This window comes from Takifugu rubripes, chromosome 8, assembly GCF_901000725.2.
Source record: "Takifugu rubripes chromosome 8, fTakRub1.2, whole genome shotgun sequence".
Classification (NCBI taxonomy): Eukaryota; Metazoa; Chordata; class Actinopteri; order Tetraodontiformes; family Tetraodontidae; genus Takifugu; species Takifugu rubripes.
The window spans coordinates 18,909,831-19,045,520 of NC_042292.1; the positions used below are offsets into that span (position 1 = coordinate 18,909,831).

At 54.4% G+C, this 135,690-nt stretch overlaps 9 protein-coding genes and 3 long non-coding RNA genes across 27 annotated transcripts in view; 4 read left to right on the forward strand and 8 right to left on the reverse strand.

Annotated features, from left to right (window-relative positions):
- ppargc1a (peroxisome proliferator-activated receptor gamma, coactivator 1 alpha) overlaps positions 1-22,006 on the reverse strand; it is a 207,086-nt gene extending 185,080 nt beyond the window's left edge. For all 5 annotated transcript variants that reach the window (XM_029839965.1, XM_029839957.1, XM_029839963.1 and 2 more), the window contains exon 1: positions 21,728-22,006. In XM_029839965.1, the coding sequence (XP_029695825.1) occupies positions 21,728-21,991 (264 nt within the window). In that variant the 5' untranslated portion in view covers positions 21,992-22,006. The remainder of the gene's footprint in view (positions 1-21,727) is intronic.
- A 484-nt stretch (positions 22,007-22,490) lies between these two features.
- LOC115250649 (uncharacterized) lies at positions 22,491-24,514 on the reverse strand. The gene is made up of 2 exons (XR_003889220.1): positions 24,436-24,514; positions 22,491-24,240 (listed from the first exon to the last, which is right to left on the reverse strand). It is a non-coding gene; the product is annotated as an uncharacterized lncRNA (long non-coding RNA).
- Positions 24,515-36,824: 12,310 nt separating this feature from the next.
- LOC101064854 (coiled-coil domain-containing protein 149-like) lies at positions 36,825-44,914 on the reverse strand. 4 transcript variants are annotated; one of them, XM_029840008.1, is made up of 14 exons: positions 44,721-44,914; positions 41,854-42,015; positions 41,659-41,697; positions 41,402-41,509; positions 41,207-41,323; positions 40,954-41,126; positions 40,770-40,842; positions 40,607-40,679; positions 40,098-40,242; positions 39,918-39,994; positions 39,789-39,821; positions 38,591-38,701; positions 38,001-38,270; positions 36,825-37,848 (listed from the first exon to the last, which is right to left on the reverse strand). In XM_029840008.1, the coding sequence occupies exons 1-14, from the start codon at positions 44,772-44,774 to the stop codon at positions 37,403-37,405; spliced, it is 1,881 nt and encodes a 626-aa protein (XP_029695868.1). In that variant the 5' UTR covers positions 44,775-44,914; the 3' UTR covers positions 36,825-37,402. The 4 variants fall into 4 exon arrangements, with proteins under 4 accessions (XP_029695868.1, XP_029695869.1, XP_029695870.1 ...); XM_029840009.1 differs by lacking the exon at positions 39,789-39,821; XM_029840010.1 differs by lacking the exon at positions 38,001-38,270 and having other exon boundaries at positions 44,721-44,913.
- A 1,896-nt stretch (positions 44,915-46,810) lies between these two features.
- On the reverse strand, positions 46,811-49,291 carry lgi2a (leucine-rich repeat LGI family, member 2a). Its single transcript, NM_001078621.1, is given in 8 exon segments — positions 46,811-47,641; positions 47,730-47,894; positions 47,957-48,126; positions 48,219-48,290; positions 48,399-48,470; positions 48,684-48,755; positions 48,886-48,957; positions 49,055-49,291. Coding segments are annotated over 8 exon segments (1,614 nt in total). The 5' UTR covers positions 49,228-49,291; the 3' UTR covers positions 46,811-46,823.
- A 344-nt stretch (positions 49,292-49,635) lies between these two features.
- sepsecs (Sep (O-phosphoserine) tRNA:Sec (selenocysteine) tRNA synthase) lies at positions 49,636-53,578 on the reverse strand. 2 transcript variants are annotated; one of them, XM_003966979.3, is made up of 12 exons: positions 53,429-53,578; positions 52,448-52,614; positions 52,215-52,369; positions 52,027-52,145; positions 51,774-51,932; positions 51,544-51,697; positions 51,374-51,476; positions 51,159-51,288; positions 50,972-51,063; positions 50,549-50,642; positions 50,388-50,478; positions 49,636-50,316 (listed from the first exon to the last, which is right to left on the reverse strand). In XM_003966979.3, the coding sequence occupies exons 2-12, from the start codon at positions 52,559-52,561 to the stop codon at positions 50,049-50,051; spliced, it is 1,479 nt and encodes a 492-aa protein (XP_003967028.2). In that variant the 5' UTR covers positions 52,562-52,614; positions 53,429-53,578; the 3' UTR covers positions 49,636-50,048. The 2 variants fall into 2 exon arrangements, with proteins under 2 accessions (XP_003967028.2, XP_011605072.2); XM_011606770.2 differs by having other exon boundaries at positions 53,306-53,440.
- A 1,049-nt stretch (positions 53,579-54,627) lies between these two features.
- LOC115250660 (uncharacterized) lies at positions 54,628-56,965 on the forward strand. Its single transcript, XR_003889228.1, has 3 exons — positions 54,628-55,085; positions 55,282-56,340; positions 56,422-56,965. It is a non-coding gene; the product is annotated as an uncharacterized lncRNA (long non-coding RNA).
- A 436-nt stretch (positions 56,966-57,401) lies between these two features.
- On the reverse strand, positions 57,402-81,370 carry LOC101064410 (sodium/potassium/calcium exchanger 2). Of its 7 annotated transcripts, XM_029840003.1 has the most exons (13): positions 81,349-81,367; positions 77,586-77,759; positions 75,854-76,881; positions 69,682-69,729; positions 69,038-69,146; positions 67,289-67,303; positions 65,177-65,227; positions 63,240-63,338; positions 62,802-62,884; positions 60,417-60,551; positions 60,246-60,335; positions 59,967-60,133; positions 57,402-59,836 (listed from the first exon to the last, which is right to left on the reverse strand). In XM_029840003.1, exons 3-13 carry the CDS (start codon positions 76,712-76,714, stop codon positions 59,587-59,589), a joined length of 1,908 nt encoding a protein of 635 aa, XP_029695863.1. In that variant the 5' UTR covers positions 76,715-76,881; positions 77,586-77,759; positions 81,349-81,367; the 3' UTR covers positions 57,402-59,586. The 7 variants fall into 7 exon arrangements, with proteins under 7 accessions (XP_029695863.1, XP_029695864.1, XP_029695862.1 ...); XM_029840004.1 differs by lacking the exon at positions 65,177-65,227 and having other exon boundaries at positions 59,587-59,836; positions 81,349-81,370; XM_029840002.1 differs by lacking the exons at positions 77,586-77,759; positions 81,349-81,367 and adding an exon at positions 77,136-77,387 and having other exon boundaries at positions 59,587-59,836.
- rpl34 (ribosomal protein L34) lies at positions 80,736-82,088 on the forward strand. The gene is made up of 5 exons (XM_003966966.3): positions 80,736-80,824; positions 81,258-81,329; positions 81,403-81,502; positions 81,788-81,891; positions 81,967-82,088. Exons 2-5 carry the CDS (start codon positions 81,265-81,267, stop codon positions 82,049-82,051), a joined length of 354 nt encoding a protein of 117 aa, XP_003967015.1. The 5' UTR covers positions 80,736-80,824; positions 81,258-81,264; the 3' UTR covers positions 82,052-82,088.
- A 669-nt stretch (positions 82,089-82,757) lies between these two features.
- On the forward strand, positions 82,758-83,895 carry ostc (oligosaccharyltransferase complex subunit). The gene is made up of 4 exons (XM_003966965.3): positions 82,758-82,974; positions 83,171-83,264; positions 83,356-83,553; positions 83,633-83,895. Exons 1-4 carry the CDS (start codon positions 82,836-82,838, stop codon positions 83,649-83,651), a joined length of 450 nt encoding a protein of 149 aa, XP_003967014.1. The 5' UTR covers positions 82,758-82,835; the 3' UTR covers positions 83,652-83,895.
- Positions 83,896-84,833: 938 nt separating this feature from the next.
- On the reverse strand, positions 84,834-89,663 carry etnppl (ethanolamine-phosphate phospho-lyase). Its single transcript, XM_003966977.3, has 13 exons — positions 89,482-89,663; positions 88,997-89,115; positions 88,704-88,863; positions 88,151-88,225; positions 87,982-88,075; positions 87,407-87,523; positions 87,209-87,291; positions 86,319-86,544; positions 86,091-86,245; positions 85,606-85,695; positions 85,339-85,469; positions 85,181-85,251; positions 84,834-85,084 (listed from the first exon to the last, which is right to left on the reverse strand). Exons 1-13 carry the CDS (start codon positions 89,538-89,540, stop codon positions 84,971-84,973), a joined length of 1,494 nt encoding a protein of 497 aa, XP_003967026.2. The 5' UTR covers positions 89,541-89,663; the 3' UTR covers positions 84,834-84,970.
- Positions 89,664-90,061: 398 nt separating this feature from the next.
- Positions 90,062-113,645, reverse strand: col25a1 (collagen type XXV alpha 1 chain). Of its 2 annotated transcripts, XM_029840000.1 has the most exons (35): positions 112,529-112,613; positions 111,281-111,307; positions 110,473-110,499; positions 107,687-107,758; positions 107,244-107,360; positions 106,773-106,808; positions 104,493-104,519; positions 103,451-103,495; positions 102,812-102,839; positions 102,369-102,413; positions 101,487-101,519; positions 101,167-101,202; positions 100,196-100,240; positions 99,184-99,246; positions 98,831-98,899; positions 98,696-98,740; positions 98,566-98,610; positions 98,352-98,429; positions 98,220-98,243; positions 97,806-97,850; positions 97,688-97,732; positions 97,516-97,596; positions 97,385-97,447; positions 97,262-97,312; positions 97,139-97,165; positions 96,983-97,063; positions 96,742-96,777; positions 96,464-96,517; positions 96,325-96,378; positions 96,222-96,248; positions 96,078-96,131; positions 94,613-94,699; positions 94,252-94,330; positions 92,926-92,965; positions 90,062-92,218 (listed from the first exon to the last, which is right to left on the reverse strand). In XM_029840000.1, the coding sequence occupies exons 5-35, from the start codon at positions 107,270-107,272 to the stop codon at positions 91,930-91,932; spliced, it is 1,761 nt and encodes a 586-aa protein (XP_029695860.1). In that variant the 5' UTR covers positions 107,273-107,360; positions 107,687-107,758; positions 110,473-110,499; positions 111,281-111,307; positions 112,529-112,613; the 3' UTR covers positions 90,062-91,929. The 2 variants fall into 2 exon arrangements, with proteins under 2 accessions (XP_029695860.1, XP_029695861.1); XM_029840001.1 differs by lacking the exons at positions 90,062-92,218; positions 94,252-94,330; positions 107,687-107,758 and adding exons at positions 92,619-92,693; positions 112,782-113,645 and having other exon boundaries at positions 92,926-92,964; positions 112,529-112,696.
- A 19,134-nt stretch (positions 113,646-132,779) lies between these two features.
- The window catches only part of LOC115250662 (uncharacterized), a 3,509-nt gene continuing 598 nt past the window's right edge, over positions 132,780-135,690 (forward strand). Inside the window, exons 1-3 of the long non-coding RNA XR_003889232.1 lie at positions 132,780-133,961; positions 134,321-134,374; positions 135,631-135,690. The exon at positions 135,631-135,690 is cut by the window's right edge and continues 598 nt beyond it. This is a non-coding gene — a long non-coding RNA (uncharacterized lncRNA). The remainder of the gene's footprint in view (positions 133,962-134,320; positions 134,375-135,630) is intronic.

The following is a 135,690-nucleotide window of genomic DNA, read 5'->3' on the forward strand; positions in this document are numbered from 1 at the left end:
ACCGCCAATGTCAACAGACGGAATCTGCTTCCTGAGCGCCCGGAACATTTCTTGACTTTTCCCACTTCCCAAGGGGATGAAAATCAATTTTAATCTGAGTCCTCAAGCGGTTCCATACGTCCGCGCCGCTGCCGCATATACTGTACATCATCGGAGGCAATAAATGGCTGCGTGGGGACGGGGGGGGGGCGTAATTGAAGTTGTTGTTTGCATTGCTTAGTGAGGCACTTTTTGCCGAGCGGCGCGGCGCCGGCGCTCTATTGTGTTGTCAACATTCCTAATGACTTGCTCCGGTAATTTAGGAGCCGCTTGAGCTGAAGCTGATGAAAGATGGAAGAAAAAAGGTGCAAATTAATTTCAGAAAAAGAGCAAATACACGCGTCACTTTTCTGCGGCGCCGCCGGATGATTAAAGAGAGACCCCCCCCCCCACCCCCGACGCCGCTTCGCTTTGAAGCCGGCCCACTTGTTCTGATGCCTTCATGTGCATCATGTCGCCACTCCGGCGGCTCCGCACATTCAAATACGGAGCTGGAAGAATGTGGCTCTGACCCGTAATCCCAATACGCTGTTGGGGGGGGGGGGGCATATATTCATAGAGGAAGCACGTTTGTTTATTTCTGTCGGAATGCTAAAGGGGCTTCGCTCCTTTCATCACCAGTCCGACCGCTGCTGAGCAAATTAACCGGAATGACAAGTGGGAAGCTGGTTGGAGGCTGGTTGGAGGCTGTTGGAGGCTGGTTGGAGGCTGTTGGAGGCTGTTGGAGGCTGTTGGAGGCTGGTTGGAGGCTGTTGGAGGCTGGTTGGAGGCTGTTGGAGGCTGGTTGGAGGCTGTTGGAGGCTGTTGGAGGCTGTTGGAGGCTGGTTGGAGGCTGGTTGGAGGCTGTTGGAGGCTGGTTGGAGGCTGTTGGAGGCTGTTGGAGGCTGTTGGAGGCTGGTTGGAGGCTGGTTGGAGGCTGTTGGAGGCTGTTGGAGGCTGGTTGGAGGCTGTTGGAGGCTGGTTGGAGGCTGTTGGAGGCTGGTTGGAGGCTGGTTGGAGGCTGTTGGAGGCTGGTTGGAGGCTGTTGGAGGCTGGTTGGAGGCTGGTTGGAGGGCTGGTTGGAGGCTGGTTGGAGGCTGGTTGGAGGCTGTTGGAGGCTGTTGGGAGGCTGTTGGAGGCTGTTGGAGGCTGGTTGGAGGCTGGTTGGAGGCTGGTTGGAAGGCTGGTTGGGAGGCTGGTTGGAGGCTGTTGGAGGCTGTTGGAGGCAGGTGGAGGCTGTTGGAGGCTGGTTGGAGGGCTGGTTGGAGGCTGGTTGGAGGCTGTTGGAGGCTGTTGGAGGAGGCTGGTTGGAGGCTGGTTGGAGGCTGTTGGAGGGCTGGTTGGAGGCTGGTTGGAGGCTGTTGGGAGGCTGGTTGGAGGCTGTTGGAGGCTGGTTGGAGGCTGGTTGGAGGCTGTTGGAGGCTGGTTGGAGGCTGTTGGACGCTGGTTGGAGGCTGTTGGAGGCTGGTTGGAGGCTGGTTGGAGGCTGGTTGGAGGCTGTTGGAGGCTGTTGGAGGCTGGTTGGAGGCTGTTGGAGGCTGTTGGAGGCTGTTGGAGGCTGTTGGAGGCTGGTTGGAGGCTGTTGGAGGCTGTTGGAGGCTGTTGGAGGCTGCAGCCAAACATTTGTCGGTTGTTCCGGGTTGAATCACAAAGCTTTTCCTCTTTTTTCCTGCATTTCATTTTTCCCCTCATCCTCCCCCCCGGTGATAGAAAGTCAGACATGTTTATACATGAAATGCCCCCGGAATATTTGCTCTGAAGGGTTTCCTCCGTGAATCACAATAGCCTTCTTATGGGGGGGAGGGGGGGTGGACAAATCTGCTTACTTTGGAGCTTATTGAGCAGAATGAGTCGGGCACGGAGATGAAACGTGACTGCAAAGGTAAGAAAAGCCTGACGAGGAAGGATGAGAGCAGCGAGGAGGTGGGGGGGGGGCACATGTGTGGGATGGGTGAGTGGAGGAGGGGGCATGAAAGGTGATGAAATTAGTTCCATCAGGCCAATCTGACTGTTCTTTTTATAGTGCGACGTGCCGCCGGGAAGCCCCCCCTCCACATCACAACCCCCCCCCCCCCCCACATCACAACCCCCCCCACACACACACACATCACAACGCCCCCCCACTTGTTCAAGGTGTCACTATCAATAGTGACACAGCCCCATGAAGACGACCCAGCCTTCACACTTCAGCTTGTTCTGAAAATAACGCCGCGCCGTCGACCGTGAACGATGCGCTCGGCTCCTTCACTTGAGATTGTTCTGAAGTGGACACGCACACGTGCGCGCACACACACACACACACACACACACACACACACACAGACCCCAGCCCCACACACGTCACATGCTAAACTTTTAAAATCCCACGCTGCCGTTTAGCAACAGGAAAACTTCCAACCTTTTGTGACGTTTCCAAAGATCAAAGCAACCATCAGACTTGCTTTGATCTGTCGCCTGCTTGCAGCACATGTGGAACCGAGGGGGCCTTTAATTGCCGGTGGGACTGGAACTGCTATTGCTATTGATTTCAGAGGAGAAGAGAATATTTCCTGAGCAACTCCACACTTCTGCCCCCGCCCCCCCCCCCCCCACACACACACACACACACACACCGGTATTTTATCCCGTCCTTAAGCCCTGCTGCCTCTCCCTCTCCTCTTCCCACTGTAGTCTTTAAAGCTGGTCCAAAAGAGTAATCCCCTAAACCGGCCCCCCTCCCAAAAAGAAAGGTTCCAGTGGGAGGAGGTAGCCGCAGCACCGGCCTCGCAGCCAACGTCTCCTCTTTCTTCAGGATTATCAAACGCAGTGAAATTAGCATCACACCGGAGCGTTAGCGCCTCGGATCTGCCCGTATTCGCAACAAATCTGAGCGGAGCCGTTTGATCGGGGGGGGGGTCCGATCACGCGAAGGGCCCCCGCGCTCAAAAACACAAACTATCGGGAGCCACAAAAGCACGGAGGTAATTTTCAAAGCCGCAGTTAAGCTTGTTGACATATTTTAATCTGGGAACGCCAGACGTGCACCTCCCAACCCGCGACTTTGTGGGGGGGGTGTAAAGGCTGGAGAGCGCTTGAAACAGATGTCAGGGGGCTTTTTTCCCGCTCGCGCCTCCAGACACGCGCGGCGTCGACATCGCGGCCCCCATCCGTAATTCCCCGATTGTACCTGCGTTCCCTCTCTTGGAATGCGCCGCCCCGTTCGGGCCCTATCTCAAAACGTGCACCTGGGCTGCGAGTGGAAAATAAGCTCACCTTGATGGCCAAGAGGCCTCCTCCCCCCCCCCCCACGAGGAAACAAAGTCTGCGTTTTCTGGAAAATGTGGAAACGCAATTGATCTCAGATTTCCATAATCCATTTGTGATTACACGGCTAATTTTCACCTCGGGTTTATCGGAACGCTGCAAAACTTTGATATGACCGAGAGAACGCGAGAGCGGAAATATCTGTCGGAATGAGCTGAAGTTCCTGCAGCACCCGGAGAGAAACTGGTGGAAACCGCCTCCACAACAGGAAGTCCAACTCCGGCGTCGCCTCTTTGTTACCGGGTCCAAACACTCGGCACAAAGTGACGCCGGAGCGCCGGCCAGCAGACGAACATCAAAGCCTTCGCATATCTAAGGCAAACAGAGGGACGGCGCAGGAGCGTCGCATCAAAGCGGCGACGTGGAGCCCCGCCCCTCCGAACGGCCAATCAACGCGCACATTAGCGCACGGAGACGAGCCCGTCGATGCTTCCTGGATCGGTTGTTTCGGAAGGTGACGAAGGTCGTTTCCTCTCCAAATCAGACTGCCCCTCAGCGCCACAGGCCGTTAGCGCGCTAATTCCAGTTAGCATCCTCGTTAAAATGCTCCGTTTGTTGTTTTTACTGTCTGACGATGATCCCGCTGCTTGGATTCAGGAACTGGAACGGTGGGAAAAAAGAGCAGAGAGGAGCATAAACGGCTGCCAGGTTTCCATAAACACGGCTGCCACGGAGCCAGATAAGCAGCCTGGGGGAGATAGTGGGGGTCACTTCCTGTCCACCCCCCCCTCGCTCGCCACTCGCTGGCCTTTAATGCTAATTATAAGATTTAGCTGTAATCCCGCACAAAGCCAAAATCTTCCATATAGGACGTATTTATACCGCTACAAACACCCCCCCGCCGCCCCCCCCCCCCCCCTTAATGGTTTCCGGGATCTCATCTCACCCCGGCTAAGCGGGGGTCGCAGACTTACACGGTTACACCATCTTATGCAAATATCCCAGGATCACCTGCCGCGTTCGCACGTGAGGCGACGGGGGGAGCGTGGAATCGTAATGGGGGGGGGGGGGGGGGGGCACCGCGGCGAAGGTTTAACTCCCAGCGGAATAACGCAGCCTGAAGGTCAATTACTCCCGCTCATTTGTTTGTTTAGGGCGAGTGCGTGCGCGCCATAAAGGCTATCCTTGACTCGCCCGCCCGGCGGAGGCGTTTTTCCGGCCTCGCTTGATTGAACGCACACCTGTGATTACCGGGAGGAGGCTGATCGGGAATCAGAGGAAGCGTGGCGGCGTGTGGATAATTCCTCCTTTGTCTCCCACACAGGGACGATAACTGTCCGGCCCAAGGTCCGGGGCCGCCGGCTAATGGCGCCGCGCTCCAATTAGAGGCGACAGAGACGAAGGTCGCGACCCCCATAAACCTTGTCAGCGGAGAGCTGTCAATCAGAGCGCGGCGAGCAGGGGGAGGGACCCGGCGCCGGGCAGTTATTGGCATGATGGGTGAACCCGGGTCCGATGTGACGAGCTCGACATTGACCTGCACGTTTCTCTCTGATCAAACATCTGCTGCCGATACGGCCGGGGGGGGGGGGCGGAGTCAAACGCGCGGCGGCGTCTTCTGAACGGATGGTCGTTCACTCAAAGGTCAGCGGGACACGCCCCCGGCGCCACACACCTGGGAGTCCGTTCTCTGAGTGACTTTGTCCTCAGAATCCATCATCAAAGCAACGTTTATTTCCTCACGTTGCGAACCGGAAAACTCTCCCATGATCCCAATTATCCATCATTTATCGCCCCCAAAATGAAGATTTGACAATTAACTCGGAATCCGGTGGTTATTTTGACGTTTTGAGCCCAAACAACTGTATGAATGTGATTATTGCCGAAAAGGGATGAAAAAAGAGGCCTTTAATTCACAATAAACTTAAATATTAATGGAAATGAAATGATCGCTTTAGGAAACAGGAGTTCTAATTTAAGATAGAGCAGCTGCTCAATTATTCCACCTTGATAAGCTCTGATTCCGTAGCCAGCAGTTAGAATTACAACTGCCGGATGAGTAAACAAGTCAATAGATGATCAATTATCCAAATTCTCTCGGCTTGAAAGATGAAGCGCTGGAGCTAGCTAGTTAGCTGGAGCTAACGTCGCGAAGGGAAACCAAATCCTGCATCTTAAAGATATTCCTCATGAACCCACTTCAAAAGTGTGACAATATTAAAATAACTTGTAGTGGAGGAGCCAAAGGAGCCCCCAACACACACACACACACACACACACACACACACACACACACACCACCCTGAAATGCTAATACCTCAGCTAAAATGCATGAGATGCGGCGACAAGAAACAGATCTAAATGGAGATGATTCCTGTGTCGTCCAACACAGAAAATAAAAGAAAAACGAGAATAGAGACGAATGAAACGGACAGGGGGCGTGGCCAGTGGCTGACCAATCACCTCGCTGCAAAGTGTGATGCAGAGTTTCAAAGACAAATCAGCAGCAGTGGGCGGAGCCAAGCGCTACACGATATGCAGGAATATTCACGGACGTCTGGGAGAAAAGCTAAAACCCTCCTCGCTGAGCGGCGCCATGGCGACACGGCTCAAGGATCCAGGGTCCAGGCTCCAGGGTCCAGGCTCAGGTGGTTCCTGTCTGGGAACCTTCACGGGGAACTGGGCCATGTTGCCTCTGTTCCAGGCTGGATCCTGGAACATCTATGAGGACATTTTGTCCCTTTGAGACACACAGCAGTCAGGGTGTGGTTGGCCCCGCCCAGTTTCTGCAGTAGCCCCGCCCCCACCGCTGGAGCATATTCCAGCATGCTCAGACTGTTTCTCCATGATGTTTACTGGCTGTTTCCTGTCACACGAGGGGCTGATTTTGGTTGTGACCCATTAAAAACCGGGTCAAGATGGAGGAGCTGTGAATACATTTGACAGAGTTTAATGAAGAGTGAAGCGTTGTGGCGGTAAAGAGCGCGACTCTCATTATCGCGCCCTGCACAGCTCCACGGGGTCGCCTCACACTTATTTTCGGCGCTCCGACTGTCAGCCGATCCAACCCGCGCCGCGCTTTTTTTTTTTCCCGGTATTTTGCGCTCGTACATCCGGACCGAACCCCGGCGAGGCGTCGTCACGACAACACAAACCATCCTCTCCAGCACAGACACGAGCACATTCTTTGACACTGACAACCGCACGGCAGCGCTATGACAACCTGTTAGTGCGGGAACATGTCTGGGGTGTGTGTGTGTGTGTGTGTGTGTGTGATCCTGTAAAGGGGGTGTTTGATGGGAAGATGATTGAGGGGCTGGAACATGGCAGAAGACGTGCAGTCCTCCTGGCTGACATTTTGAGAGGTGTGTGATGAAGCTGGTGTGTCTGCGAGCGACTTGTTTTTCTCGCCGTCTTTAACTCCTTCCCGCCGCCCCCCCCGTCCTCCCCCTGCTCCGCTCACCTCGCCTCGTCCCAAAGCCCAGGACAATACATCAACGCACGTCCAGCGCCGCTCTGTAATAACTCTGGTGTCTGGGGGGGGGGGGGCGCTCCGTCACAACGCGAGAGACAACATCTTTTTTTAATCAATTGAGTGAAACAAACAACGAGCGCCCACAAAAAACGGCAAAAACCCCCACAAAAAAACGAGTGACACACAAATGGAAAAATAAATGAGAGCGGCCGTTTATCAGGCCGCAGAGAGCGGACAGAAAAAGAAAAGAAATTAAACACTCAAGTCATTAAATTACGCCGCTTCTAATTTTGTTCCCTTCCATCACTTTCAATTATTGCGCCCGGCCTTTAAGAATGAGTTACTCCTTAACTACAGAGACCAACAGTCCCTAAAGCAGCGCGCTACATTAGCGGGTGCAGAGCAAACGACTTTCATTTAGCTTTACAGCTGACTAGCTTTTATGCCCCTCTGAAAACTACCCTTGGAGCTAAAATGCTAACGTGGGAGGGCGCGACAGCGGGGTGGAGGGGCAGCGCACGCTAGCACAATGGCTCTAATTAATCACCGCTCCATGTTTCATCTCAGGAGATGATTGAAGGGGGGCAGGACGGGACAGGTGGAGGTGAGCGCGGCCGCCGGGGTCACATGTCAGCGCTAAACCGCTAACAACTGGTCAAAAAGAGTGGTTAGCGATAGAAAACTAGCCCAGAACAGGAGACGGCGACTACAACAGGTGTTAGCATCGTTGACGGGTGCTTGAGATATCAAACTCACTACATCCGTAAGCTAGCTGTTAGCTTCCATCTTTGGAATTAATACTTTATAACATAAATTTGTAGTGCAAAAGTCGCGCAGGAGACGATCAATAAAGAAAAAATGTCTGAGCGTGAAGTCGGAGCTGCAAAATGTTTAATTGCAGAAATCGATAGCGGGCGCGGCCTCAGGAGCTGCTGACGAGCGCTCCGTTGCCTTTTCCTGACCTTTAAGCTGCTTTAATTTGTTGCTTCTATCAAGTGTGGGATTTGCAACAGGATGACACGTATCAAAGGGCTAAGAGGAAGTAATGAGGGCGGCGGAATAATCCCACCGGGGTCACTTTAAAACCTGCACGAATGTGAGCTCCTGGACTGGCTACGTAGCATCAATCCCTCATATTAGCCACCTCAACAGTCCCCCCCCCCCAATATGGACCAGCTAAGCCCCTCAGAACTGCACTTCATATTAGCTTCGACCCGATAAATACGCCCGGAAGCTTTATTTTAAACGGCGTTTTAGCGTCAATGCTGGATCAATAGTCTGTTGATACAGTGAGCTCACACAGAGTCCACACGACTCTCCGGTCTGGACTAGCCTCCCGCGGCGGCGTTAGCCTCCCGCGGCGTGGACCCAAACACAGGAAGAGGACTGGCCATTTCCTGCCACTCGTCTGTTTATTATTGTCAAAGATGCCGGGACAGGAAGTGGAAAAATTGGTTCAAACTGTAAGAAAACATTTCAGGCCTCAATTTCGTCCACGTTTATTAAAAGAAAGAAGAAAAAGGCCGTTTGTCATCGCTAAATGTAACCGTCCGCTCCAGGAACTGAAGATAAAGTGTGCTGTGACGCGGTTGGATGGCGTTCTCCTGTGACGGCACGGCGGTCTCCCCGTTCTTCATCACAGTCCATAACCTGACCGACGGCGGCCGTGACTCGTTTTATCTCCAATCTCCGGCACGAACGCCGTCCTTGCTGCATTTTCTCCCTTTGCTCCGTCGACCGACTCGCTCTAAATCTCCCCGTAAAGACGGCGGCGGCGGCAGCGGCGGCGGCGAGGCTTTCATTCCTGGATGGATTTGAAATGGGACAGATAACCTCGGAGGGCTCACGTTTCCTGGCGGGGGGGCGGAGCTGCCTCACCACAACTTTCCTTGTTCGGGATGCCAGAACCCACCAGGTCGGGTTGTTGAACGCAGCTCAGGTGAAAACACGCGGGCGTGTGGCGAGGTCGGACCGCACACACCCCCATATCCAGCAGAACTCTGGGAAAACTTCCTAATCCTGAACAAACAGGAGGGTTTACACAGACGGACGTCCCAAACAGACCCGGAAAGGTCAGCCTTGTTTGAACGGCTAAGCGATGCAGATTAATACGTGACAAAATGCCGTTTAGCGCGCGCTAATCCTGCAGGTTAGCATTGTTCCCGTATGGCGGGGAGCAGATTCATCAGCGCGCTGATTTCCTGAAATGTCACTGCGATGGTTTGATTCAGGGGCACGAAGATGCCGACAAACAGCTGCTGCAGATGTGGAGGGAAGCGAGCAGCTGAACGCCGCCTGGCGCCAACGCCGCGGGACCCCCGAGGTCAGACGGGTTCGAGCGAGGGATCAGGTTTATGACCGACGCACCGCCGGAGGGAAATCAAGGTGTCCGAACTTTCGGAGTTGTGATGAAGCCAAAACTTCCGTTCGCCCGACACGGAAACAGCTGTCGCCGCGGAGACATCGGCCCCCGAAGCCGACTCGACCTCCTGACCCACAAGATGAAAACCGACCGGCTCCAATTTGTATTCTGCCAAGTCAGCCGGCGCGGTGCCACGAGACCCTGGAACGGGCTGAAGCAGCGTGGTCGGAGCTGGCAGCGCCGGCGTGACGTGAGCCGGGTTATTTTGGGAGCGCCGGCGCCCCGGCACGGCATCAACCACGTGGATACGAGTCCATCCCATTCCTGCGTTTCCCGCCGAGAACTTATTTTAGCCCGCCGGTGCAGAGGAACGCCGCAGCTGACGCAGCTGACGCACCTGACGCGGCGTGAGACCCTGCGGGTCGGCCAAGGTGCCGAGAACGCCGCCGGAGCGCCGCGGCCTCGGCACGCCGTCAGGCTTTGGCCGGCCTCTCCTTTGTTTCTAAAAACAGCTTCCCAGCGTCCAGCCGGCCAAAGTCGTCCCAAACAAACGTCCGAGCTGCGTGGCGGGAAATCCGATTTGACTGCTTATGCGTTTCCTTCATCCAATAAGGGGGCGAGAGGAGTCGACGCGAGCAGATCCTGGCGGAGGAACCGGCCGCAGACGCACGCCGGCGCCGCTCGTTCACATCTTTCCATTATCAACGCTTTCCCGGGCACGCTGCCATGTCCCAGATTTATGCTGCGCACCTCGCTCCGTCTCCCGTGGACCCGGAACAAAGAGGAGAAAACAGAACGCAGCCGCCGTTCCTGCGAAAAAGGGAACAAACCGACGTTCGTCGGCGGAGTCAGTTTCCTGTTTCGGGGCGCCGCGCTGATGCGGCGCTTCTCTCGTCTTCCGGAAGCGTAAAATGATCCTGACTTTGTTCCGGACAATCTTAAGGAACAAACTTTTCGCCTGCGGAACGAGAGAACGTCCAGATATACAAGTCAGCCTGCAGAACCCTGTTTTGGGTCAGAATTGCAGGCAACCACCAGGGGGCGCCACGAGGAGAATGTGGTGAATGTGGTGTCCTGACACCCCAAAGTGTCCTAAACAGGAAGCTAAAGTTAGCTAAAGTTAGCTAAAGTTAGCCCTGCCCTGTCCAACATCCCACACGTTCAACACACCTCACAACTTAAACCAGAACATTTGCAAAGTCTGAACCTTCCTCGGCGGTCCAGGGAAATATTCTCTCGATGCGTAGCGGCGTTGTCCCAGCTCCCACCACGCAGCCACCCGACGCCACGCGTTTATCGCCGACCCGTTGGCCGACGGGGTCTTTAGCCCGAGGCTGCGGAACTGAGCCGGTGGAGATCCGGCTCGTCCTCAGACAAGGACAAATGGGCTTTCACCGAAGCCGCTACCATAATTAGCTCGTGTCAGGCCCCCGGAAAAGGTTGACGGCGGAGCAGCTGACACGTCCAGGCTAATAGGGAAGGTGGCGAGGCCCAGATGTTCGGCGCTCGTTCAGCGAGGAGCGCAAAGGTGATGAGAGGTGATCGTGTTTGGGTGGAGGAAACAGGTGGAGGGGAGTTAAGCTAGCTTACTTTAATGTCCCCCAGTGTGTGCACGTGCGCGTGCGCGTCAGGAAGGCCCGGCGCTCCGCAGCTCGTTCTAATCGTGCGGAACGTCAGACTACTTACAGGATCAATGAGGGAGGTAATGAGAAAGTAATTTTTACTAATTTCAGCGAGCGCCGGCGCCGTCCTGTGAGCGCCGTCTGCGTCGTTACAGGCAACATCTGCAAGGACTCGCCAAGCGTACGCCGGCGAGAGGGCGCGGGGGGGGCGGAAAACTGGCACGAATGAAGCTCGGAGGGAAAAGCGCAGTATCGGCTAGCGGCGCTACGTTCCCGTGCTCGCGCCTTTTCCTGTTGATGGTTGGTCGGAGTCCATGAAACGCCAAGTAGCTAATCTCTGTTAGCAGAGCAGCGCTAACAGCTGACTACAGCCTTTGATCTGGTCCCAGCACGGCCGCTTCCTGGCGTTCCCACGGCGACGTAGCGCAGCGGCAAAGGAGCAAACAAGGGTCCGGCGTTGACTCCATTTGTCTGCCGCCGTTCCCTCATCACATCTGAATATCCGTGACAGAACTCCTGGTTCCATCGACCCGCTTCCCGATGCTTCCTGTCGGAAATCTGCGCCCCGGCAGAGGAAATGCGGCGTGCGAGGGCGGGCCCCTCTACCCCCCGAAGGAGGCAAACGCCACCTCTGCTGCTCCGAGGAGGAGGAAGCGTCTGGCCATCGCAAAGGGTTTGGATGCCGGTGGCGTTATCAGACGTGGCGCCGCGCCGCCATTATTGCGTCCCCGCGCTTATTATAGATTCCATTAAGATGGCAGCTAAATTGGGGGCGGCCATCAGCGGCGAGCGCGCTGTTTGTTTTAGAGTGCTGAGTCACGGAATTATTAAGTGTTCCTGAAGATAACCGATAAATTAAAGTGACAAAACGAGCGGAAAACGAGTGTCCGTCCGCCCCCCACCCCCGACCCCGAGGGGCCGCATCGGAAAAGGGGAAATCAACAAAGACGGAGCCAAAATCCAGATCTGATGAGTCAGCGGGTTCAAATCTGTCGGAAGTCCTGGAAGAGGACGTGGAAAAGAGGCGCTAGAAGATTCTTCAAGAGTCGGCGGCTAATATTTGTTAGCATGTTCTGCCTGTTTGGTGTGTCGTTGGCAGCTATATATTAGCATTTAACATCAAAGGCTGATAAATATGGCAGAGTTAGCATATTTCTAGAAGGTGCGCTGGAGTTTGGGGGTAATACTCGTTTCTCTCTACGTTTCTTCTTCTGTTCGCAGACTTTTTATAGTCGTCATGACTAAAACATTCGCCGTTTCACTCTCTCACCCTTCGACCCCCCGCGGAATCAAAGACATGAAAGGAAGCTGATCCATCGCACCAATCCCAAGAATTCCCTATTTTCTTCCACAGCTATCTGAATGAATCGGGGTTGAATAAACGGAACGTCGACGCTCGATGGCAAACACGAGTTCCGTCGTCGGTCTTCCTCCATCCGATGTGGAAAACAAACAAAGTCGCCGAAATCTAATCAAACTCCGATAAACAAGTTTTAAATCTGCCTGTTTGCTCGAATCACACAAAGATGGCGGGCGTATACGCCCCCCCCCCCCCCCCCCCCCCCCCCCCCCACACACACACACACACACACACACACACACCCAATCAGGAAGATTTCCCAGCAGCCACTTTGGGCCCTTTAAGACATTTTCCTTGCTCGGCTGCAGATCGAGCACATTTTAAATGAAAGATTAGCGTAGTTGCGTTGCGTTATTGTGAGCGCCCCCCCCCCCCACCGGGCTGATTTGTGGGGCCGTTCGGCGGCGTTGGCGGCGCCCTCCCCCCGTTCCAGACTCACTGGGCCCTGAACTGTTGTGCAGCAGGAGCGGTTCAATTAATACGGCGGCGCCGTAAAACAACCATTGAGATGACAAACGGCTAAATGAAGAAGCATTAGCATCGCGGCCCCTGCGACGATGCGCATCTGCCGGAATTTATGCCGGAAATCTGAGCGCATTTCGGGAATCACGCAACAAGAGGCAGGTAGGAGATGGCGGCGTTACCGTAGCGCGTCAGGCCTCGTAAACGCCGGCAAAAGTGAAGGACGCGGGCAGCGTTCCCATCAATCTGCCCACGTTCCAGGGAGGAGGAAAAACAGACTTCCAGGTGAACGGAGCCCGGCGTGTGGCGGGACGGAGACGCTCCCTCTCAGCCGTGTCGATACTCATTTCCTGGCGGCATCGACCGAAGCCGCCGGATAAATATGCATGAAGGCTGAAGGAGGCGGAGGAAGTGGCGCTTTAGCGCTCGCTACATGCTGATTAAACACTGGAGAGCAGGACGACCGCGTCGTGTCTGACAACTACGGGGAGGAATTTTTAATTTCCACGTCTCCACACGCGGGAGCTCGTCTGCTGTTAGTCACGCCCGCCGTTCCCGCTCGTTAGAACCGGACTAAAAAGGCTTTTTGATGATTGCCGGCGCCGCATCTCCGGGTTTAGCTCTGGATTGGGTCCGTTTCTCATGATGTGGCAGCTGATCTGAACACGCCAGATGATGTTTAGCGACGCGCTAACGGGTTCGGAGTGGGCTGGCGGGGAAATTAATCCGGTCCGAAGTTCACTCGGGTTTCAATTAGCCGCATCAGAACAAATTAAGAGGTTAAAACCGTCACCGGTTCTGGTGGCGGAATTAACCTGGCGCCCTTCATTAGCCTCCCGGGGCTGATAAAGCGAGGGCGGCGGCGGCGGCGGCCTTTTCCCTGACAACGGGTGACGAAGTGGATCGCACTCATCGTGAATAGTAACGGCCGCCAACACGCCGGCGTGAGGAGTGACGGATTCAACCAGAGTTGCCTCCTGAGATGGAGGAAATACTCCCTGGAAAGTGGGCGTGTCTCAGCGGTGGCGTGCGTAATCCGCTCCCTAGCGCGTCATGCTAACTCCTTTTGGCTGTGTTGGGAAATCTCCCATCAGCCTCCCGTTGGTGACGCTAACCCCAGAGAGGCCGAAGCCGAACCCGGATCCATCATTTATTCATTTGTCCCCACAAAGAGAGTCTGGAACTGCTGCCAAATAAAGGTCAGAGGTCGCAGAGGCGGCGCTGAAAGGCCAATTACTGAGAAAAAAACGTGTTTTTAAGTGGCGTCTCTTCTTCCGCGGTTGTTGAGCAGCGGACTCCTGATCGGCGCCACCGGTCACGCTGCCGTTATCAGGCGCAGCAGAACGTTCCCGGCTCTTAAATGGGGGAAAAATATGCAGGCAAAAGCTCCGAAATTGTGGCGGAGTAAATAAAAGAGCTATTTAAAGCAGCGCGGCCACGGAGCAACGCTCTTACATAAAGCTTGTGACAAACCGCGCTGACGCACGCTCCATTAGATAATCTTTGACTCAATTTGTTTCTATATTTATGTTTATAGTCATCGCAGTCGGCAGGACGCAGGGAAAACGTGGTCGGGAATTTGATTTCCGCAGCGGAAAAATGAGCAAATGCTAATCGGAAATCTTAAAGAGCGTATTACGGGCGACGTTGGTGCATTAGCGCGCCACCACAATTCATCACGCGCGATTAATGTTTTGGGGGGTTTTTTTCTGCTTTAACGCGATCACCACAGCCGTGCACGTGAGTCACAGCGCACGGCTGTGGGCGTGCGAGTGTTTCTGTGTGCTGGTTTCCATTACAAAGTGAGGACCCAGGACGTTCACGCTACACAGCGGGGACGTCTGAGGGGGTCCGGTCAGGGTGACGTTCCGAGATTTAAGACTGAGTTTCAGTGTGTGTGTGTGTGTGTGTTTATATCCGGGTGGAAGAGGTCGCCACGGGGGGGGGGGGGGGGGGGGGGGGGGGGGGGCGTCTCCTGGTGGACGAATCAATTTGAGCGGACAGCCTTACAAATTGTCGTCCTTGGAGCGCAGCGCCGTTGACCGACAGCTCGATACACCTGCGGTCTGAATCCGCTCCGCAGGTGAATCAGCTGCCCGCCGGTCCTGGAACATCACCTCCGCTCGGGAACGCCGCCTGACGCAGAAACAACGTCAGAATGTTTGTTCGGAAACCGCCGCGTCAGCAGAACGCGCTTATCATCCACTTTATATGTAAATGTGCGAAGCAGACGGCGACCGCCCGCTACAGAAGTTTGAATTAAGGCCGTCGTCTGGCGGGATTTACTTTAGAATCGACCTCGGCGCCGCCGCCGCCAGATACCATCATCGCCAAGCTGAGCGAAAACAAGATGCGCGCGGTTTAAAAGTCAGTCAGCGGCGTTTGACAGGAGACGAGAGCTTCCATCGCTGTCAATGTTAGCATTAGCTTCAACGCTAGTCTCCTCAAAAGAGCACATGAGCCGTGATTCCCTCACAATCCGTGACACCAAGTACGACTCTCACGAGAAGTCACTTTCCCTCCCCGGTGATTTATGCTAGCATCAATGCTAACATTCAGCAGCCTTGTGTGGGCCAGGAGCCACCAACGTTCCTCGTTTCCTCTGACGCCTGAGCAGAAAACAAAGTGCCAGAGAGTCAAACCAACATTAAACATCTGCCAACAGGAGTTTTCACAAAGATTTGGCAGCGAACCCCCCAAAACAGCAGCGTAGCGACGGCGGCGGCGCAGCACAAGCGTGTTAGCGCCACACTGCTGGGGTGGAAAAGGGGGAAAAAAAGCTGCCAGACTCCAGCAGCTCTCTGGAAAAGTAACAAGATTTAACCTTTTTCACGCGAGCACTGAGTGGGCTCCTCCTGACTAATGAACACGCTACGACTGGATGCTAGCGCCTGGGGTTAGCATGTGGGTGGCTTTAAGTGTGACTGTGTTTGTGTTGCTGCGTGGGAGCCGGCAGATACAGAATAAGTCATCGGTGCAGAAACTGAACTTCCCCAAACAAAGTCCAGAATTCAGGGAGCTCCAGTCCTCGACCCGGAGACGTGGAGGGTGACTCCGTGTTAGCGTCACACTCGCTATCCATAATTACGCTGCCTGTTGCCCCGAGTGACACCGTTGCATTGGGCTCCCCTCTCCAGGAATCACCGGGAATTTCTCTCTGCTGAGGACAAAAGTCCTCCCGCTTCTTTTTAGCATTAAAAATGGCCCCAAATGCTGCCCGAGTAAAAATACCTAACCTTATCTTGCTAACGTCTCATATAGCGCAAAGATCATTCGTGTGAAACCGCGGAGGTGCTAGCCGGGAAGGATTAAACTTGCTAGCAACTTTACTGGCTAACTGCTTTTCTACCAAGGTTTTGCGACAGTGCGCACAACAGAAGCCTAAATGAGCTAATGCTAATGTTAGCAAAGACTTCCACCTCCAGCAGGAATCCCATATTTACATGCTAGCTGAGATAATCATGTTGGGATGGTAGCTTAAATTTGGGAACGCCGAGGTTTTTGGTGGGATAAGAGATTTTGTTACAGGATATCAAGTCGCCCAAAAGCCAAAAATGTTTGTAAACTTGAACATTTTTAGCCTCAAGCTAAAAAAAAATGTGAAGCGCTGCGCAGAAAAAACAACTGAGCGAGCTCAGAAGCTGCTGCAGAAGCCGTTAGCGCCGCTAAGTTAACCAGAAAACAGCCTCAGCATCTGGATCAAACAGGTCCCCCAAAGTTACGCAATCCCCAACGTTCCTGTGGGGGGGGCGAATGAAAGTCGCGGCGTCCTGACGGGTGACGTGATGCTGTAAACGTGGAGCTTCTTTCCTGGCAATTAAAGAGCAGAGCCTCATTGATTTCCGATGCTGCTCCGGACTGACTTGGCTGTCACAATGAGGCCTGCGGAAAGGTGACCATGCCTCTGCTCGCCGTGATAAACCCGCCATGTCATCAGGGGGAGAGGACGCCGCGTCCCCCGCCGCCCCCGCCCCCCCAGGTCGCCGCGTGGCGGTACGGGCCGCTCCGTTTGGAGACGCAGTCGGCGAAAGAAAACGGAGCCGTAACAGGTCAAATGGCTTCGGGAGCGTTAGCGCTCATGCTAATTCAAGATGGGAGAAGGGAGGCGAGATCGTGGGAGCGCCGGGGGGGCGGCGGAAACCTCGGCGAGAGCCGGTGACAAACACCCATAAATCAGAAGTCGATCCATCAGCCGGCGCCGGCGGCGGCACTTTCAACGGACGCGGTGGCGGGTCAGAACTGCGGCTCTTTGAAATGATTGGCAGCTGGGTTATGTTTATCGATCGGCTGGATAATTGACTGATTCTGGCGTCGTTAGAAACGGAGTAACGACCACATGTCAGCGGCGTGACGGGACGCCGCCGCCGCCGGGACTTCTGCTCGAGGGCTGACGAGCCAGTTTAACGGACAATCATAGACGGATCGAGAGGGTTCGAGCCGTGACTGTTGGGGAGCCTCTCAGGGTTGAGCTTTGATCTCTTCTTTGATTTCTTTTGATCTGCAAAAGCCAAATTACTGGGAACGCCGTCGTCTTCCTCGGCACGCCGCAATTTTTCCACATTGCAATAATACGACCCAAAATACACGATGGCGCGTTTCCACCGCAGAACGACGCCGAAGGGCGAAGGAGGAAGGAACGTTGTTGTTATTCCCGGGAAAAGAGCAGGAGCCCTCGGCTTGTTTACCATTTAACTGGAAACTGTTTATGATGGCTTTGTAATTATCTCCTTGACAATGATAATTCACACACACACACACACACACACACACACACACACACACACACACACACACACACACACACACCCCTCTTCTGTCTACTCCTCTTGAATGGTCATGTGATCCGGCATTCATCATTTAGCCCAAATATTTGAGCTGCAGACGGGCTGATGGATTGTGGGTAATGAATCAGGACCCGCACAAGCCGTCACCGACACAATAATCAGTCTCTGCTCTCCGGATCAGCCGAGGGCCGAACCTTCGGAGCTCATCCGTCCCCCCGCGAGGGCCTTAATGAGACATTAGCCATGCTAGCAAACGACCGACGGGAAAGCGAAAGTCACTTTCCAGGTAAAGGCCGTTCTCTTGACCATAATCAGTCCCCGAGTGGCGCTGAAGGCGGGAAACGACTCGGCCTCCATCACAACAGCTTGCTGCTGATTTTATGTGGCCCCCCCGGGGCCCATCCAGGGCCGCGGAACGTCTTAATAAGCCTCAAATAGCCCAGGTCATCTGCTTTTGTTGTCGCCCAGATTCAGGCAACACTCGCGTCTCTTTAGGAGCTCGGCAACGATTGCTTCTGTCGGACCGGGACTTTCGGATGTACCACAGCGATAAAAACATCGAGTTGTGCGACCGGAACCACGTAGCGGGACCCGCCGCTGTAGCCACGGTAACAAAGAGGAACAGAACCATTTCAGGTTGGCAGCTAGTTAGCCTGGTTAGCATCGCTCGAGAATTAGCGACTGTTGGACGACGACACGCAGAGGCAGACGAGTCAGAGAGAGCTGGTGCAGGATGACTCGGCGGTTTGGGACCCGGCGTCGGACGGGACGGACGAAGACAGGAAGTGACGGGCTGATGCAACCCCCCGCTGGGCCTCCCACCTCAATTAGCTCAGCTCATCTTGGCGTTCTGCTGATGGACGCGGCGCCGCAGTCCGGGGAGTCCGGCCCGTTAGAGAGAAGCGGTGAGTCAGTGAGCGGCGTCCAGGCGGGACGCACATGCAGATTCTGCATTTGGGCATCTGTGTGTGTGTGTGTGTGTGTGTGTGTGTTGCCGTTCACACCGGAGCCCCGCCGTCTTCTTGCTACCAAACACCTGAACCAATTAGGCAACGCTAACAGAAAAACCACCAAAGAGACTCCCCAAAGAAGACGTCGTCAACACACCGGCAGAAACTCGAGTTGCAGCAAAAGTTGCAGCAAAAGTTGCCGGGGACTTTTCCGACTGCAACTATTTCCTTGTTTCTCAACACTGAACTCTGCAGCAACAACAGAGATAAAAAAAGCAACGCAGACGTTGGTGCAACTGAAAGTCGACGGAGGACAAAACAGGAACCAGAACGCGTTGCTAAAACTCGCGGGTCAGAGTTAGCCATCAATCACAGCGGGTCGCGGCCACGTGCGCGCCAGCATCCGCTAGCTTAGGTGCCAACAAGCGTGATAGAAAAGCTCAGTTACTTATCACAGTTACTAGCCTAGCCTAGCTGATCTTTAACACAGCTAATGGCTGATTCTATTGCTAGGTTTCACACAAGTTTTAGCACAAAGGTTAAGAAAAGCTATTAATCTGGAGGACCCCCCCCCCCACCACACTCCTGAGTTGGGGAGGCGACTGGGGGGTCAGTGGGGGGGGGGGGTTTGTTTACAGTGGTGATCAAACGCAGCGGGGTCGGGCGCCGTTGCCGGAGGCCGTCGTTTCAGGTGGAATCGCTAAAACTTCAGATGTACAATCGAATGTTTTGACCTCCCGCTGAGACAGAAAAACATTTTTATTTTCTTCTTCTTCTTCGCCTCCTCGGCGCCGCTTCCTTTCATCTCACAGCTCACAACAGATCCGAGGAGAAGAGCGGGAATTTCCAACGCTGGATAATTGAGATTCCAATCTCCAGAACCGCAAGAGCGGAGAGGAGAGACGGAAGCTAACGGAGGAAATTCACAGATTTATACGAATAAAATAACGATTTGCTGATATTTTAACCGATATCTGAGCCACGGTTCGAATTTCATGTCCCGAAAATATCAAAGCTGGAGTCACGTTCTCGTCTGTATCAACAGCGCCCCCTTCTGTGCCGAGGAGGTAAACATTGAAACGGCTGACTCGGCGATATTACGCTAAGCTAGCGCAGAGAACTTTGCTGTTACCGTAGAGAGAAGCGACGCTTTTAACTCCTCCTACGTTAAGACTGAAAAACACGCACAGATGGTTCGCAGGTCAGTCAATGGTGGCACTTCCCCCAAATTCTTGATTAGGGAATTATCCATCCGTATCTTGGCAATATGTTGCGAGGGAACAACGGCGCCGCTCATTAAAGTCGGCACGCCCGACTCCTGCGGGCCGCTCGCGAAAAACAAGGTGTTCAGCAGGAACTCGACTTGTTGATTAGAAAAGAAAAAGTGATGAGATGGAAATTAGATCTGCTCCTTCGGGTTTAGTCGGGCTGAGTGGGCGGAAAACGCTCCGCTTTTATTGCACCAGGATCGGGACTCGTCTTTGAGCGCTCCGAGCCGAGCGAAGAGGATCGCGTTGGTTTACCGAGCGAAAACACGTGAGACTATTTAACAACATAAGCACCAATAAAGTCAGACACTACAGCCACGAGGGGGCGCTACTGCCCCTCCAGTATCGTCAGGGGACACGTTCCCAAATATTCCAAACGTAATCTCGCTATTCCGAGGAAGCTTTTCGGTTTTCGGTGTCATTTGTATCACAAAAGCCACAAACGATTTGCCAACTTCCTGTTGCCTCCCGACCTGGATAAAAGGACTCTGAACACGTGGCGACTCCGGCCTACCGTGACGAAACCGGCACACGGATAACGCGCATTCAGCCGAGGCCTCTGACAGCTCGCCGCGTCACCTGCGGCGGTTCCCAGACGTCCCGACTGATCGGACCTTGTCCCCGGGAGTCGAAGCGCCGCGGCGAGTCGGCACGCTTCCTGTCTGAACTGAGTGAACACATCACATCTGAGGAGCGGCGAGGGATGAAGAGCGGGACGAGACTTCCCGGACGGCGGCGGTGGCGAAAGATCGTGAGAGCGTCCCAAACTGCGAAGTGGCTAATTCAGCGCAGGAATGTTTGTGTCTCCTCCTGCGGCGGCATTCCCGATCCTCAGCCCATCGCCGTGTCTGAGGCTGAATAATGCACGGCTCCATCCGGGCGTGAGCCAAACCGCGTCGACATACTTCCTGCTTTATTTCTTTAGCCCGCCGCCGTAGGATACGCTAACGAGGAAGCTAAACCCAGACGGGGAAGCGTGCCGACCCGACGGCACCACGTCAGAGTTAACGTTAAAGTTTTCTTTCATGAGAAAGAGGTGCGGCGCCACCTGCTGACACGTCTGTGAACTACAGTCTTCCTGCCTTTTTAGCATTTTAGCTCTTCTTCTCTGAAGACCAGAGCCAAGCCCCAAAATAAAGGCAACATCTGTTACCCCCCCTGGTGGCTGGCAGCAAAACAGTTCAAAGTATCAGCTCGCTGATCCGGATCACGGAGGGGACACGTCCGTCTTTTGCTGCTCTCCAGCACCCCCTACTGGTCCGGCCCCAGGTGCTGCTGGCACCCCAGTCAACACTCGAACTTCCTGGGTTTCGCTGCTGGGCGCGACGCGCGCTAATCCCGCTAACAGCCTCCTCCACTCAGCTCGTCCTCCTCTGTGGATTTAAGGCTTTTGCATTTTTAACGTGAATCGCGGTCGTGCCAAAATTCCATTTCGGAGTCAAAAAGCTGCTCAGTCTTAATTGTTCCACTTTCACAAAGTCTTTTTTTTGTGCGTGCGTGCTGGAATATGACCCCTGGCGCCGCCGATCGCAAACTTTAAGAGCTTTTAATCCTCTTTAATTTGTGATCACTTGTAATTCAAAAAGCTAGCTCATGAAACCACGCGAAATTCCTCCTTTAATCGCCGTTTTTCTCCCCACCTCGGCGGCGTTTTCCTGCACGCACGGACCGAATTACCATGAAAATTGCTGCACAAATATTTTGGCATCAATCACTCAGCAGAAACTGCTAAATAGCTGCGAGCTGAGCTGAGAGCGGGAGAATTAGGAGGGATTTTACCGACAGAGCTTTAATGGGAGCACTGGTTCATCTGGAGGGAAACGAGCTAATTATCCCAGAACAGACCCTGATGATGGTGATGATGGTGATGAAGGTGATGTGAGGACAGGCCCCGCCATGTTTACCTGCACTACACGAGCTCCTCCTCTATTATTTATCCCCTCTCATTAATTATTGATTGACGGGTGTGAGCAGCTCAATGTTCGGCCATCATCGGAAACACTCGGGCTTCCGTCGGCTTTAAGGACTTAAAGCAGAAAAGTTTGGTGGATTCCGCGGGGGGGGGCGTCTCTGCCCCCCCTCACCTGAAGTTGCAGCTGACGACGAACATTCGCGGCTCGGAGCTGCTGAGAATTCGGCGCGTTCGCCTGAAAACGGCGCGCGGGGAGGGTTCCGCGTCCTACCTGCTCGTAGCAACTCTCCCAGGTGAGGTTGAGGAGGCAGGCGGCGGGGATGAGCTCGTCCTCGGGGCGGGAGCAGCCCTCCATGGCCACGCGCGTGGGCTCGGGGCTCGGGGTTCGGGCGGCGCGGACGGAGGTTCGGTCCGGGGCTCCGGCGCGGACGGAGGTTCGGTCCGGGGCTCCGGCTGGTCTCTGCACCGGCGCGTCTGGAGGTGTGTCTGAGTCCAGCGCGCAGCGGCGGCGCGCGGGCTGCGGCTTCCACCGCATCACGTGGGCGGATGGATTCGTCCTAAAACTCGCGCGGGGTCTCCGAACGGCCGTCACGAGGCGCCAAAAGGCAGCAGCGATGAGTCGGTAACCTATAGAATCTATAGGTCCGGTCGTTCGAACATCAAAGGCTATGACAGGGTTCCGGTGGAGTGAAGGTTCTGGCGGGATTCAATCCGGGATTTTTGCAATAAATAAGGTTAAAATCAGAACTCGGGGACGAAGAAGTCAACTCTAAATTCAAACAGATGACAACAACACTGAAGACGGTTTATTTAGTTTATAGTTTATTTCTATTATCTATGTTGTTTTTAAAATGTTAATGTCGACTAAAGTGATCACACAGAGGACGTGTTAGCTTCAGAAAATGAGGCTAAAACAGACACAAATGTACATGTTAGCGCTCAAGTCAAATCAAAGTAAACTGGAGTTCATACAAAGGACTTTATTTAACTTTTGGGAACTTTAAATGATAGAATAAATGGACGAAACACAGAAATTCAGCTCAGAATGTTTATTTCTAAGAACAAATATCAACCAGCCACTTGGATCATGGTCCTCGAGCACACGTGTGTTCATATTCATGAACAGGAAGCAGCAGACATTTCTGTCATTTCTGTTGATGTTTACACATCCTGCGCGGCTATTTGCTTATTAGCTAGCAGAGGTTTGACGAGATCGCTAATTTTTTCTTCTTTTCAAAGTCTCTAAAGTTCCGAAAGCTGACTTCAGACGGTTAGTGAAACGAGTTCATGCTAATGTAGCATCTGCAGCGCTGCTGCGGCAGTCGGGAGTTTATCTGGAGGCGACTGAAGAACAAATGTGGCTTAAATTAAAAACGTCTTAAACACTGTCGGACAGAACGCGTTCTCCGTGTGCAGCCGAGCTGAGAACAGAACATCTGAGCAGAAGGGCTGCTAGCCCAGCTCATTTCGCGAGCTGTCTGTTAGCGCGCTCTTTAGAGCCTAGCGTTCCTCCGCTCTTTCGCCGGCCTCCTTGTTTGATCAGATGTGTTCGCCACGCATCATCGGCACCCGTTTGAAGTGCGGTCAATTGGCGCGGCGGAGCGCGTGCTCTCTTTCCTGGGAGGAACTGTCAAGCGCCCGCAGCGGCGCAGCGGCGTGGACGGACAGAGAAGGACGGCGGACGTCCCCCAAGGTGATCGGACAGAACGCAGCCCCCCACTTCAGCTAATTAACCCTCGTGAGGCTTGTTAGCCGTGTCGATACGGCAATGAAAAGTGCATTTGAATAGCAACAAATAAAGGCTTCGGGGGGGGGGGTTCCGTCCCACCGGCGGTCCGAGTCGTCACGCTCCATTAAAAACACGCAGAGCGGCGGCAGCAGAACCGGCCGCGGCCCGTTCCGCCTTATCTGTCATCATCCACGAGGTCCGTCCTGAGGAGATCCATTTAAAGATTAGCAACATCGGCACGGACGGCCGCCGTGGATCCGGGATCCACCCGGCCGGCGGATCGTTGCCGTTGCTAAATGAGGTCGAGTCCGCCGCGGTCCCGCCTCGTCCTACAGGTAGCGCTCTGCTGCAGCTCTTAAACAGGCCACATTCCCCCTACAGGGGCGATTTATCAGGTCTAACCTGGCGGTACGTGCGTGTGCTCGCCTATCACGGAGGGCTGCAAAGCGACTGTCATCGATGGCGTGATTGAATTGTTCCCTCGCGCCGTCACCAGAGGGGCTATTACTTCAAATTAGCATACAAATTCAAACCCGGACAGATGGATTTGTCACATTCGGGTCGCCATCTTCCTGCGAGATTGGCTTTGCTCGCGCTGCGTGATGGAGATAAGACACCTGTCTGGGCAGGGATTGGCGGCGGCGTGGAGGAGGCGGGGAAGGAGCTCCTGGAACGCTGAGGTGTTCTGCAATAAAGTTGCTGCATCCCAGAGCCGCAGATGATGATGAGGCACCATCCAGCACAGCGGGGGGCCAGATTGAGCCGCGGGAGCATTTGTTTGTTTTATTGTGTTACGGCCGGGCGGTTCAACTGGTCAACAGGCGACGGCACTAGCTCCGCCCCCGCACTAGCTCCACCCCCAGCACTACTGGTAGTCAAAAAGATGGCAGGTCAAAAGGGCAGGAAGCCACGCCCCCTTATGCCACTCACATAAAACACAAATTGGAGGATTAACGATCTTCATTAGCGATCATGGCCGAGCTGATCGGCGGCTAACGCCGGACGCGGAGCCCTGTCGGTGCCTCGGAATCAGCTCCGGTTCTGGTTCCGAGTTTCTTCCCAGGGAAAAAACAAAAAACATCCATTTAAAAACTCGTCTCCCAACAGTCCGAAAAATATTAAAGCGCACATGCTAATTTCCTGAGTTAGCACATTGCACAATCTGAGGGCTTAATTTAAAACTCCCTTAGCAGGTCCGGTATCTCTGCCTACCTACCAGACTCTTCGGAGATCGGCAGAAAACTGCTTACCGGCTCATTTCCGACCGTTTCCTCAGGTCAGCGTCGGATGTGTTCTACAACTGATGAAGAGTCGGGAAGCAGAAGCGGGGGAACGCAAGGTCGCGCGATCCACCCGGCTCCCGTGTACCCGGACACACGCAAATCTGGATTAGCAGCAGTTCAATAAATTGCTTTTCTGAGGATGATGTAAGAGAAATAAAACATGTCGTTGTGCCGTCGGGGCTGAGAAGAGACGCCCGTCTCTTCCTGCCTCAGGACCGGCTGGTTCCAGAACCGCACCCAACAGCTTTTAGCATTTTAAGATGAGCTGGCAGCAGGCTATGCTAGCAGAGATAGCCTCATCCATTCCAGACTCACACACATTCCCCCCGGATGTTGCAGCGGTGGTACGTTCCGGCTCATCCTGAATCGATCCGTGACCACGGACAGCAGGTAGCGCGCGTCGGTTCAGGAAGTTCTGGTGGCCCCGCCGTCAGTCCGGGTGAGGTGGACGAGCGTCGGACGGTCAGGACGGTCAGCAGCCTCAGGGGGCGGAGCAAAGCTCGGCCTCGTCTGCCGCCTCCAAAGGTTGGACGAAGTCCTGCGGGAGACAACGTAGCCGCCCGTGAGGACAGGTGAGGCCACGCCCCCAGAGAGGACAAACGCCCACTGAAACGTGCACGATCGTCCCACAGGCGGCGCTTCCCCCAGCGGCGGCGGTGGGAAACTCGGGCCCAGTCGCTTGAAGTGTCAAACGCTCCTGATTGTGGCTCTAATGGGGGGAGAGCTGCGTTTATTGAGCGGCGTGCTCGGCCGGCGCCGCTCCTCCGCTGTGTTTTCATGCTTCTAATGAACTCGCCCGCTTCAGCTGCACGCCACGTCGGCGCAGGTGGGTAAAGCCAACGCTCGCTCCCCGAGACCCTCCGAGGCGTCAGGATCCATCTCGATGAGCAGCGTTCCGGCCCAAACTGCAATTACAGCTGCAACGCTCCAGCTACACCTACAGGCTCGGGGGGTCTGCTCCCCCCCCCCCCCCCTTCCCCCCCATCCCGCAGACCTCAGCCCCCCCCCAACCTGAACGCATCAGCATTAACAACCATTTGGGGCTAATTGTTGGTCCTTCCTTTGCTGGGTGGGGGGGGTGGGGGGGGGGGTAAAATACCTGAGAGGAGACTGGAGAAATCAAATGTTTGCAAAGAGGGGGGTTGCATGTGTGCATGGGGGGGGGAGTGGGGGGGCAGCAGACAGCGACTGGGTGAAGGAGGGGCTCGTTTCTCATCCTCCACTCAGGCAGCCGCCACAATGGAGGCAATTATGGGGAACTTTCTACTTAATGCTCCCACACGAGCCCCCCCCCCCCCCCCCCCCCCCCAATCCCCCCCCGGTTTGGTTAAAAGATTTTTCCTGCAAATGCAATTATTGACCTTTGGCTCAGCGCCGCTGGAACCTAATGACCAGTTGCATGTTAACTGAAAATTAGCTTCAAGCACCTGCAGAGCTGCACCTTCGTTTCCCTCCGGTCCCACAAAAAAAAGAATTCCATTTCACCGGGGGGGGGGGGGGATTTTTTATTATTAACAAATATTGATCAGAAGCATCAAAGCTACTTTTTTATTCTAAAAGGCAGAGTGTCGGCCCACCAAGAAGGTGTAAATCTGACTTCCTGCTAGCATGACGCGGCGGCGCTACATTAAAGCACCAGAACAATCAATGAGACAAAAGGCTACAGGAACATTAAAGCACGCTGGCTTCAAGGGCTCCGCTGGAAATGTCAGCAGGTAAATGAATCCCACCCAGGTGAGTCCTGCTGCCTCAGCCCGTTTGGACTTTTCCATTGGCTCAGGTTTGGGGGGGGGGCTGTTTAGATGAAGCTTCTGCCACAGCTGGATCACACCAATAAAAGCGAACACTCCTGGAGGTGGGGGGGGCCGTGGGGGTCAGTCACGTTCCGCCGGAGGAGGATAAAAGGAAGGCAATAGCTAAGGTGATAGCGCCACTATTGATGTAACCAATTTCATTCTCAAAATGGCGTTTGCCACGGCGGACGGGGAGAGATGGGTTTAATCTCAGAGGTGAGATGAAAACTATATTATGGTGAGAAAAGGGAGGTGGGGGAGGTTAAAGGGGGGGAGGGGGGGCAGCGGCGTGTCCCAGATCCATCAGCGTCCACACAGAAGCGCGCAGACGTGAAATAAAGCTGCAGATCTTCTGGCTGCGGCTCCCCAGCACCACCACCAGCACTTCCTGCTCACGGCCCCTCCCACACCCGCCAGCCCCTCCCACACCTGCCAGCATCCTGTCACCTCCTCCAGATGTGCGTCAGCAACAGGTGAGTCAGTCTGATGGTGAAGCTGCTGCAGCTGAAACTCACAAAGTGTTTGTGTTGCTGCACGATAATCACAAGCTACCACCACTGGGGGAGGCTGCCCCCTGTGGTTCCTCCTGGTACTGCAGTCGGTAGTTCTGTGGAGTCAGTGGAGCCTCCAGGAGCCTTCGGAGGGGAGAAGAACCCCAAATCATTTCAGATCATCAACAAAAGAGAATCCGGTTCTTCCCGGTGACCTGGTGGGTCCAGGGAGTGCAGCAGGTCGCCCGCGTCTTCAGCAGGGGCCAGATTGGACCTCGGGGTTTCCGGATCCGCGTTCTCCTGCGCCGGTGGGAAGACGGAACGGGTCAGGATGAATTAGTCATGTAGCGTTTTATCTCCTCCGGCATCGCTCGTACGTCAGCCTGAACAGAAGCTGGTTGCCGGCGCGTTTGAAGGGCTATTTAACTTCGGCTCAGCGTGAGGGGAAAGAATTAGCCCGCTGAGGTGGAGAAGCATTCGTCAGGAGGAGTCGAGGGCTTCGATCGCACCCTCGGCTCCGTCTTGTAGGACTTTCCCTGTCGAGGTGGAAACCTTCTTCCGCGGTGCCGAAGGTCGCTGGTGGGTGGAGCCAGAGGAGCTTCTGGCTGACGGGACGGTGGTGAAACAGGAAGCAGCGACGTGAAGATCAGCTGACGCTCGGCGGCAGGTGTTTGTCTGGGGAGATAACCTTAGCAGCTAACCTTCTGCTCGGCTAATCCAGGATCAATTACAAACGCCGGTCAGGCGGCGTCAGCGACCACGACGGCCTGAGGGGAGCGGCTGGGGAAACGGGCCGGCCGGCGCGGCGCCTTCGCTCCTGTGAGTTAGCAAAGCGAGTCCAGTCGGTAGCCTGGCGGATCACGGCGGCTCCGCTGCAGCAGGGCGCCGCTACGCTGGCGAGGCGCCGCAGGAAGCGTGAGGGAAAACACGCTCGCTGTCTCTTCTCGCCGCTCACGCGCCCTCTAATGCAACCCAACAGCAGTTTCAGCTCCCATGAGCTGCACGCACGCAACCTTTGACCTTTTGTTGTTTGCTCTGTGCGTTAGCGCCGCGGCTGAATGTCCTCGGCGCCGCGCTGGCCTCGGCCGCGGCGTCTGCGTCGCCTCAGAGTTTTCCAGCAGTGACAGAAAACACTTCCGACGTTTGCTCTCCGGCTCGAGATCAGATACGTTTGCACGAGCCAAAATCAGGCTGCTGCTCATGTTGAGCTGTGAGCAGCTTTAGCCTATTGGCTGCTAACGCGACTCAGCTACAATCCTCAACAGATCTGCTCCCGAAGCCGTCGGGACACGTTTAGAACCAGTCACCTCTCTCTCCACAGGGGGTCGATCTGGCTGTCGGGCCTCCACGCAGGGAAGCTAACAGCTTCACGTGCTCGCGGCTCTCTGGTCCGGCTGGACCCAACCGGGACTTCAGCCCCGGAGGCCCGAACAACCGTCCCCAGGAAACCGACGGCCAGTTTGGTCCTGGTTCCAGGTTAGCTTTAATAGGCTGGAGCCACCAGGTGGGAGGAGGGAAAACACCCTGGTCTCACACACACACACACACACACACACACACACACACACACACACACACACACACACACTCGGATGTGTGTTCGCGGGCTGTGGGAGGAAAGTGGAGAAAACCCACACAGACACTGAGACCTGAGCAGGAATCAAACCCTCAACCAAAGGCGCCCCCCCCCCCCCCCGTCTGGTGAAGGAGGCGTGGGGAGTGTGGAGGTGGGGGGGGGGGTCGGCTCTTCTCTGGACCGGGACCTTCTCCCAGTCTCAGATCCGCTTCTGTTGCAGAGACACGGCAGCTAATTCAGAGCAGGAAAAAAGGATCCAGTGATTCCGATGAGTCACGGCGGCCTGCGGGGGTCCCGCTGTCAGCACGCACGCACAAACACGGGGGGGGGGGGGGCGGGGGCGGGGGCGGGGGGGGGGCTCTGCAGCAGCGTCTCCTTATATAACATCTGAAGCAGGCTGAGAGCAACCCTTCAGATCCAGCACCACTCCAGGCCGCGGCGGCTGGGCCGGAGCCCACTCTGCTGGCAGCCGCCGCTCCGGTGTCACGGCTTAATGCAGGCGTGGGCGTTTGGAAAAACGCTCACTTCCTGTCAGCAGCCCGGGCGGAGGGCTGACCCCCCGCCGCCTTCGCGCTCCCCTCGGTGGCGCTCGCCGCGGCGCTCCGAGCTCTTCCTGCCCTCGGGAGCGTCTGACCGCCACTTTTTTATTTGGCCCCCGCGTGAAGCACTTCCTGTCAAAGGAGGTTGGCGGGGAGGGAGACCTCCCCCCCCCCGCCCCGTGTGACATCATCACGGCGGTGCGGGGGGCCTCATCGATCCTGCAGGATTATCCAGGCCGGCTAATCCGGCCGCTTCATCACTAATATCATCATCGCTGCTGCTTCTTTCTGGGTTATTACCTGCAGGAGCGTCGCTCCGCTGGCTAAAGCGCCGCATCCGTCACGTTCCCCGCTGGGGGAGCGCAGCCCTGTTGACAAACAACCCCCTGTCTACGGAGCAGCGCCGCCAACCAGCCCCCATCAGAAGCTCAGCGGAGCGGGCGGGCGGCGTTTGAAGGAGCGTTCCAGGCAAACAACACGTCTGTTAGCGAGAGGCAGGAAGTCAGATTGGAATCTTTAATCCTAATTAGTCCGTTGCTACTTTAGCTCCCAATGATGAATCCGTGATTGGTGTCTTTCCTGGAGACCCGGAGCGCCGACGAGCCGCAGTTTTATGTTCATTGAGGGGAACCTAATGCAGTCATTAGCATGCGGAGCAGCGGACGTCCCGAACCTTAATTCTTTTTCACTACTTCCTCTCGGGCTGGCGCGAATGTCATCTCTGCATTTTTCACTTGATAAGTCGTCCAAGTCGGAGCGGGGCCACGAGTAACGAGCAGCTAATAAATGGATCTCAGCCTGGGACACGAGCGCAGCGCTCCAGCCACAGGACCGTTGCTAAACGTTAGCAGCGGTCAGACAGCTCGATGCTAACGGGACGACGAGGCCAAACACGCTAGCGAACGTGGCGTCGTTAACCCGCCTGGACGCAACCGGAGCGCGGCGCTGCGTCGTTTCTCTTCCTTGAAGAAGCAGAAACTTGAAATGATATTTGAAGTTCTGAAAACGATCTTATCCGGCCGCGGCGGATCAAACCGGCGGGAACGCGGAGCCCGTAAAGCCGCCCGACACACGCGCGCTCGGCGAGATCAAACTGTAAAACGGGAGACGGTAAAGAAAGACGGCGCTCTCATCTTTGATCCAAACCTTGTGGGCCTGCTTACACCTGATAGCACACTTGATCCCTGATTTATGGAGCATCTCACGCTGGAAAATTCGAATTTCCGGGGCTCCGGCTCAGATAAAAGAAGCTGGCGTTGGACTCCGACAGGTGGCGCCGGCGTTCTGGACACGAGGCGTCTGAACGGGAAGCGAGGGGAGCGGTTGCCGCCCGTCTGTATCACCCGGGTTTTGGAATCGGCTCCTGAGGCTCCGCCCCCACCACACGCATCTGCATCCTCATCCGCTGCCTCCCAGTTTGGAACTGGAGCTCTGGGAAACACGGACGCCATGACGCCGAGTCGCCCACGTCCGGCCCCGTTTTCTCACCATCTTCATCAAGTTCCTGGAAGACGGAGGTCAAAGAGCCACTTTGGATCCGACGGCAGCACCTGGAGGAACAATGGCGACCGATGGCGGCGGCGAGGGGGGGGGCGGCGGCGAGGGGGGGGGGCGGCCGGGGGGGAACCCTGGTTCCCCGCTACAGTACATTTGTTCCGACTATCGCTCCATCTGACGGAGGAAATTAAAGCCGGACTGCAGAGTGCTTTCCCAGCTCCCGGTGGCTCTGTTTTCAAACGCAGCAATCATGGAGAACACGGGCGCGTGCGCCCGCCCGGCCGCGGCGGCGGCGCGGCGTGCGGAGCCAGACGGGCTCAAACAGGGTTCATTATTCCACGGTGCAGCATTGTGGAAGCGGAATGTGAGATGAGGCTGCAGCACTGATGCATAACCGCCGGCAAATCACGGCAGATCAGTTTAGTGGAGCTGAACGTTCCCGAGCCGGTGGGCTGGCAGACAAACGGAGGACCAGGAAGACGACGGCGTGCTTCACTAAAGGCCTCCTACAACACGCTACACTTAATACGCATGCTAATTTCCTGCAGCTAACTCATTTACATGTTTAATTGCACCGACGCTGACACACATGCGCCGGTATTGATAATCCTGGAGGGTTCCGAACGTTCCTGGTTTGGCATAAAACAAAATATATCAGCTTTTCATTGGTACGCGGCTCCCCGCTGTGAGGAAATCTATCTTTTGTTTAGCTAACAACAATCATTTAATCCTAATGAAGCAGCTGTTCCACTCCGCCGGGCTAAAGCCTGTGCTGTAGCGCCCTCTGCAGGAGGCCTCGGGCACTGCCACCAAGAGAGGCCTCGAAGCTGCTGCTTGGGACACGAGAGACGCACGAGAGCGTGCGCACAACAGCTCTTACTCAACACTAACGAGAGGCAGACTGCTTCTGAACGCACCCACCGCTAACATTAGCCTAGCAGGTCTCAGGACGCGGCAACCAGCTGCCACAGAGGGGAAAAAACAGGCCTTTTTGCTAAAGTGCTGGAAGCACGCTGGCTGCGTCTCCCTCAGGGCCATCAGGACACACACACACACACACACACACACACACACACACACACACACACACGCACACACACACACACGCGCACACACACACACACACACTGTCGGGGGCAGTCGGCCAGTGTTGGGAAACCTGTCCACGAGGTCTCGCTGCCACCCCAGAAGCAGCGGGGCTAATAACCGGCACGTTCAGGCGCTCCTCTCGACTGGCACACAAGCGCCCTGCCAACCGCCATGTTTTGATGTCGGCTGCTGAGGGGGGAGCTTAAATATTCGCACTTATCTTCGCGCTACAGCTGTGATAACTTTCCTCAACTTTCCTGTTTGCGCTCCTTGTTTGTGGAAGTGAAATATCTCGGAATGAGGAGAAGGGGGGCTCCCTGCTCCTTCCGCTGCTTCTCTCCCCCCCCCCCCCCCCCGTCTGGTAGAAATGAAGCAATCAGATGGCTTTGCAGTGATCGCCCCCCCCCGATCATTAGTCTACATCAAAGTTGCTGGGGGAGCACGGAGGTTAAGAAGCGCTGAAGGGAGGAGAGGCAGCACCCTTTGAACGCCCGTCTCTGCGAGGCCCTCCACACATTAGCTTCTTTAACCCAATTAGGAGGGGCCGATAATGAACTCACCGTGGGAGTGCTCTCAGTAATGCTGCGGTTCGACACAGCGTGGGGGGGCGTGGGGTGGGGTGGGGGGGGGGGGGCATAAATCAACAAATTAGAGCCAACTGCAGAAAAATGTAAAGCTGAGGCCCGACTGCTGCTGGGACGCAACCAAATCTGAGGATCAATTACCTCCCGTCAGCGAGGCCGCCTCCAACGCCGCCCCCCCACCAGAGGCGTCGCCCCCTAACGGCCCGTATTGATCTCGTCTTAGCTAATGAAAAGTGACGTACGGGGAGCGCCTCCGACGGGCGCCGCCGGGAAAATAATCACAGCTGATGAATCGGGAGGTCAAAGGCAGGAAGCCGCCGCGTTTGGAGATCGGTGCTGGGAATTAGTGTCACACCAGGTACGTCCACCAGGTACGCCCCCCCCCCCCCCCCGACAACCACGGCGATCGCATGGTCGCGGGGGTGGGGGGGTGGGGGGGGCTGTGAGGAGCCCTGACGGGCGCACAGCATCTTGGTGATGGTCAAAATATCAGCAGTGCTTCCAGTTCTGCTCTGAGCTAGGCTAATGAGCTAGGCTAATGAGCTAGGCTAATGAGCTAGGCTAATGCTCATCAGACAGATGCTAACCCGCTCCACGATGCCTTCGAGGACTTCGAAGTACCGTCACAAGGAAACTCAGAAGGACGTACCTCCTGCCTGGTGAGGAGGATGAGGACGTCACCTTCATCCTTCTCACACACATGGGTCTGGATCTGGATCTGGATCTGGACCTGGACCTGGACCTGGACCTGGACCTGGACCTGGACCTGGCCTGAATGGCCGCGCCCCGGTGGTTCTGCTTCAGTTTTCTACAGTGGAAATAGACCCGGGAACTTCCCGGTATGGCACTCATGATAATGACCTGGACGGGGGTGGGGGAGGAGTCAGGGAAGGAAAGATAAAAGGAAGATCAAAGGCTGAACGTCTGCGGCGATATTGACCATCAGCAATCTTTGATTTACCTTTGATCCGAACCGAGGAGCCACGGGAACAGATCCTAATGCTAATGCTATGCTACGCAGGCTGCATAAAGACCTGAGGGACTCAGGACGAGGGCGCTGGTGCAAATCAAGGACAGCCCGCACGTGGGCGTGGGCGTGGGCGAGCGGCGTTCTGGGATGCGTGGCGTTCCCCCCGCAGCACATTAGGATTCCGCCGGAAAAACACGCCTCCCTTTTTCAATCTCAAACGTTTTCGGGGGCCATCGTCTCAGCGCTGCCGTTTCCGCTCTGCGACACATCATAATTGCTCTTAATCGAGGCAAATTAAACTTTCTGGATTGGGGAGGGGGGGCGGGGACGGGGGGGTGTGGATGGATGATGATTCCCAATAACCCGAGACCTCATTTAACAGTCGGCGAACAACAATCTCACCTTTGATTCCTCGCCGACAAACAACTCGTCATCATCCATCTGCTTTATGAGGACGCCGCCTGGCCACAAACCAGCCGCGACGCCCCCCCCCCCCCATTAAAAGAGGCGTGGTCTGGGGACGAGACTCCCGGCGACACGCGTTCACAGTCCCCGTCTCATCTCTCCCGCTCGGCTGTCAGAATTCCAGACGCTGTCAGGAAAAAGGAAGAAAGCCGACGAGGAGGTGACAGAAGAGGGACGTGTCGGCTGGCTGTCACCACAAATATCCTGGGGGGGGGGCGATATTCCTCATTATCACATGATCCCGGGCTGGTGGCGGAGCTGCACACCTCCTGGCCCGGCACCAGGCCACGCCCTCTCCTCTCTGGCCCCGCCCCCGGGGGGTGGGGGGCAGCTGCTGTGTGACAGGAGTCACACCTGTCAACATCTGCGCGTCAGCACCGCGGCTTTAAAGACACCAGCAGCTTAGCGAGAGTCCGGCGCTGCTTCAACTCCATTAAGCTTAAAGTTTGGAGCGAGACGTGACTCGTCTGGAAGGGCCGGTCGTTAGCGTTAGCAGCACGCGCCACAGGAGTCAACACGGTGGCTAAAGTTAGCTGCGTGGTTAGCTGCTTAGCACCAGGGTAGCAGCGGAGCTACTGAGGGGAACCCTCCCCCCTATTATTGATCATTATTCATTAGCAACCATGTGAAGCACGATTAGCCAGTAAAAAGGCCTCTATTACCGATTATTCACCATATTCATGGCGCTCCCCCGTATGGACGCGGCTCCCTCGACGGCGACGCCACACTAACGGACACGATTTGGGGTCCGAGCGGTGCCACTGTGTGGATCCACCACCTGCTATAACCACAATTATAACGCCCCGAACGATCCGTCAGTGGAGACAATCATGGCCGTTGACACAGGTAATTACACAGCCTGGACATCGCTAACAAGCAGCATAATGGCCAACGGCTCATTGCTCGTGGCCGCTGCACTGATGGCGGCGGCGCAGAGAAGGCGGCGGCGCCGTAGCGCCCCCTAACAGGGTAAACGTCTCCGGCAGCGAGCTCCACGCCGCGGACTAATCGTTTGGCATATTGATGAACTCGGAAACGGAACGGAACCAACTGGACACATAATATATTCTAATATAATGGGACTCATTAAAGGGAACGGCGAGCCTCTGCCAGAGCGCCACCGTCCCTCCAAATGAAGATGGATCCGCCGCCGCGCTCTGGAATCTGTGCGGCGGTCCTCTCATGGTGGCAGAGGACGGGACGGAACAGTTCTGGTGACTTCTGGGTCAGGAATACCGCCCCAGGTCCTGGTCAGGGATAATCCTCGCTTCTCCTGAAGCTCCTGAACTCATCTCACAGTAGCTCTGGCATCATTTCACCCGCGGGCGCCATGAAATCGCGCGTCAGGGTCCGTTTGGGCTGTGCTGGTTAGGGATGACATCATCCCCAGCATGACGCCCCATCCCTGATGTCACATGACCAGGCTCTTATCACACCGGCCAACCGTCTGCTATCTTAATAGAGATCTAACTGGGCGCCGCGGCAACACGCTGACCCTGGGCGCTCTTCGTCGTGGATCCTTGCCGGCGAGGCCTCGCTGCCGTCGCAGTTCCACCTCTGGGAAAAGAGGAAACTCCTCAGGAAGGTCGGGAGGGAGCAGGAGAGCTGGGATCAGGGACCATCCGGGGCCCGTGGACCAGGACGCCGGCGGCGTCCGACCCACCGCTGAGGCGTGGGCGTGCACGGCCCGTCCCGGTGTGCTGCATTTGTGCACGTTACAACTTATTTACTCCATAAAAGAGGCGGGAACGGGTTGAGTGACACTCCGGTGCCCCCCCGCCTTCTTCCATTATCTCAGATAATAACGGCCCCGTCAGCAGCGGAGCGGAAAAGTTAGCCTCCTCAGAGTGAGCGCCGGGGGAGGGCGCCGGCGGAGCCGCGCCGCCGCCATAAAAGTCAGGTAAGCGTAAAAAAGCCAGGTGAGAGAATGAAGCGTGGATGGGGAGGGCAGCGGCCACCACGGAGGGCCCGCCTGGCTGGAGGACTCATTAACCCCGCTGAGAGGTCGGCCTGGAAACTGCTGCCCCCCCCCCCCCTGTGGGGCCCCGCCATGATGGAGTGTCAGACCCTCTCTGGTCACACTGATTACATCCAGGGAGCGTCGCCGGAGACCCGGAACATGGAACCGACCGGGCTGAGCGGTGGCCCAAGAGAGCCGCCGCACAGCTGAAGACCAGTCAGACCAGTTGGACCTCAACCCAAACCAGCAGCAGGAACAAACACGATGACCTCCGCTCAGGGACGCTCAGAGCAACGGAGCTCGTGAATAACGGTGAGGTTTGCTGCAGCTTCAGGAGGAGTCTCCGCCCACCTTCAGGAGTCTCCGCCCAGCTTCAATAGAAGTCTCCTCCCACCTTTAGGAGTCTCCGCCCACCTTCAGGAGTCTCCGCCCAGCTTCAGGAGGAGTCTCCGCCCAGGCTGAGAGGAGTCTCCGCTTACCTTCAGGAGTCTCCGCCCAGGCTAGGAGTCTCCGCCCACCTGCAGGAGGAGTCTCCGCCCACCTTCAGGAGTCTCTGCCCAGGCTGGGAGGAGTCTCCGCCCACCTTCAGGAGGAGTCTCCGCCCAGCTTCAGGAGGAGTCTCCGCCCACCTTCAGGAGTCTCTGCCCAGGCTGGGAGTCTCCGCCCACCTTCAGGAGGAGTCTCCGCCCAGGCAAGGAGGAGTCTCCTCCCACCTTTAGAAGGAGTCTCCGCCCAGCTTCAGGAGGGGTCTCCGCCCACCTTCAGGAGTCTCCGCCCAGGCTGAGAGGAGTCTCCGTTTACCTTCAGGAGTCTCCACCCAGGCTAGGAGTCTCCGCCCACCTGCAGGAGGAGTCTCCGCCCACCTTCAGGAGGAGTCTCCGCCCAGGCAAGGAGGAGTCTCCTCCCACCTTTAGAAGGAGTCTCCGCCCAGCTTCAGGAGGGGTCTCCGCCCACCTTCAGGAGTCTCCACCCAGGCTAGGAGTCTCCGCCCACCTGCAGGAGGAGTCTCCGCCCACCTTCAGGAGGAGTCTCCGCCCAGGCAAGGAGGAGTCTCCACCCACCTTCAGGAGGAGTCGTCGCCCACCTTCAGGAGTCTCCGCCCAGGCTGGGAGGAGTCTCCGCCCAGGCAAGGAGGAGTCTCCACCCACCTTCAGGAGGAGTCTCCACCCACCCTCAGGAGTCTCTGTCCAGACTCGTTAAGCTGCTCTAATCTGGGAAACAATCAAAAACACCGAAGCTGCAGCAGCAGCAGCAGAATGAATGAGGAACGGCTCGTTGCTGCTCCTCAGCCTCCCTGACCTTGTGAACCCGGCGTGGCGTGTGAGGGACGTCTGGACGACAGCTCTCAGCGCTGCTGACCGAAGACTGTGAGGAAAATAAAGCTCCACCATAAAGCGTTCCTCCTTTATTGTCAGAGAAGATCACAGAGTGTAAAACTGCTTTGTTCACAAAGGTTAGCATGCTAACTGTTTCTGTTCACACGCTTAAGCCCCGCCCCTACAGAGTAGATTCATGACCCTCCATGTTGTGGTTGTCTGAGGTGACTACTGGTCCCGCCCCCACACGGTGGCGTGAATATTCATGAGCATCAGGCAACTTTTCCATGTTTAAGGCACTCGTGGTCTCAGGTGAATCACAAAGTTGAGATTCCCACGTACGGATGAACCAAACTTTGGAAATTAACATGATTCATTTGCATACGTCTACAAAATATTCATTACAGCTACGGCGGACTAAATTGGACCCCCGCTGAGCCCAACAACAAAATGCAGCATTCGTTTATCGGCGTCCCACAGGAGAAGCACAGAGCAAACAACTGGGACTCTGCCGTCGCCGGGGAAACGGGGCAGGGAATGTGGGGCGGCGGAGCCCAATCTGCCGAATCTGTTATTTTCCTAGTTAAATTTTCTCCCTGCAGGACATGAAGTTTGTGATGTCTCCTGCTCCAGGAAGTCCATATTTGGCTGAACCTATCGGCGGTGGGCGTCGACCTCCCTGGTACCCGGCCGCTCCGTGGACATGGCTGCGTCTGTACGTTCGGGGTCGGCGTTCCCACCCTCGTCTGGACCGCCGTGTTTGCCTGGGAGCCACGGGAAGCCGGCGCCAGCGGAGAGGGCGCCCAGCGCCACGGCCGCCTCCTCTCCTTCCTCCACGGCGGAACCCAGCTCCTCGTCCTCGGCGCCTTCCTCCTCGTGCCCCGCCTCCTCCACGGGACTCCGCCCCTCTCCCAGTTCCGGGACGGACGGTTCTTCCGTCAGGGTCACGGCTCCGGTGGCTCTCCCGCCGGTTCCATCCGTCTCCGCCCCTGCCAGAGGCCCGAGCAGCACAGGTGCGTCCCCCCCGCTGACGCCATCTGTGCCGGGGTCGCTGCCAGCGGCGCCGCTTCCCCACCATGAATCATGGGAGCTTCTGTCACCTGCAGCAGCGGGAAGAGGGCAGGTGAGAACAGCACCTGATCCGGAGCCAGCCAGACCACAAAACACGGCTTCTCTTCCCTTCAACGCCTCGGGCCGGACCGAGGACACGCCCCCTCGGCCCACGCCACTTTTTAAAGTGGTGAAAACTCACAACAGTTTGGTCCATTTGTGGAACCGCGCGAGTCATTTCCACGAGTTGTGGGACCGGGAGGCTTCCATGGCAACAGCCTAAATATAGCAGCAGCGCCCCAGACAACAGGACGCGAGGCGAGCGCGGCGCTCCGCATCCCGGCGGCGGCGACGGCCGAGCCGTGCCGCTCCGCTGAAATATGGCTCACTTTGGGAGTGCTGACCCATATTTGTGGCTGTGCAGGCAAGAAGGTTAAACACAGCACAGAGAGGCGGAGACACCTTCCTGGATCTGGCATCCATATTTATGGCACACACACACACACACACACACACACACACACACACACACACACACACACACACTGCAGAAGTTTCTGAATGTCAGCAGGCGGGAATCTGCCTCACATTTCCAAAATGCCATGGCATTTGGGCAGCTTGCAGCGACGCGAGGCGGAGCGGCACCGGAGCGGCGCCGGAGCGGCGAGGCGACGCGCTCGGGTTAAGCACGGGAAGACGGCGCGGGGTGCTTAGCACGGAGCGGCTAATGGCAGCCCGAGCGTTAGCCGAGGTTCGCGCCACCGTTGCAGTCGCGCTCAATTACACACTCACCTGCGGGTGGCGGCGCCACGGGCGCCACGTTGGGGCGGAGCGTGACAGGTGTTGGGCGGAGCTCCGGCGGGAGGCCGTCAGTGGCGCCGTCAGTGATGCTGTCAGGCGTCCCTGCAACATCACACACATTAGGGAGGAGGAAGCTGCTGCGAGGCCCCGGGGGGGCACAACCACGCAGGTCTGGGTGGATGTGGTGGTTTGGGTCTGGATGAACATGGCCCAGACATGGCCCGTCTTTGCCCCCCCCCCCCCTTTAAATTTGCTGCGTGTTGTTTGGTCTGTAATAATGATCGGAACATAAACGGCGTTCCTGTCAGCGGCGTTGGGTGGGAACGCTGATTAAGAGGCACTCAGTTCATTTCATCAGAAGCTGTTTGGTGCATCAGAAATGGACCAAAGGCCCCCAGATGTGATCAGGCTGCACGTCTGGAGCCGAGGACGTGTCCGGCGCCGCGTCCCAGCCGCCAACAGCCTCCGACAGCTGATGAGCCGTTTAAAAAGCCGAGCGACTCCAATAATTCAGAGCCTGGAAACCATCGAATCCCGGGTCGGAGACAACGTCAGCTGGTTTACGCTCCTGAGGGCCCCATCCCAACGGCGAGCGGCTCAGCCCTCCATCCTTCCACCTGAGGTCCGTCTGCCCCCCCCCCCCCCCCCCCCCGACCCCCCAGCCCTGCTGGTTTTTAGCTGGCCGACTCTAAACGCCGCTGGGATCCATCAATCCCAGCTGTGGATCCACGTCGCCCTGATTGTTCTTGGCTCTGTTCTCCGGGCCTCAGCCAAGGACCCTCCATCAACCCAACTCCACATCACATCACACGGCTCTGCGCCCCCCCCCCCCCTCCGCTCCCCCCCACCGAGGTGGACGCTCCGGCCCCTCGCCTACAAATTCCCTAATAACGGCACATTCACCTAAATGTGTTTGTAATGTGGGCAATCATTCCCCGTAATGGATGCTTGTCAGTTTTATAGCGGCGGGAATGACGGTCTCGTGACAGGCAGGGCGCCTCCGCTCAGCTGAGGCCGCCGCTCCTGGCGGCTCAGGCGCGGCGCAACAGCGCCCCCCGGTGGGGGGGGGGGCGCTAGTGTCTGGGCCAGGAACAGATGGGGATGGAGGAACCTGAAATGCTGAATGAGAATGGGACAGTGTTGAGATGACTGACAGGGTGGAGGGACGGGGGGGCAGAGGGGTACATACGCCCTGTTCCCATGGATACGTGGTAGGTCAGGCCTGAGACGCAGCGGAGGGGAAGAAGAAGAAGAAGAAGACTTGGAATCACGTGTCAGTGACGCGCCGCCGCCCCCAGACCCCCCACGGGGAACACACCTGGAAGACTCCACAGTCCCGACACCTCCAGCGTCTTCAGCTTCTTCTCCAGGTCCGCCACTCGGTTTCCCAGGATCCTGCAACAGCGGCGGCAGCGGGTCAGCGGACAGGTGTTTGCGTTTGGGGCGGCGGCGGCGGCGGCGGCGGCTGGGAGCAGGCGAGTCAACACGCCGGCGCTACCTGTTGGTGTGCCGCTGGTGCTGGATGACCAGGTTCTTCTCATGGATGGTCTCCAGCAGAGCCGTGGCCAGAGACTTCAGGTCGGAGATGGACTGAGGCGTGGCCGGCAGGCTGCAGCCCCGCTCCACCAGGAGCGTCTCCTGGACTGGAGGAGAGGAGGCGGAGTCAGGCGGAGGACGCCGGGTCAAATATTTACCCAGAAGCGAAGAGGCGAAGGAGCAGATCCGAGCGGGAGGACGCTCGCTTTCAGCGGAACACGCTGCCACTCGCCGCCGCCACTCGGCGCCGCGGCCTGGTTTCGCCGCCAGCTCTGCTCTCCGGCGCTCACAACACAATTGCGTCTGAAGGATCGGCGGCGGTTCTTAAATAATGCAGCGAGACGCGCCGATACACAGACAGGAAGTGATTTGTGACACGGGGAGGAAACCAGATGATGAGGAGCAGATTTCACCAGCGCCTGACGGGCTCCGCCTGGGTCGGGGCGGAGCAGGGAGGGTGGCGTCTCTCACCTTGTTTGGCAGACAGGACGCCGCTGAGGGCAGCGTGTGGTTTCCCAGAGTTCTTCCTCCTCTCCAGAGCCGTCTGAGGGGAGGAAAGGGCTGAAAGAATAAAGGAAGCACCAATCAAAGCAGATCAAAGCCACCCCTGGTGAAGGCAGCTTGGCGGGGGCACCTTGTACTTCAGGATGTTGGACTTCAGCAGGTCCACCTCCTCTTGGAGTTGCCCGAAACGGTCGTGTAAATACCTGAAAACCAAGAGCGGGAATCATCTCAGCATTCCAACATCAGCCTCCGCTGATCCTGATGGATGTGGGAGGGGCCAGACCCGTGACCCCTGACCCTGGAGCCAGTCTGACCTGTTCTCCATGCACAGGGCGTCCACGTCGATGACGCGGGCCTCGCGGTTCCCCAGCACGTGGTTGAGCTCCACGTTGAGCCGGCACGCCTTCTCTCGGAAGACGTTGCGCTCCGCCTTCACGTCCTGCAGCTCGTCCGTCACCGCCTTCACGTTGTGCTCCGCCTCCTCCAGCTGGGGGGGGGGGGGGGGGGATCATCTCAGCTGAGCAGAAACATGCTTCTCTCTAACGGGAGCAAACCAGATCCACCCACCTGAAGCCCCGCCCTCTCCAGCTGGCGAACCAGGTCTTCCCGCTCGTGCGCGGGGAAGTGGCGCGCCCCCACCTCCTCGTCCCCCAGCCTCTGACGGGTGATGGTCATCCTGAGGAGCTGCACATTTAAACACACGACGTAAATCCGCGGTTTAACGAAGAACCTTTCATCTCCGAGGCCACGCCCACACGCCACCTTGTTGTCCCCCTGCGCCTCCGTCAGCCTCTGGTTCAGCTCCTTCAGCTCCTCCGTCAGCTTCTTCTCTCGCTCTTTGGAATTCCCGAGGAGCTGCGCCAGGTTCACCTGGGGGGGGGGAGTAAATGGGGGGGGGGGCATGATCACGTGACCTTAACGCGCACGGTTGAGGTTCCGTAACTGAGGTGAATCAACAGGATCCGGGACGGGAGCGGCTCACTCCAAACACGCCGGGCTCCGGCCAATCAGCAGCTCACCTGGTGGCGTTTCTCCGGAGGCAGCGACGGGTCGCCGTCCTGAAAACAAGAAGAATGCCACCGTTTAACGGGGCCACCCAGAGGGGTGGAGCCAGAGGCGGGCCACCCAGAGGGGTGGAGCCAGAGGCGGGCCACCCAGAGGGGTGGGGCCAGAGGCGGGCCACCCAGAGGGGTGGGGCCAGAGGGGCCACTCACGATCAGCTCCCGGTACTTCTTCTTCAGCCCCTGGTGGCGCTCTCTCAGCTGGTTGGCCATCAGCTTGTACTGGTCCCGCTCCTGCTGGCAGGTGTCCAGCTCCTTGGACAGGATGAGCAGCGCGTCCTTCTTGCTCTCCAGCTTCCGTTTACACACCAGGAACTGCAGAGAGCCACAGCGTCACAGCTCTGGTGGAGGCAGGAGGTTTTAGATCCCATCAACGTGGAACCAAATTAGGCAGCAGCAGACGACTCTTGACTTTAGCAGCAGGGTTGGAAAAGAACTCAGCGACCGATTAAATGTGAAGCTGAACTGGGGAATTTGGACATTTTAGCAATAAGAATTCACGCTAAAGCCCAAAAATCCTGTAGAAACAGGAGAAGTCAGTCAGTTATTGGCCTGTTTGTCTCTTGGCTCCCATAACCTGTTTATTGGTGAGTTTTACTTTAGTTGGAATGCAGAGAAATATCTCGAATTAGTGCACATATCTCAGGTTAGTGCACATATCTCAGGTTAGTGCACATATCTCGGGTTAGTGCACATATCTCAGGTTAGTGCACATATCTCGGGTTCGTGCACATATCTCGAATTAGTGCACATATCTCAGGTTAGTGCACATATCTCGAATTAGTGCACATATCTCAGGTTAGTGCACATATCTCAGGTTAGTGCACATATCTCGAATTAGTGCACATATCTCAGGTGAGTGCACATATCTCGAATTAGTGCACATATCTCAGGTTAGTGCACATATCTCAGGTTAGTGCACATATCTCGAATTAGTGCACATATCTCAGGTGAGTGCACATATCTCGAATTAGTGCACATATCTCAGGTTAGTGCACATATCTCAGGTTAGTGCACATATCTCGAATTAGTGCACATATCTCAGGTGAGTGCACATATCTCAGGTTAGTGCACATATCTCAGGTGAGTGCACATATCTCAGGTTAGTGCACATATCTCAGGTTAGTGCACATATCTCGGGTTCGTGCACATATCTCGAATTAGTGCACATATCTCAGGTTAGTGCAAATATCTCAGGTGAGTGCACATATCTCGAATTAGTGCACATATCTCAGGTTAGTGCGCATATCTCGGGTTAGTGCACATATCTCAGGTTAGTGCACATATCTCAGGTTAGTGCACATATCTCAGGTTAGTGCACATTTCTCAGGTTAGTGCACATATCTCGAATTAGTGCACATATCTCGGGTTAGTGCGCATATCTCGGGTTAGTGCACATATCTCAGGTTAGTGCGCATATCTCAGGTTAGTGCGCATATCTCAGGTTAGTGCACATATCTCAGGTTAGTGCGCATATCTCAGGTTAGTGCACATATCTCAGGTTAGTGCACATATCTCAGGTTAGTGCACATATCTCAGGTTAGTGCACATATCTCGGGTTCGTGCACATATCTCGAATTAGTGCACATATCTCAGGTTAGTGCACATATCTCAGGTGAGTGCACATATCTCGAATTAGTGCACATATCTCAGGTTAGTGCACATATCTCAGGTGAGTGCACATATCTCGAATTAGTGCACATATCTCGGGTTAGTGCACATATCTCAGGTTAGTGCACATATCTCAGGTTAGTGCACATATCTCGAATTAGTGCACATTTCTCAGGTTAGTGCACATATCTCGAATTAGTGCACATATCTCGAATTAGTGCACATATCTCAGGTTAGTGCACATATCTCGAATTAGTGCACATATCTCAGGTTAGTGCACATTTCTCGGGTTAGTGCACATATCTCAGGTTAGTGCACATATCTCAGGTTAGTGCACATATCTCGAATTAGTGCACATATCTCAGGTTCGTGCACATTTCTCGGGTTAGTGCACATATCTCGAATTAGTGCACATATCTCAGGTTCGTGCACATATCTCGGGTTCGTGCACATATCTCGAATTAGTGCACATATCTCAGGTTAGTGCACATATCTCGAATTAGTGCACATATCTCAGGTTCGTGCACATATCTCGGGTTCGTGCACATATCTCGAATTAGTGCACATATCTCGAATTAGTGCACATATCTCAGGTTAGTGCACATATCTCAGGTTAGTGCACATATCTCGAATTATTGCACATATCTCAGGTTAGTGCACATATCTCAGGTTAGTGCACATTTCTCAGGTTAGTGCACATATCTCGAATTAGTGCACATATCTCAGGTTAGTGCACATATCTCAGGTTCGTGCACATTTCTCGGGTTAGTGCACATATCTCGAATTAGTGCACATATCTCAGGTTAGTGCACATATCTCGGGTTCGTGCACATTTCTCGGGTTAGTGCACATATCTCGAATTAGTGCACATATCTCAGGTTAGTGCACATTTCTCGGGTTAGTGCACATATCTCGAATTAGTGCACATATCTCAGGTTAGTGCACATATCTCGGGTTCGTGCACATTTCTCGGGTTCGTGCACATTTCTCAGGTTCGTGCACATTTCTCGGGTTCGTGCACATTTCTCAGGTTCGTGCACATTTCTCGGGTTAGTGCACATATCTCGGGTTCGTGCACATATCTCAGGTGAGTGCACATATCTCAGGTGAGTGCTGCTGAGCACCGTTTGTGCACTAAAGCCCCCAAATGACGCAGCTTTCCGCAGGTTTCCCCGTCTTGGCTCCACACCCAGGTGATGCTAACAGGTGTGTCAACATCTCTTTAACAGCTTCGTGTCCAGCTGTTCCTGCCAACGTTGGTTGGTTTATACATTTGAGGTGAAGATGAAACAAATCTGAGTTTATTTGGACCTGAATGGTTCTCCGGGATGCTTCCATATGGAGGGGAGCTTGGGCGAAAACCAGCCCGCCTCCGCAGCACCGACCGGCGGCTCCCACCGCTGTCTTACCTCGCTGACGAGCCCCTGCCAGTCGCTCTCGCTCCGCTTGGAAAACTGCATCATCCGGAATATTTTAGCCGGTTTTCCCGACTAAATATCGGGATACGTGGCGACTTCCAGCCCCGCCTGAGCTGTCGCTGCTCCGTTTGTTTGGCAGCGTCACTATTTCATTGCGGATGTGCGCGTCAAGTTCGGCGGAGTGATACAGCAGGCGAAAACAGGACATCCGGTACTGCGCCGAAATCAACCGAATCTTTCTTCTTTAAATCGATTTATCTATTTGTTTTAAGATTAAGATTTCATTCAAAATGTCTCGCAGAAATGTGGATATTATTTGAAATTTCGTGATTTTTCAAGGGAAAATAACACGACGAAAATTACACCAACAACGGAAGAAATGAAATGTTTTGGGGTTTTTTTTTACAATAAAAGCTCAAACAAGCGTCGCTTTTCTTCGTGCATTTGCAAAATTACTTATGCCAAAAAAAATGTTATAAAGGTTATAAAAAAGGTAATAATTCTGACGTTACGGGTGGATTAAATGCCAGATTAATTTGGTGAATTAAAAATGTGGACATACTAAAGAGTGAAAGCAATCATGACAATTTAATAAGCTTTAATTAAAGTAACAGAAAAGTGACGTGTTATTGATGATCTTGCTGCCACCAGAGGAGTAAAGCGAGCTGTGACTTCCATCTTTAGCTGAAATCATTAAAATGATCGATCGTTAATCTGCTGTCAGCAAATAAGAACAAAAAAAATCTTTTCTATTCATGAATCATCTTTGCAAACATGTTTATTTTGAAATTTACAGCAAAACGTTCAATTTAGCTTCATGTTTCAGCCCAAATAAAAGAATCTCCACATCCAACACTTTGATATTTGATGGTTTTCAGCTTTATTTGCGATATCATTCACGATAAAAGTCCAAGCACTTTGAGTTTCTGAGTTTCACCTCAAATGAATTTAGCAAACACCTGTTTTGTTGCTATCATGCTGCTATAAGCTTAATATTATCATTTTAATAATAATCATTATTAGAATTATTATTAAACAGAGTGCAAATATCAGTCCAGGCAATTATATGACAGGAAGTGGCCCTGCAGACCCTGCTTTTATATACATTTTGTAGGTTAAAGTCAATACTGAACAATTCCAAAAAGCTGTTAAGTGGATTTATTTACATGTTTTCTTGTCATAGTAAATTTGGAGAAAAGTTGCTTTTTAAAAAAGAAAATGTTTCCCTGATTTCACTTAAAACAAATTCTTTCTCCTAGAAAAGGATTCTATCTACTCTAACGCTAAACTAAAGGTTAACTGTGAATTTTTATTATTATAGGTCCACGTAGCCGCTGAAGCCTTTTGTTAATTCCTATATCCATAATTTAACTCTACATATTTTAACATATAGAAGCTACAGCACTATTTTATACCTGGGCTCTCAGGGCTGAGGACTCATTACAGTAATTAGCAATTAAAGGTTTGTGCTTCCAGACGTTCCCTGTGTGGGTGTAGTGCCTTATCGCGGCCAGAGGGGGCACTGTGGGGCGACCCCAGAGCTTATAAGGCAACCTGCTGTACATCAGCCCACCACAGAGTGAGAGCCTGTGAGGTAAAAGCAGCCTTTAAGTATCGTTACCAGGTTTTTGGTGGCATGAGACATTCATGAAGGGCTCCACAAACCGAATTAACGTGTGCAAACAGGTCGTATTTTTGGATCTACACACCTTCAGAAATGGGACCAGGATGTTTCCAGAAGCAACCAGCACGGATGCACCGACCCCAGGTTTGTCCGACTTTCGTGAGCGACCAAAGTGATGAACGGCAGGCGTCCCGAGGAGTGACCCCGCCCTGGCACCGGTGCATCTCTGGTTAGCAGCTGCTTTGTGCCGCTCTTTGACCTCTTGACCTTCCCTGTCGTCCCGTCTTAAAGCTCAGAGGCCGTTGGACGAGGCCATTTGGAGAGAGCTGGAACACTTCAAGGGACCGAAGGACTTAAAATAGTTTCTGACTCAGCATTTTCAGGAAGAGCGCGGGATGACTGAAGACATGTACCAGCTTTTTTTGGGGGGTGGGGGAGACATTCGGCTGCAGGACACAAGGCACAGCCCCTCACAGGCTCAGGTCAATGAGGACGTGCTCAAAGATCTGGGTGTTTCCTTTGAAGCTGGAGGTGAAGATGAAGTCCCTGCGGTCGGTGGAGATGACGGTGAAGGAGCGCGGCGCCTGGATGTAGACCTCCTTGAAGCGGTCGAAGACCTTCCTGTCGCCATCCCACAGGAGGATCTGGGAGAAGGTGTAATCGCTGCCCAGGGCCAGGTAGTGGCGCTCCTTGAAAGAGAACGGCTGCAGAACCATGGAGCCCCGCGAGGGTAACGCCTGGATCTCTGCAAACTGTTTGGGACCCCAATACAGGACTTTGGAGTCGCCGATGTAGCGCGTCATGGCCAGGTAGAGGTCTCCTTTGATCCGGAAGTGCTTCACGGCCACGACGTCGTCCATGTTGGGGATCTCGCCTTGCAGGACGAACTTCTGGTTGCTGCGGCTCCACTGGTAGATGACGGGCACCTGCGAGCGGCTCGACAGGATGAGGTGAGCCTTCCCGTCCAGGTCCAAGTATTCGACGTCCGTGTCCCGGTACCACTCGTGCAGCGACTGGTAGGAATAGAATCCCTTGTTGTTCCACTTGTAGAGGGTGGACAAGCCCGCCTTTGAGCTGTCGGCAATCACGAAGAACCAGTCGGAGCCGATCTGGAACGCCTCCACGTCGTTGGGTTTGGAGATCTTGGTGACCTCGATGTCCTGGAACTTGCTGAACTTGCTCTGGTCTTCGTCAAACTTGTAGATGTAAGAGCCTCCGAACAGCTGGGCCACAATGACGAAGACCTGGTCCACGATCACAACCGGCTTGCAGCTCACCACGGACTGACCTGGGGGGGTCACGGAGGAGGCGGTTAGCGGGGGAGCGCCAGACCCGAGCGGGTCGAGCGCCAGACCCAACCGGGTCGAGCGCGCTACCTGTGATGTTATCGTAGGTCCTGAAGTTCATCTCGATGTGGTCCCACTGGTACACCATACAGCTGTCTGCACTGGGAGCGCCGATGGTGACGTAGACGTCGTCCTTATAGTCGAAGGTGTCGATGGAGAGGGACTCCGACGCGATGGTCTGGTGGACAACAAAATCTGGGGAGGGTACAGACGACGTCTTAGGTCTGGACTGGGATGGACGGGCCGGTCCTCCTCACCTGTGGAGATGCAGTCGTCGTGCAGGCTGCTCTGGTCGTTGAGGCTCTTGCCCTTCATGTCCTCCGGCCCGGCACACGCCACGCTGGACACCGTGGCGTTGGTGCTCTTCAGCCACGTCATCAACCACTTGGCACGGCAGTCGCACTCGAAGGCGTTTCCCCGCAGGTCCCTGCGGAGCGGACGGAGGAGAAACCGAACCCAGCTGGTCAAGCTGGCGCACACGTGGGTCAACTAGACGTGAAAGGACTAACTAGAACTAACAGTTCTATGAGCGAGTCCAGGTCGGAGAAAAGGTCCCTGGGCAGGAACTTGATGTTGTTATTTGCTAACGACCTGAAAACAGCAGCAACAGGAAGGAGAATTGTTCTTTCCCAAGAAATTCATAAGCAGCAGACTCAACAACGTCGCGAGATAATGAACATGTTCACGAGTGGAACACACAGGTGAGTCAGGTCCCTGAGTCCTCTGAAGGCAAATCTGGACACTGTCTCGATCTTGTTGCTTTCAATGAACCTGCAAAAGAACAAAACATGTGGAATTTTATTCACAGCTTAAATTCCCTTTATTTTGGCTGCTTCTAACCAAAACTACCCGAGATTTAATGTAATAAACTGCAGTTCTGTGTTGTGGCCACAAGGGGGCGGCAGAGAAGCAAAGATCAGAAAATGGATTTTTACTGAAAGACGAAGTTAAACTACTGCAGATTAACACTCCCGATCATCTTACAGGTACTCCAGATGTGGAAGACCTGAGAAGGCGTCGTCCCTCACAGCTGTGAGAGAGTTGGAATTCAGGAGCCTGTTCGAAAGAGTCAAACACAGACAAAAGCACCGTAAAGCGTGCAAATATTAGTCGAGCCCGTTTTAATCGGAGTTGAAAACAAGCCTTGATTTTCAACGGCAGCGCGTCCCGCGGCCGGACTCCTTACAGCAGCTGGAGCGACGGCATGTGCGCAAACATGGCCTCTTTGACCTCCGAGAAGGTCCCGTTGACGATGCTCCTGGAGGCGCACAGAGAGATAAACGTGAGCCCCCCACCACCGGCGCCTCCCCCGCCCCGGGCCTCAGCACCACACATCCCGTCACGCGTCTCCTCACAGTGAGCCGATGTCGCCGGGGGGGCTCCTCGGGACGCTGGAGATGCCGACGCAGATGATGGACTCCTTGGAGCAGCTGCATGATCTGGCGCAGCGGAACGGCTTCTGCAGATGTCCGGGCTGGACCAGCAGGGACAGGGACACCAGGAGCCAGAGGTTGACGGCCGCCACCATCCTGCTGCTCGCTTCAGGCTGCGCGCGCGCGTGCCTGTGTGTGTGTGTGTGCGCGTATCCGCCCTGCACCAGCGGAATGCTGCACCGAGCCTCTGACATCAGCACATCGGGCTGCGGCTCCTCAGCCCTCCCTCATTATTTATTCAAACGCGTCGTCACGCAGCGGCGCCGCGACGCACGCAAACGCGACCGCGCGCGCACCTCCGAAATCACGCCGAGTGACGTCAGTTAGGCGCTGGACCAGGTGGAGACGAGGGTGACTCTTCATCCTCCGCAGACGGAATCAGCAATAAAAGAACCGGGACCTTTATTTCAGCGTGTTTTGATCGTGTTTCCGGTTTCATTTGATCGGTTTCTCCTACGATCTGATTACAAATTCAAACAATACGACGAAATAAGCCAAAAAAATCTGTTTGCCTCAACATAATTTAATAAAACATATCCAAAATTTCTCGAAATCACGTGATTTATGCTGTTAAGTCAATTCTATCTGATCAGTAACGATAAGATGTCCCAGTGTGACCCGGCTGATCAATAGTATCGATCCAGGCAGCATGGAAACGGCCGTGCTGCACCTGAACGCATCACCAATGCAGCAGCTCTTCACAACCAACAGATGAGAGATGAAGACACTTCAGTCATCAATAAACAACCCCCCCACCTGTCACTGGAGCCTCGTTTAGCCCCGCCCCCGCAACCAGCCCGCTGCTGACGTCACCTCAGACGCCCCCCAGCAGAAGGGTTCCAACAGTTTTTACATTTATTCATGCCGAGTCTCAACTGCAGCTTTCAGACGGATCTGATGGGGAAAAAGGTCCAACTCAAGTTGACAGAGGTGATTTTATTTCAGTCCTGGCCGTCGTCCTCCGGCTGTGACTCCCCCGTGGGGGGGGGGGCCGCCGCCCCCCCCCTTTCTTCAGGCTCCTCAGACACTTGTCCAGTCTCTTGATGGACAGCGCCACGTCTTCACGGGTGATGCCGATGGCCGAGGCGGCGTTCAGGTAAGGACACGGGTACGACTCCGAGTGGGACATGAAGCCGCGGAACAGGTGTCCGCTCACGGTCTGCTCGGCGCCCAGCGGTACCACCCTGAAGAGCAAGGACAGGAAGTTGAGTGGCCACGCCCTCGCTAACGCTAGGACGCTGTGGGACGTGGGTACCTGGCTCCTGACACCTGCCGCGTGAAGAGCATGGAGCCCAGCTGGGTCAGCGCCGTGTTGCCCCGAGCCTGGAGGGCGTCCAAGGACATGGCTGCGGACAGGAGAGAGAAGAGTCACGCCTGCTCAGAACCGGCGCTCCGCAGCCGGGGCGGCCAGCTCACCCAGGGAGACGGGGTTGTGAGGGGTGTGCAGCAGCCGCTCCCCGTGGGACGAGGCCAGGGCCTTCAGCTCCTGGGCCAGCAGGGAATACATGTCCTGCAGGGGAGGGACAAGAAGGTCGCAGGTCACACGGGGTCACTTCAACAGGTTACAGAGGGGCTCCTCCAGTCAGGCCGTCTGTTCTCCCCCAACAAAACGATGACTTCACGGCAAGGCCTGCGTGTGTGTGTGCGTGTGTGTGTGTGTGTGTGTGTGTGTTACACCATCAGGCCGTCTGTTGTTGATGTTTGAATTATTGAAAGGAGGGAAGTGGAGGAGAGCTCTTCTGGGAAATTGCTCCTGTGTATCAGTAATTGACCACCAGGGCCGGATCGATGGATCCTGATGGGATGAGGTCACGCGAGAAGGTTCCTGGACGTTCTCACCTTTCGCTCTGACAGGAGCTTCTTGTAGCCGCTGGCTCCCAGAGCCAGGAGGGTGATGAGGACGTCCAGGGACGGCGAGGCCGACGCTCGACCTGCACAGAAGAAGAACGCCGCCTTTGATCAACAGGAGCTACAAGAACTGCTTTGATGTGGGTGGGGGGGGTCAAAGGTCATGGCACACACTCACCGGGGTACATCCTGCTGATCTCCTGAATGAAGGTCTCATCAAAACCTGCGATAATAGCGCCGCCTACTGGAACCATGAAGTTCTTGTCCAGGCTCTGCACAAAGGCGTCGATCCTCCCGACACGGGCGCCCTGAGGACGCAGATCTGAAGTCACCCGAACGCACCCGCTGCCCCCTGGTGGCGGTTTGAGGACGTCTCCGTCATCGCTGCCTCACCTGCTGGATCAGGTGCATGCACTTGGACGCCTGCACGCCATACGCGTTGTTCACGATGTGTGGAACGTCGTACTTGGCGCACATGGTGGCCAGCTCCTCCAGCCTGGGAGAAAGAGCGAGCAGTGGGCAGAAGGTTCTGACTTCTGATGGGACACTTGGAGCTCGCCGACCTGTCGGGGACGCGCGGGGCGAAGCAGGAAGTTGTGGAATGAACACACAGGATGTTCTCAGGTCCCAGTTCCTGGATCTTCTGTTCCACGGCGCCCAGGTCCGTCCGTAGCTCATCGCCCTCCAGAAGGTTCTGGATCACCACCGGTTCGAAACCTGCTCAGGCGTCATTTCAGGTTCCTTTGTGAGCGGCTGAGGCGAGTCGGACCTGAAACGGACCGTTTTCTCTCACCTGCGGTGATCATGGCTTTGAAGCACGACTTCTGGTCGATGCGGGGCCAAACGATGTAACGAGCCTTGGGCCTGCGATGACGGAGGGTCAGGAAACACAGGGTCAAGCTCATCCCCGTTGCCATGGGAACGACGAAGCAGCTAGCTACACTTCGGACGCCTGTTAGCCAGGAGGAACGGAGCAGGCTTTTAAACGTTACATGGAAATATTTTCCATTCCCAAAAGCGGAAAAAAAACGTGGGTTCAAACGAACCGGAGAGCTTCAAGACGTCCAGCACGACCGAGTTGGTCAGCTTATTGAGCAAACTGGATCCTGCGGCTTTGGGCTGAATGGCAGCGATGTCGCCGGACCGGCCGATACCGTGGATCAGCCTGCGGACGACAGACGGACGTCTAATCCGGCATTTGTCATAAATGTGGGTGAAGCTCATGGTTGCCGACCTGTAATGTCGCCGAGCCACCAGGCTGGAGGCCACCCGACCTTCTCGCTCTCCCACCCCACAGTTACCCAGGAAGTTGTTGCTGTCCATCACGGCCAGCTCGCTCAGGAAGAGCTCGATGGTGCTCTCGCTCCATCCTTCCTCGGGACACTTGCCCTGTGGGGAGGACGAGATGGACACCGGGTTACCCCGTCCCCCAGAGGAGGGCGTGGGGACGCAGACGGACGCTCTCACCTGCTCCAGCAGGCGTCTGATGAGCTGCTCGTGGCTGCGGCGAGCCTGACTCCCCTGACGGATGTAGGAGGCAGACACGACCTTCTCGCTCAGGCTGAAGTTCTCGCCGTTCATCTTTGCCAAAGAGTTTCAGGGTGACATCAAACGTCGACGCTCCAAAAGGAATCCTGGGAAAATAAAAAGCTGTTACGGGAGGGTTTCACCTTCAGAAAATCCACCATTCTCCAGTCAGGATGTCAATAAAATTCTAAACTTTTGGAAAAGATCTACACTAACCAGAATCCCCAAACCTGCTGTTGCCATGGAGACCACTCCAGCAGTTAGCTGGTAAAGGATAAACGTAGAAAACCGTGTTGGATTTTGGGATGTGGAGTTTCCGGATTATCAAACTAAATAATACCTCTAGCTTTTTTTAGTTTGTTAGAACTTTTCCGTCCATTTTTTTTTTTAAAGTTTTATTTTTCGTAATATAATACATGGACGTTCACGAGTTCAACGAGTAAAATAACTTCCGGCTTTAGGCAACGTCGGCAAATTCTGGGATTCTGGGAAATGTAGTTCAACGAATGTCGCCCACAAACGTCAACATTGTGAATTTTATAGAAAGAACTGGAGTTTAGAGCATTCGTCTCCTCCCCAATTACACTCGTGTGCGAAAAATAAGACAACTTTCCAGCTAATTTTTCATTTCAAAAGTGAGGGAAAACTTCTGGGGGAAATAGCGAGTCTAAAACATGGGGTATTATTCTGTGGTTCTGTCTTTATCTGAGAAAATCGGATGGAAAATGCAACAGGGTTCGGTGAGCGGCTGGTTTTGTTTTATAAAAACATATTTACACATCAGCAATTTTACTCAACAGTTTAGCGAATGGTGGAGCCGCTCGTGTAGCGGGGGGGCAGTTAGCATGGATGCTAACGCATCTGGGACGGGAACGAGACGGCGAATAGAAGCAGGAGGATATTCGGAAGCTCTGTTCTCACCGAGCAGTTGGACCAGGAGAAGCTCCGCCGAAGCGCCTCCAGACGACCGGAAACACGAGGACACGCAGAGCAGCCGCTGACGCACTGCGTCATGACGTCACTGCGTCATGACGTTCTGGGACGGCTCACGTGATCCCCGCGTCTGTCTCGATCGATGTGGCTTTTAATTCTATTATTATCTGTTTTATACACCAGGAACTCACCTTTAAGTTAATTTGTTATGATGGATTTAAGCTTTGATGACTGAATGACAGAAGTTTAAATAAAATCCACCAGGTCTCAGTACAATAAATCAATAAATAAAACCCCCTTTTTTTTAAATGTGCAGAAAGAGAATGAAGGCAACGATGTTTTTGGTTGAATAAAAGTTAATAACGAGGCTCTTGAATTCATCTTGTTTCCGTGTTTAGTTTCCGTTTATTTCGGATCTTTTGTGGATGGAGCCGCACAAACACAAGAATGTGATGTTGCGATGTTCTGTCGCCTCACACACACACCTAAAACACATATATGACACACGTATGACACACCCCCTCACACTTAGAGGTCGATCAATACTATACAATTATCAACAGGAAAGTTTTCATGCTCAGTTTGACCCTCAAGTTTTCATAAGATCAACACAACTCGTCTCTCCAACCACGTTCATCTCCCGTTTCAGCCTTTTCCCAGTCGAAACTTGGATCTTCATTCGTCTCGAACCTTCTGTTTAATCCAGAGCAGCAGGGGCGGAGGTCGTGGAAGAGATGTGGGCGGAAAAGGAGGCAGAGAGACGGCAAGTGTGTGGCACAGCAGGGAGTGAGAGTCAGCCGCTATGCCAGTATCTTGCCTTCTCTCCTGGATCCACTCTGGACCTTCTGGGTCAGCTCCATCCACCCAGAAGAACTCGCAGGTAAAGCAGGAACATTCATAGAAAGTGTGAGTGCTCAGGTCAGGAACTGCTCCCTCACCTGTCTCGGTCTCCTACCTGTTGACTTACGCGCTCTCCGCCACTTCTGCGCCGCGCGTCTTGACGCACGTGGAGCGTTTGCGGACGTCACGCGGTCGCACCTCGCACCCTCCTGCCGGAGATGCGGGTCTGCTCGGTGCGTCCCGGCCTGACTTTCACCCGGGGGGGAGTTCCCGACTGACGTCACGGATGACGCTTCCGGATCAAACGCGCCTCCGGAAATGGAGCAAAATCCTGGTGAAGGGCGCAGAAGTCGCGAGGCGCGCTGGTGGTGGATGAAGTTCACCAGGAGATCCGTCCACTCAGCTGGGATCTGGTCCATCGGTGAATCACGCTGGATGAGTCAAAGCCGGTCTAGACGAGAAAAGTGTCTCCAGCAGGACACGTGGTCTGATGGCAGACATTCTTCAAAGACTGAGTCTAAGATCCATCCGAGCTCCTGGTCCAGGGTCCCAGGGCCAGGCAGGACATCCTGCTGGAGCCCACAGAAAAGGAGCCGGACTCAGCAGAACCTTCAGCTGAGACTCAGCAGAACCTTCAGCTGAGTCTGTTCCCACGTGCTCGGTAGGAACCTCTGATGTCCAACGGAGGGTCCCTGCAGAGCGCCCATCAGGTGGCCTGTGGCGAAGCCCCGAACTCTGGTCCAGCACCACTAAGGGGCCCTTCCAGGACCGGAACAGGGCTGTGCCTCTGGGGTGACCCCTCCAGGTGAATACGCTCTTGTCTAGCATGTCCGTGATGAACGAATGAACGGGCTAAAGTGGCCTCTCCGACACGCCTCCAGTCAACGAGAGGACGGCCTGGCGCCCCCCAGGGGGCGCTAGCAGTGGCCTGCCTGTGATTGGTGCCATTCAATCCGGACTCTCATCTCTAATCTAACTTTTCTTTCTGTTGGTGTCGTTAGAAAAGGGCCCGTTTGACGTCGACAGCGGTGACTCACGCCTGAACGCGTCGACCGCGCCCGCCAACTCCCACAGAGCGAACGCCGTTTCCACCCCTGACACAGTTTCCATTGCGTACACGTACACGTGCACGTGTTTACTCTCATCATGGTGTCACGGATTCTCAAATATCCCTTCGACCTGCTGGCCCTGCTTTTCAACATGCTGATCAACGCCGCCGCTAAATGCTAATGACAAAGAGCTGAGCTTCAGGAAATGATGGCAGCTTCCAGATTATTTCTTTATACTTTCATCTGCTTCGTCTGCATCCACCAGCCCCCAGAGGCCGGAGCAGTTAGCATCATCAGCGCTAACAGACGACCGTTTGTGCATCGCACAACATAAACGGTGGATTCTGAATCACACGACGAGCCCTTGAAGGTGGGACCGGCGGTGACGTTCCTCTGAGTCACGGCTTCTCTCAGGTCAGCCGAGGACGTCGGTTCTGAAGAGTCATGAAAAACTGCTCCCACAAAACAGCAGAACGGGGCAGTTTTTCGGTGCTGGACCCCCCCCCCCCCCCCCCCAGCATATGGACCTCATCAACTGCTGGCAGAGCTGGTTGGATGTAAAGTCCCCTCAAACACTGATGCTGACTCACATTTAAAAGATCCAACTGTTCACTCCTGATTCTGCCAACACAACTAATTAGCTTAGCTTAACCTAGCATAGCTATGTGAACTGCTAACATACAGAACCTGAATGTGTTTTTACTTCAGTGCCAGCTACAGTTCAGCAACAAAAACTCTCAGTTGTTTTTGTGTCGGATCATTTTGGAAGAAATATCAAAGATATCAGCGAGAACCTTTGGAGGAACCTGGTTCTGAGTGTTCCTTGTGGATAAATGAACGGTGGGATGAGTTCGACTTCCTGTTCTTTGGTATCCAACAACGGGACTTCCAGAAAAGTGACTTTTCCTCACGTTAGCCTTTCGAGATTTGTTAGCTAATCCTGTATCAACCAGAATCGGGGTCAGTGGGCCCTTCCTGGACTGGCTCCATGTTTCCCAGATAACAACAGAGGTTTGTTTTCAGAAGAAACAAAAGAATTGGCAAGAATTAAAATCAGAGGTTTGTCTGATGGTGACAACTTTTTGTTTCCAGATAAAAACAGCTTTATCCGAGTTATCGGGAATCTGATTCATCTTTCCCACATCTTCTGAAAACAGAAGAGGTCGTTCCTGCAGGTTTGATCAAGTCCCGTCGAAGCTGAGCGGAGACGTGTCTCGACCCAGGGACGTGTAGAGGACGCAGGTGAGCCGGAGACACGATGTCACGAGGAAGGAGCCTTTATCACCTCGGTCCTCCATCAGAATTCCAGTCCAGCGAGCTCCGTCCTCTCAGGAGGGAGGTTGCAGAGCTGGAGCTGGCTTCAGCGAGTCCTCAACCACCGCATCTCCACGCCAGGAGCTCGACCGGTCTGTCACGGGGAAGATCGGCGCTGACCACTAGAGGGCGCCATAGCCTCACGCGCTGCGGGCAGAAGGCGCCATGGCGGGAATATTGGACCGGAGGACACCGCGGTTCTCTCATTTCACCATCTCTTGTTGACTCTATTTCTAAAGACTTTTTAAAGGTTTTGTCCAAAGTTTCATTCTAAAATGAGTCTATCCGCGAATAAAAAGGACGACTGACGACTCGCAGCAGCCACAGACACTAAAACTCTCATAAAAAAGCCCGACAGGAAGTCTGTGGACGAACCACCGACAGAGCTCTGAAGAGTCAGTTAGCCAACACCTGGTTGCATATTTGAATTCTCTTTATTAGTTTTATTATATACTTTGTGTTTTTACATAAAGAGACATTTTACACATATAGATTATATGGTTAGTTTGTATCTGTATATATGTACACCTCTGGTCAATCTTACAGAAACACCAATAAAATTTAACATTTACAGTGCAAAAATGTTCGTTGGTGGTAACCGTTGCCAACCCTGCTAACCCACAACCAACGCCAAGCCTGCATGCTAATCCCCGCTACCCCGGATCCTTCGCCTTACTCGTCCTTCCTGTTTTCACGCAGAAAAAAGAGAAAGAAAATCAAGAAATGGGAAGAATGAGCACGTGTTGACAGTGGCAGAGTTTCAGCAGCGGCAAAGATATTTTTGGGAAATTAGCTTTGTTTTGGTTTCCGACTACGTGATTGGAATACTCAAACCTAATAAAGATTCCTACAATCGCTAAAAAAGGGATTTTGTTGTCTTTCAGAGACGTGCTCGTAAAAAAGAGGAAGCTAATCTTCACACCCGACTTAGCCCAAAACCAAATTGCCCAAAAATATGAAGTGACACTGTTAAACCAAAACTTTAAAGAGAAGCGACACTTTTATCGTTGATGACATCACCAGAGAAGGTGGGAGGGGCATTACAGTGCGAGCCATCGTAACATCGGTGTGGCTAAAACAGGAGGTGCGTTTGCACCGCAGGAACCCCCCCCCCCAGGAACTGCCCCCCCAGGAACCTTTACAGGGCCTGAGTCAGGTGGACAAAACCTGAGCTGAGGAAATCCTCTTCTCCTGGAATGTGGCACCATCTCAGCTTCCTCCATCTTTACCTCCGTCCTCGATGGGGTTTTTTTGTCGCGTTTGGCGGATCGCCCGGGTGACGTCACTTGTGATGTCGCCGAGGGGTCCGACCCCGCAGTGTAGACACGACCACCCAGAGGACCTAGTGGGGGGAACAGTTCCCGTAAAGGTCCTGCCCCAGTATTTGCCAGGAACTCCTGCAGTGGAAACGCGTCTGTGCTCCGTCCTTCTTCAAAGGCCTAAAAACTTGTGACACATTTATAGAGTTAATGTCGATGCTAACGAGCGCTAATGTGGAGTAAATAATGGTTCTCGCAAAAACAGATGTTTCTATTTACAAAGTAAACCCAGCGCGGCGGCTCTGAAATGGTGCATAAGAGTGAACGAAAGCTCGGCTGTGGCGGATGGGGAACCAGCCGTTAGCATGCAGCGCTCCGTAGCGCTCCGCAGCGCTCCGTAGCGCTCCAGCCGGAGGGTCTATATGTCACAGCTCACTCTGCTGTACAGGCGCCGTGTCGAGGTAAAGCGGAGGAGGACAAGTGCCTCCTCGCAGGATTTCAGACAGGACAGGTGGGGGACAGGGGTGTGTGTGTGTGTGTGTGCGTGTGTGTGTGTGGAGGTGGGATTCAACGACAACACACACGTTATATTGCTGTAAAATCTGTGATTTCCACATTCTATGTAGCTTAAAGAGGGATGGCGGTTATTATTTCCTGTATAAAAACACAGCTGTGGGTATGTGTCCCGAATACTGCTAGCATGGCCTCTAGTGGCGGCTAAATATGAGGGAGGGGTCCTCGTGGGGTGACTTCAGATTTCACACATGCACACAAAAGCACCTTTGATTAAAAAAAGGAATTGCACAAGTTCGATAGATATCGTCGACCGTACGTGTTTTTTTTACATAGAGACGGAGTCATTATGAAACAATTTGGAATCGGTACAACTTCTAAAATCGGTGATATTCTCCTCCGAATATTTTGTTCCACATGCAGCTGACTCCTGGGAACGGCTAATCCAGGAGTCGGGCTAGCCGCAAGCTAATCTCAGTTCTACAGAAAGCACTACACATCGACTAATCTAAATCAACCGTGTGGCTTAAACACCGTTTACGACTTTTTTCAAAGGTATTTTTTTCAACATTGACTTCGTTATGGAAGCTTTAATGAGCCTAAAGTGCCCATTTTGTTTTTTTACTCAGCAATATTGAAGGCTAGCATACTTTTTCACTGTCATGTGACCTTCTGGAATCTTTTCTCTGAGGGTGAAAGGTCAGGCGGTGGTGATCGCTACGGTACAGCGAAGGCTACCTACGTTAGCGAGGGTGAATGTAAAGAATCATACCGACGTGTGTGTGTGTGTGTGGGGGGGGGCGCGTTTGACTTGGATGCATTTGCAACTGAGAAGGACGCAGGAGTTTGTGTTTGCCTGTTGATCGGAAGGAAACAGCGCTGGAGCAACCATCCACAAACCCGCTCCAGGCGGCAGCACCTCAGAACACGGTCCGATGCTTCTGCTTCACCCATAAATCCAAAACTCCGGCGCGTCGCCAGACCGAGACGGCGCCCGCGAAGGTTGGCAGCCCCCTCCTGGCCCCACCTGCGTCCTGAAAGTGTCCTGACAACTCCTGTTCCTGGGGTGAGAGACCGCGAGGGGAAGGCGAGAGCGATGGCAGACAGGAAGGATGGCGGTGTCCTCGGGGGTGCTGAGAACGGGGGAGGGGCCGCGGAGGGGCGTGGCTCCTTAAACGGAGACGGGACAGGCGATGACTTTGTCCTCCAGCATGACGCTGACCACCAAGAAGACAAAGTACAGCATGAACATGATGAAGCCCAGCAGCTTGCTCATGCGCCACTTGCAGGCGGCGATGGAGATGATGACGAAGAGGAGCATGAGGAAGAGCAGCACGATGGCGCAGAAGAGCCCGTTGGAGCTGACCTGGACCGACTCCAGGCCGTTCAGCAGGGACCAAATCAGCCACGGGAACGGCAGCCTGCACACACAGAAGACGCCCCAACAATCATCCCGACCTTTCCACCCACAGCGTTACCATAGCGACCGTTTACACCACACCGGGACCCCGCCCGTCCCGGCGTGGCGTGCACTCGGCTCTGGCGGCGTACCCGACGGTGATGTCAAAGATGTTGGAGCCCACGGAGCTGGACACGGCCATGTCGCCCAACCCCTTGCGTGCCACGATCACGCTGGTAATGAGGTCAGGGATGGAGGTTCCAGCTGCTAACATAGTCAGGCCCATAATCTCCTCCGTAATCCCGATGGTCTCTCCGACCTGCAGGAAAACAAAACCAGGAAGGAGGAAACGGAGCTTAGCCGCGAAATAAAACCTCATCCGAGGCGCGTGATTTTCTCCCGGCGACCGGAGGGTCGGTTCTGCTGCCTACCTGGTGAGCCCACCACACCATCAGGTAGGAGAAGAAGGCGATCCAGCAGATGGCGCCCAGGAACGTGATGGGAAAGAACTTCTTTGATGACTGAAATCAGAGAGAGGAACGTTTAAGCTCCCGGACCCGGTCTCCGCACCTCCCGGGGTGTCCGGGTGGGTCGGCTCTTACTGGTTTCCGGACGTCCGGCAGCGTCAGCCACAGCGGGAGGACGATGGGGATGATGAGCAGGTAGGTGAGGCGCTTGCGAGTGGACTCGGGCCAGGACAGGCTCAGGGGCTGGTCCTCCTCCTCCTCGTCCTCGGCCTGCGACGCCAAACGGAGACAATGAGAAGAAAAGAGAGGGAAGCTCCAGCCGCCACTGGGCCGGGAGAACGAGCCGTGCCAGGAGCAGCACATCAAAGCAGCAGCTAATAACATCAAAGACCCTGAAAGGTCGCACGCGCTCCGAAATCCCGTATTGAAATAAAAACAGCTCTAATCCCGTTTTCCACTCCTCCCTCGGGCTCCCGAAGAAGAAGAGAGGGAGCGCACGCTTCCTCAACCCTCATCATCTCTCATCGCTGCTTTGGGGGGGAATTTTGTGATCTGGGAGGGGGAGCGTGCCTCATCCTGGGGGTGGCGTCCTTGGGAGCGGTCTGGGATGGCGAGCAATTCCCACTGGGAGCCAATAAAAAGAGGAAGGTTCCTGTTCCTGGAGGGATGGAGGGAAGAATTCATTAGAACTGGACCGTCGTGAGATGAGTCCTCTCAGTGGGAACATCTCCATGGCAACTGTCCCCGGAGGCGGCCTGGGGACCTGCAGCACTCTGGGGGGGTTCAGCCCAGTCTGAGGAGGAGAGTCGGCCTCCTTCCTCTGGGAACCAGGAGCTTCCCCGGAGACTCTTGCGGTCCCGACTGGGATCTGCTTCTGGAATGTCAGGAGAGCTGAAGAATGCGGGCTGTCAGCAGCACCTCAGGCGACGGGACCTTCAGAGTCTGACGGGCGTCCTGAAGCGGACAGAATCGCGCGCCGCTCATCCCGCGTGACGGCTACGGCTGCCGCTCGGTAACCTTGACGATCGGAGCTACCGCAGGGATGCTGGTGTTTTCCTCCTCCACCAGGGGGCCCGGTGTCCTCTGCAGAGAAGGCCAGGAACTTTAGGAAGGTCGGCCCTGGATCTGACCCTCCTGTGATAGGCAACGCCGCCGCGCAGCTATTTATGCTTCATGTATTTGAAAAGTACCCCACGGAGCCGATGCCCCGTTCTCTGAAAGGGTTCCCAAATGCCACCCCCCCGAGGGTCCTTTCCTGGCCTGCGGGGAGGCGCGACATTTACCATGTTTTTGTTGACTTCACGGGGGCCTTTTGTGGTTTGATGCCACTACGTGCGGCTAAACTGCTAAATGTCTGCTAATGATTAGCAACATGGCGGCATCAGCGTTATTATTCACGCCGGATCGATCCGGCGGAGACGTTTCGGGACGCTGACGGGCGTGAACGTGAGTGAGAACAGCCGCGCACGTCGGCCGCTTCCCTCCATCCCATCATTGTCAGGATGACTCAGGAATTCCTGTTGCCCCCGATTTTCTTCCCGGCTCCTCGTCTAAACAGCCCTGAAAGCGTTTAAATATTCAGCGCGCTCTGCAAATGGAAAATCCTGAATCTCTTCGCGAGGCGGATGGAGGCGAGTACGGAATTAGAAGCAGATGGATCGTGTACATCACACAGGATCCCTTTGATGCAACACAAAGCTTTTCATTCCTGCCATTCCGGGCGCCGCTGTCGGATCTGTCGGCAGGACGTGTTGGATTTAAATGCGACAAGAACAATCTCCTTCCTCCACCGCGCGGCGACCGCGGCGTCTGCATTAATGTGACGGGTGGGAGGAGCTCTGACATCACAGGGAGGAGCCTCGGCCAAGTCTCACTGACACACAGGTGCACTGTGGGAAGGGGCGCTAAAAATAGCCGCTCGTCTTGTTCAGGCGCCAAAAAAACTTTCAGGGTCAGTGAATCACCACCTGGAAAAGGTCGGAATCGGACGACCCCTTTCGGTTTAGCCTGCGGGTTAGCGGGCTTTGATGTGTTCAAGCAGCAGAGATCAAAGGGGTCAGTGAGCAGGTTTGAACCCAGGATTATCCGGCTAGCTTTAGCACAAAAGTGCTACGCGTCAGGCAGGATTTCTCCGTGGCCGAGCTAGCTGCGTTCAATGCTAGCGAGGATTTTAACCACCTGCCTCCAAAAACGTCCGTTAGCCTTGCAGGTCGCCGCTTCCTGTCGCACACGCTCAGGATGCGCACGGGTCCATCAGGGCCCAGCGGCGGGCAGCAGCAGGTCAGCGAGGAGTGTGATTACGGCGCTCAGTGGGAGGCGCCGTCTTTGGCAGCGCCGGCTGAAGATGGAGGGGCTCGCCTGAGCGCACGCTGGGAAATAACCAGCAGCGGTGACCCGAACCAGAGCCGCCGTGACCTTTGCATCAATCACACTCCAGGTGGAACGCCGCCGCCGACCAGGAGCGCCAGGTAGTCCTGACAGACGTGTTCAAGGTGGCGCTAGCATGAAGCGCTTTCTTACCGTTTCTCCTTCCTGTCCCGCCGTTCCGTTCATGGGAGGTGTGACTTCAACTTCCACGCTTGAGCTGTTTGGGAGGTTCTTATCTGTGGGGGGAGAAACAGGGTTAAGGAGGGTCCCCGTCGATGGCGTCCGGATGCGTCACATGGCGACAAAGTACTGGAACCTGCGACGACAGTCGTGCGTTTTGATGGTAATTGGCTAAAGAGGCGCCGTTAGCATAATCTGGCGCCATTGATCGCATCTTAGTGGCTCTTTGATTCCGCCGTCCTGCGGCTCTTTGAAGTGAAAAGCACGCATGAATTGGTGGATGGAAACGTGGCTCGAGGACGACGCTCACATTTAGCTCGCCGCTTCTGTTTGACATCAGGGATCAAACCCACCGGCTCCAGCGCGGGCGGTCGTGGTAACTAGCACGATACGTGCGTTTTCCCTTCGTACCTGAACGGCTAGCCACGCCGTTAGCCTTCTCGCTGTCCTCCACCTGGCATTTCTTCTTAGCGATCTTGTGAAGGATGGACGCCTTCTCTCGAAACTTTCCTGAAAAAGAGGCGCCGCAGAGGTTAAAGGGAGGGACGCAGGCGGACGTTTGGCTCCTCCTGGTCGGAGCGCCGCTGGGGTCAGGGGTCACCTGCAGGGGGGGTGTGGAGGCTCGCCCGTGAGAGCGTGCAGGTCAGTGCGTGAATGCAGATGTGTCACGTGAAACAGTCCAGAAGAGCGGAGGAAGATAAATTCTTTCGTTAGCTTACTTCCATGCTAAAAACACATCCATCCGTAAACCAGACTGGTGAATAATTGATTTGGTGGCGCCGTCAGCCGAGCTGTAACCGCTTCATCAATCGTGGCGCGGCCGTGCTGCTTACGTAAACCACGCGCACTTTTGACTCTACGCGTAACGACTCACGCAACGGCGCTTTTCCACGAACCGCCGTCCCCGCGGGCCTGCGCGCCACTGTAATGGCAGATGACCTTGGCTCATTTGCTCCGCGGCAGCGTTAGCGTTAGCCATCGACGCTGTATTCTAATTTCACTGACTTCCTGTGCGTGTCGGGTTTTACATCAGGATCGATGACAATGATTTTTCTCCTTTCTCATATCGGGAGCCTCGTTTGTTGACGCGAACGCCACCGGAGCGCGCCGCCATCGCCAATGTCACCGCGCGCCCTTCCTGCTGTCCGCTTCCCCTCCTCTTTTTCATCTCTCTCTCCCTTGGTCTTTTGGCGGCGCCTCTTCTTCTCTTCTTTCACAAGCACACAGAGACGCTCGCACCTACTGTACATTTTCACGCCATCACACCCCCCCCCCACCCGCACGCTGACATCACCCACAGAGGCGGTCATTTTCAGTCGCCGGCGAGCGTTTGTTTGTGGAAATGTGGGCGTCGGATTGCAGGCGGCGAGGTGGAAAATGGTCATTACGACAGTGGAAAAACAGGGAATTCTGGAGGATACGAGAAAGACAAAGAGCAGTTAGCGCAAATGCTAACTTGCCTCAGCCAAAAAGACGACCATCCTTTGATTTTAGCGCCAGCGTTAGCATCTCGTTTGGGTTCGGATTGCAACGTGCAGCGATTCAACCAAAACGTACGCAGGGAAGATGTTTGGGATTAGACACAAATCTTCCAGCAGCTAAACTGAGCCGCTACCGTTTGTTCCGTCCACCAGAACGGCGCCAGATCCACCGACGCGTTTCGCCGAATGACGTGTTTCACTTCAGTTTGACGCTAATTTCACGTGTGTTGGAGGGAAACGTCCCGTTTTTAAGGCTTAAATGTGCGTCTTTTAATCTGCGCAGAGCAGAAATTAAAGCATTTCCGGAGAAATTATCCACTTTGCACAGTGATTAAGCGATTGCAGAGACTTTAAGAATAACCATCCTTCCCTCGCCGCCTGTTCTCCCCGCCGGCGCTGCCGCTTACGCAACCACCCGGAGGATGAGTCACTCCGGTTTGTATAATTCACCAGCGCCGACCCGGCAGGCACGACGGTGGATTCTCAGGGAGCAGAAGGTCCAAAAGACGGTAAAAGGCTGTTTTGTTAGCGCCTGCACACGAACGCTCGTCTTTGAAAGCACCAAAACAAACACACACACACACACACACACACACACTCACAAACACACACACACTCACACACACACACACACAGTAACACACTGTTGTGAGTGGGACCAACAAAGATGAGAAAGAAAAGAACATTGCGTGTCCACGGTGATCCACTGTCGTGGCTGAGAGATGAAAGCAAAGACAAGCAAAATCAAAGGTAAACCCATGAAGGCCGTGGGGGCGGAGCTCCGCTGGGCCAGAAACAGAACAAAAGGGTCAAATAAAGGCGTGATGGCGACGCTGATCTGACAGAAGTGAAAACGGAGGCGCTTACCTTCCTCAGTCATTGAGTGATAATATTTTAGTTTCCCATAAGTCCCCAGCTCTACAACATCACAGCAAAAGACAAAGGTGAGGCAACGGCAACAGAGAGAAGAGCAACAGGACAACATGGCCGACGGGACGCCGACGGGACGCCGTCGCCAAGCAACAACATGATGGCGGGGGATGGTTCCCTCAAACTAAAACATGAGCAGAGAAGCATTCAAAGAGGGCGGTGAAGGTCAGAGAGGGTCAACATGCAACACACAGGTGAGTCCCCGTCCTCGTCCCCGTCCCCGTCCTCGTCCCCGTCCTCGTCCTCCTCGCTCCGCCCACAGGACGATGAGTCGGCGGTTTTGTCTCCACCGACAAACGCGCGCCATTAATCTGATTCCCTGAGCTTCGCACTTCCTGCCACCCCAAACAGACCGTCAGCACACCTGCAGGATGAATTAGCAGGAATTCAAAACGCCGCGGCTACGGCTAACCTGGAACTGACAGCTGGGCGGCGCCCCCTGGGCGGGGTGACCCCCCGCAGGGCCGCCTTCAGCACGCCAACGTCCAATTTCACCTCCGTCAGTTGTGTCAACCTGCCTCCTTCTGGTCCGCGTCAGGCTAAACCCTCGTTAGCATCGCTGCTCAAAACGTGTCGGGCATCAACTTCTGGCTCAAAAAGGTCGTTTGGCCGTTCGACCTTTGACCTTTCAGCAGAGAGGTGCTGTTTTAGGAGCTGTGGCGGCGTCATCAGCTGGAACCTTCATGAGGTTTGTCGGTTCCCCTCAAACACGCCGTTGCTTTGATCTCCAGACGCACCAACTCGTCCTGTCGCTCCGCGCACGCCGGAAACGCCCACCGTCCTCCTGCGGCGCCGCCGGACCGAGCCGAGGGCAACACCGGGGGCAACACCGGGGGCATCGGGGCCAGTCACCCTGGGAGACAATCGATGTTTACCCTCCACCACCAGAGAGCCCGTGGTTGTTTACCAGGGACCTTTTTGTCCTTGTAGTGTGACCTCGAAACCCCTGGGAGAGTGTGTGTGTGTGTGTGTGTGTGTGCGTGTGTGTGTGTGTGTGTGTGCGTGTGTGTGTGTGTGTGCGTGTGTGTGTGTGTGTGTGCGTGTGTGCGTGTGTGTGTGTGTGTGCGTGTGTGTGTGTGTGTGTGCGTGTGTGTGTGCGTGTGTGTGTGTGTGTGCGTGTGTGTGTGTGTGTCCACTCTGCCTGTCGGGGGTTGGGGAGTCAGTCTGTGCCGGAGCAAAGAGGCTTTTAACATCGATTCGTTCTTGCACCAAACAGACGGCGAGCGCGTCGCCGCCGCTCCACCAGCCGCTGTTGCTAACAGGAAGCAGCCGCCGCCCCGGCTGGTCAGGTGGGACGAGGCTCCGGGGTTCATCACGCCCGGCGTTGACCGGGAGCCGCTCCGTGTCGTCGGGAGCGTCGAGCGTTCGCTTCGTTTCCCAGAATGTTTGAGCGGAAAGCCGATAAATGATATTAGCTTCGGTGGAAAACATATTTCCATGTCCGGAGGACGGGAGGTCGCCAGAGAGAGGATCGACCCGCCGGATCAATCGGTTACCACACGGACAATAACAGCAGGGGGGTCATCAACATTCCCGATCCAGCTCTGCTTCTTCCTGTCCGGGCCGGGACTCACTGGTCTCACCAGTGGGGGCGCCGCAGAGAGAAGGTGGACCAAGCGGACCAAATCATGGAGGCGGAGCAACGCCGTCATGGCGGCCCGCTGGTCCTGGAAACACCTGGAAACATCTGGTCAGTTTCCAAACACTGGGAATCGGACCAATAGGGAACAACACGGAGTTCTGCTGAGACCAGGTGGACACGTGGTGCGTCTGCGTCCGGCCGGATAATTCCTGCTGCCGGGGCCCGAAACAGCAGCAAACGGGTCAAAGGTCGGACGCTCAGACTACAGGAGGTCACGGGAGGAGAGCGAGGGTTGGCGGTGGGGGGGGGCAGAGGGGGGGGGGGACAAGCACCCACAGGAGAGGATGAGACGGAACGGACACACAGCACAGATGGAGACGCCGAGGAAGAGTCGACTCCGGGCCGTCTGAATGACAACAAACAGGGTTCTCTAGAGGGGGGGGGTAGAAATTAGAGGAGTAACTCACCAGAGTCAGCAAATTCTGAGGGGGGGGGGGTAGAAGAAGAGAGACAGGAAGACAGAAGAAGAAGAAGAGATCAATCCATGTGGAATCGACCTGCTGGAAACTGAGAACAGCTGAAACTGGAGATCCATCATTTGATTTACAACTTGCTACTGGAGTTAGATATGAACACGTAGCTTAGCATCACACCTGAGGCTGGAGGGAGGCGGACTCGGCTAAGATGCCAGCTTAGCGTAGCTTGGATTAGCTTAGGTCGGTGTGTCTCTCTGAAAGATCGTGATTTGATGGGATCAGACGCAGCTACACGCTAACGAAAAGCAGCAGAAATTCGTTCTTTTCAGTCCGGTTAGCTTGGCGCTAAAGCAGAGGGTAGCTAGGCGCCCCCGCTAGGATGATAATTCACTGCATCTTTAATGAGCTAACTGTTGTGAAGACTGTGCAGAGCTAAACGCGTCCTCCCGTCTTCATGCTAAGCTAGCCGTAGCTTGAATTCTAGCTCACTCGTAAGTGCTCTGCTAATCTTTTGATGCCACTCTTTGCCACGAAATGATGAAATTTCCCAAAATGTCAAACTAGTCTTTAAAGAAACAAGGCCACACTTTTGAACGCCCACGCCTCGTTCTTCTCGTTAGCGCCGGAGAGCGCGGCCAGACTTCCCGAGGCCGTTCTCCGTTCTGGTTCCAGCATAACAAGCTCGGCCTCCCGGCAGGTTTGGAAGTGCAGTTTATTTTGAGAGACGCCCATGAAAAATGTATGGAGCGAGTCCTTGCAGCTCGCTCTCGGCCCCGCTGAGCCGCTAACGGCTAGCGGCGCCGCGCGGGGACGCCGCTCTTTGATGGAGCACCTGTTTTTGTCTCCGTCCACGCTCGTGTGCCTGCTGACAAAAGGCTGCTTTACATTAATGATATCAGTAAATGTGCATAGAACCGTCGCTCAGCACGGCCCTGAAATTAATTAGCATGCTAAACAACGAGGCGTGTAATGAAGCGATATCATTTTTTCGCACATTCACGATGTTCTGAGTCCTAAATGAACCTGGATTAAAGGCTTAATGCATTCATTGTTTGATCTGTGGTCAAAACCCTCATTTCTGCAGCACAAACGCCAAATTTAGCCAAACAAGCTAAAGAGTTCAGCTACTTTTCGCCCACGTTCCGAAGAAAATGTCAGAAGCAAATGAAAAGAGGAGCAGAAGGATGAAGGTCCGTCATTTACACTTTAATGCGCCACGATGGGACGATGCGCCGAGGCCGCCGTCCTCCAATGAGTCGGCGCATGCTAATGGGCACTTTAGCGTCCTTCTCTCCCGAGCTGACTCACTCGGGCGTCACGTTTCCGAGACGATACAGGAAGAGGAAGGAGGACGCCGACGAGGAGGAGACGAGGGGCTAACCGTCAAAGAGGGTAGAGAAATGTTAACCCGGCACAGGTCAAAGTTCGGGACTGAGATCAAAGACACTCAAAGAGAGATCAAAGCAAAAACTGTTCCAGAGAGTCGGCGGTTGTTTCATGGGAGGTTTCACGTCACACATCTGCATTCTCACGACCACAAACGCAACTTTTTCTGGAGGACGGTGGGACCGAAGTGACCGCCCGAGTCACGCCGACTGATCGCGTTCGTCCCTTTAAGAGGAACTCGGCGTTCCTGGAGGGGCTGAAGACGAGACCGTCCTGGAAATTACAGGCAGCGCCAAGAACGTTTGAGCTTAAATGACTTCAGTCCACCGTCGAAGGCGCCTCGTGCCGTCTTACCTTCGCTTAACGGGTCCAACGTGTGAATCATCAGCTGGAAAATGCTGTTCCTCATCAGGCTGTTGTGCAGGGAGGCCGAGCTGCCGCCCCTCTGGAGCCGAGGCCGGGCCTGGGGGGGGGGACAAGGCGTCAGACAAAGCTCTGGGTACGTGGGACACACATGCCTCTGATTAGCTAAACATGCTAAAGCTGGGAGCCACGACGGCGGCTGATGAGAGATAAAGTGAGGAAGCATCAGCCAGGAGGCGCTTCTAATCCGGCCTGTTGGGAAGAATCCTAGTTTGCATGAAACCTGCAAACCAGTCAAGCTAAAGTTCTCCCCAAATGATGCGTCGCCGCGGCCGATCCGGCCCGAGGTGAGAGCCGCCGGCACGCCGTCCGGAGCTGGAGGTGCCCACGGGTGAGGGTGCGCGGGCCTGGAACGACAGCGGCGCCTGCACAGAAGAAGCACTGAAAGATCCACATGCAGCTCCCGGGGTCGCCTGGGCCATGCGGAATACCGACACAGAACAGAGCGGGGCTGACAGGTGGGACAGGACAGGTAGATGCCCCGCCCACGCCGCGGTGGCAGGGGAGACGCTCCTACATCTACACGCCCACAGCAGACAAACACAAGCAAGAGAGTGAATGAGGACAGGACCTACCGACAACTTTCCATCATCCTCCGGAACGGCGGGAACGGCCTTATCATCCAACACAGAGAGAAGATGAGGTAGGACGGGGAGAGAGAGAGAAACAGGACATACATGTGAAGCACGCCATGGACGACCACGGGGACGGGACAGAGACGGGGACGTGACGACGGACAAGGACGCGTTGTCCCGCCTCCACCGGGAGGCTCAAGGAACGTCGCTCCGATCCCAGTTCAGAGGAGGTTCCATCACGATGAGTTGGTTGTGGAGCTGCGTTGATGCGTGTTCTAGACATGTAGCGGCGGCGCGTGGCCGCGCTCAGCGCTACGCTAACCTGCGCGGAACGGGCCGGACGGCAACAAGCTCCTCGACCCCGACATTCGTCCGACTATGAGTCAAGTCGAACAAAGCCGAGACTGTTTCTTGCTGCCAGTCTCAAGGCGCTAGCGTTGACGCCAAAGTGCCTTTCAACAATGGCCCAGTTCTCCGCTATCGCGCTCAGCAGGCCGCTTCGGCGTGCGCCCTCCTGGAACGGCGTCTATTTTTGAAACAAAGGCCGTTCAGCGACGCCGCGAGCGTGCGTCTGCGAGGCCGACAGCTCCTCCAACACGCAGCGTTTGTTCACGTCGCCAGATTTTTAGCCTCTTTTCCACGGCCCACACAGCGTTCGGACGCTCCGTCTTGTTGTTAGCATCGAAACATTTTATCACATTTATAAAATCAAAGGACAATTTTCAGCCTCCAGGCGGCTGCGAAGCCGCAGAATCGGATTTTGTAGCTGAGCCCCTGAACGCAGCAGCTGATATGAAGCTAATCCGGACGGTTTCCACAGAGCTCATTTTCCCCCTACGTTTCGTATCTCCGGGATATTCCCGGCACATTTCCCATAATTATTCTTTTTTTTGGGGGGGGGGACATGGGGAGAGAACAGGTGAAGGCGCCAGATAGAGATTAGGCCGCCGGTCGCTCATTAAGCCAGCGTTAACCATTATGACTAATAATCGCTACGGGGAGATTAGCATGTTCTCAGGAAGTTTGTGCGCTCCCTGATACCAGCTTCCAGCTCTTACGTAACGTCAAGTCAGGATCGTTTTTGGGAGCGGATCAGCCGAGCGCCACCACTTCCAGCGTGTGAGAGCGCGACGTGGGTAAGAAAGAAACTTCCGTTAGCAGCGTTCAAATTGCCCACAGCTTAATTTCAACCCGAGTTCTGAGCATCAGCGACGGATTATTGGCGGAGGGATCGTTTTATTTTAAGACACTTTTCTTTAATTCAGAACTTGCTGCAGATGCAAACGGAGATGTGACAACGGACCTGCACTTTTCAGGCACGTGGATGAAGCTCAGCTAAATTAGCATCTCCTCATTCATGACAGGAGGCGGACTGAAAACTTCCCCGTCTGGATGTTGGCTTAGCTGCAGCTGTGATGCTAATCCGCTATGTGTCACGAAACTAAATTTGTTCAGTGCTGCACACAGGGATACATGTCACTCATCTATGCTAACTTGTTAGCAAGCGACTCTTTCTTTTTAGACCTTTAGTGTACCAACAAATCAGGCTCAGTGAGTCCAACATGCTGAATATTAGAGAACGTTAGCTTATATTAGCATTTACACTAAACCTGCACACATTTCCATCTCTGCTACGCTGGCGTATCCCCAGTTGTGTCGGATTACGCGTGCTAGCCGTTGTGGATGTGAGTATCATGACTCTCATTTGTCTATCTTTTCCCGACAGGGTTAGCGGCGACGCCAACTCTCACCTCTAGCGCCCTGACGAGCTCAGTAGCTAAACTCAAAAAGCGTAGCGGCGGGCTCGCGCGGCTACATGTGCGTACAGTCGGCAGTGGGTCTGCCACAGCGTGACGGAACACCCGCGGAGATTTGTCCGTTTGCATTCATCACGTTAGCGCAAAACTCGAGCGGCCCGACTGAACATTCTGTCCGTCTCACTTCCTGTTTCTGCCCGGAGACGATAATGATAATCGTGGGAGAGGAGGAGGGAAAAGATGCACAACAAGTCAAAGAGAGATCCACTCGCTAATTAGTAACCCTTCATTCTTCTAACAAGCAGAACTAATTACAGGATCTGCCACCACACTGATTTCCCACAAGGCACTGCTCACCAGAACCGGCCCCTCCCCCGCCCCCCCTCCTAAAAAGACAAATGGAAGATCAGGAACTGCTGGGTCACCAGACGACCGCAGGAGCGCTTTTGTGGTTCTTTGCTCGTTGACCTTCACCGTTGAGGTCGTCCGGCGGCCTCTCGGGGGTCACCTTGGTGGGCTCTGGGCGTGGGCGGGGCTAAAGGGCGGCCGCCTGCATCACTCATCCGTCAATGAGGAGAACATTCTTGGATGAGAACGCGGGAGAAGAGGCCTTCAGTGTTCTAATTAGCTCATTAGCAGCTAGCTGATTGTAATCACTTCTGCAGAAGAGTTTGATTCCCCTGAACTTCCTGAGGTTCCGTCTACGAGCTGACGCAGGACCGGAGGGTCAGATTCCCCCCCCCCCGGAGGAAGGAAGCCCACCAGCCCCCCCACCCCCCACAATTCCACCGCAATCATGAGATAGCGATCTCGCTGCCCTTCACATGATGCTTTTACAGTGCGCTACATTAGCTAATCCAAGCTCGCTTTCAGAAATAGCACGTGATCGATAAAGCTTTGGGTTTCTGGCGTCGCGGCTTCACCTTCAGGCTCTTCCTCAAAACCAGCATCAGATCTGTTGTTTCAGGCTTAGCTTAGCTTAGCTTAGCCAGATAGCCTTAGCATCTCACAAACCACATCCATCGCTATCTTTCTGGGGAGAAAAGAGACAAAGACCAAGTCTTCCTGCTCTCCCGTGCCTGCAGACGTGCGCTGTCCTTGCAGGTTTCTGAAGGACAGAAGGTGCTGGACCACGTGGGCTCCTCCAGCACCGGTACCGGACTCAGCTCAGCCAGGATCTTGGAGCCAAACTCTGGTCCGCTCGGTTCTTCCACCTCTCCTTTGATTTCCCCCCATTTTTTCACTTCTACAAAGCTGCTGTGCAGAAGGACAGAACCACAACGATCAGAAACCATCTTTAGGTCCTCCATCCAGGGCCCAGATCCAGAGCCTGGACCCAGAACCAGAGCCTGGACCCCGAACCAGAGCCTGGACCCAGAACCCGTCCTCTTCACAGGGAGGAAGCTGGATGACCGAGTTCAGCGGCTCACGTCCGCGTTTGCCAGAAAATTTACGGTTGATAATCTGGCAAACCGCCTTCACGACCACGGCCCAACGCCACCTGGGTTACATGAGCAGGTCAAAGGTCACGGGTAGTAAAGGTGGTTTAGGGAGGATAAACAGAGTCAGCCCTGTTCCACAGGACGCCCACCTGCCGCGTAACCGATCTTTGAAGCAGATCCTGATGGAAGGTCTCGCCTCCACGGCGCTATTTATAGCCAGCTAATACATCAGAGGTCGCACCTTCCGTTTCAGCAGCAACATCGACGCACAACGCTGATGGAGAACAGGCAGCTAGCGCCGCGGCTCACAGCCCAGCCAGGCCATTGTTGTCGTCGTTGGTTCCCCTCACAAACATAATATTGGCCAATCTACAGGGGTTTAGCATGCTAATGCTAATGCCTGCCGTGTAGTTTTGGGTCAGATAACGATAGGATCCATTAGAATGAAAAAAAGTAGCGGATTTCTGACACGATGTTTGACCACCAGGCGGCGCTTTATTCGTAAAGTTTTTCTCCAAATTTTCAAAAACCATGCTGGTTTCCATGGTGACACCTGGGGAGGTGCTGATGGGTCGAGGTGTGCCGATTTGTCGAGTTTTCACGGTTGGGTTAACTGGATTTGGAGATTATCGCAGATTATGTTTGACTGCGAGAGAGCAGCAGCTGAAATAGCATCCATGCTACGATGGAGCGTTCTGATTGGCTGCTGCTGCTGATGATGTCACACCTCCTCCTGCGGCCACCAGCGCCAGAGACGAGCGTGTCAGAGGACGGATGAGCGAACTTGTCCGCCCGGCAGCGGCACTTTCAAGAGGATCCGAGAAACAAAGACGGCTATTTTTGTATCGCCGCAGGCAGAACAAACGCGTCAAACTCACGATTCCATGTAACAACGTCGAGTCCTGAAGCAGCGCCGATGTTGCTGTCGAACCCGAGCTCGTCGGAACCGAAACGCCCGAATTCTCTGGTTGGCTGAACTGTCGTAGGGAGGATTGAACCCGTCAATCAAACACCTGCTAATTAGCATAAATGCTAAAAGAGTTTTACTGTGGATGGAGACACACTTGGGTTTTCACCAGGATCGTGTGACGCTGAAGCTAGCTAAGCATTCGGCACGGCTATAAGATGGAATAAGATAGAATCCAGAATAAAATAGAATCTAGAATAAAGATAGAATCTAGAATAAAGATAGAATCCAGAATAAAATAGAATCTAGAATAAAGATAGAATCTAGAATAAAGATAGAATCTAGAATAAAGATAGAATCCAGAATAAAGATAGAATCTAGAATAAAGATAGAATCCAGAATAAAGATAGAATCTAGAATAAAGATAGAATCTAGAATAAAGATAGAATCTAGAATAAAGATAGAATCCAGAATAAAGATAGAATCTAGAATAAAGATAGAATCTAGAATAAAGATAGAATCCAGAATAAAGATAGAATCTAGAATAAAGATAGAATCTAGAATAAAGATAGAATCCAGAATAAAGATAGAATCTAGAATAAAGATAGAATCCAGAATAAAATAGAATCCAGAATAAGATGACTGCGTAAAGCTGCTGAAACAGTGAAAATAAATGACGACAATGAGCATTCATGTCTGGTCAGGTTCGTTAGCGCGTTAGCCTAAACTTCCGATATTTTTGAGAGTCATCAGGCCACGCCCCTCCTCCTCCTGGGCCGTACCATCTACGATTTATCAAAACAAAAACACAGAACTGACTTTTGTCACAACTTTCTGTTCCTGTCTGGCCTACTTTACACACACACACACACACACACACACACACACACACACACACACACACACGTCTTAAATTGCCAATTAAATCTCAAAATAACGCTCTTCTTTAAATAATAATGTCCCCAGAGTGTCAAAGCTTGATGTGAAACTGGTGTTTAGATGATTATATACTATTAATAATTCCACCTTTATCCCAACATTTCACCTCACGGACGCAGAGTTCAGGATTAATGAGGTTAATTCAGGGATGAGGCGGCGTGAAAATGAGGGGGGGGGGAGGGAGAGAGAGGGGGGGAGGGGGAGAGAGAGAGGGGGGGAGGGGGAGAGGGGGGGAGGGAGAGAGAGGGACGGAGGGGGGGGAGAGAGGGGGGAGGAGAGAGAGGGCGGGGAGGGAGAGAGGTGGGGGAGGAAGAGAGAGGGACGGAGGGGAGGAGAGGGGGAGAGGGGCAGAGAGAGAGAGAGGGAGGGAGGGAGGGGAGGAGAGAGGGAGAGACGGAGGGAGAGAGGGGGAGAGAGAGAGAGAGGGAGGGCGAGAGAGGGGGGGATAGAGGCCGATCGACTCGTCTGTCTCATCAAAAGTTGTTTTTCCTCCAACACACACACACACACACACACACACACACACACACACACACACGCACGCACGAACAGCTCTGATGGCCAAAGTACCCAGAATCCACTGCAGCTCAAGGTCACCTCAGTTCTCTCTGCTTCCTTGTCAGTAAATCCCTAAAACAGGAAAAGCAGCCGAGCAGATGTTTAATTTTAGCGCCGCGCTGCATAATTGATGCTAACGTGGCGTCCCGGAGCGTCCGGAGCCGCCACGCCCTCCTAACCTGCAGTTTAAATATCCTTTACGTCCTCGGAATAATCCGCATTTAATTAAAGCTTTACAGTCCGACCTCCTCAAAATTTAATTCCCATTTCATGTCACAAAAGAAAATCTAAATCCGTCCGGATAATCTCTGCCCCGGCCTCAAATCGCACCGCGCCGTCTTTTGCCCTCAAGTGTCATTGAGCGGCGACGGCCGCGCGTTAGCTGCTGCGCTAACGTAGACGTGCCGCGGAAGTCTTCGGAATATCGGAGTGGGAGAGCTGCCGAGACACCGGGACAGGACCAGAGCATGAGGCTTCAATAAGGAGCTTCAAAGGAGTGCTAGCGTAGCCTGGAGGGGCGGTTGTCGGGCTAAAGGAAACAGGAAACAGGAAACAGGAAGCCGACTCACCTTGGGCTGCACCTCCACCTCCACCACCTGGTTCTTGTTGACGCAGTCTTTGACGAAGGCCTCCACGCTGCTGTTGAACTTCATGAAGATGACGTAGGCGGCGTAGCCGGAGAGCAGCGTCAGGCTCTCCCACACGGAGATGACGTTGTCCAGGAAGAAGACGATGAGCAGGATCAGGTCCAGGATGTAGAAGGAGACGTCCCGGAACAGGGGCCACCAGGTCAGGTTGAGGATCTCCTTGGAGAAGATGGCGCACATCCCGATGACGAAGAGGATGTTGAAGACGGCCGAGCCCACGATGGTGCCGATGCCCACGTTGCTGTGGGAGATGAAGATGCCGATGATGGAGGTGAAGAGCTCCGGGGCGGAGCCTCCGGCCGCCATGAAGGTGGCGCCCGCCACGTCGTCGGAGATGGACAGCTTCTCCGTGATGACCGTCAGCGCGGGCACGAAGAACTCGTCGCACACGATGGCCAGGGCGATGAACATGTAGATCATGCCGAAGGCGTGGAGGACGGCGGCGCCCCTCACCCTCTGCTGGATGGTGAACAGGTCGGACGGGTACTGCGCCGCGCTCTCGTTGCTGTGCGCCGTGGACCTCATGGCGACGGGCGCGTCGGCCGACCCGTTGGGGTCCGTCTGGGCCTGGGTGAAGAGCAGAGTCCTGCGGGGGGCCAAGCGGGGCTCCGGATCCCCGAGGCCCCCGGAGCTCCAGGACAAGGCGCCGAAAGAAGCGGCGGCGACGGCCGCCAGGCCGAGGACCAGCCCCAGGACCCGGACCGGCCTCAGCCTCCTCAGACACCGGCGGCCCGTCGGGGGCCGCGGCTTTGGCGGATCCAGGCCGGGTCGGTCAGAAGCCATGATGGTGCTGGTCGTGTCCTCGCTCTCGGAGGCTTTGCAGAAGAGGGTGCGAGGGGGGGTGGGGAGGGGGGGGGGGTTTACCGGCGGTGCATGGCGGCGCCTTCGCTTTCAAACCAGGTGGAGAGATTCTGCGGGCGTTCTCGGGTCGGGCGTCGTCATATTAGCTTCTGCCGAACAACGGAAAGAGAGAAGGGAGGCGGTTAATCGTGGAGCCACGAGACCCAGGATGCGATCGGAATTATTTTATCCGATTTAAAAACACAGAAATCAGGAATCAAGAAGTGAAACACACAACGGTCCCCACAAGTATAGCAGGATGCAAACAGGTTGGATGAAAGCATAAAGCTCATCACATAAAAGCCTCCAGCGGACGGAACCACGTTAAAAACACCACAACCAGCACCTAAAGCGGCAGAATTACCGGTCAGGTTCGGGATAAATCAGCATTTGACCGAACCGGCTCCAGATTCTGCTCAGGTGGGTTAAAACCAGCCGACAAAAGTTAAATGACTCCGCTTGTTTCCAGCTCCAGAACTCTGAGGAGGAGCTCTGGTTCTGGAAGCCGCCGGCAGCAGAACCGCCGCCGCTCAGGTGGGGGAAGAAAACGCGTCTCGTCCTGTTTGACTTTTCCGCGACGCGTCGTCTGACGGAGCGGCAACTCTTCCCCTCCGTCTGCCCTTCAGTGACGCCCTTTCAGCTTCATCATCAGCATCATCACACGGACACAACAGCTCCCCACCTCCTCCTCCACCTCCTCCACCTCCTCCACCACCGTCATCACCACCATCATCACCCCAGCACCGAGTTCCGCTAGGCGCGGCACAGCGCGGCGCGGCGCGGCGAGCGGCGCGGCGCGGCCGTCATGTCTTACCTTTGACAGAGGCGAGAGGACGAGGCCCGCGCGACAAGGCAGCAGGTTGGAATCAGGAGAGCCTCGCGCATGCCCTCGCGCTCTCATTGAGCACGAAAAATGTGCGCGAGGACAGAGGAGGAGCTCTGGACCGCGCACACCTCTCCGCGCGGCACCGTCAGCGCTCCGCGTCGGCTGAGGAGAATTAAGGAAAATTAATGACCCCCCTGTTCGAAAATACCCCAGTGCTGGGGCAGAATACTGTCCCTGCGCACGTGAAGCGGCGGCAGACAGCGGCTGCTGCTGCTCCTGTCGGGTTCGGGAGGGGGGGGGGGGCTCTGGTGATGCTGCGCTTTGAGGGAGGAGTTGCCGTGGTTACACAGCAAAGGCTGCGATTCCTCCCAGTTTTCCTGGGATGATGACGGAACAGGTGGATTCGTGTGGAGGGCGACGCCTTAGGTCATTTCAAGGTGACTGAGAGTCTCGCCACAGTTTTAGGGTTCCTCAGGGTTCCTCATGGTTCCTCATGGTTCCTCAGGGTTCCTCAGGGTTCCTCATGGTTCCTCATGGTTCCTCATGGTTCCACCAACCAAAGCTCAGATTCAGCAGGTGAAATACACCAGGAAGGTAGATGAGGAAGGGCACCAGTTAATGATTTAAAGGCAAAATTAGACTGAAAGGATTGTTTATGTTTATTTCCCAGTGTGGGAACTGTTTGCCCTGGATTCCACGTTCAGATATGGGAACGCTGAAGGGTGTTAATCACTACAAATCCAAGCTTTTATTTGCATCCTTCACACCTGTCTGACTTCCTCCAGGAAATACATCCCATCAGGCACTTTGCTGAAACCAAACTGTCCTCGCTGCCACTTGGGACGCGTCAGTTCAGAGCTAGCATCGAGCTAAACCCATTGTGTTATCAGAACTGGGCATAAAATCACTTCAACGTGTCATCGGAGCAAGTTTACGCTAATCGACAGCTGTCAGGTCGGACGCGCTCGGCTGCTCTCCGCGCATTAAAAGGATTTTGCCCGTCATGTCAGCGTCCTTCATCCTGGTCGTTCAACATGTGACATCATCCCTGGGGGGGAAGGGGGGGGGGGGTCCACATGTCAGATAAAGCCCATGACCTCATACAGTAGCATTAGCTTGCAGGTCAAAGTGCCGGACACGTGACCTCTCTGCACGGCCCGATGAAATCATGTGACATCAGTGACAATAATGAATCCATATTTTTGCCGATCAAACCAGAAGCCAGTCGAGACGTCAGCTCTTTTCCAGCAAAGCTCCTCCCCCTCGCCGCTGCGTGGCCTCCTTCCTGGTCTGGCAGCGTTTCCAGTATAAAACTGATGACTGGTCGGAGGTCATGTGGGGGGGGCTGTTGTTGTGATTCGTCTGACAGAGACAACAGAAACTTCCACCCCGTCCGTAGCCCACCTGGCCCACCCTCGCTCTGGCCCGGCCGCTAAATCCAAGCCTTTGTGTCCCACATAGTTGGATGGATTTGTCAGCAACTGGGTGTGTGTGTGTGTGTGTGTATATGTGTGCGTGTGCATGTGTGTGTGTGTGTGCTGATAACCCAGCAAGTTTTTCCGCTGCAGCTGCTGAAGCAATAATCAATTAGCATTATTCAGACATGTTAGCGAACGCTAACAACAACAACTCTTCCGTCTGTGGCAATGAGGAAAGCAAGAGTCTGAGGATCAGCTTTTTATAAGAGACTCTCTCCGGATTAGATGCTGAAAGCTTCATATTAGCGCCCCCCCCCCCCCCCCACACACACACACACACACACACACACACACCACCACCACCACCACCACTCCTCCCCCACCACATCAGTACAAAGAGGCTTGGACGGACCACCTGCCCCCCAAAACTAAAAAACCAACCAGGATGGACAGAAACTGCTACATTAGCATGTTAGCACCTGGACATCTCTGAGAGAGACACATTGACTGATTCAACTAAACAACAACAACAACAACCACCAATCACTGACGTGTTTTTAATCTCTGTCATTAAGGAGTCAAAATTAAAGAAACAAGGCGGCGATAGAGGACGTGTGCTGCTTTATTAGGTTAATCCTGGAGTCGGAGGGCCCACAGATGGGCCGACCTGCTGGGATCAGGGTTCGTTGGGGGTTAGGGTTAGGGTTGGGGGGGGGGGCTGTCTGCTTTACCACCATTCAACGCAGGAATGGAACAAAAAAAACAACGAAAGCGTGGAAAAAATGGGGAAAATGCTGAAAATGTTTTGGCTGTGACGTCACCATCAGGGAAGTGAAAGCAGAGCTGTAATCCTATTTTAATCGCTGTGGATTTATTAAACAGGAGCAGCAGGTTTAAATCTCAGCAGATTACACAGAAGGTCCAAGGAGAAGCGCACAGGTTATGTAATAAAGTGCACTTTAGGGGATGCTTCCTCTTAGACCGGGCGGGCCCTCGGTGGGGGTCAGGGGCACGTCTGTCCGTCTCATCATTGGTCTCCTTTGGAATTCTGCCCATGAAAGGGTTAATCCAGGTGCTAGTGTCACAGGCACGAGCAGCTGATGAGGTTCCACCAATATTCCCGAGGATTCCCATCAGTCTGAAACATGCGAGCGCTCCACTGGTATTTCCTGTCTGGAGTGACCACAGGAAGCTTGTGCTGTCACTTTTGTGCACGTGCAGTCTTTCGCCGGTTGAAATGATAGGCATGGCCCAAAATTTGGCAGTAAAATCAGCAGCTTGATATCAGAACAGAAGCCAAAAGAGGAGCAACAAAATATTCCGATTGAAAAGTTACATGTTAGCCACAGCTGGAAACACAACGTTGCTCTCTGCTGGACAGTCGGTGTATTTTTTATGTTTATTTTTATTTACAATTTTCACTGAAAATTAATATGAACCTTGTTCGGAAAGAAAGCAGGATTTGTGTGGTTTTTAAGATTATGCAAATCAAAAGCTAACTGCAGCCTGATTTTTAGTCGGGTTCATGGCTTGACAAATTAAAAAAAAGCTAAAATGCTGGCAGTGGGCCAGACGTGATGATTTTATAACTTAACACTGTCCTTTATCCATTTAATCTAAATATGGATGGTAGAGATGGTTTTGCCAAGTACTCAATCATATAACTAAACGCAGCGACGCTGATTAATATAGTGGCTGTAGTGACGCGGAGCACCGGTAGGGGCAGCATAACGGGGGCGCTCAACCACGGGAGCTCTTTAACCCGCGTTTCCGCTTTGCTCCTTCCTCTTCCGGTTACGGCCATATCAGGTATGGCGGCGTCTGTTTTTCTCCGAAACATCACCCTTAACTAATCCGCTGTAATCTTCAATTTTAGAAGTTATGATACACAACTTTATGTTGAGGTATCACTTAAAACATCACAGGAGATCTAACGATGAGCCAATTTCAGTGCTTAGCGGTGTTTAAGATAATTAAATGGACGCTGTTTATCGGTCCCAATGGGTGCTGTGGAGCCACCGTTGTAGTCCCCAGTTGAGCTTTGCTGCCAACCGAACCGCTTTGAAATGTTCCATTTTCCCCCAAGCCGGTCCGGCCCCGTTGGCTGTTTGTGTTGGCAGGCGTCGGTAGCTTCCCGGCGTCGGTAGCTTCCCGGCGTCGGTAGCTCCCCGGCGTCGGTACCCAACAGCTAACGTTAGCCCCAGCTAGCATCGCGCCACTAAACCGAACGTTGTGCCCGCAGGTTGAAGATGGTCCAGCGCCTGACTTACCGCCGTAGGTTGTCCTACAACACCGCCTCCAACAAGACCAGACTGTAAGTGGGAAGTTCTTACCTGAATTCTGTCCGCAGTGTGAGCAGATCGTATGAAATGGCTCCTTTGCTTCAGGTCCCGGACGCCCGGTAACCGCATCGTGTACCTGTACACCAAGAAGGTCGGCAAAGCCCCCAAGTCGGCATGTGGCATCTGCCCAGGACGACTCCGTGGAGTGAGTAGAGCTCGCTGGAGACATGTGGAGGGTAGAGCCAGCTGGTTCTGAGCAGACGGGTCACCCACATCACCTCTGGGCCTCTAGTTATGCTGGATTGTGACCCGTTTTGGTTTAAACCAGCTGATACTTAAACAGGGACTCTAACTCAAATATACCTTGATTGACTTGACTCTCTACCTGGATATTTTCACTCCTACATTAATGTCGTGTGGGCTGTGGGGAGGGTTGGTCGAGAAGGTCAGGAACCTGCTGGGCTCTCATGGTCCCCGTCCTCTCTTGTAGATCCGAGCTGTCCGACCTCAGGTCCTCATGAGGCTCTCCAAAACCAAGAAGCACGTCAGCAGAGCTTACGGAGGCTCCATGTGCGCCAAGTGTGTGCGTGACAGGTGAGGCAGCCGCTCGCAGGTGACGGAACGATGCTGTGGAGACCGTCTCCTGACCAGGTGCTCCTTGTCTTCCAGGATCAAGCGTGCGTTCCTGATCGAGGAGCAGAAGATTGTCGTCAAGGTGCTGAAGGCACAAGCACAGAGCCAGAAATCGAAGTGAAACGTGTGTTTGTAATGACAATAAAAAGACAAATCCAGTTGGTTTCTCCTGATTTTCTATTTGAGGTTCTCTCGTTTGTCCGATGTCTCACCTGGATCCTCTGAGGAAAAATCAGAACATCTGGGTCGGACCTGAAATAAGAACTGTAAAAAAGTATTGACCATAACACACAGGAGAAAAATAACTGGAACAAAATAACAATTCCGGATCAGCAGCTGACCTTGGGAGGGTTGAGTTCCCCGGGAATGAAGACGTCCAAGAAGCAGCGTCAGAACTTCCTCTGGCAGTTGGACCGTGGAATCGCCAAACGGTTCCGTGGAATTAACGCTGAAAAGTGACAAATGTTGATGAATGAACGTCCACGATCAAAGTTTACTCCCTTGTTCGTTAGCTCAGTGTTTTCAGCCTTGGTCCTGATTATTCAATCATTTCTAAATCCATATAAACTTAAGTTGGATTTAAAGTGAAGATTCTTTATTTAAAAAATAATTCATATATGTGGCACCGACGACCCCCCCCCCCCCCCCACGCACACACTCACCGCCATTAAAATGACGTCACGGAGTGTTTCAATGACGTAACATTTATTTGCGGTTTTTAAATTGTCGCCTTCATCTTTTTTCTTTAAAACCACCACAAAACACGAATAATGTTAGTAGCAGCGTAAAAGTTCCGATTAAAAGTCGTCGAAAAACCGACGACATCAACTTCCGGTACACGTCATCTAAGAGGCTGCGCGAGCGGAAGTCGGTGTCAGCGGCTCGGCTCGGTTCTTTCGCTGGAGATGGAGACGTTGTACAGTATCCCCTTCACTGTGCTGGAGTGTCCGAACATCAAGCTGAAGAAGCCGTCATGGCTGCACATGCCGTCGGCCATGACCGTGTACGCGGCCGTGATCGTGTCCTACTTTCTCATCACGGGAGGTAAACTCTTCTGCTAGCTACTAGCATGCTAATGGAAGTCTAGAATTCCCGTTCAATCCCACATCGATCGCGTGCGGAGGGACGCTGGCTGTGTTTATGAGGGGTCCGTTCTCGCGCTGGTTTTAATCCGTCCAAAAGTGCAGTTTAGCTTCGGAACGTGGGTGAAAACATCTCGCTTTGATTCTGGTGATTTCAGGCATCATCTATGACGTCATCGTGGAGCCACCAAGCGTCGGGTCAATGACGGACGAACACGGACACCAGCGGCCGGTGGCGTTCCTGGCCTACAGGTGAGGGTCGAGCGTCCTGTTGGACCTCCACCGGGTCCAACCGGACCAGTTGCTGGAACCGTGCACTGATCTCAGCTGACGTGTTTTCCAGAGTTAATGGGCAGTACATTATGGAAGGACTGGCCTCCAGCTTCCTCTTCACCATGGGGGGCCTGGGCTTCATCATCCTGGACCGCTCCAACGCTCCGAACATTCCCAAGCTCAACCGCTTCCTGTTGCTCTTCATTGGCGGCATCAGCGTCCTGCTCAGCTTCTTCATGGCCAGAGTCTTCATGCGCATGAAGCTGCCGTAAGAACCCCGTTAAACGTTCCGTAAACGCACCTGGCGGTCCCACACCCGTCCTAACGGATACATCTGACTTCCACAGCGGCTACCTCATGGGATAGGGAAGAACGCCGCTGCAGGGGGAGGAGCCTCAACAGGAAGTGGATGAGGAGCCCATCGGGAACGTGGAGATGCTGCGGATCAATAACGTCCCCTCAGTCACGATTAACTTCACTTTATCCCAGTTGGGTTAAAGAGAAACAGGAAGTGGTTTTCAGGGGTGTGGGGGGGGGGGGCTGGCTGATGTTTTTGTAATGAAAAGTCCCAGTTTTGTACCAGCGTGTGTAATAAACTCTGAGCTCATGATTGTGCGTCGATCCCGGTAATTTCGGACCAAACGTGCTGCCGCCTTCAGGTGTTCACTCACCTGCTGGGTTCCTGGTCAACACGTCACACAGCGCGAGGATGAAGTCAGAACGTGATCATTTAGGGGGGAAAGCGACCGCTGGGACGAGTTAACGCTGCTGTTCTCACCTCCGCCGCCAGGTGGCAGCAGAGAGGCGGTTCTAAAGAGGCCGCTAGGTGGCAGCAGCGCGCAGAGGTGGTCACCTGTCGACAGGTGTGACAGCGATCACTGGTTATCGCAGCAACACGTTGGGTTCAAAGGTCACTTTTGAGGATCCCATAAAGAAGATAGTGGAATGTTTATTCTGCAGTTGTTCCTAATTAAATGATTAAATTTAATCAAACAGGGTGAACGTTTGGTTGGTTTCTATTGTCTGAGGTTTTTCAACTAAAGCGACTTCAAACACGAATGAGCTCATTTCAAGCCGAATGCTAATGTTAGCGAAGGGCTTTGATCTCCTGCAGGGAGGGGCGACAGATTCCACAGTGCTAAACTTTAGCCCAAGTAGCTAGCAGTGCTAGCACACGTTTACACCACAGATACAGCAAATCAGCAGAAAGAGCAGCTAAGCAAGAGTAAAATCCTTTAATAAGGATTTTATAATTAAATAGTACTTTAATAATTAAAAGTCTTCACTGTTTACGACTAATTTAAAACCAAACAACGGATATTTGCCTCATTAAAGTCGGAGAAACCGTCAGAATTCCGCAACTGTCCCATTTCCTGTTTGTTATGGCCCCGACAACACGAGACGTTTCTCCAGTTAACGGAACATCGGAACGCTGGTAAATTATTGCTAACGCGCCGCGCGTGTTTGCCTCGGGCAAACCGGAACGAGATAGGACAGTGACCTCCATTCTTCCACCTGCGAACGTTCAGGGACGAGAGACAAAGTTTGCTGCTCGTTTATTCAGGAAAATCAAGTTTAAAAACTCTTCATTTAAAAGGAAAACCCTCAGAATTCTCTGGCTGTCACGTAAAAATCAGAAGCAGCGATCAGACGGCTGCTAGCTAGCAAGGCTAATCTGTCGGAGGTTAATCGGAGGCAGGTGTGATCCCGGAGTTTGTCTCCTTCCGGATGCGTTTGGGAGCGCTGGCTGGACGAGGAGCGCCGATCCCGTCGTGATGCTGCTGATGCTCGTCGCTCAGCTTCAGGTGCAAAAACACGACAAACAGGTTTATCCCAAATCACCGGCAGGAACGTTAGCGTAAAAGTGGCCGAGCAGGTTCTCCGAAGATGCTCACCGTCCTCTTGCTGCGATCTTTCCCGACATTCGGAACGTCGAGCGGCTTTAAACCCAAAACCTCCTCGAGTTCTGCAACCAACACACAGATTACCGCCGAAGTATCGGCGCCAGCGCTGACCCACGCCTAGCCTCCGCTAAAAGGGGCGGGGCCTGTACCTGTGAGGACGGGGTCCAGCTTGGCCGCCACCAGCTCGGCGTCCTCAGGCGTGAAGCACATGGGCGGCTTGAACTTGAGGACGTTGCGATGAGGTCCGTCGGCGCTGAGGAGGATCTTCTCTTCCTTCAGCCTGAAACACGAGTTTATGACCAATTTATTGTCATTTATCATCAGAATCGGATCAATAAACAAGAACTTTATCAGGTCAACAACAGATAAGACGTCGCACGTTGCTTCAGCCGTGTAGCACGCAGGCTAACACTCACTTATAGATGACTTCCTGAGCCTCCGCGGTTGCTGGCGTTAGCGTTAGCCTGTCCTTCACCAGCTCCACCCCAATGAAGAGGCCACGCCCCCTTTAGGAAGAGAAGAGGCGGAATAAGAATCATCCTCAAAGATGCCACGTCAGACCCATCTGCCCTCCCGTTAGCATAAGTGGAAAGGCTAACGGGAGCTGGCTAACCCACATCCAAACGAGAGGAAAAGCCTGACGAGCGCTAGCCTCTGTAGCTAAGCTAACAGCTAACGCCTCTGCTGAAGGTTCCGTGAAGCAGATTTGTCGTCGGGTAAATGTTTCGCTACCTGAACAGGTTCAAACCGGTTCTGGATGGTGGACCTTAACCTGAGGTTCCACAGTTTGATCGGCGGCTCGGAACCACTGACGGTTCTGCAACAATCTTTAACTCAGAGTCTCTGAACCGGTCCTGAACTGGGAGAAACCGCCGGAGGGTCCAGGGGCGAGTCCGCTCACCTGACGTCCCCGATCAGCGGGTGCTTCCGCTTCAGCGCCTCCAGCAGGTCGGACAGGTGCTGCCCCACGCGGACCGCGTTCCCCTGCAGGTCCTCTTTCCCGATGACGTCCAGGACGGCGAGTCCGATGGCGCACGACACCGGGTTACCGCCAAACTGAGGGATTTGGACCAGCGCAGAGGCACGGATGAGGGCGGAGCCGGGGGGTTGAGGGGGGTTCTGGTCTTACCGTGTTGAAATACTCCATCCCGGATGAGGCGAAGGCCTGCGCCACCTCGGCGGTCGTGACCACGCAGGACATCGGGTGTCCGTTTCCAATCGGCTTCCCCATGGTGACGATGTCGGGGACGAAGTCGGCGCCCTGAAGCTGGAAGGCCCAGAAATGGCTGCCAACGCGGCCGAAGCCCACTTGGACCTCATCGGCGATGACGACGCCCCCGGCCCGGCGCACGTGTCTGCGGACGAAGGGTCAGAGGTCACCGCTAGCAAACGCCTCCCAGAGAGGACGCCCGCCGTCTTTAAAGATCAAAGCTTTTCAAACGTCCCTTCCCTGTCAGCTGAAGCATTAGCTTAGATCAGGCATGGGCAAACTAAGGCCCGGGGACCACACGCGGCCCGTTAAACGTTTTAATCCGGCCCGCCAAACTTGAAAAATTAAATGAATAAACCTTGTTAATGTTAAATTTTCACTGCAATTCTGGTGTTTTCCCACTAGAAAAAAGACAGTCAGGAGGAGAGAGATGGTGATATCCTGAAGGATAACAGAACTTTCAGTGCTTTAAAATAGAAATGGTTATTAATTTTTTTTAAAAAGGCACATTTTATTCATTTGATTTTAAGTGTTTTAAGACTCATTCCAAAGTCAGATATTTTGTTGTAATGCTTCTCTTCATGTTCATTTGAAATTAAAGCACATGTTTTCTCCATATCCCAAGATGTGTATTTTTTCTCCAATGAGGTGAGGTTACCAAAGCACTCCATCCATCCATCTGCTCCTGGTCCGGCCCCTTTGTCAAATGTTAGAACCCATTGTGGCCCACGAATCAAAATGTTTGCCCACCCCTGGCTTAGATGCTACTGAAATAACTACGCGGCTAGCTTCACGGCGTTTGTACGTACGCTGCCACCTGCTGGAAGTAGCCCGCCGGGGGGACGACCTGGCCGCCGCAGCTCTGCAGGGACTCGGCGATGAAAGCGGCGATCTGAGCAGGAGACAGAGCGACCTAGCTTAGCTCCTCAGGCATCAGCATAACTGGGGTTAGCATGAAGTGTTGCTGTGTCTTGCGCCCACGCTGGCATTAGCCTAGCCTAGCGCACCTTCCTTCCTTTCTCGTGGGCCCTGTCGATTAGCTCTCGGACGTCGTCGGCGTACGCGGCGGCGGGGTCCGGGTGGTCCGCTCTGTACCTGCCTCTGTACACATCTGGACTTGGAGCCTGTGCAGAAGATTGGAAGAGATTCTGGATCTCTGGAGGCAGCAAGGGCAGCACCTGCGGCGGACATCCGGACTCTCCGAGAGGCTAGTTGATGCTAATCCTCCAGCACGACTGACACGAGCCTCTGAAGTCTGCTAATGTGTCCATCGCCTTGATTAGCTTCACCTGTCCCCAGGTAACCTCCTCCTCCACTGTTTGTTAGCATAGCTAGCTCAGATGCTGGGGTGTAAACAAACGGGTGGATCCTGCTGTGGACGGTCTGGTCTGGGGGGGGTCACCTGATCCACGTTTGAAAGGGCTAGCACCGCCGCCGCCGCCGCTAGGCTACCCACAATCCTGTGCGCCTCTCGCCTGCGTGGCCTCCACGTGTCATCGTGCTCGTTTCCGTACGCGTCTTCGCCCCCATTGGCTCACGGACACCCGGCACTCACGTGCACGGCGCCAGGAGCCGCACTCACCACGTGCACTGATGGGCGGAGCTCAGCGTCCGGCAGCTGGTGGTGCTTGTAGGGGCTGATGTCGATGAGCGAGGAGACGTGGCCGTGGTACGCGCTGCGGACACACACAGGCTGGAATCTGCTGCGTCCCGTGGAACAGAGCCGCCGTCTGGGGGGCGGAGCCACTTACTTTTCCAGGGTGATGATGTCGTCGTGGCCCGTGAAGTTCCGCGCCAGGCGCAGAGCCAGGTCGTTGGCCTCGGAGCTGCGGTTCAGAGGGGGGCAAAGGTTACGCGAGTTACTGAGTCACCACAGAACACACAGCTGAAGGACGGCGCCGACGCCTCCGCCGCGGCCCGAGGCTCCGCCTCCGCCACGGCCCGAGGCTCTGCCCCCCGCCGGCAGGCGACGCCTTTAATGACCCTCAGGCTGAATCGTGCATGAAGAGTTTACTCCGTGTTTGTTGAGACACGACAGCAGCACAGGCGCTAAAGGCTAACAGCTAAATATTTATGAGAGCGTTCGTAACGTAACCCCAGCTAGCCAAGTTAGCACTGTGCTAAAAATCCACAATTACACAAAACTCAGGGGGAAATGTTTTGGTGACAGTAAAGCTCATAAGCCCCGCCTCCACGAGGGTAGCATTTATGCTAAATTTTGAACCAGCATTAGCCTGTTAGCATGCAGCGCTGCTATGGAGAGACATGGTCCCCCCCCCCGCGGGTGAACCCCCCCAGACGCACCCAGAGTTGACGAAGTAGCAGACGGACAGGGCGGGCGGCAGCGTGGCCTGCAGCCGCTGGGCGTACAGCACCAGGTTGTCGTGCAGGAAGCGCGCGTTGGTGTTGAGCGTCCCCATCTGCTCGGCGCCGGCCTGCACCACATCTGGGTGGCAGTGGCCCACTGGGGGGACGGGCGGGAAGGAGCACAGGTTAGACAGCTGGCGGGACGAGGCCACGCCCACAAAACACCTGCAAGTCTGGCACAGGTCTGGAAGGTTGTGTGTGTGTGTGCGTGTGTGTGCGCGCGCGCGTACCGTGAGCCACGTTGTTGATGCAGTCCAGGTAGCGTTGGCCGTTCTCGTCATACATGTACTGACCTTTGGCCTTTACTATCTTTATGGGGTCCTGGCTGAAGAAGATCTTACAGGACGGCCTGCAGAGGAGCCGCGGCTGGAGTTAAACTACAGACTGTAGTAACTACATCCTGCACCAAATGTTAATTAACCTCCAATTAACCATTTACTAACGCGCCACCACCCACTTCAGGGCTCAACGCGTGAATTCTGCTGAAGGCCCTGAACGCCTCACGCGCTGACCCGTGACCCGCGCTGATTAACGTCTTAATTAATGACATGGTTCCGATGTGGACCTCCTCTCAAACACTCTGAGCGGCTCCTTCTTGCTTGAAAAAGTTTCTTTTGCGCCACATTCAACTGCGCGCGTTTGAATGAAACAGCGGCGGCTGCTGCTGCGTTCACGGACCTCCGTTCTTCACGCAACCGCCGGAAGCTCAACTCACCCGACGTGTTTCTTTCTCAGAAATAGCGTCTTGCTTTTGTCCAGTTTCTCCGCTGACATCCTGGCGAGCGCGCAAACACGCACTTTAACTCACACATGCACACACGCGCGCGCGCGCTATCCAACACACGCTTCTGTCCTGACTCCTGCACGAGCTCCATCCGCTGCTACAGGACTCAGCTGGCTTTTATACACACAGCACGCACGCGGGCGCACGCACACAGCTGCCGCCTGTCGTTCACTGACGTCAGACAGGTAACCTCTGAGCACGTGCAGCCTGATGGAATTCCCACCCGTCCGCCAGGTGATCGATCCATCTGTGCAGTGGCGTCACAAAACTCAACTTTCGATCAGTTTAATTTTAATTCCAGATTTTTAGGGAATCAAAGCGCTTCTGGCGGTCACGGCCACGCCCACCGCACTGCTTTGGGGTCCTTTAGCGCCCCCCAGTGGCCCACTAGGAATGTATTCCCTTTTATTGCATTTTGACAAACGGCAGCTAAATTAAGGGAGTTTAACAGCGCCCCCTGTGGACGGAGGAAACATGAAGCAGGAAATGCTCAGAAAGAAGCTCCGGATTCATTTGAGACGGTTTTATTATTTGATTTGGCTCCAGCAGCTACAGTCATGAAACGTCCAATCAAACACGGAACACAAACCAGTTCACCAGTGAAACCAGTCAACGACGGCTTCTACCTGTTAGCATTTCGTTGTCGGCTGGGCAACGCAGCGTGTGTCTGCTACGGTTGTAGCGTGATAGCGTGATTACGTTTAAAACCTTCAGCGACTCCACCAACACCGACACGGAAGTCAAAGGTTTTGGCACCCATGCTAACAGAGAAACAGGCTAAATCCAACAATTTAACAAGAAACAAATTACAAAATAATTACAAAAATAGCTGCAGATGCTAAAGATACAGCAATTTGTGAGAAAACAACGTAAAAATAGAAATCAAACACTTAAAAAAATGAATATGAATGGAAACATCACAAATCAAAGGAACAATTAAACAGGAAATCAGGTTGTAGTAGTGGTATACGGGCTAGCACGGGCAAGCAAATGTAGCTACGCCATCACAGTGACATGATAGTTAAGCTGCATTTGATGCAACACACACACACACGCGCGCACACACACACACACACACACACAAAACCAAAGTATAAATTGCACTTCTTCTCAAATAAGCACATTTTAACAGTACAATAATAAAAATAATAATCAACTACATCAAACTACATTCAGAGAAGCGTAATAACGTACACTCGTTATCGTTAGCTTTCTGACAAAAATGTGAGCTAATGTAAGGTGAGCTAAATTAAAGTAAATACTCGCTGATGCGTAAATTCCCGCTACACCACGACAGTTCTGTCTGCTTTCGCTACATCTGAGAAATGCTAGTTAGCAAAAGTCGTGGTAGCAACAGAGAAGCCAGAGAAGAAGCGAAAGGAATGCCGTTTCAGACGGAAAAGCCTTCACGTAAGAAATGAGAGAAAAATAATAACGTGATGCTAAAATACCGAGACGCAGAAGCGGTTAGCTTGAGAACCCGCGACAATTCCAATAAAGAAAAGCGCCGTGCGGCCTCGTTCGCAGACGACCTTTTGTTCTACACAAACAGAAACGCTGGATCCGATGTGGAATGTGTCATAACTGGCCGTCAGATCGTGGATGTGGAAATGAGTCAACAATTAATGCCAACGTGGAGCTGGGAACATGCTAGAGGCAGCTACTGGAATTAGCTTACTGCCCAGGTAGCCAAAGGACCTGCGAGAAATGATGCGTCGCAGGAGCCTCCTGTTCCCAACGTAACCCAAAATGGAACGACGGTGACACAGACGAGAAAAGATAACCAAGAAACACTAATTTAGTGATTGAAAAGTGAGTAAAAACGTGCAGTTTTGAATGAAAATGCTAAATCTAAAAATGTATCCATGTGATAATCAAAATTTCTCAAAAGTACCTTTAACAGAGTCACTTTAATGACGTCTAATCACTGGTAAAACCAAACTAGCTAGCCATAAAACTAAAAACACAGGAGCTAATATTAGCAGTGCTACTCTGACCGACCTGTGCTTTATGGTTTTAGTTTGAACGTGACCTAAAACAGTGTTGATGGGAGCGCTCAAAACCTCGTCCCAGTTAACAACCTGCACCGCTAACATGCTTGTGGTTATTAGCTTTTTTGCTGTGGTGCGGAAGTGAAAAAGATCGTCCCCAAACACGTCACAGCGTCCGCGTGTTTGCTAACAGCTCTGTAAGTAGCTCGAGTGACGCTAGGACCGACATGCTAATTCATAAAAACAAACAGTGCCTCAACATGTCTTTTTAAAACAAAGCTTATAAAATAATAGTTCGGTTAAGTAAAAAGGGGATAAACTTCGTACGTTTCTGATAAAGGAATGAATAAAAGCTGGAGGCACCAAAGGCGAAAATACACAAAGATCATCAGAACTGAAAATAAAGAAAACGTGACGGCATCGTGAACCCCGCCCATCCTGAGAGCCAAAAGCCCCGCCCACTTCCAGCATATGCTCCGCCCTCAAGGAGGCGGGTCGGTTCCGCCTCAAATCCAGCCCCGGTCAGTACAGCTGTGACCCCGCCCACGTGTCCGGAGGCACCAACCAGGGCGATGCATGAACGGCGACGCCCACCAGCAGAGCGGGATCGCCAACAATAAAGCAACGACAGCGCTAGCTGTGGGCGCGTCTCAGGCCACCAACCACGGCGTGACTCCCTTGGGAAGATCAAAGAAAGGGTGAATTCCGGCGTGTGGAGGCTTTGATGTTGGTTAGTGATGTTTCTCCCAGCAAACAGCAACGTTCCGGTTCCACCCGCAGCTTCTGGACTCGTGTCGGTTCCCTTCGCCTCCGTCTTTTATGGCGTGAGTTTTATTAGCGGTGCGGCGGCAACGAGCGGTGAGACAAAACAGCACAAAACACAAGCGTGCGGTCGCTAGCGAGCCGGTCCAGACCCGCCTCCAGTGCCTCCGGCCCGCCGCGCTGCGGTCAGAACCGGATCTGGACTCCACGGCGATGTGAGAAAGCAAACACACAGGAAGTTGTTTTTTTTGTTCTGTCCACGCCGACGTGAGTGTGCGAGCGTGAAACGCCGCCACAGGCTCCTCCTCTTTTTCAGAATCCATTAAAAAAACTATAAATACCAGAAAAGCAGCGTTATTTACAAACTCCATGCAGGTTCAGGTTAGATCACTGCAAGGAAACACAAGCAGAGGAGAACACGTCTTAACACGCCGTTACCATGACGACAGCCACAAACACGCTCCAACCAGAGGGGCAACACCAGACGAGGAACCAGAAAACTACGTTAGGGATCAAAGGTTTGGGGCGTCGCCGGCGGCTCGGTCGACCGTTCACAAAACGTTCCAACATTCCGGGGTCCTCGTCCGATGTTCCCTCACGGAACAGGAAGCATCAAGTTTACCTTCTGCCAGCAGCCGGGCATCGGCAACCCGTCCGGACCCTGTAGAGCAACACGGAGGACAAGAAACACCATGACAACTGAAACTGCATTAATGGATCAAAGGATAGCCAGTGATCAATAACAATGATCAATAACCAATGATCAATAACCAATGATCAATAACAATGATCAATAACCAATGATCAATAACAATTATCAATAACAATGATCAATAACCAATTATCAATAACAATGATCAATAACAATGATCAATAACAATGATCAATAACAATGATCAATAACAATGATCAATAACAACGATCAAGGATTAACGAGCCACCAAACATGCAGAAGACTGAAGCCACCAGAGGCAACATCTCAGGTTCTCTCAGAGAACCAGATGCTAACATGGTTGATGCTAACATGGTCATGTTAGCATCAACCATGTTAGCATCTGGCGGCTTTAGCAACAGAACAAAACTCAGTTATTCATGCAGCAACAATCTGAGTCTAAAATAAATGTAGAAAAGCAAAAATAAATGAGGTGAATAAATGAACATTTTCAACACTTTCAATGACACTAGCGCACGGTTAGCTATAGCCTCATTAGCGCTACTCTGCTATCGTCACATGCTGATCAGACAATTCATGAAAACACTTTTGTCATCTTTAATGTGTCGCAATAAAAACTAGAAACAAACTTCCGTAGCTTCGTCTGGTCCAATTGGTACAAAACGGGGAGGGGAGGAGTTAACAGCAGCTGGGAGGGGTTAACAGCAGCTGGGAGGGGCTAATGTGAACTGGGAGGGGTTAATGTGGGCTGGGAGGGGTTAATGTGGGCTGGGAGGGGTTAATGTAGGCTGGGAGGAACTAACATAAATGGGGAGGAGTTAATATGGCCTGGGAGGGGCTAACATGATCTGGGAGGAGTTAATATGGACTGGGAGGGGCTAACATGATCTGGGAGGGGTTAATATGGGCTGGGAGGGGCTAATATGATCTGGGAGGGGTTAATGTGGGCTGGGAGGAGCTAACCAGATCTGGGAGGAGCTAAGAGGAGCTGGGAGGAGTTAAGGTCAGGTTAAAGAGATCAGCTGAGGAGGGAGGAGCACAGATTGAGGAAGGTTTTCCAGTCTAGGATGAAGGAAGGAGGTTGGAGTTAGAGGATCTTCTCATCTCTCTATCGCTGTTCCTGATCCCGCAGGATCCGGATCAGGAGCTGGGCCTATCAGAGGCTGCGTGCTGTGAGACCGTTAGTGACGGTTCTGAAGGTGGACGGGCGTCATGCTGTCATGCTCATGGCTGAAGGACACGTGCACGGGAGAAGGAAGAAAGGAAATACTGTACAACTGGCCATGGGGCATCCAGCCCGTCCAGACCTGGCTGCCCTGGTTCCCCCCTTTTCACCCTTAAATCCCCGGAAACCCTGTTTACACAGATGAGCTCGGAGTGTTACTGAGGGACCGTGTGGACCACCCTGCACCCCCCGCGGGGGGGCCAAGGGGACGAGGGACGAGCCGCCCTGTTAGCCTGAGGACACCACTGTCCCGGCCGGATGTTCCCGATTGTCACCCCTTTATTTGGGTTTAAAGTGTTTGGTTCTGGGGGGAACCCGTGGATCCGCCCGGCCACAGGGAGCTCGTCCTCGTCCGTGCCGACGGCTCGGCACCGGCCGGGACGCTTTCCCAGCTCGCACGTTTGGACATACCAATGGGCAGGGTGCATCTAATCCAGGGGCACCCTGTTCTCCTTTCTCGCCCTTAGGCCCTTTTTTGCCCTTCTTTCCCTTCTCCCCCTGTGGATACAACGATTTGGTCACGTTAACGATGTTCCGGACGTTTGGGAAGCACCGGGATTAGCGGAGGGAGGATTAAGAAGAGGGTTGATGTTAGGACAGTCCTCAGGATGGGACGGGAGAGGAAGAGTGTGAAGGGCACGAAGGAGGAGAAAGAGCTCCGTGAGGAGAGACAGAAACACAGGCTAACAGCTAGCGTTAGCTGCAGTTAGCTTTAAACGCTAACGTTACAATATGCAAAACCACTTTAATCTGGAGAAGAATCGCAGCGCAAAGTTTCCACCAAACGTTCGCTGTCCGATACACATTCATCTGTGTTTGGACCATCAGGGACCTGGACCTGGACCATCAGGGACCTGGACCTGGACCACCAGAGGTCTGGACCTGGACCTGGACCACCAGAGGTCTGGACCAACCTGGTCCCGTGAACTGGACCCAGAGACGCCTGAGGTGACGGCATTGCTACATGGTGCAGCCAAGATGATGGTGGTCCCCACCCATCGACAATGGAGCCAGAAGTCTGATCCGATCTAATCTGATCTAATCTGAATTGATCTAATCTGATCTAATCTGAATTGATCTGAACTGATCGATCTAATCTGATCTATTCTGAACTGATCTGATCTAATCTAAACTGATCTAATGTATCTGATCTTGACTATCTGATCTAAACTACTAATGTATCTGATCTGATCTAATCTGATTGATCTGATCTAATCTGATTCTAGATTTATTTGATCTAATCTGATCTAATCTGATCTAATCTGATCTGTTTAGTGGAAACACGGCTGTTAGAGTGAAGAAGGGTCAAACGGGGAAGTTAGCATTGGGCTAGCAACAGGGGGGTTAGCATTGGGCTAGCAACAGGGAGGATAGCATTGTACGAACAACAGGGAGGTTAGCATTGGGCTCACAACAGGGCGGTTACCATTGGGCTAGCAACAGGGAGGTTACCATTGGGCTAACAACAGGGAGGTTAGCATTTTGCTAACAATAGGGAGGTTACCATTGGGCTAACAACAGGAAGGTTAGCATTGTGCTAACAAAAGGGGGGCTACCATTGGGCTAACAACAGGGAGGTTAGCATTTTGCAAACAATAGGGAGGTTAGCATTGGGCTAACAATAGGGAGGTTAGCATTGGGCTAACAACAGGGAGGTTAGCATTGGACGAACAACAGGGAGGTTAGCATTGGGCTAACAACAGGGAGGTTAGCATGCGCGGAGGCAACAGAACTTGAGGAGCCTGCTGTCAATGGACGTGTTTGGTGGATCTTCCAGCAGGTCCACCTCGGGTCCCTGGTCTAATCTGATCCGAGCTAATCTGATCGTTCCGCCCATTGACAGCAGGCCACTGACGCCTCCCTGCTGCACGTCTACCTTCTCTCCTCTCTCCCCAACGTCGCCCTTCTCTCCCGTTGCGCCCGGTAAACCCTGCAAGAGCACAGCCGAGGTTAACCTGGGGACACAGGTGCGACAGGACGAGGGGGCGGAGCCACGGAACAAAGGGTGCAGGACACTTACGTCCAGCCCAGGTTTTCCAGGACCTCCCTGGAAACAGAAAAGCCGTCAGTGTGCAGCCTGTTTGTAGCGCGCCGCGGCGCCGTTAGCACGTTAGCATACTCACAGGCAGTCCGTACGGTCCCCTCGGTCCCGGATCTCCTTGACCTCCTTTTTCACCCTGATGAAACAAAGCAGCAGCAGAGGATTGTGGGTACAGGCGGAACCCCCACAGGGGTCAAACCTGCCGCTAAAAGAGGACTCACGACGTCGCCTTTGGGTCCGGCGGGACCGGCCGGGCCCGGAGGACCGTCCACCCCCTGCGGAGAGCGGCAGGTCACGTCACCACGGCGATCAGCGTCCACGTTAGTCCGAGCGCACGAGCCACCGACGGACGCGCGACATTACGTTAATGTATGAGTGCGTGTTAATGTGGCGTTAAGCCCCGCCCCGGGACAGAGTGTCGCCGCGGCAACAGCGCCCGGGCGGCGGTCAAAGCACAGAAAGGGCTCTAGGCGAAGCCTCGGGGTCACATGACACTCACCCTAATTCCGGGCTTGCCGTCCAAGCCGGAGGCTCCCTGTGGTTATGGAGGTATGAGTGACATGGACAAGGCGGGATTAGTACAGATGAACATGTTATTGGACAGGCTGGTGGCAGCAGGACAACAGCTACATCACAACAACCACGCCGGCAACGCCAACACGACCTTTGACCTCCGCTACGGGTCGCACACACTTCATGGACTAAAGGACAGAACGTGAACGGAGGCGTCCACCACTCACAGGGAGGCCCATGGGTCCGCGGTCCCCCTTATGCCCCGCCTCCCCTCGGACCCCCTTCACGCCGTGCAGACCGGGTTCGCCCTGAAAGACAGAGACACAGGGAGACATCGGACGAGCCCGGAGGACACGGGGGCGTCCCGCAGGTGTCCCACTCACCTTCGGACCAGGAATCCCGTGTGGACCCTGGAAGAAGGAAAAACAGGTTTCATGATTAGCATCAAAGCTGTGGGGGCGCTAACGCCCCCTGGTGGTCGGCCGGGTGGATCCGCTGGTACTCACCATGGGTCCTGGAGGTCCATGTGCCCCCGGTGGTCCTGGAGGTCCACTGATCTACAAGGATCAAAAGGCGCTGATGCAGGTGTGTCCACGGTTCTAAAGGCAGAATAAAGGACCTGAACCTACCGAAGATCCCTGAGGACCAGGCAGCCCCGGATCCCCCTTGTCTCCTTTGACTGCATTGATGCCCTGGAGGACAGAGGACTTTGTTTAGGACCAGGATGAGCTGTGATGGCTGAGGAGGTCTCGGGTCTTACAGGCAGGCCGGGAAGACCCGTCGCTCCCTTCTCTCCCGAGGATCCCGGCATTCCCATGTCCCCTTTGGAGCCTTTGTAGCCCTGAAGAAGAGCAGGACCACAGTCAGATGTTCTGATCCTTGTCAGCAGAGGCGTCAGGCGAAGGTCACCACAGATGACTGAATGAACTCACCCTTTCACCATCCAGTCCGGGCAGCCCGGGCATCCCGCGCTCCCCCTGAGGGATCAGACGGACGGTGAGACCCAAGAACCCAGGAGACCAAACATCTGACACAAACAAACAGTTCTACCTTAAAGCCTGGAGGTCCCATCGGGCCCGGAGGTCCAGGAGGACCCTGAACACAGGAGAGGGGACACTTCAGGCCCGAGCTAACCAAACAAAGGACTCAATGCTAATGAGCCGCGGCTCATTAGCATCAGAACCGAAGGGTGAAGGTCAGCAGATGATGGTGAAGATGCCCTCCGTTCTATTATGGACCCATGAAGCACACACAGGCACTAGCATCGTGCTCAGTAGCACATGTAGCAGTTAGCATCCTAGCTAATGCACAGGTAAGCCCCTCCCGGTTCGCCTGCTGCCCAGGACCATGGAGGTCCTCCGGGACCTTCAGGGGAACACTCAAACATGATTTCAGACCGCACGCGTACACACGAGGGGGGCGGGGCCATGCGAGGTGGGAGGGGCACAAACAGAGCGTGGTTACCGTCACTGTCAGGGTGGCGATCTTCTGCAGGAGGCCAGAGGAAACGGAGAAGAAGAGGTGAGAGGGAGCGACCACAGGCGGGAAGCGTCTGAGTCAAAGCCTTCAAGTCCACAGGTGCGTCACAGGTCTCACCTGGAGAGCTTCCTGGATGTTGCCGTTGTAGTCGATGATCTCCGTGGCTCCTGGCTCTCCCTTCTCTCCGGGGGGGCCCTGCGGAGGGGACAGCAGAGCCTTCGTCATCATCCTCATCATCATCACAGTGATGTGAGCCGTGGCGCCCCCTGGCGGCGCCGCAGGTGTACTACAGCTGCTGCTCAGACGCTTCCGGACGTTCCCGCCGACTCACCCCCGGACCGACACCTCCAGAATCTCCTTTGTCTCCGGAGTCTCCCTGACGAGAGAAGCAGAACAGACGCAGGAGGAATTCAGACGGGAAAGCGGGGAGGGAATTAAAGATGAGGAGATGCAGGGCTGACCTTTGACCCTTTGGGACCAGGCGTCCCGGCCTCCCCCTCGGACCCCTGAGAGGAACAACAAAGCAGAAATCAACCAATAAAAAGAAAGAACCGGGAAATCTGGACGGACAGGACCAGGACAGGATCTGGTCTGACCTTTGGCCCAGCCGGTCCGGGCTCTCCTTGCTCTCCTCTCCCCGGGGGGCCGTGTTCCCCTCGTTCCCCCTGAACACGAGAATCCAAACATCAAAAGTTGGAGTTGGCGGGAACTCCCCGCGCGGGTGCAGCAGCGCCGCCGGCCGCCAGGGGGCGCTGCTGCACCAGAAATCTGCGGCTGCGCCACGAGCTGATCACTCATCGATGATGATCCCGCCACCAGGATCGATGAGGCTCAGGGAAAGATCATTTCCAGTGTAAATACGTTAGTCTGGGTTTTAAAATGAGATTTATTCCCAAAGTGGATTTAGTGCCCCCCCCCCCCATCGCAGGAACACCTGAAGCATCATCACCTTCAGTCCCGGCAGTCCGGGGAGTCCCGGTTCTCCCTGAGGGCCGAGGAATCCGGGCTCACCCTGGAAATCCAGAACAGAAATCAGAGACACTTCTCGTGATCCTGCAGAGATGTTAGCGCCACCCACTGCTAACGAGCGCTAATCACAAGATGCGCTAATCACAAGATGCGCTAATCACAAGATGCGCTAGCAGACACGTTGGGAACCACAGACGCGGGGGATCATGCAACCAGGTCCGTTAGCCCCCCCTCCACTGTGACCCGGCTCGTTAACACTCGTCAGTGGAGTCCAAGTCCCAAAAACAGCCGCTAATGAAGAAGCTAACCACAGCTAACTGACGTAACGCTGCTGAAATATTCCGGTTTTACAGCCGCCTTCGGAGAGATTTTAAAACTCAGCTCAGGCAGTCGGGCGAGAACGCGGCGCAGAGTGCAAAGCTAATCTCAGAAGTGCAGCGTTAGCAAAAAAAGAGCTGTTAGAATCCATCAAGCGTGAGTGAAAACAGGAGGACTAAAAATGTGAAATGAAACAAGGCAGAAGAAGAAAAAACAAGCTGAATTTGATCATGCGTCAGAGCGCTCGGCGGCTAATGTGGAAGCTAATCACCCTGGGATACGCTGAGCTCGTCAGTTTCTCAACATCTGCTGTTGTAACGAGTCAATAAAATGCTATAAAATGCTAATATTTCATTCCAATCAAACAATCACAGTTGGAAAACACCCCAAATAATCTCGTCCAAACTTCCTGTTTTCCAGGAAGTAGCCTCAGAATTTGGCCAGAACGCCGCGTTCAAACCACCGTTTATCACATCGATTTTCCTGCATGAATTCATGCTGCGTTCAAATCGATGGGCTGGAGTTCTGCTGCTGGAGGATGAGGAGGGGGTCTGGGGGGGGGTCTGGGGGTCTGGGGGGGGTCTGGGAGTCTGGGGGGGGTCTGGGGGTCTGGGGGGGGTCTGGGGGGGGGGGCGTCTGGGGGGGTCTGGGGACAGAAACAGCGAAGCATTTACCTTTATCCCTGGCAGTCCAGGCAGCCCTGGGAGTCCTGGCTCTCCCTAAAGAAGAGTGCAACATGTTACAGCCAAGCCAAGCTAAGCTAAGCTAGGCTAAGCTACGCTAAGATAAGCTAAACGGAGCAAAGCTAAGCCTCATTGGAGGCTCCTCAGAGGGTCCAAACTTTAACTTCCTCTCTGTTTCCTCTGCCCAAGCGCCTTCCATGGACCTGCTGGTGAGTGCTAGCACAAGCTACATGCACATAAACATCTCATGCAGCCGCCGGCGGAGGTTAGTGCACGTACGACCTCATTTACAGGCTGGGAGCAGGGAAAACTCCTGGTTTCTGGCAGGAAGAACTCCACCAGGACCTTCTGGTCCTTTCACCCACAGCACCGATGCTAAAGAGCAGCTGGACGCCTGACCGCTAAACTGGGTTTGTTGCTAAGCTAACGTTGTGCTAATGGGATCCAGAGAGGGACAAATTTCTAATCTTGATGAATAAAAAGGACATTGAAGCTCGTCAGCAGAGCAACCACAGATGAGATAAAGCAACGCGACCGTTAGCGTAGCAGGAAGCACAACTGATGGGGCTTAAAAGCTAATTAGAGCGCCGGACAGACGAGGGCTCGGAGGAAAACGGCTCCTCTTCCTCCGCATTTGTCGATCATCGGAACCTTCTGATGATCCGACAAACGTCGGCAACAACGAAGAGACGTGACGACCTTGGAACACGCAGCTAAAGCGTCCAGGATGTAGCATATCCAGCGCGTTAGCGCCACATCTGGGCTGCATAAAACCAGGTGACAAGCCAAAATAAATGGAAGAGGAGGTTCCCGTCATCGCGTTAACATCCAGATTCTGCTGAGTCAGGATCTTCTAATCCAACTGTTTGATCTTCCGCAGCAGGACTGAGCCTCATTTGCTTCCTATTAGCTTAAAAATGCAGGTGAACCAAAGGGAAACGTGTGCGCGGAGACGCGTTTACCTTCTGTCCGCTCCGTCCAGGCGCTCCCGGTTCACCCTGAAACACACAGCAACACACAGACGCTAGTTTGACGCCTGCGGCGGCACAGAGGCGCTAACGTGCTCAAGGGTTAGGTAACAAAAGCTCTTACAAGCATTACCAAATGTTTATTTTATCCCTGCTAATGTGGCTAAATTAGCTGTTATAGCGAAGAACAACAGGAAAGTAGCAGGTCAACGGATCAGATTCCAGAACTCTGAACTACCCGATGTTCCATGGCTAACATTACCGACTTTTTAAGCTAGTTTGTCTCAGGTTAGCGACGTTAGCTGGGTCCTCACCTTGATGCCTGCTGCTGAAGAACCTGCATCTCCCTGTGAAGAGAAACGAGCCACATTTATCGGCCGTCCTGCGTCGCCAGAGGGGCCCCGCCGGCCCTCGGGTGTTTACGGCCGTCATTAGGATGCACGTCACGCTAGGCTCGCTGCGCTGAGCCTCTCTTTCCTTTACAGACGATAAATCACGCTAGCATCGGCGGCGGGGCTTCCCTAGCGTGTGAAATTAGCTCCCGTCTTTAAAGTTTGAATGACTTTTTGTGTTTTAGTGACGAGAAAAAGTGAAAACTGGAGAAAACGCAAAGCTCGTTCAGAGCGCTGCCCGATCTTAATGCTAACGTAAAGCTATCGCTAGTATTTTACCTGATAATCGCTAAAACTAGCAGAATTGGTTATAACTGAGGACGGTTCTTGGGTTGACCAGCAGGGGGCAGCAAACCTCCCTGATCAAGGGTTCAGCGCCAACAATTAACGAGTCTTTTCCATCGTTAATTTCCGTCAGATCCTCACGAAAATCCATCACGACTTCAAATTCACCGAAACGTCGACTCGAGTTGAGCGAAGTTTTTATCGTCTTCCTGCATCTGTGTCGATTTGGCACCTCGGTGCAAATAAACGAGCCCATAAAGTGAAAAGTTATCAAAGTTGCTCCTGAGAGGGGCAATAAAATGTGTGGGGGGGGGGTGTGTGTGGGGGGGTGTGTGTGTGTGGGGGGGGGGTGTGTGTGTGCGTCTCCACGACAAAGCTGCCTCCATGAGGCGTTTACTCGCCGTCGTCTTTCACAGATTTGATTTGCACACCAGACGCCGCGTAGCAGCGTAGCTTAGCCGCGAACGTGCTACGTTCCCACGTCAACATTAAACGCAGATTCTCCGTCCGCCCTCTTACTTTGTCGCCCTTTTCTCCTCTCGCTCCGTCCTCGCCGACGTCGCCCTGTTGAAACGGACAAAACAAACTTTAATCTGGGAACGTCACACCATCACGACCCCCCCCGCGAAGGTTAGCGCCCTCCTAGCATGCATCGCTACATGACAAACACAGAAACACAGCAGCCGACAGTTGGCTCCGGTTGCTGTGGCTAACGTTTTCGCTAACATTAGCGTGGGCGGCTCTCTGCTGCCTCCACTGGTCAGTCAGGAGCTGAAGCTGCTTTAGCCCCGCCCTCTTCTGCCGCTTCACTTCCTGGTCCAGAAGTCCTGAACCTCCCTGAACGTTCCCACTAAACTGCTCAGCCTCAGATCACAATCAGGTTCTTCAGGGAACATCTGGGACCGAATGTCTGCAGGCCGCTATCTTTGATCAGGCGGGCTAATGCTAACAGTGATGCTCACCTTTTCACCCCGCTCTCCCCATTTCACCCCTGATGGGAAGAAAGCAAAGAGTTAAAGATGGAAATCTGGGGGGGGGCGCGATCATATCTGGGTCTGGGTGTTCATGCCTGGATTCTGGATTCTGGTTCTGACCCCAAACTGACCCTCAAGTTCCATCTTAGCAACACTGGTTGTAATGATGAGGTCCATGCTAATGTGGCGTTCAAGGAACTCAGAGAAACGTGGGAAAAGCAACAGAAAAAGGGCCAAACGGAAGATGACGTGTTCTTAATGGTCAACGCAAGAACGAACGGCGACCGTTAGCATAGCACACCTTTGCTCCGGGGGTTCCGTCCAGGCCGGCGGTACCAACGTTCCCCTACAGACGACACCACACTGCTCAAACATCTGTCCGATATCAACTCCGCTGAAGTAGCGTTAGCATAGCTGACGCCTCTAGGCTACAGCACAGCGGTCGTTTGGCGCCGCCCACAGACGGACCAACGTCAACCAAACCGACCGACAACGGAAGCTTTGGTGTCCGACCACATCAGGGTGGGGCTCAGAGAGATGCTAGCTTCAGGCTAACGCAGGTCTGAGAACATCCCCGATCATCGGGAGCAGCTAACGGAAAGGAAACGCTAACGAGCTGGAACCCACCTTCTGTCCCTCAGCACCCGGAGCCCCCGCAAGTCCAGTGGAACCCTGGGAAATAAACACAGGAGACCGTTAGCAACGCCGCCGTCGTCCACAGCTCGCGTCCACCTTTCCTCACAACGCCAGGATCGGGCACAGCATGGTAGGAGAGGTCAAAGGTCACCTGGTCCACAACAATCCGTCTGCTCTTAAACAAACAACCAATCAGAGCCGCGAGAGCACGCTAGCGTTAGCGTAGCAGCGTGAGATTATTCTGAGGTGATGAGAGAGACACGAGAACAGCTGGACCCTGAGGCGGCGCGTTAGGGCGCCCAGCAGTCGCGGCCTTGCGTCGCCATGGTTACAACCACGCGTGTGTGGTCAGCGTAAACGGGAGGTTTGTGGTCGCGTCGTTCATTCACTCCATCGCAGCAGCACATCCAGCTGGGGGGCCCCGGGGGGCCGGGGGCCCCGGGGGGCCGGGGCACGACTCATTAACACGCCGGCGTGTCGTCGTTGACCCCTCGCCGTGCCCCCCCACCCCCCCGCCAGCGGGAGGCCTTGCTGACAGATGGGAGCGTCTGATTGGGTAACACTTTAGCAGCTAGCTGATAGCTGTTCTGCAGCGGCGGCGAGCGCCCGAAGCCCCGCCCCACTTCCTGTTCTCCGCCTCTCAAACAAAGGCGACGACGTCATAACTGAAAGATGCAAAATAACATTTTTATTTTTCTCAAATTCCTGTTTTAGCTTCATCAGTAGCTCCACCCCTGTTTTGTGCTGTTATCTGATTGGCTGAATGGTGAAGGGGCGGGGCTTGTGAATGTTTCTGTCCAATATTGTGCTCACAATAACACTCACAAACATTTCTATCTTTGTGGGGACTTTGAGCAGCATTAAACCCAAACCTTAAAATAAGGTGTGAACCCTGAAAATGCCCCCCCCACTCCCCTTCTGCCCCCCCACTCCCCCTCTGCCCCCCCCTCCCCTTCTGCCCCCCCCACACTCCCCCTCTGCCCCCCCCACTCCCCCTCTGCCCCCCCACTCCCCTTCTGCCCCCCCCACTCACCTTCTGCCCCTCCTGCCCCTCTGGCCCCTGTAATGAGACGAGAGCAGAGTGTCAGATCATCCGACGCTCCGGCAGAGACGCTCGGAGCGTTTGTGCCCCTTCAGCTGGAACGGATCCCAAACATTCCCACTTCTTAGCAGCCAAGCTGGAAAAGCGGCTTCGGCACGACTCCGTAATGAGAGCGCACGTGTTCCCGTCCTCTGATGGAGGCTCGTTACGGAAAAGGAGGCGGATGCTGGAAAACTTCGCAAAGCTAATAAAAGGCGCCACATCCCAACGCGCCAGATTTATCCGGTGATAGATGAGTCTGGGGTTGATCCCACATCGGATCCTCCTCCGCCCAAACCTTAAACAAACACCAGGATTTGGATTCATTTGGGCCTGAAACTGGCGTGATCCCATGCTAAGCTAAGAGGCCACAGCAGTGAATCAACACCTTTATGCTAAGTTATTAGCTTGGAAGAACCTCAGGCCTCCGAATATTTCCGAACATTGAAGGGGGAAAAAAAGCCAATTTGGTTTGAAATTTGCTTCCCACATTCTGAAAACGTTCCTGGCAGGAATGCCGTTTGGTGGCACAGCCGCATGCTAGCTTCCATGTTCTATTGTTAGTTAGCCCGTTAAACTCACGGACAGAACCGCTGCTCGTTTACGCTAAATTCCATCCTCATTTACAGCCGAACCCTTCGGAGAACCTTCCGGGCCTTCGCCAAGTCCAAGCTCCGCCTCCCTCCTTGTTAGCCGTTAGCGGCGGGCTTTGGTAAACATCTTTACAGCCTCCTCGGAATGCAGCGGCATGAGCGCTAATTAGCTCGACTCCATCTGAGAGCACTCAGGAGCCGGTGGAGGTCAAGAGCCTTCGAGAAGGTCTCGCTCGTGTTGTTCCAAACGTTAGCAGGAGAATCTAAAGGATCCGAGAACAAAGCTAACATCGTTCGCGGCCGAACCAACCAGAACTTTTCTGTTTCTCCTCAACAATCAAAGGAAGTCATCAAAAGAAAAGGCAGGAGCTACGAGCTACGAGCTAGTCACGTTTTCTTCTTCTGCTTCTCTTCGCTGGAGCCGAAACAGCGGCGTGAAACCATCAACCAGCTGGTTTCCTCCCAGTTCAGAGGGCGGCTCAGAGCGGTGAGCTGGTCATGCTAACTGTGCTAATTAGCAGTGGGACGTGGAGGTGAACCGGAAGGTTTCATTGTTCCGATTCGTCTCTGGGAACATTCACGACCCCGAAAACCGAAAGACAGAAAAAAACCTGAAACTTTTCTCCAGGTTTTCCTGGTTTTCCTTCTCATTTGTGACTCATAGTGAATTTCCTTCCCCTGGAACCCCAGCAGTGGGAACGTCTGGACAGGAATCCTTCAATCAGATGTGGAAGTTTTGCGTGACGAGAGTTTGATCCGTCCGAGCTCGGAACGCCGTCAGCGTCTCCTTCAGCGCTGCTGATTCCTGAACGTTGCCTCCATCCTCCTCCTCCACGGCCTAATCCATCTAACCAGCTCCAGATGTCCTGGAAGCCTCCTGGAAAACTCTGGAATCTGCTTCATCCTCCTCAACAACAGCATCAACATCCCGAACGCGTGAGTGGTTGCTAGCTGCTACGCCGCGAAATAAGCTAATTAGCCCTTTGAAGCAACTACAAACATGTTTGGATATTAATTTTTTCCTATTTTGGGGATAAAATTCTGCTGATTCTGGAGTCGGAATATCAGGCCGGTCCACGGGACCTCCTGAACGCTCCTCCCTGGGTGGGGGGGCATTAGCATTAGCCGAAACAGCCGCCTGTCTTCATGAATTACCAGCAGCCAGGCGGAATTTTTTTATTCGGCGCTCCACAGGACGCCACCGAGACGCTCTGACCATCCGTCTTCTGGAAAAACGTGTGTGTCAGGAGCGCTTCTGGGAGAGACGGAAGCAACCTGGTCGGCAGAGGCTGAAATACTGGGAGTTCAGAGAGAGGCCTCCTCCGGCCGTTAGCCTCCATCATTCTCACCAAACTCCGGTTTGCGTGTCCAACGTTTACGAGATAACTTCGGGAACGTTTGGGAAGACCATAAAGATCCCGGCAGAAGGTTGTAAAATGTTTCATTAACATCCAACATGGCGGCGATAAAACACCTCGTGAAGCTCAGTGAAGTTTGAGATTTTGGAGCTCAGACGTGCGAACGACCAACGCGGCTACATGCAGCTAGCTTTAGCCTCAGCGTTCACCGCTGGAAACCAGCGGACTCTTCCCAGTTTTCCAGTTCTGCTGGTTTGAAAGTGAAAAAGTCTGGTGCTCACCGTGAGTCCCGGTTCTCCCGGCTGACCCGGGTCCCCCTACAGAAACCAAACATCTCGTTAATGTCCTGAGAACAAAAGACGGTTGTGAAAACATCAAAGAGTCCTGGTTCCTGAACAGAACGACATCAAACTCTGAGAATAATGTGGGTTTTCCAGAGCAGAACTGTGTCTGGGACCAAGACTTGACATCAATCAGGAACAGGCTAACGCTTGTTCCATATGCTGGACGGTCTCTCGGGATCGGGTTCACCTCGGGCTAACGGTTTGTGAGCTAAGAACAACACTGGTCCTGTCTGGAACTGTTAGTGTGATTGGAGGAAAAGCTCCCGCGCAGAAGATGCTACGCTAATACGCTAGATATTACGCTAGTTTTCCGCTATGCTAATTAGTACAACATGGAAAAAGGTCCCAGTCGGAAAAGAAACTTTCTCTTTTCATCTGCGGAATCTTCATCTTGAAACATAAACTCACCGGCAGACCGGGGACACCTCTGGGTCCATCTTTTCCAGTGTCCCCCGGAGGCCCCCTGGGCCCGGGAGGCCCTGGTGGTCCCGGAGGACCAGGTGGACCCGCCTGGCCTTGATCTCCCTGTTTGGAAAAATCAAAGCAGACGATTATTCCGTGACAACGGATCTTCCAGGAAGTCAAACATAAACAGACTGGAGAGCTCAGATACTCTACGGCTAAAGCTAGCAACAGAGGCTAAAGCTAGCAACAGAGGCTAAAGCTAGCAACAGAGGCTAAAGCTAGCAAGGGAAGCTAAAGCTGGAGCAGACCTGATTTCCAGCTGAAGCTCTCTAAGGATTTAAGGATTTACGGATTGTGTGTTTTCCAGACGGCGCCAGGACAGGAAGTCAAACTGAAACATGCAGCAGCTCCAACATGCCAAACAGGAAACAGGAAGTAGCCTCTACCTTAATGAGCCGCCGCTTTATCAGCTGCTGGTCAGCAGAAAGAAAGCCGTGATTGATCTTAGGGAAGACCATCTGAGCAGGTGTGTGAGGTCAAGAGGTCGGAGGTCAGAGGTGAGAGAAGGTTGAAGCAGGACCGGGTCCCGGAAGCAGGACGAAGAGGAGGAGGAGGAGGAAGGAAGGAGGCAAACGCAGAGAGATCTGTTAGGAAGGTCCGTGTTCCAGAACCCAGAACAGCGGCGCCCAGGAGGGGGGAGAGATCCACACTTCCCCTCGGAGAAGTGGGAATCTCTCCTCCTCTGCGGAGCGCCGTCACCTTCATCCGCACCCGCTGCTCGGTCAGACCCGGCGGGGCCACGAACCCGTGAGCCAGGACCAGGACACACCGAGACCAGAGACCCCGTGGAACCCACCCGTCAGCACTAATGGGGATAAAAGAGGTTTAAAGAGTCCTTTGATGTTTTCCATCACGCCTGCCTCTCATGTGCAAGGCTAGGCGGACGGGCGGCTAATGCTAACGTAGCAGGACAGACTCAGAGGCTAGCTGGCAGAAGCTGCTGGTCGTCGGTGTGTCCGAGGCACAACGTTGCTTTGATCTTTTTGCAGGCGTCATCAAAGCAACAGTCAGCGTCCTGGGGCCCGTGGGGGGTTTGGTTCGGAGGGTCGGACCGAGCGGCGCGGCGGCGCTAAACTCCACCACACAAACCTTGACAGTCAGGATCTGATTGCTGTGCAAAGCAGCCAGCGAGGGGAGACCCGGCGACCCCTGAAGGACACAGCAGAACACGGCAACACGCCAGGTGACCACACGCACGTGGAGCAGCGCTCAACCCAAACATCAACATCACACATCCTGTTGCTAAACGAGCAACGCTAACGTTTCCCGGGGGGGCGGAGGGTGACTGGAAATTCCATTACGCCGCTTCCAGCTCGCTTGTCAGCGGCGGCGGTGACGGAGGCGGGAACGCCGGTGAGGCGGGAACGCTGGGAGAACCAAGAGAGGAGACGACGTGTTTCCTCCCACGCCAACTTTCATCCCGCGCCAGGCGGACGTCGTCGGCTCGACGCGGTCGGTCCGTGGAATCGTGGTTCTGGAGGGATCCAACATCCGTCGTTTCCTTTGGAGACGTCGCTAATTAAAGACGGCGGCTTTTAATCTGAATCACATTTGGTGGGTTTACCGAGAACTAGCCGCCGCTCTTGCTAACAAACGCCCATCAACAGTCATTTAGCCTAGCATGGCTATTTCCTGCTACCCTGTTGTGGTGACTGGCTACCGACAACGCTAGCGTGATGTACCGCTCCTCCAGCTAAGTTCAGCTAACAGCTACTTCCTGTAGCGGTGACCTGGCGAGACCGCACACGCTGCGTTAGCTAACGTTTACATTTCAGTGAAGTCTCGCCTCGCGTTCGCCAAAACCACCACTTTGATTCCAAAACATTTATTCTCCTTCACGCTGAAATTCCGGCGCAGACAAACGCGAACGCTTTCGTTTTTAGCTGGAACGCTACGTTGAGCGCCCAAGTTTGAGCATGAAACATTTATTTCATAGCCGTTAGCGCTGCTGCGCCGCCGAAACATCCAGAACTCGTAAACGCTGGTCTGGAATGGCATCAGAAGCCTCGGGCTGATCCTAATCCGACTTTATGACCCTTCAACAGTCACAAGCACTTGACGTAAACGAGCTTTTCCAGGACGATCCGTGACAATGACGGGAGCCGTCCGCCAGCCGGACTCTCCGGAGACGTCGTCGGTTTGCTAACCCTCCAACCTGAGCGGGCTGACGAGGGGCTGCCTGGCAGGCTAGCATAAACAGCCGCGCGTTAGCGGCACGGAGCAGGCGGCGCCCAGACGCGGAGGCTAAAGACCGAGGTTCTGCTTCTGGGTCGGACTTGTTCTGGAAGCTGCGGAACGTCGCTGGGACCCAAAGTAGCGTCTTATTTTCTATTGTTGTACAGGAGAAGGAACCAGGCACACACACACACACACACACACACACACACACACACACACACACACACCTGTCGAGACCACACACACACACACACACACACACACACACACACACACACACACACACCTGTCGAGACCACACACACTCCCAGTAGCTGCTGGTGCCCCCCCCCAGTACATCTTGGCTGTAGTTGTGTTATTTGGTTGACCTCTGGGGTCCGGATGTGACCTCTGACCTGTGGCCCAACAACGGTCGACCCCCCATGTGGGGGCCCGGCAGAGGGAACCCTCGGCTCCGAGGCCGGCGGGAACTCCAGACCATCAGGTTCTTTGATGGGAAGTTTTAAGTGTGGTTGAGTTCAGGATGGAGATGAAAGCACCTGAACTCATCAAAGCTCAGAATGTTCCAGGTGCGGCGTTCCTGGGAGAGGAGGCGCCCTGATACCAGGACTCTGCAGTACCGCCGCTCGCCACCATCCTGGCGACGGAAGAGAGACTTCTGGCGTTCCGCTTCTCTCCTCACCAACATGTTCAGATCACTCAAGAATATTTCAACTTCAAAGCGCAGCTAAACTAGCTTAGCACGTCGGTCCAGGTTCAGCTCCAGATGAAGCTAAACTGTGGTTCCGCCAGAGGTCCCGCGTCCCAGAACCAGCTCCTGGTTCCACGGAACACGAACGCATCGTAGCCTTGTTGCCTTTGGCCACACGGGCAGAACCCGATTCCCCGGAATCTCATGCATCCCAAACCTTTTCCACCGCAATTCAGCTGTGGAAGAAACAACACACAAGGGGGGTCGGAACGTCAGAGGAAGAAGTCGGAGTAAACCTCGTACCCGGGGTCCCTGGTCGCCTTGATCGCCCTGCGGGAGGAGAGAGAGAGAGAGTGAGTCGGGAGCAGAACACGGACAGAACACGGACAGAACACGGAAGCCTCAAACGTTCTCTGCGGTCGGGAGGAAAATCGCTTAAGATAACAGGGACCGACGGGGGGGGGGGGGGGTTCCACAGTTCTGGCTTCAATCGGAGCGAGTCGGAGCTCCGGGGACATTCCAGCGGGAGGAATTGTTTGTTTTCCAGATGGACCCGAACGCGTTTATCACATTAGAGCCGAGCGGGACCGCGAGGACGACCCGGAATTAAAACCATAATCCCCCCCCCCCCTCCAGGGCAGAGCGCCCCTCCCTGACTGGACCCACCTCCCATCCCCAGTAAAACCAGTTGGAAACACGGAGGCTCCGGTTTTGTAACTTTTCTCCACGCTGCCGTTCCAAAAACCGGTTTGAACAGGAAACCGGAGCGGCTGCTGGGGGGGGGGGGGGGGGGGGGGGGGGGGTTTATGAGGGGGGGGTTATGGGGGGGGGTAACGGGTGGGTGGGGGGAGGAAGATGGGTAATGGGGGGTCAAAATGGTTCCCATTAAAGACACCAGTCGGCCTCATGTGAGCGAGACTGCAGCAGATGCTCCAGAATTCCCAAATCTGCCCAACGGTCCCACGACCTCGGGCCGGACCAGCACCGGGCCTCCAGTCCAGAACTGGTTTTACACTTCTGATCATCAGGGGAACTAATCTGAGCTAAGCTAACAGGCTAAACGGGCTTTGGAGGACGCTTTGACCCGGGAAGAGGTGCTGGATCCACCCACCTTTTCACCTTTTGGACCTGGGGGGCCCTAGGAGAAAGGAAACAGGGGTTAGTGAAGGAAAAGGACAGTTAAAAACCATCAAAGGTCACGATAAACCACAGCTGGGTGGGAGGAGGGGTCATGTGACCTCACGGGTCGGTCAGGAACCAACCAGAACCAGGTTGGGCCAAGATCCTGACCATGTTTACTCAGAGGGTCCAATCCAGAGAGCTTGAACCCGGAGCAGACGGGCTCGAGCAGAAACACCAGGTCCTGGACCCCAGGTCCTGGAACATTCCAGGTATTCCAGGATCTCAGGCTGGTGCTGATGGGAAACGTAGCTCGAAGGTCCAGAACCTGCTCGTATGACGGTTGCAGGTCATCACCCGTGTCCAGGACTGACTGTCCGTCCGGAGCCTTCCGTCGGGAACGCTGGGAGCGTTGGGATTCATCCCGGGCTGCCTGGTCCTGAGAGGCCTCGGCAGACCGGAGCAGCCTGCGAATGTCTGACTGCAGATATTGGAAATCAAATCTGACTTCTATTTTTAAACACGGAGCGGAGGCGCTCCGGAGGGGTCCAAATGTTTCTTCCATTTCAGGGAAAATGCACTCCGGCCTTTTGTTGTTTGGGAAAATTGCATTTGGACGGCAACGGTGCCAAAGGCAGCGCGTCTGGCAGCGGGAACGCTGCACCAATCACTGGGAGAACGGGTCCGGCAGCTGCTGGAGACGGGAACGCTGCTGGCTGAACCCTGATTGGGAATCCTGATCAAGCCCCCGCCAAGCGTTCCGGGTCGGGAAGGTCATTTTACTGCTCCGGCAGGAAAATGGAAAAGTTCCAAACTTTCTGGATGATTTACGTAATTAAAGTGGATGATGCAACAATTAGCAGGTTAGCACGGCGCCGCAGGTGAACCCCGGGGTTAGCCTCTCTGTTAGCCTCTCCGTTAGCCTCTCTGTTAGCCTCTCTGGTAGCCCCTCTGGTAGCCCCTCTGTTAGCCCCTCCGTTAGCCTCTCCGTTAGCCTCTCTGTTAGCCTCTCCGTTAGCCCCTCTGTTAGCCTCTCTGTTAGCCCCTCTGGTAGCCCCTCTGTTAGCCCCTCCGTTAGCCCCTCTGTTAGCCTCTCTGTTAGCCCCTCTGGTAGCCCCTCTGTTAGCCCCTCCGTTAGCCCCTCCGTTAGCCTCTCCGGTAGCCCCTCCGGTAGCCCCTCTGGTAGCCCCTCCGTTAGCCTCTCCGTTAGCCCCTCCGTTAGCGTCTCGATCACGATCACCTGTCTGGGATTTCACATGTGGCGTTCAGGTGTAAAAGCGGTGGTTCGGCGTTCTTCCCGGCGGCCACGCTGAGGCCTTCCTTCATCCTCCTGATCAGCTCCAGATGTTCCCGGCGTTCCTCTGAACGATCCCCCAGACTTCTCCTTCTTCTGCTAATCCCGCCGAGGCTGTAAAAACGTTTGGTAGCTGCATTAACGTGCCGGCGGCGACGCCCTGGATCCGATGGGGAACGTGTGGGTGTTTTCGGAGCACCTGCTCATTTTCCGAGCCAGCCTCAGATTATCCTGATTATTCCAACGCTCGCACGGCGGAGTGCCTGTCAGAGGCGATCACGCCACGCTCCCGCCGACTCCGTAGCGACGGTGGAGCGGCGGCAGGTGCGTCTTTGTGGCGCCGACTCTCAGATCTGCGCTCTGATTTCGCCTCCAGGACGCAGCAGCTGGACGCCGTCCACGTCCCATCATTCTCCGTCTCTGGCTGCTCTTCAAAGGAAGCCCCTCCGGCAGGTGATCGGCGCTCCATCGGGATGAGTTTTATTGGAACAAAGTGGCGCGCTGCCTGTCCTCGCTAACCCTGCACGCCGCGCATGCTAAGCTAACCGGCGGCGGCCTCCGTCTAAAACCGGAGAAACTCAGGTTCCTCCTTTGTGACTTTCTCCACTTCCTGTCGCCGACGCTCGGTCGTACGCCCGGAATCACTGATGTCCAACGTCCTGCCTGGGAGGTTCTGGTCGACCAGGACCAGTCCTAGTGGACCAGGACCAGTTCTGGTGGACCAGGACCCCCCCCAACATGACGCGAGGACGTCTGTGATGATGTAACAGCAGCTTAAAGTTGGGGTCGACGCGGGGTCAAGGTCACGTCGGTGAAGGTCAGAGGAGGAAGTGATGATGGTCCCTCGTGGTCCTGAGGCAGCATCAAGGAGCTAATGTGTGTTAGCAGCTTCCAGCTAAAGCATCAACGTGGCCGTTGGCGCCCGTCGTCACGGTTTCAGATGCTAGCGGAGGCTAATTTAGCTGTCATTTAGGGGTGTATCAGCTAATGCGGCTAATTAGCAACAAATTGTCGGGTGTAATTGTGAGTTCCTGGAGGACACATCAACTCTGCATTCTTCACATTCTTCAGTCAGGAATTGGCTTTAGCGTCGGCCGTGTTAGCCGCTGTTGACATGACTCCGCCATTTTTGTGGGTTTGGCTGCGAGCCGCTACGCCGCCGCGGCCTCCTCGCTCCTTCCCAGCGCAGCGACCTGCTAAAGGCATCAGGGTCCAGGAAACCGGCCCCAAATGTCGTCCACATGGTTCCAATCATCTCGCCTCGGAGCTCCGGCACCACCGGAACGCCGCCTCTATACGGCCGCTCGCTGTGCTCGGACACGCCACTGCGCCGTCTGCTCGCCACTCCAGAGGTCAAAGGGCAGAAATAAAGGCTCCACTGTGTCGGAACGTTACTGTTGCTCCGAAGCCCCACAGGTGAAACACACGGGAACCAGGAGAGTCTCCAGGAGAAACCTCGTTGTCTCTGCACCAAATTAGCCCTGGGGGCGGGGCCACGAGGGGGCGGGGCCACGAGGGGCGGGGTTAATGGAGGACAGAGATGTGAGTGATCAGAGCAGCAACAATAATGGTGGTTGGGGGGGGACCGCACTGGAGACGGACCTGGGAATGTCATCTGTTTCCCATAATCCACCCAGGTCCACAATTAGCCAGCAGAAAATGACTGTGTGTGTGTGTGTGTGTGTGTGTGTGTGTGTGTGTGTGGTGCGCGCGTCTGTGTGTGTGTGTGTGTGTGTGTGGTGTGGTGTGTGTGGTGCGTGTGTGTGCCGTGTGTGTGCGTCTGTGTGGCGCGTGTGTGCGTCTGTGTGTGTGTGTGTGCGCGTGTGTGGGTGTGTGTGTGTGTGGTGTGTGTGCGCGCGTCTGTGTGTGTGTGTGTGTGTGGTGTGTGTGTGTGTGTGTGTGGTGTGTGTGTGTGAAGCGCTTGTTTCTCTTCTGTGGTTTCAGCTCCTGATCAGAAGGACTCAAGGATCCAAACTGGGCTGCAGAAGGTCCAGGTCTGAAGGTCCAGGTCTGAAGGTCCAGGTCTGAAGGTCCAGGTCTGAGGGTCCAGGTCTGAGGGCCCAGGTCTGATGGTCCAGGTCTGAAGGTCCAGGTCTGAAGGTCCAGGTCTGAGGGTCCAGGTCTGAGGGTCCAGGTCTGAAGGTCCAGGTCTGAAGGTCCAGGTCTGAAGGTCCAGGTCTGAGGGTCCAGGTCTGAAGTCCAGGTCTGAGGTCCAGGTCTGAGGTCCAGGTCTGATGGTCCAGGTCTGAGGGTCCAGGTCTGAGGGTCCAGGTCTGAAGGTCCAGGTCTGAGGGTCCAGGTCTGAGGGTCCAGGTCTGAAGGTCCAGGTCTGAAGGTCCAGGTCTGAGGGTCCAGGTCTGAGGAACTCCTCGGGATCCGGACCCAGCATGATTCTCCATCCTCCACCTGCACCGGTGGAAGAGGTGGGAACGGACACGGAACCAAGGGAACGGACACGGAACCAAGAGAACCGGCCGGGGAGCCGGAGCGGGCCGCCTCTGGGCCCTGTTTCGTCTTAATGGCGGCCGTGGTCGCGATGGCGTGGGAGGGGGCGGAGCTGGAGCGCCGCCGCCGGCTTGGTGTTTTACGCTTGAGCGGTGCTAAATGGAGCAGGCAAACCCAGCGGCGGCGCTCGGCTGGACGCGTTCCTACGGAGAGAGGAGGAGGAGCCAGAGGATCCAGCTGTCCGACCTGCAGCGGCTCCGTTTCCAGGGGCAACGAGGAGGAAAAAGCGGGAGCACCAAACCGCGTTTCCATGTCGGAACGCCAGCGAACGCACCGCAGATCTGCCTGAGGGGCTTTGATTGGGACGCCCTCGTTCCTCGATGAGGTCACGGCGCCAGCTGAGGCGCTAACGGGAATCTGGTCCCGACCTCGGGTTTAAACTGGCCGTTCCGCTCTTGGACATCCAATTCCAATGGTTTGGGAATCTAAAGACTAAATCCAAACAGTGGCGTTGATGGACTTCCTGATTCTCCACCTGGGACCTCATTAGCATCCCCTCATTAGCATCCCCAGGCTAACAGAGGGGTCCAGAGTGGGTTCTGCCAGGAAGTGTGTTACCTCAGAGGTCCGGAGAGGCGGAGCCGGGATACTTACAGGAGGTCCTGGAAGAGAGAGAAGAACGTTGGTTAGCTCCCGACAGACGATGCCGTCGCTGGCACTCCGGCCTCAGACATTCCACACCAGCGCTTCCCACCTGTATATTTAGAAGCAGCATTCCTGAACATCATATTCCAGGTTTACGAGCGGCTCCGGTTTCACCGCTACAAGAGCTTGTTAACCCCCCCCCCGTTTTTGTGAGGTGGCGCTCGTCTTCCCCCCAATTACCACCGCCGCTCAAAGGGCCCCCCAAAGCCTGTAAATCACCTCTGGACCCCACACTGGACCCCCCAGCTGGACCCCCCCCAGAGCCTTTCCAGGTCCCGCGTCCTTGAACTGGTCGGATCGCTAAAGCAGCTGCGGCGTTTACGATGGCGGGGGCGGCGCCGCCTCACAGGAGCGCACTCAGCACAGCATAAAGGCACGAAAAATTAAACTTTAAAGACTTTTTTTTTGGGGGGGGGGGCAACATCAATCCTCCTATTCTGCTCAGGCACCAGGAGGGACGTTCCGCGAGCGGAGCCGGCGGCGGCGGCGGTGCTGCCTTCACTGCCCACCACGTTCCCTCTGCGTGCACGGTGCTTCATCCTGGGGGGTCATGAATTAGAGATGCCCGAACACTTAAGAGGGAACCCGGGGGTGTGGGGGGCTGAAGCCCGCAGAACGCGCCGCCCGTCCCATCATCCTTTGCTGCCATTCCACGGCAACAGGTTGACTTTTCTCCGTTAGCCTTTTAGCCCGACAGAACCTCCAGGTCAGACTGAGCCCCCCACAAATGAGGCTAAATTTGAGGCCGCCTGCTCATAAACTCAAGCTGGGGGGGTCAGAAATGCCCCCCCCCCCCCCGGACCTCACTCCGGATCATCTTTACTCCGTCTCCCTGGTTTCCTCCTGGAAAATCTGGTCTTTGGTCCAAGGCGGACACCACAAATTACACATCTATGGAGCTGCCCCCCCCCCCCCCCCACACACACACACACCAACACCCCCCCCCCCCCCACACACACACATAACCCACCCCCCCCCCCCACACACACACACACACCGCCCCCACACACACACACACACACATACCGACCCCCCCCACACACACACACACACCGACCCCCCCCCACACACACACACACACACCGACCCCCCCCCCCCACACACACACACACACACACAACCACCAACCCCCCCACCCCCCCACACACACACACACGGTTGTTGAGTGCTGGAGGATTTACTGACACACACTCATAAATATACGTACCGGGCTCTCCGTTGCGGCCTCGTCTTTCCTCGCTTTCCCGGAGGAGGTCCTGGAATAAAAAGCAGATCCGACAGTCGGTCGTTTCATCGTTGTTGTGTTTGACTTTCACAGAAATAAACTTTATTGCCTTTGGATCCCAAACACTTTCAAGTTGACGCCAGCTAGCATTAGCACGCCAGCGCCGGCCCCGGAGGTCCGGCTGGAGCAGCACCTCCGGGTGTCCGTCCACGTTAGGAAGACGCTTCTTTCCACTCAACATTCCGACCCTCCTCGGGTTCTCCTGTCGCCCGCGGCAACACGTGTTGTTATGCAAATGAGCTTCTGACCGTGGAACCAGATCTGGAGCAGGACCGTGGGACCAGATCTGGAGCAGGACCGTGGAACCAGATCTGGAGCAGGACCGTGTGGGACCAGATCTGGAGCAGCACCGTGGAACCAGATCTGGATCAGCCACCGTGGGACCAGATCTGGAGCAGGATCGTGGAACCAGATCTGAGCAGCACCGTGGAACCAGATCTGGAGCAGGACCGTGGGACCAGATCTGGAGCAGGCCGTGGGGAACCAGATCTGGAGCAGGATCGTGGAACCAGATCTGGAGCAGGACCGTGGAACCAGATCTGGAGCAGGATCGTGGAACCAGATCTGGATCAGCACCGTGGAACCAGATCTGGAGCAGGATCGTGGAACCAGATCTGGATCAGCACCGTGGAACCAGATCTGGAGCAGGACCGTGGGACCAGATCTGGAGCAGGACCGTGGAACCAGATCTGGATCAGCACCGTGGCGGAACAATGACCCCAATCATCTCACAATAGCGATAAAATTAGCGTCTTGCTAAATCCAGCTATGCTAACTTCCTGCCGGAGGCTCCCCTCGTGTTAGCCGGGCAACAAACAGGAGCTTTATGCTAGCGGTCCTGGAAGCGACTCTGTTCCCTTTGGGGCCGGTCCAGGAGAAGGTCCGGCACCGGGGAACGGTGCGACCACAGGTGGAGTCGGACTCTCGCTTCACGGCAGCTGACTGGACTTTTCCTGCCTGCGTTTGTTTTTGGAGGATCCGAGAGGAACAGAAGTGGTTTTCTTCCTCCTCGTTCACTCCGGAATGTTCTCTGCCCCCCCCGACGTGGCGACCCAGGACCGTTCTCAGCCCAACGCCAGCAGGACCGGCGGGTCTGTCTGATGACGAGGGTCAGCGGCGCCGGGCGGCCGGCCGAGAGCTAGCGGGAAGGTTCTGGGATTCTGTGGCTTCTCGGCGTTCCGGGATGGAAGCACTTCAAGCGAGGCGTCGCCGGAGACCCGGAACGTCGACGACTGTTTGACTCGTTTCTGGATCTAAAGTTTTAAATATTTGGACGCCTGGACGGAAGCTCCCAAACGTTGGTGCCCAGAAGGAATCGTTGAGAGCTGCTGGCGCGGCCTCATCTCATGCTAACGTGGGCTAAATCAGGATGTAGCCACTGGCATCGTTAGCATGCTAGCTTGCCCAAACCGCTGCTCCAAAGATGGAGAGAAACCCACTTAATGGCTCAACAACATTCAGACCATAACCTCATTAAATCGGGGACGTCAGCAGCGTCGAGCGTTGCTCGTTAAGCTAAAAGGCCGTCCTGGTGTCATGTGACCCTGGACCATGTGACCTGAGCCGTCTCCTGTCGAGCTTCTCGTCCTGGAGCTTTGATGTATGGAACCAGTTGAAGTGAACCTGGAGTTACGTTTCTGGTTCACAAACATGCTGGAAAGGTCCGGAAGTTTAGCTAGCCTTAGCTTCAAAGCTATCAGCCAAGCTAACGAAACAAAAGCATGGAAACAAGTTTATCTACTTCTGTTGTTACGGTGCTCAATGTAGCCTTAGCAACCTAGCCTACCTCAGGCTCTTCATGGCTTCTCAGGCATCTATTAGCATTTTCTGTGTAGCATTCAAACATTCCAGGTATTCCAGAAGCTCCAGACGAGTTTCAGACGGTTCATTCGATCCCCGACAGGGAACATGGAGTTTATTAAAGCTGGCAACACCGACCGCGATGCAGGTCGGCGACTCTCTGCTCCGCGAGCGTTTGTTTCTTTACGAGAACATTTTTGTGGGGACATCTGGCAGAGACGGACGGTCCCGATCCCAGCGCCTCGTTGCTACGCATGGAGATGAATAAATCACGGCACAAATGCTAATTTGTGGAACACTGGGTCCAGTGTCCAGCGGAAAAATGTAAATGGGACCACAAGTTTACAGTCGGGCTCGTGGGGAAATGTCACCGCGCTTGTTGTCGCTAACCGGCGCTAGCTCCTGACGAAGCACAGACGCGCTCCGCTACGGAGTCTGGAACTTCACTTTCCTCCAGAACCGCGACGTTCCAGTAAAACCAGAGCTCTTTAATTGGTCTCCTGTGGAGGAACGAAGTCTTTCGCTAAGTTGTTTTATTAGAGACTCAAGAAACTCGAGATGACGGACGATAAATGTTCCGACATGAAGCACCTGCGAAGGTCCGCCGGCTCTCACAGGGAATGCTGGGACACAACATCCCATCGTCGTCTATAGTGGGAAGCCGCGGCAACAGGAGGGAGAGTTAAAGCATTAGCCAACGTTAGCATGCAGGGATCTTCGTCTGGCTTTAAATCATGTGCCCCCCCCCCAAAGAAGAGGTGAGTTAGCGTCCCCGCGCGCTAATACGCCGCCTGCTCCTGATTTATCCCACCGGCTTCTCCGGGATCCAAGAGCTCCGCCAGGGTAAGAACAACTGAAAATGTGCTTCCGTGTTTCCGGACAGAACCATTCATGTCGGGAATAGCGGGAACAGATGAGAGCGAGAGAGTCCTGGACTTTGTCTCGGCCGCCCCTCGAGGTCGCTCAGCGGCTTTTGTGGAGACAAAAACCCGGAGTCCCCTTGAACCGCTGATCCGGCGGCCTGTCTCCGGGACAGGAAGTCCTTGTCGTAACGTCTGACCTGCTCAACTCCTCCTAATCCCTGAACTTCCTCAAACTTTTCCAGGCAGAACTAAAGACAGAAGAAGCCGTCAAACAGACCCGTGCCGGTTCTCCGGACGCTCCGGATCCAGCTGCTGCTTCATGAAGCGGAATCAAAGCTTTTCAATTGTTTCCTGATTTTAATTGTTAGCTACTGCTAACCAGCTAACGTTAAGATGCTAGCTATGCTAGCCCGGGCCCTAAATATTCTCCCGTTTTTATTCCTGGAATTTTCCCGTTTCAGGTCCGTTTTCAGAGGTTAGTCCCGATTACGGGAATCATTCCCGCTAAAAACTGTTTTTATGCCGGAATATTGATCCTAATACTGAGGAGGGGGCGGAGCCACAGTTTCAGGTTATTCCTGATTCTGGAGAATCCGTCTTCCTCATTGTAGTCCTAAATGATCCCAGTTATGTTTTATCAGAAATGAGGAATTTTGTTGAGTTTCTACATTCAATCATCTCAGTCCGGCACCGGAGTTGGGAATTAATTTGGATTATCACCTCATTATGGGAGGAATCTGCCTGGGAAAACCGCAGCATTCCGCGGGAAATAAAACAGCACAAAGATCGTTTTTACAGATATTTGACAACAAAAAGGTTTTTCACAGAGAAAAACGGGATCATCGGATCCGTCAGAGCTGCAGGGAGACAAACGGAGCCTCGCCGGGAGTCTTTTCATCACTTCCAAAGATCAATGTGTTTTCCTCTGGCTGCAGAGACACACGAACGCCTCACACGCTCCCGGACCGGCAGAGGTCGGAAATCGATCGGCTCAGTCAGAAACCTCTCCTACGGAAGCCTGTGAGGGGCTTCTACGCCCGGAATCCTTAATCGTGACAGTGGGAATGAATGGTTCCTGTCCGGTCCAGGTCCTGGTCCAGGTCCTGGTCCAGGTCCTGGTCCAGGTCCTGCAGCCTGCAGAACCACCAGATAAATGAAACCTGATTTCATTCCCAACACAATCCCGCCGTGGAGGCAACTCGCCTTATTGAATTCCAGCCAGCGTTCCAGAAAACATGCTCAGGAATGGGAGGAAAACTTGCTGAAAGTCCGGAGGTGTGAGTCCGGATCTGGACCCAAATCCAGGAGGTCTGGAGACGATGAAGGGAGGATGGGGGTGGGACTAGCGGAGAGTAACTAGCCGCGGTGCTAACTGATCAACGAGGAGTCCGACTGTCTCCGAAGGAAGTTAATGAGATTATTGACGGATTATTGACTTGTTCGGATCAGAACCGCAGAGGTCCGCCGAGGGTCACCGATGCTAACCTGACCAGGCGTTGTCATGGTAACACACGTCGCTCCTCTCTGGTCAGGATTGATGTCCCGCGTTACGTTTCAACATGATCCGAACGGGAACATCTGGACCCGAACCAGGAAAACAGATGAGGAACGTCTCAAACTCATCATGTCGTCACAAACCAGCGAGGAGACGAGCGGCGCGGGAATGTCGCACGTTCCAAGTGGAAACCCAAACAGAGTGTCAACGCCAGCCGGAACGCCATCTGAGGGCCCCTCCCCCCTCCCAGGCGGCACCAGAACCTGCATCAAACGGACAGAACAGGGAACCCAGAATTCCCTTCAAATAAAACCTCAGTCAGTCTTTCCTGTCAGAGCGCACACACACACGTGCACACACACGTGCACACACACACATGCACACACACACGTGCACACACACGTGCACACACACACGTGCACACACACACGTGCACACACACGTGCACACACACACATGCACACACACACGTGCACACACACACGTGCACACACACGCCCCCCCAGCCCTTCGTTCCACTAACGAAGCCACTTTTATTTGACAAAGTGATCCGAGTTCCTGTTCTGGAGTCGCTGCCGACGCCACCAGACAGGAGAAGCTAATTAGCAGGTAGCGACGGCCGTCGTCAACAGGAAGCACTCAGGAAATGAAAGAAACACAAAGGAGCGTTTTCTAGCGTAGCTACCACACGGTTAGCTCGGGAACCTCCCGACATGAGAACATTTAGCCGCGGTCATGCTAACCCTTTCAACAACAATCAGGCGTTAGCGGGCCCGAGGTTACGGGAACGTCGCCAGGATTTCTCCCCATTCCCTGGTAAAAACAACAAAGAGTGTTTTCTCAGCGTTAGCTCGTTAGCGTCCCGTTTCTCCTCACACGTCAGTCAAAGTGACCATGTCAAAGGTCAGCCGGGGGGGCGGGGCCTCTCGGGACCGCTCCAGGTCTCACCTTTCAGACCAGTTCTGGCTGTTGTGACACCCGGACCAGTCCCGGTTCTCCTGAGGCCGCTGGTATAACTGGTTAAACTGGTCTAACTGGTCTAACCCGTTTAACCGGCTAAACTAGTTTAACCGGTTTTCCCTGGTTTACCGCAGGCGTCGAGCGGCCGGGCTCCACTTCTATATCTAAACTGATCTGATTTCACGGACGTTTTAAAGCTCAAATCAGAAGATAAAAACGTCGTCGCTGGATTTAAAAGACGGATTTCTGGACAAACACAGCGATTTCATATTTTCCTCCAGTTCCGGAACGTTCCAACTGTCAAAGAGCCAATCGGAGGCTCCTGGCTTCCTTTGATCTGTGTGTTAGCGATTAGCCCGAGTCAGATCTGCTCAGCGGATGAATCCATCCCTTTCCAGACCATCTTCCCAGCGAGACTTGGACCGAACCAGTCGGACAGCAGGATGTTCCTCCACAGGACGGAATCACGTTATTATTGTGAGATTCCGAACGACAGAACGGGAACAGCTCCAAACGCTCCGCCGACGGCGCGAATGAAGCGAGTTTTCCATGAATCCGGACAATCGTGTCCTCTTACGTCTCCCCTGATGAGGGAGATCAGGAGATCAGGCCTGCGGATCCGTCCCGTCCCGGCATAAATCACCAGGAGACGCAGCGTCCAATTAGTGCCGCTCGCTTGACCCGCACGCCAACCACAGCGAGCGAGGAGCGCCGCGGCTAACAGCTAATGACGCAGCGGCTGAGGACGGGATCCGGACAGGGACGAGTCGAGAGGAGCCGAAGACCTCCGGGATCAGATCTGGCCCACGAACAGACCCGGACCGTCACCGAGGTTCCAAACGCTCGTCTGAGGAACACGAGCTGGACCACACACGACTGCTCACATCCAGCCAGAACCTTCCAGAACGGAGACGCACCAGGAAGCGCTCGGAAGCGAGGAAGCGCTTGTCGGACCTGCAGAACCTTCAGTCTGGAGGGAAGAAGGTGGTCCAGATCAGCAGGAGATCCTCCGCTGGTGTTCTGGATCCGATTCAGCACCGATGACATCCTGTGCTGAAGCTCCGCCCCTCATGTGAAGGGACGCCACGTTCGGCGGCGCCAACCCGCTTCGGCGTTCCGGTCTTTGGCCTAATTGGCGGGTAAATCCGTTTGAGGATATCAGCGTCCCAGCGAAGGGAACGGCGCCCCCTGTGGACGCCGTCCAACATTCACGCTAACGACCGGCGTGTTCATGGGAACGACCCCCGGTGACCTCATAAACCGGATCGGTCCCCGACCGGCGCTCCGAGACGCCGCGGCTGCTTCTTCCCGAGCTGTTCGCAATTCTGGGGGGTTCTGCCGGACCGGACGCACGAAGGAGCGAAACCCAGAACCTTCTGGGACCGTGCCCCCCCCCCATGTTCCATTATTCCATCTGCCAGGAAAAAAGATGAAGGGTGGGAATTCTGTCCACGGTGAGCTGCCTCTGCTCAATGTCAGGCGAGGATGCGAACTGGGATCTGTCGGGGGGGGGGGGTCCAGAGTGGGGGGGGGGGGGGGGGGGGGCAGACAGGTGCTCCCAGCGCATCAGAGTGGCGACGAGGGTCACGAACTGTTTTGACTTCAAGCTTCTGGTTTTCGGACGTTTTGACAGGTGCTTGACAGGAGGGGGGGGGCAGGGGGGGGGGGGGGGCAGGAGAAGACGGCTGGAATTCCTCACAAAACTGTTCCGAACGGCAGAAATTCAGAAATGCGTCTGCAGCTTTTTGGATTTTGCAATTTCAGCTGGACGTCCGATAAAGTCAAAGTTTCTCTCTGAGAAACTCCGGATGTTCCTTCAATATCCCGGTCGATCGACCCGGAAAAGTTCGGAAATCCAATTTCTGCAGCTGGAACTCGAGCTGACGTTTCAATTCTGGGCCGTAATTGTTCTTCCCAGAGAAAAGAGCGAATAAAAGCTTCGTTCTCGGCTGTGGAGACGACGCTAACGCTTCTACAGCGGTAGCTTAAGCTAATGCTAACGCTAACCAGGAAGACGCCGATCCAGAAACAAACCGTTAGAAAAATATACAAGCGTCAACCTGATTTATTCAAATGAGCTCGTCATGATGGAACGTTGGCAGGAAGCCGCATCATCCCTCAGCTAGCATTAGCGTAGCACCTCACTAACAAAGACCGACACCTTCGTCCACAAATCACCTAAATGGCGTCTGCCGGCGTTCGAGTGCACCTGATACACCGGCTCCGGCCACCGCACGGGAAGCTAATTAGCACCGCCGCAGCGCTAACGGCGATATCTCAGACTTGATTAAAACCAGCCGTGACCTCTGGGGGGGCAGAGAGGAGGAGCTTCTCCTGCCGCCAACAGGATGTCCCCGTAGCGTCCATCACGGGTGCTTCCTATTAGCGGGTCATCGCTAAGGCTACCACGCTACAAAACGGAGAAAGCAACATGTTGTCGCCACACAAAAGGCGCGGCGAGCAGATCTGAGAGCAGCCAGAACGAAGCGGGCGGGTTCGTTACAGGCGGGAGGGCGGGCGGCGGCTAACCAAGGAGGAGGCTAACCAAGGAGGAGGCTAACCAAGGAGGAGGCTGACCAAGGAGGAGGCTAACCAAGGAGGAGGCTAACCAGAGAGGAGGGCTAACCCAGAGAGGAGGCTAACCAAGGAGGAGGCTAACCAAAGAGGAGGCTAACCAAGGAGGAGGCTAACCAAAGGAGGAGGCTAACCAAAGAGGAGGCTAACCAAGGAGGAGGCTAACCAGAGAGGAGGCTAACCAGAGAGGAGGCTAACCAAGGAGGAGGCTAACCAGAGAGGAGGCTAACCAGAGAGGAGGCTAACCAAGGAGGAGGCTAACCAGAGAGGAGGCTAACCAAGGAGGAGGCTAACCAAGGAGGAGGCTAACCAGAGAGGAGGCTAACCAAGGAGGAGGCTAACCACAGAGGAGGCTAACCAAGGAGGAGGCTAACCAAGGAGGAGGCCAACCAAGGAGGAGGCTAACCAAGGAGGAGGCTAACCAAGGAGGAGGCTGACCAAGGAGGAGGCTAACCAAGGAGGAGGCTAACCAGAGAGGAGGCTAACCAGAGAGGAGGCTAACCAAGGAGGAGGCTAACCAAAGAGGAGGCTAACCAAGGAGGAGGCTAACCAAGGAGGAGGCTAACCAAAGAGGAGGCTAACCAAGGAGGAGGCTAACCAGAGAGGAGGCTAACCAGAGAGGAGGCTAACCAAGGAGGAGGCTAACCAGAGAGGAGGCTAACCAGAGAGGAGGCTAACCAAGGAGGAGGCTAACCAGAGAGGAGGCTAACCAAGGAGGAGGCTAACCAGGAGGAGGCTAACCAGAGAGGAGGCTAACCAAGGAGGAGGCTAACCACAGAGGAGGCTAACCAAGGAGGAGGCTAACCAAGGAGGAGGCCAACCAAGGAGGAGGCTAACCAAGGAGGAGGCTAACCAGAGAGGAGGCTAACCAAGGAGGAGGCTAACCAAGGAGGAGGCTAACCAGAGAGGAGACCAACCAAGGAGGAGGCTAACCAGAGAGGAGGGGGGCACAAAGTCTAACAGCTAACAAAGAGCCGCCTGACAAAGTAGCACATAAATGTCCATTAGCCTGTGAAAAGCTAAGTCATTTGCTAATTACAACCTCCTGTTAAACATTCCTCTGAGCTAGCATCGGAGCAGAAACTGGGAAAGACAACAAACCTGCGAAACCCCCCCCGTAATGATTCTCTCTGCTAACATTAGCAACCTGACAGCTCAAAGTTCAGGCTGATGCTAATTTACCAACGACCCAAAGTGCTAATTTCAGTCAGGAAAAAGGTTTTTGGAGGAGATGATTGGAGAGCAGATGTGTTTGCTTTGAAAGGTGGAGGCGGGGTCAGAGGTCGCGGCCCGGGACGTCTGCGGGGGGGGCAGACAGAGCGCCCACGCCTCCCCTCGGGGTCGTGACCTTTGATTCTGGGTCAGAACCCTGAAAATCAGCTGAGATGGAAAATGGAAGCTGGACTGAGGAACATCTGTGAAAACACAAGCTACGTTAGCGTAGCAGCAGAGCCGCAGCCGCCACGCTGCTGCTTCTGTTGGTGGCTTTGATGTTTCAGAGATAAAAGAATCCTAATGAGGATGACATCATCAAAGACCAACAACATCTGGCCTTTATTCTCACTGAAGCGCGACGCTACAGACGCTAGCATGCTAAAGACAGCCAGATGCAGTAAACAGAGCGACAACAAGGCCTCACTCCCCCCCCCCATCCCCCCCAGCTCACCCCCCCAGCCTGGCAGTCAGAGGGCGGAGCCTCGGTTGGGGGGAGGGGCTTTGAAGCCTTCTAAACAGGAAGTCTCCCGTTAATTGACGAGGATGTGGGATTCAGAACCTTTGACCCGCAGGATGAGGGGAGGCGGCCTCGCGGGTCCCTCAGACGCATCAGAACCGTGAGAGGCCCAGACGAGCGAGCGGCTGGCTCCGCCCACATCTGCGGCGCCACATCTGTGGCGCATCAGCGCCGCTCGTCCCGACCGGAGCGCGGCGGCGTGATCAGCGCCGATGACATCACACCCGTCCCTGTCACGACCCCTTTGATGCTTTGATGTGTGCAGGGGGCGGGGCTAAGTGAGTGCACGCAGGGAGGTCAGAGGTCTACTCTGAGTTATTGACAGACACAATCACAGAGCTAAAGACTAGCATTTGACGCTAACTGCCCGCGGAGCTAAGTGCTCTTGATGTTGCCTCAATGACGAGCTGTCATGCTAATGCCTCAACCTGCTAGCGCACGTGTGCCCCCCCCCCCCGTCTACAACAGGTGGAATGTAGCCAGATGCTATGCGGCTAAACCCGTGGGGGGGCAGGTTGGTACTCGTGTTGGGTTACAGAAGCTGAGAGCGTAGCAACACTGCAACTTTAGCAACGCTGCAACTTTAGCAACGCTGCAACTGTAGCAACGCTGCAACTCTAGCAACGCTGCAACTTTAGCAACGCTGCAACTCTAGCAACGCTGCAACTCTAGCAACGCTGCAACTTTAGCAACGCTGCAACTCTAGCAACGCTGCAACTCTAGCAACGCTGCAACTTTAGCAACGCTGCAAACTTTAGCAACGCTGCAACTCTAGCAACGCTGCAACTTAGCAACGCTGCAACTCTAGCAACGCTGCAACTTTAGCAACGCTGCAACTCTAGCAACGCTGCAACTCTAGCAACGCTGCAACTCTAGCAACGCTGCAACTTTAGCAACTTTAGCAACGCTGCAACTCTAGCAATGCTGCAACTTTAGCAACGCTGCAACTCTAGCAATGCTGCAACTTTAGCAACGCTGCAACGCTGCAACTTTTGCAACGCTGCAACTTTAGCAACTTTAGCAACGCTGCAACTTTAGCAACGTTCACCATCTGGCTGGTCGCTGTGGGAATCTGCAACCTTCAACAAAAGACTCGTGTTCGGCGCCGCAACCCTGGAACACGAAAATGGGAAAACCAGTGAAGCACGACGGCAACTTTCTCATCCCAGTCGGGCTCCCGGGTTCATTCCCGGAGCGTCTCCGAGTTACCGGCACCACCGACTCCATCTGCTGATGCCACTGAGCTCGCAGCCTCGCTGCTAATCATTCATCGTGTTGACAGCTTCCTGATTCTCTTCTGCTGCGCTAGATCAAAAACAGGAAACCGGAATTCTGTGCGGAGCGTCGGAAAGACGTTTGCAAGTCAACGGGAAAAGAGACGTTCCAGCAAAACAAGCTAACAGCAGCGCAACAGCTAACGAGCGGCTCGTCGCAATCGTGGAGTCACTGTGAGGAAAGAGGGAAAGGATCCATCCGACGGGGAGCGACATCACCTGCCAAAGTCACGTGACGCTTGGCAGTAAAGCGGGAACGCCGGACCGGAGCTCCGCTGATGAATCCAGTCCGGTTTTAATTTCCTGCCTCTTGTTTTGTTGCCATGGCGGCTCCATCACACTCGCCTTTTCTTCTGTCAACTTCAATCGCAACGGATCGGGAATGCGGGCGATCCGCGCGGGCGCCGCTCATCAACGCGAGCATCCCGGTCATCGGGAATCTGGTGCCTCCAATTGAGTCCGCTCATCGTCCGTGGGATTAATGCGAGGTGACAAAGCCCATCAGTCCGAGCCGCCGCCCGTCTGCATGACTGCCCCGGCTGGCAAACCGCACCGCGGCTAATGAGTTAGCGCCGGCTTTGTTCTCTCGGACCAAAACACGACGCCGCTGAGCCAAGCTCGATCTCGGAGGAACGGGAACGTTCGGGCTGGACCTGAAAGGTGCCGGTTCAGTTCCAACGTCGGCAAGACCTGAATCCGACATGCTAACATCGGCTCACACGCAGACGATAGCGTGTTGTGTTCCGAGTTTACAAACAGGCCAAACGATTTGAACCTAGCATGTTGCTAAAAAATAGCTCCAAAGAGGCGGAGTTTAGGTGCCGAAGGTCCGGAAAGGTGCCGGGATCATTCTGCACTTGTTACCTGATCGTTTACACGTTTAGAGATCCCGAAAGGTGGCGGAAATAAGATGCTATTAATGCTACAATGCTCACTTTCTGGGGCTTTAGCATCATAAAAACCACCTTCATCTAAATGGCGTTCCGGCTCTGATGGTTCCCGCCTCCCTGACGGAGCGAGACAGCGACAGCGACCTCGGCAGGCGCTGGGAACAAGGGAAACGCTAGCAGCGGGAGTTCCCACCTAGCATTCGCTGCCGTCAGGATCCAATTACGGGATCAAGAGGGGCAACGCGCGACATCAAAGCCGCCGTTAGCTGGTGTTCCAGGGAAAAATCAGCGTTCTTAGATTCACCTTTACGAACAGCGATCAGCAACATGCAGAATTCATTAGCGCAACGGGGATCCGTAAAAATCCGTAAACAACCTCATAAATATGAAAATGTCTTCTAACAACCTGAGAACGTCGAAACCGGCAACTGCAGGCAACTCATGAAACATTCATGCCGTAAAGGTCAACGCTTGTTCTTCAGGGGAGCGCTTGATGGCTAATTAATCTGGACCGCGGCTCAGACTGAAGCTACGTCTTGTTAGCAGGCGCGTTTCAGGGGCCTCGCTAGCAGTAATTAGCACATTCACCCCTGGAGGAAAACACCACTGTTGCCCTCTGGACCAGGTTGTCTCCCCTCCTTGGATGGAGGAGCTAAATTAGCCCGACGTTTCTTATTTTCCGACGTCGCTCATGCTAACAAAGGATGACTGGAGATAGCTAAGACACGGGCCTAGCGAACACGCTACATGGAGCTTCTGGTGGCGACGCTGTTGCGTGGAAACAAATTGTTTATCTTCATTAGCCTGTTAGCTTCCACAGCTGCGTTAGCTCAGAGGTGCAGACGCGCCACCAACGAGCCGCTGGGACATCAAAGAGCGTTCGCTCAAATGTCTCCGTCTCAAAATAAACGCCCTCAGGACGTCACATGACACCACAACTGCGTCTGATGGCGGGGCGGCGGTATGTCGGGGGGGGGTACTCACCACAGCTATTTCAGAGGGATGACCTCTGACCCCATCATCCACGCCGTGCGTGCTTTCAAGTGTCCCACGCTAACCCGTCGCGCCGCGACCCTGATGTATCGATTAGCCTCAACCTGCCCTGCGGAGACCAGAGGCTGCTGCCTCGTTGCCCCCCCGGCCGGCTGATGCCCCCCCCCGGCCGGCTGATGCCCCCCCGGCCGGCTGACGGGGGCATCAGTCAGTGAGCGCCAGGCATAGCTCGCCGTGCCAGCGGCTATTACTCCCTTAGCCCGCATAGCTGCCCGCGCTAGGCCTCCTGCTAGCAATTTACTGACAGGTGGCATCATTTAGGCCCGACCAGATAAGGAGAGGTGGGGGGGGGGGGACGACTGAAAGGGGGCGGAGCCTGGAGGTGAAGGTCAGGTAGCGAGTTAGCGTCTGATGTAAACAAGGTCACAGAGAAGAGTCGTTAGCGCAGCGCTAACCCCCTCGCGCACGATTGAACTCTTTGAGACGTCATTAAAGTGACATCATCAAAGACGCCGCGGTAACAGGAGAACCTGCTGGACGCACGCCCGGAACGCCGTCCAGGTCCAGGCTGGACCAGCAACCTGCTCCGTCTCACTTGGAGACGAGAGAAACACAAACAGATTCTTCTGAACCGGGTTTGATCGACGGTTCTGACGGGTTCCTTTAGCCTCCATCCAGATCTGGATGCTTTAAGCTAACCGAAGCTGCATCTCCTGTTTTACTGCCCCAAACGTTCCTGCGGCGCGGGGGTAGAGTCTGTTTGTTTAAGCTAGTTTTGGTTAAAACACCAGGTGAAACAGACGCTAACGGCTAGCGGCTAACGGCTGCCGTCGCTTCGGCGGTTTCCTTCGCAGCTTCAAAGCATTTCCGAGCGTCATTCCTCAGGACTTTGATCCCGACGTTTATGTGCTTTATGAATTTAAATAGCGTCTCCCCGTCCAGAGATGCTAACTCAGCGCCGCGCCGCCGTTCGTTGGTAAAACCGCTACTTCTGCACTTCTGTCATCTTTAATTCAACAGGAACGCCGTTAGAGGACGGAAGGACGGGAAGCTGAAGGGCAACGGAATTATGTAGCTGGAGCTAGCGGAGGCGAGAGGAGCAGAGCTAGCTTCCGTTAACAGGCACCACTTCATGGCGTTCCAGGTTCACGTTAGCCGCAGTCAAAACTCTCCGAAAACAAAACTCTCAGAGCAACGTTCCTGACGGGAACAACGTTCCTGATGGGACAGAACAACATTCCTGATGGGACAGAACAACGTTCCTGATGGGAACAACGTTCCTGACGGGACAGAACAACGTTCCTGACGGGACAGAGCAACGTTCCTGACGAGAACAACGTTCCACGCTGCTGCCGGAGACTCTGGACACGTTCGGTTCCTCATCTTAAACTCAGCTAATCTAACTGTTGCATAATTGGGCCAATTTTAGCCACCATGTGGGAATAAAATTGAGGCTTTTAACAGTCAGACGACGTTCCCAGTTTGAGTCCAGAGGTCAGAGGTCATCCCAAGGTGAACAGACCTGCGTCAGGTAGTCGAGCTAATCACACGTCTTTAATCGGACTGTAAAGAAGCAGATCCGAATCCAGCTGGTTCTGGTCATTCCCATGTTTCCCGTGTTTACGTGTAAACTTTCCAGATGCTGCCGAGAAGCTCCATAAATTCTGGGTTCGGACAGATTTTCCCTGGTGTTTCGTCTCCACGTCCTCCTGCTTTTCGTTACTGCTGATTCCTGCCTGAACGCCAAATGTCCGAGACTCCGGATTACGCAGGACACGCACCTTAAACGCACCGTTGCTAACATCTTAGCTTCCCCGTTGGCTTCGGGTTCCAAACCTGTGATATTTGAGCATTTTCCTGATCAGAGGACATGAAGAAGAACAGCTGGAAACAGAAGAACACTTCCCAGATTAGCCCTCGGGGCTGACTACTGCAGGGGCCGATCCAGGGAAAACCTGGATCAGGAGGCGCTACAGGCTAGGGCGCTCTATGCTAGGGCGCTACAGGCTAGGGCGCTCTATGCTAGGGCGCTACAGGCTAGGGTGCTACAGGCTAGGGCGCTCTATGCTAGGGCGCGCTATGCTAGGGCACTACAGGCCTCAGTCATCTGTCCGGATCCGTCCGAGCGACTCGTGACAGGAGGCCTGACATAGTTCTGCTGCTCCAGAATCCCAGTTATCTGAACTGGAGCAGGAATCTCAAGGACCCCCCCCCACACACACAGACCCCCCCCAGACCCCCCCCTTCCCTCCTTAAACATCATTAATAAACAATAACGTTTTCCAGGGAACGACTGTTGTGACAGCTGATTGGCTCCATCTGGGAACGCTCCGACGCTCCGAACACTGTTTATTATCCCTTTATTCCACGTGTCCGGCGCCGCTCGAGCGTCTCCGTCAAAACAAACGGACGTTTGAAGGACAACGTCCACACGAGGACCACGCGACACATTCAGGCGCCGTCAGAATTCCCACCGCCGGCCATCGATTATTAAGGCCTTACGATTATTTATTAACGTGCTGATGCTAGCCGTTAGCTTTATATTGGTGAACCGTTAAGAAGCTAACAGCTATTAGCCTTAAAATGCAACAAAGAAAACAAAGAAATTAGCCCAGAATGCTGCTTCATGGAAAGGTTTTGGCTGCTAATTGATCCTGATGTTAGCGCGTCAGCAGCTAGCAGCTGGCTTTGCTCACCCTCCATTTTTGTGGTCTGGCAGCGTCCACGTCCAGGTGTTGCCGATTAGCTGCAGCCTGTGAGCTAACGGCTAATTGAGCCATTTGGTCTGTTTCTGTTTGCGTTGTAGCGTCGCGGAACAGCCGCGTTGGGGATATTAGCCGAGCGGTTCCGCTACATTTCCAGGCTTTGTGCTAAGCTAAGCTGCATCAAACACCTGAGTTTTTCTTTCCTCGTGTCAGTGAACGCAGCGATGAAACTGGACCGGAAAACCCGGCGCAAAAAGTCGGAATCCCCGACTTAATACTTAAAAAAGTCGCTGTCACCTACGAACCCACTAGCCAGCGGAGGGATGCTAAGCTACTTCTCTGGTTTGTGCTACTGGTATGTCTCACTGGAACACTGGGGTTCTGGGAGTTGAAAGGAATTCTGGGAAGCATGATTCCAACATGAGTCATTCCTGGTCCAGGACCTGGACCAGGACCTGGGACCTGGACCAGCATTAGCTTTAGCATCATCTGAATGTGTTTTTCAAGTTTTGTCTGCATCACCTACATTAGCTCGCCCAGTTAGCACGGCGTGTAGCATAGCATAAATCTGAACCTTTCAACAATGTTTTGGCGTTTACGGCGTCGCCGCTGCGGCGTCACATGACGCTAGCGCGGCGCTAACTGGGATTAGCATATTGGGCTAAATGGAACTGGAGCGGAACAAACAGACTTAACGTGGACGCAGCTCCGTCTTTATTCCCGCCGACGTCCCGAATGCTACAGTTAGCTCACCCGCGGCACCTGCGGCTGTTGCGTAACCCCGCCGTCGCCATGGCAGCAGCTTCGTCTATAAATAAAATGTAAATGACTGACGGAGCCGTCGGAGCGGGCCTATTTGGGAATGGTGTGTAATGACGGAATTCGAAGAGGCTCTCGTAACAGGTGCGACTCCCGGCTGCCTCGGCCTCGGAGCGTCCTGCTCCGGTTCCTCCGGCTCGCCGCCGCCGCCTCTGATGTCGCTCCAGCGGCGGCGCGAACACACGCGAGCGGCTGTAAGTGAAACCAGGCCGGCGGAGCGGCGAGCTCGGCTGACACGTGTTTGCTGACCCGGGATCAGTGGCGACAGCTGTGAGCCCCCGGAGGTCGACTCCCGACGCTCCGGACGACTCCCGACGCTCCGTGTTTGCATTCTGGAGCGAGCGGCGCGGGATCGGGAACAGAAATGGAGTCAAAACAGCGAGTTGGTGCCCGTGGCGGCAGAAATGTGACCCCGCCCCCCAGTCACGCGGCGAGCAGCTGGTGCCATGGTGACAGCTCGGAGAACTCGGAAACCAGAAACCCGCCAGTCGACCCGGCACTCGGAACGTCGGGAAGTGGTTTTCCTTTCAGAGGGACTCGTTTTTTTCCTGAGGAACGATCCGGAATTCCTTCTGAACCCCCAGAACATCGGGATGGTGGACCGGGCCGGACCCTGCCCCCTGACCCGGGTCCTGACATTCCAACCAGAGCAGCTGCTCTCAGACCTTCTCCCGCCTCCGTTAGCTCCGCCCCCTCCACGTACTCACGATATCACGATGGCGGCGGTCCGGACCTAAATAACCCGGCTGCCCCCCCCAGGAGCCGAGACGGATTGGGAGACAGAACCGGATCCTGTTTCAGTCCAACATTCGCCTCCAGAACTCCGAAACGACCCAAAGGTGTCAAAGTTTCCGCGTAATTACACCAGACGGTGGTCGCTGCTAGCTAAGTGCTACTGTCAAAATCTGTGTGTCAGAGTTAGCATGAAGCGTGCAGCAGCTTTAAAGCTACGTTTAAAAGCTATCCTGCGTCGTTAGCATTGTAGCTTATGAAGCATCGCGCAGACTTAACGACGCGTTCCAGTCATTAAAGCAGCGGAGCCGCGAGACGTGTTAGCATGTCGCAGAGTTAGCTAACCTAAAGACCTCGCTGAAAACAGATCCGGTTGGCACCGCTAACGTGCCGCTAACGCGCCGCTAACGTGCCGCTAACGTGCCGCTAACGCGCTTCCTTTCTGCCATTTTTTCTACTTTTGCAGTCGGTGCCAGACCCAACTTGGCTGAACGAGGCGGCCCGGACGCGTCCTGCTGAGGTGGCGCTCACGCTCACATGCACGCTCACGTGCACGCCCACGTGCACGCCCACGTGCACGCTCACGTGCAGGTTTTACACCCCAAATCTGTCCGATCCTACAACAATCGCGCCTCAAACGTGCGTTACCATGACGCTAAAGCTAGCGGCGGTGAAAGATGGCGCCGCCGCCGCGGCGGGACAGTTTAATTTCAGGCTCCGTCGACCACGAGCGCGAGCGTGGCGGCGCTGAAGCTATTAGTCCCCGGGTCAATGTGGCGAGCGCGTTACCGCGACGACTCCATTACTGCGCTTCAGTAACACCCTGCCTGTGGGGGGGGGGGGGGGGCAGCTTTGATTTGTAGCGCTGCTAACGCAGGACGAGCGTAATCGCTCAGCGGCGAGCTGGTGCCAGAGACGCCGTCTCTCCGGTTCTGGACTCGCTCTTGGCGGCGGTTCAGCTCCGGACACTTAAAGCTGCCAGCAAATCCGGGCGGGCAGCTGGTGAAACCCGATCTCCATCCAATCAACGCCAGGTTCTCGCCCCGCCGTCCCCGGGGACCGATTCCGATCCTCCCGGCCCGGCGCGGCGGCGGCGTCTGCTTTAGCTTTAGCTCGCCGCAGACGGTCGTGAATTCAGAGGCGCTAAAGAAGCTGTTTGTGCTTCTGAATTAGCAAAGACGACGTTTGACTGAAAGAACAAAGGAACGTTTTCATTGATGTTTCCTTTCGTGGCCGTTAAAGGAGGAATCGCCGCCGCCGCAGGAACGATCTGGCTAAAACGACTCGTTTGCTGTTGGAAAAACTGCTCATTTTTCCGGCCAAGTCGCCTGAAACGATGCTGCTGGTGTCCGTAGATACGGATCCACCGCTAACGTTCAGTTAGCATACGTCAGTCTGACGCTAACAATACCCGCGCATGCTAAGGAAGGCTCACGGTAACTGACGATACTGGCCAACGCTTAGCGTCCAGACGCTCTTTTTGGGTCATGTGACCCTGTGGCTCCGCTAGCCGCTGTGTTCGGTGATGACATCGTTAGCTTGGGTCATTCTGAGCTTTTTTTTAACTGTAATTTAGTTAAAAGGGTCTTGTAGCGTCCAGCGAGCTAGCTGGCAGCGGTGTCGGGGGGGGGGGGGCGGACACAGGAGCCACTTTTGTTCCAGCTTCTGCTCCAAACACAACATGCGGGGTCAAAGGTCGGCGAACAGGACTGGCTAACGGCGGCGGTGACGAGCGCTAACGGCGGGGCTTGTTTACAATGTGCTTAATGTTCCCAGAGGAGCCGCGTGATCCCGGGATCTGGACCGGGACTCGGACCTCGTCATCGTCTGGTTCGC

What these genes read in the sequence shown, in the direction of transcription:
- rpl34 (XM_003966966.3), top strand. Translation starts at nt 81,265, where the DNA reads ATGGTCCAGCGCCTGACTTACCGCCGTAGGTTGTCCTACAACACCGCC. An exon ending in GCCCAGGACGACTCCGTGGA is followed by an intron (nt 81,503 to 81,787) that starts GTGAGTAGAGCT and finishes CCTCTCTTGTAG; the next exon opens with ATCCGAGCTGTCCGACCTCA. An exon ending in GCCAAGTGTGTGCGTGACAG is followed by an intron (nt 81,892 to 81,966) that starts GTGAGGCAGCCG and finishes CTTGTCTTCCAG; the next exon opens with GATCAAGCGTGCGTTCCTGA.
- LOC101064854 (XM_029840008.1), bottom strand. Translation starts at nt 44,774, where the DNA reads ATGATGCAGTTTTCCAAGCGGAGCGAGAGCGACTGGCAGGGGCTCGTC. An exon ending in CCAACATCCTGAAGTACAAG is followed by an intron (nt 40,680 to 40,769) that starts GTGCCCCCGCCA and finishes TCCTCCCCTCAG; the next exon opens with ACGGCTCTGGAGAGGAGGAA. An exon ending in CGTGGCGCCGCCACCCGCAG is followed by an intron (nt 38,271 to 38,590) that starts GTGAGTGTGTAA and finishes TATGGATGCCAG; the next exon opens with ATCCAGGAAGGTGTCTCCGC.
- sepsecs (XM_003966979.3), bottom strand. Translation starts at nt 52,561, where the DNA reads ATGAACGGCGAGAACTTCAGCCTGAGCGAGAAGGTCGTGTCTGCCTCC. An exon ending in CAAAGCCATGATCACCGCAG is followed by an intron (nt 51,698 to 51,773) that starts GTGAGAGAAAAC and finishes ACGCCTGAGCAG; the next exon opens with GTTTCGAACCGGTGGTGATC. An exon ending in CGGCAGGTGTCAGGAGCCAG is followed by an intron (nt 50,317 to 50,387) that starts GTACCCACGTCC and finishes CTTGCTCTTCAG; the next exon opens with GGTGGTACCGCTGGGCGCCG.
- col25a1 (XM_029840000.1), bottom strand. Translation starts at nt 107,272, where the DNA reads ATGGACCCAGAGGTGTCCCCGGTCTGCCG. An exon ending in GAGGAGAAAAGGGCGACAAA is followed by an intron (nt 101,520 to 102,368) that starts GTAAGAGGGCGG and finishes TTCTCTTCACAG; the next exon opens with GGAGATGCAGGTTCTTCAGC. An exon ending in TTGGGGAGAGAGGAGAGAAG is followed by an intron (nt 94,700 to 96,077) that starts GTAGACGTGCAG and finishes TTGTATCCACAG; the next exon opens with GGGGAGAAGGGAAAGAAGGG.
- etnppl (XM_003966977.3), bottom strand. Translation starts at nt 89,540, where the DNA reads ATGTCAGCGGAGAAACTGGACAAAAGCAAGACGCTATTTCTGAGAAAG. An exon ending in CTGAGAAAGAAACACGTCGG is followed by an intron (nt 89,116 to 89,481) that starts GTGAGTTGAGCT and finishes GCTCCTCTGCAG; the next exon opens with GCCGTCCTGTAAGATCTTCT. An exon ending in GCTCAGGAAGTCATCTATAA is followed by an intron (nt 85,470 to 85,605) that starts GTGAGTGTTAGC and finishes CTCGTGTTTCAG; the next exon opens with GCTGAAGGAAGAGAAGATCC.
- ostc (XM_003966965.3), top strand. Translation starts at nt 82,836, where the DNA reads ATGGAGACGTTGTACAGTATCCCCTTCACTGTGCTGGAGTGTCCGAAC. An exon ending in CTACTTTCTCATCACGGGAG is followed by an intron (nt 82,975 to 83,170) that starts GTAAACTCTTCT and finishes TGGTGATTTCAG; the next exon opens with GCATCATCTATGACGTCATC. An exon ending in GTGGCGTTCCTGGCCTACAG is followed by an intron (nt 83,265 to 83,355) that starts GTGAGGGTCGAG and finishes CGTGTTTTCCAG; the next exon opens with AGTTAATGGGCAGTACATTA.
- LOC101064410 (XM_029840003.1), bottom strand. Translation starts at nt 76,714, where the DNA reads ATGGCTTCTGACCGACCCGGCCTGGATCCGCCAAAGCCGCGGCCCCCG. An exon ending in AGGATGATGGAAAGTTGTCG is followed by an intron (nt 69,147 to 69,681) that starts GTAGGTCCTGTC and finishes CCCCCCCCCCAG; the next exon opens with GCCCGGCCTCGGCTCCAGAG. An exon ending in TCACTCAATGACTGAGGAAG is followed by an intron (nt 63,339 to 65,176) that starts GTAAGCGCCTCC and finishes CCTCTTTTTCAG; the next exon opens with GAAAGTTTCGAGAGAAGGCG.